The following is a 111,107-nucleotide window of genomic DNA, read 5'->3' as shown; positions in this document are numbered from 1 at the left end:
GAAGAGATCTTCCAGAAAAACTTAAGAGCGTCCACACAGCAAAAGCACAGTGAAAAAGTGTAGACATAGCTTCAGAAAGCTTGAAAACCGTAACTTGAAGAAATTGCTTATAATATTCCAAACTTGTCCCTTTTGAACCAGTTTGGTCAAAGAGCAGTAACCACTCTTCAATGTGCCTTAAAGATAAGTGCACCCATGGACATGTGATGAAAGTGTTAGTACTAAAGAACTGATGATCATTAGTAAAGGCAATTTAAAAATCTAGGTAATATGCATTGTTCCTTCATAGAACTGCTGAGTCTCAACTGTAGTCTGTGTCAGCTGTTTGCAAGCCTATATTGTGTATATAGTATACACAATCAGTTGTGTCTACATTTGAGTAATGAACTATACATTAATATGCTTCTGGGTGAAATAAACTGTTGGGTTGGTTAAGAATAAGCAAGCGACCTGCTTTGAGAAACACTGTTCAAAGTTGAAAGTTGATCTTAAGAGAACCTAGAATTAAACTAGGAAGTGAACACGCCCTAGCCCCAGAAAAAGGGTTAGCCTATTGGAGTCTAATTTATAGCTCTAGTGTGGGCTAGTAGATTGGGCATTAGACTGGGATGTAAAACACCTTGGGTCAATTCCCATCTCTGCCAAGGGCCTAGGAATGATCTTGGGCAATTGATTTTACTTCCCTTTGCTTCAATTTCCCTAGCTGTAACATGGAACCAATTATAGATTAAGTTGGTTAGATTTTGGCTTTAAAATCTAACAGGAAGCCTGGCAAATGCATAAATTCACACTTACAACACAAAGACAAGAAACATACCAACACCACTTCATCACTTTTGTATTTTATTGTGGAACTGAGTTTGTTTCCTTTACATCAAATATCCTCAATGGAAGAGGGGATATTGCACACAAATATCATAAAAGCACTACATCTTACTTTCACTGGAAACTATTTTTCTACATTAGATATGACTGGATAGAATAGAAGTGATGCAGGATTATAAGACATATTACCATACACAGCTGCAGACTGACACAAACACCATTCAGAACAAGAGAGAGGAGTGTGTGAGGTGCTTCTCAGCTGGCAACAAGACTGTTTCTTTCCATAGTTTGGAAGATATATGGCTGCATGCAAACATGTGAAAGCATATTGTACTTCATAATTGCTCTTCTACTGTTGTGATTACAGCCCAGTCTTGAATGAATTATATGGATAGCTCCTGACATCTGGAGCGCCTAGCTAGTTAAGTGCAGAGAAGCTTTTTTTTTTTTCCTTTTTTCCTTTCTTTTCAATATTTTTTAATGCTGCCTTTTTATTTAGGTTATTTGATTTTTTTGTAAAGTCACAACAAACAGATTTTTTTTTTAAAATAGCAAACATTTTTAATCAGGTGAATAACATAATTGCATTCAAAGAAATGCTTGTCGTTAGGTTGTTTTTAGTGTTTTTGTTCAATTAAGTGAAAAGATGAAAGTTTACAGTTTCTTTTAAGTGTAAACATGATAGTTTTCCCTTTTCTAATAAATCCAGACCAAAAAAATTACCATTTCTCTCAAAATGTCATCACTGAGCAAGAACCTCCAGTGACAGATGAATAAAGAGGCATGTGACAGAAACTTCAAAAATGCACAGTAATAGTTCCTTGCAGCTGAATTTCTTGTGGTGGGAAGGGTGGAAAATTCCATTGACAAAACTATTAAATCTTAATAAATGGGTTCTGGAAGTCTCCTAAACCATATAAGCTAGACAATTTTAAAAAATCCATATACATAGTTGGATGCTTTTACCACAGTATGTAACGTAATTAAAAAAAATCCAGAGTGAACTCAATGGGAGACAGAATTAAAGGGAGAAGTACAATGTAGTCAGCCCCACCACGAGACTTTGAGAAGGCATGCAATGGGATCTGATTAAGGTTGGAAATGGATGTGATCTCCAATGCTAATTCTTCATTGGATTTTATTCAGCAGTTAAGTACTACTATAAAGGTCATGATTGGGGATGCTGTCATGGGTAACACCATCATTTAAGTAGAGTGTTCTTTACACTCAGATATCGAATCTTTATAATTAGAGTAATCAATATCAAACCATGCTCCTAGAAATCTGTGCTGATCAACAGCGCTCACCATTAATGTACATGGTACATTCTGATAACTGTTACTAAACTAATTGTGTATGACTATGACTAGCACAATTAGATTAGTTACACAGGCAGGAAAGGCATTAAGGGCAAGAGGAGCTAATTGGGAAGTTAATAACACTCAGGCTTAGTTGTCATTTAGAAGAGTAGCTGGAACAATTATTACGAATATTTCATAAGAAATATGTCAGCTGATTCAAACCAGCTGACTTAAAAAAAATTCTGTAGCAGCAAAAAATCGAAGTACAGTTTAAGATTGGCTGTAACTGGACTTTAAGTAAAACAATTATTTGAGCTGTTACATATTTACTTGGGGAGTTGGAGAGCTAAAGCTTGTTTCTGATTTTGCTCATTGTTAATTAGAATTTCTATCAAAGTAGAGAAACAAATTACTTCCAGTTTTTGGGGAGAATCAGAAATTTGCTCCTCCAACCCAAACTGTCTGAAATCTTACCTACATGAGAGAGTAGATAAATCAGAAAGAACCGTGGTAGAATAACTATTTTGCCATTCACTTTCTAGACAAAATAAATGTTAAGTAAATGATTATGAGCTCAGCAAATTCCACTTGTTTTCACAACACATTTCCCTTTGTCTTTTGTACCATAATCATTCTGAGTTATTTTCAAGGATCTATAAAAGGTAAACCAATAAATAAAACAGAATTGCTAATGATATCTAATAAAAATATTAAAACAAACCCCACACACAACATATGACAAACAGTAATTCACAGCATTAAATGGGCTACAAGGGCCCCGATTTAAAAGGGATCTGAAGTAGTATTAAAACCCCCTTAAAATTAGCAGTGCAAACATACACCTACCAAACAAAAATAAAACTCACAATGTTAACATTTAAAATACATTACACATAAAGAAAATAAAATGAGGTCTTTTATTCACTACCTAGTAGAACTCAAAGCCTACCATAAAGGTGAACTGTACAGTCCAAAACAAATCTCAGTTTTGAGAGGCCTTTACTTTATTGAAATTCTGATGTATAAGCCTGCAAACTGAAATTTAACAATATTTTCTATAGTGGTAAAGCTTCTGAGACTTAAGAGTCCAAACTCTCTTAAACAGGGGAACTGATCTGTATGTTATCCCTTTGAAATGATCTGTAGACACTGGGAACAATTTAAAGAAAAATCAAACACACACACATACAAAAACCCTCAAACCTCTGGTTGTCTTACTTAAGATAATCATTGCATTTTTTCAATCTTTTTAAAGCTCTTGGGAGAACTGTGAATCTAACTACCAATTTATAAATTATAGTCAACTGGCATTTCAACTCCTATTTTTTGTGAGCACTAGTAGATTAATCTAATCATTAGGGGGCTTCCTCCCCTCAAATTCTTGGCAGTTAAATGTTTTCAATAAATATGTTACTGCAATATCATACTTCATTCTCACCAGAACCTCAAACAACATTATGTATTTTTCTTACAAAACTACTAAAAAAATTGCCTTCACCTGAAATTTTTTCTTTGCATTTTCCTGTAAACAAAACCTTTTGTTAAAAAGTCATCTATTAAAAGTTCACAGAGCTAAAAAAAATTCTTCTGTACATTTGTTCCCATATTCATTCTTAAATTAACAAATAAAACAACGTAAGACAAAGGAAGATAAAATACTGTACAGACTTGCTGAAAACCATTTTCAGTATACTGTGTTTCACTTCTGATTTGCATTTCTGATACTGGACACAACTTCAATCTTGCTCCTGCAGTAAAAAAGAAGCTTTCAAAAATGCTTGTCCCATTTTGTTGAGATGTCCAGGTGTACCAATGAAGTGTTCAGCTAACATACATAATTCTAGTACCAAGTTGTTTGACCAATCAGATAGGCTTCTAGTACCACACATGCACACTCACACTTCTTTACTGGTGTAACTATAATCCTACACAGATGTTTATAAACTTGCTGTCTCACATTAAAAAATAAGTGCATTAAGTATCTTTGTACATTCAAGTCACTTTCTAAGGCAATTTGTCTACTGTATATACTCCCCAACTGCTTTGGTATTTTGCTTCAGTAAATTGGCTGTTGACTTGGGTGTTTAAGCATGCAGGTGTATCAATTCTCAGTGGACTACATGGTTATTCATTGGGAGCATGCCTTAGATCAACATGTTTCCATGTTAAAAGAAAAGTTTTAGAGTTCTGAATGGGGTTCAAACTACTTGCATATTTAAACTATAATTATGTTATGTCAGTATGTAGAGTTCAAATTAGTGAATGGCTAATGAGTGTTTAGATCTTACGTCCCTTCAAAGCCACATTCAGTTTCCTTTTATATTTCAGCTCACATAATATTGTAAACTAAGGCCCCTTTTCATATAACTCAGACTGATACAAATTTAAAACTTTCCATGTGAGAGCATAAACAGACTGCAGTAAGCAATACATCTAATGCAGACCCAATTAATTATACATTCTCCTCCTACCCCTCTCTCTATTTCTCTCTCTCTCTGTTTCTTTCGAGGGCAAATGCCTCTACCTGGCAGAAGTCAGTTGGGTTTGCTAGTGCATGGTTTCCAAATGTTCAGCAGAGATGAACCAGGATCTGTAATTTTGCAGTAATCTGAACCCTACTTTGGGAATACTGTTATTTCCCTTAGCAATCAGCAAAGACTGGAAAATATTAGTGACTTGCATCACTGAGACACAGTATAGCATTTGGCAGGTATATAGTTCAGCAGTTGAATTAGATGGGTTGAATTTTTAGAAAAGGTATTTTCAAACGGAAGAATTTCTGGAAATAAAGTTTAATGCTGTGGTGTGGCCTTGTTTCTACAGTTCAATCTTGCATGCAGGGAAAGATTCATCTTGCATAACAACAGTGCTGCTGCTTGCCAAAACCATGATGTTGAGGTCCTGCTGTTTCTCATGGGTCTCTTGGTACCATTCCCTCATCACTTCTGAATCATGGGTTGGGATTAAGGTTACCTATAATATGCAATAGAAAAACTCTTTAGGAGTGGACAGAAAAACAACTTGTGAAAACAGAATCTTCATGCTAAGTTGTAATCAACAAGTAGATTTTCCTTACATTACCCAGCGACTATCTCCTCTACTTACATTGTAAATTATTTGGGGCATGGGTCATCTGCTATTCAGTATTTGTACAGAAAATAGTATGATGGGGCCCTATTTTGGCTGGCTTTTAGACACTTCTGCAATTTTCATTAATAAATAAAATAATAATAATTAATAATAATAATAATTCCTATGAGTACTGATCCTTAAAAATATATCCTTCTATACAGGGAATTTACAATAAATAATGTTGAGTTCCTGCTTTTTTCTTTAGGAAAGAAGTTTAACAGGATGGCATTGGAGGCAACATTTTAATAAAACTGTTTAATTTTATTAATTTGAGTTGCCAAATGTATGATCTCTGTTCCTCATGAAAAACACAAGAAAGTTGTTTCCTGTCTTCTCTGATATTTATTTTGATGACAGATTTGGCATTCAGACAAAAGAGCCAATACTGAAAGAATGAAAGAAAGAACTGGAAATTATAATAAAGATTGCAAATTATCTGGATATCAAATTAACTGGACACAGAAAAATAAAACTGTTATTTGCTAAACTGCACTGCTTAATTACAAGGAATTTGCATAATCTATGGAAGCTTATTGTAAATAAGAACAACAACATAATAATTTTAACTGAATGCTTATTACACCAGCTATTGTGGAAAATTGTACAAGAAAGGACAGTTTGTTAATCTTTAAGTGTTGCATCATTGACATGAATCTTCAAACACGTTTTAATACAACAGAATCTCAGAGTTTCAAACACTTTGGGAATGGAGGTTGTTTGATCAAAACACTGTTCTTTCAAAAGTTTGCAACTGAACATTGACTTAATCCAGTTTTGAAACGTTACTGTATAGAAGAAAAATGTAGTCTAGGTCAATCATGGTACTGTACTTTTTTTCTCTGCTGTTGCCTGATTGAGTACTTCTGATTTCAAACGAGGTGTGTGATTGGTTGATCATTTTGTAACGCTGTGTCTGTAACTTTGAGGTTCTACTTTATTATGTCACTAGAAAGTATTGATGCTAACTGGAAAATATCAAGGCTGAAGATGAATACATTATTTTCTACTCTGAAGAAAGGACACCTGAAGATACCACAGAATATAACATCAGCTATCAAATGGATTTTAATTAATCGATTTAAACTGTTTTTATGGACCATATACTAATGTTGGCCCTATACCATTGTGTATCTTGAAAAATCCCAGGCTGTGCTTACACATACACAGTATTCCTGCATTTGACATCTGCTGAATATGAGCATTACTTCTTAATTTTTAAAACCGTGGGTGTCTATAATAAAATACCTAGTCCACACTGAGAAGCTCAAATTGGCTAAATCCCTAGAGCCTGCTCTTGTTGCGAAGAACCCTTGGGCTTGGCTGAGCAAGTGTTTTCATCATATCTCTAGGCTGGGAAGATTCCAAAACCTAATTCTCTCATATGTCACTCTTATTAAAAAAGAAATGAAGGAGTGTTCATCTACAGTACATGAAAAGACCTCTTCTAAACAAAGAGCCATAGCTTACTAGCTTCCTTGGTCCTGTCATTGTGTTTTAAAAATGATTTGAATTCATAAATAGAAATATTGTTAGAAAGCCTACCTGCATGTTACTTCCCCACTGTGCTTTGCCCTCCAGCAAGGAGTCCAGAACAACCCTGCTTGGTTCTTCCGCTGCAGGGTCATTTCCACTCACCACGTAGTAGGATGACCTCACCCTTTTGAAAAATTCAACATCAACATTCTTGCTATTGCTGTGATTAGGAATATATACTAGGTCCAAGTACACTGGAGGTCCTGGAGGCACAGCTGTGGCTTTTGTTGGTTTACTATTTCCAGGTCCTTTTAAAGTAAGCACAAAAGCCTGTCAATTATTGATGAAAACATATATTGTTAGCTACTATTATAGGTAACATTCTTTTTTTTTTAAATGAGAGTACCCCCGTGTTAAACATCTATTGCTATATTTCAGGGCACATGGATGCGCTTATGTTGTTACCCTATTATATCTAATGTCATACTTTAACTTTATTATATCCCATATATTTTATTGGGTGAAAAAAAATCAGAATAATCTTTACAGGTATGAGCAATCATTTGAACTGTGGTCAAGAATGATCATTAAGTATTCAAGAATTATCCAATCACTTTGATTACTGAATAACAATTTGATAAATGTCATTTTTTTCAGTTCAGCCATGGCTACGGGACCTTAGAATTCTCTTGAATGCCTGATAACACAACTCTGACACATTTTCTTTTCAAGACATCAATGTCATAACTCGAAGTCAATCCTGCTTGTAAACTGCTCCATTTACTTCAACGCAACTATCTAAATGTGAAAGGAAACAGTGTTTGAGGGAGGAACTCGGATTACACTGAAACCTTCTGAAGAGAACACCCAAGTGAACCAGAAAAAAAATCAGGAGTAAAGATAGTCTTTGATGCATCTGATGAATTGGCTCTTTGCCCCTGAAACGTATACCCAAATAAATTGGTTAGTTAGTCTTTAAGGTGCCATCAGACTCCTCGTTTCTGCAGATTTTCACCTCTAGTTTTCATTTCTTTATTCTAACTCAACCCAACCCTATATGTCCTCCCGACATCTGAAAGGAAAGAATGCAGTTGGCATATATACATTTCAAAATTAATCTTTTCTAAACTGCTGCAACAGTATGCAAAATAAAACAAAATAGGATTAATTTTAAGACCGCATGTACAGTTGTTCCCATCCGTTTGGGCACCTATGTGCACAAAGATTTGATGGAGGTGTATATACTCAGAAATCAGCTCATGAGGATGGAGACAGTTACATGTTTAAGTAACTATATGCATGAACAAACATCTAATTGTGCTAGCCAACTGGGCATTTATACTGGTCAACCTAACCTAAATATGAGTATCTGGCTTTGTATTGTCAAATTTGGGGGAAGTTCCATTATGCTTCCAAGTCTTAGGATGCACATGTCCCCAAAAGAAGTTTTTAATTGAAAAAGAAAAAAAGGTATAAATTCTTGACATTCCAACAAAAATTTATGAGACTGCTATTACCATGCACAGGACTTACATACAGATTCAACTTAAGAACAAACCTACAGTCCCTATCTTGTACGTAACCCGGGGACTGTCTGTATTTAACACAGACCATAGGATTTTCCTGAATTAATTTCTGTTTTAAGTCCAATAGCAGTCATTGAACTAAAACATAAATTTTAGAAAAGCATTCAAACATTATTTTAAAATGTCCAGTAAGGGCGAATCTACCACAAACCTTGGTAAATAGTTCCAGTGGCTACTTATCCTCACGGTTATAAAACTGTACTTTATTTCTAGTCTAAATCTGTCTAGCTTCAATTTACAATTACGGAATCTTGTCATACATTTGTCTGCTAAACTATTATCAATTTTTCTCCGTGTAGGTGTTAATAGACTGATCAAGTCATCCCTTAACCTTATCTTTGTTAAAATGAACAAGACTGAGCTCCTTGAGGTTTTCAATACAATGCACATTTTCCAATTCTTTAATCACTCAGGACTCTTCTCTAAACTCTTTCCCCAATTTTTCAGCGTCCTTCTTGAAGTAGGGACACCAGAACTGGATACAATATTCCAGTAGCTGTTGCATATCTTATGTCATAAAAAATAATAGTTTCTGTTCTAGTACCACAAAATACATTGTACATTTTTTTTGTTCTCAGAAGTACATTTTTTAGTTGACACCAGGAAGACTTTTAGGTGGAAATGAAATTTACTATGGACTTCATCTGACTGCAGCTCCAAAAATGATATACCAACTATACCTCTGCAATTATATAGTGTAGTAGCACTGGCAGAGGGAGGCTACCGATATTGGAGCGATGGCTTGCTAGGAACATATCATAACCATACAGCTTCTACACAGGTGAAGCAGTGAAAGAGAAGGTTCTCTGTATTCTCCTCTCTCTACCTCTGATTTAGCACAAAAGGGTAAAAGGGGTGGGGTAAAATAGTCTAGAAGAAATCAGAGGAAAAAGTACTTAACCCATACAACAATGTAAAATCCTACATACAACTTAAAAATTCAGATATTGACCAATTTGTTGTACGTATATCTATAGAGATATTTCTGTTTTAACTATATTTTTTGTACAGACAACTGAAAACCAGAGTATTTTATACCAGGTTCTGTAGGTTCCTAGCTGCAAGATAGAGGGCATTGTATTGCAGATTATATTTGAGTTCAATAAGCCCTCAGTATAAGACATGCAGAAGAATTGTGCTTTCTCAATGATTTACTCTGTAAATGTGATTTACAGCTCCTTTGAATTCACAGGAACATCAGGAGGAAAATGGTCTAAGTTTAGTAAACCACCATCATAAGATTGTAGCCAGACATTATGGAGGTGCATTCTTAGATAACTTCCAGTGTTCTGAATTCTTAATAAGGAATAATGCACTGGAACAGTAAAACTCATCTAATTTCTTATTACACTCACACAACTCAAACTAATTAATGGGCTTGTTCACTTTACTATTTTGTGTCTAAATTACGTGTATATCGAAGAAAATAGTTGCTTACTAGTAATTTAACTTTTCATATAGCAATCTTCAGCTTAGCCAGCTGCCTAACAAATTGGACAAATAATAATTACTATATTTCATGCACTTCCTCTCTGTCGGATATCTGAGCAAATTTCTGAATTGTTAGCTTTTTCTGGACTGAAGAGTTGATTCAGTGAATTTAATTTAAATGTGAAACCTTATACCATAGATTTTCCACAAACATCCATTTTCTTCAGACGTACCTCACAGACCAGATTCTCAGATTAACAACATAGTTCAACTATCATGGCTGAGAATCTGATCCATCTTTTCCTGATACACACAGGTTCTGATCTTTCCTTACCTGAAGTTGCAGTCTTTGCAGACTTTGATGTTGTGGAATTTGTTGCATTCTTGGCTTCCTTATCTTTTTCCTCAACACGGGAAGATTTTACTTCTGGAATAGACATATTTTTTGCTGCTTTCTCCACAGATTCTTTCTTCTTTGGAGAAGCTGTTCTGGAAACTTTGTCTAAAGATTCCTTTAAGCCACCTGGCTTTGGTGAAGCCACCTGCTTTGATTTACCATCACTTTTTTTGGCAGGTGAGGAAGATTTGGTCTTTGTACCCTGCTTTTTAGTTTTTGTCTTTTCTTTCAAATCCTTCTTCAAAGGTTTGCCTAAGTTCTGATCAACAGGCAAAGCTTCTGGGTCTACCATGGAGACATCTGGGTGCCGGGGTGAAGGACTGCGGTCTTGCATTGGGACTGGAGGAGGGTCCATATGTTTGTATGTAATTGTTTTATCAGTTGGAATGGTTTCAGATTCATCTTCTGAGTCAATGTTAGCATCTGCAGTAATTGAGGGGCATTCTTCAGTCTCTGGAGGAACATCTGAATCGGTCTGAGATGGAGCAGACTCGCTTACAGAAGTGGGAGGAGTTTCATCACACTGACGTGCTTGCTGTTTTCCTCCTGAAGGTGGCTGGGCTCCTCCAGACTGGGTTAATGGCTTTTCTTGTTCTTGAGACTGCTCTTCACTTGCAAACCACTCCAAGGGATTTGGGTTGATAAATGAGGGTGAAAGTTCAGTTTTGGGATGCTTGTATTCACAGGAAGACACAAGGCATAAATCAACATCTTGACGAGTTTCTGCTAGAGATGATTTTTCTGCGGAAAAATGTCTATCTGTCTTATAGGAGTAACTAACAGCCTCAGGTGACCTTGTTTTCCCAGGTGTCTCATAGGCATAACCAACAGCAGCCTCAGGTGAACTTGTTGATTTCTCAGATGTCTCAAAGGAGTAATCCAAGGCTTCAAATGGCCTGGTGGTTTTCCCAGGTGTTTCATAGGCATAAGCAACAGCCTCAGGTGACCTCAGTGATTTTCCAGTTGTCTCGAAGGAGTAATCCATGGTTTCAAGTGATCCTGTGGTTTTCCCATAAGTGTATCCCACAGGAGTACTCTCACAGGAATATTCCACAGTTTCAGGTGATATAGTGGTGGTCTTCTCTGTTCTCTCATAGGAGTAACTTACAGCCTCAGGTGACCTGATGGTTCTCTCAGTTCTCTCATATGCGTGTTCTACAGCTTCAGATGACATGGTGGTCTTCTCTGTTGGCTCATAGGCATAACTGACAGTCTCAGGTGACCTAGTGGTTTTCCCAGTTTTTTCATACGCGTATTCTACAGCTTCAGATGACATGGTGGTCTTCTCTGTTGGCTCATAGGCATAACTGACAGTTTCAGGTGACCTGGTGGTTTTCCCAGTTCTCTCACAGGAATAATCCATGGCTTCAAGTGACTTGGTGGTTTTCTCTGTTGTCTCATAGGAGTAACTAATGACCTCTGGTGATCTAGTGGTTTTCTCTGCTGTCTCATAGGAATAACTAAGAGCTTCAGGTGACTTGGTGGTTTTTCCAGTTGTCTCATAAGAGTAACTAATGGCCTCAGGTGATCTAGTGATTTTTTCAGTTTCATCTTTTTCTGTGAAGGCTGAAGTCTCTGGACTATGTTTTCTTACAGATTCTTGCATTGTGTCATTTGTTACTGAGGCATGGTAACCAAATATTGTATCTGAGGACACATGAAGTGAGAGTGATGGTGAGTGGCAAGCAGGAGCTGTTTCTTTGATTGCAGGAGGTGAATCTGAAAAACTAGGTGAGAATAAAGGAGAAGATTCTCTTGTAGTTAATGGAGATAAGTCAGACTTTGGTGAAAGCTTTTCTCCAAGGCTCTGCATCTTTTCTGAGGTAAATGAAGAATGAAGTGGCATATCTCTGGGTGGCATGACACCTGAAAGAGTTTCCTCTTGCAGAGGAGAAGCTACCTGTGATGGTGTATGCTCTGATGAAGTTGAGGGTGAAGCTTCTATCTGAGATACTGAAATAATCTCTGAAAGATCCTTTTCTTGAGAATAACAAGTCTGTTCCACAGGTGAGATCTTATGTGAAAAAATAGGTTCCTGTGTATCTGAAGGGCTAAAATCTACTTCAGTTGGTCCATTTTCAGATATATGATGTACACTAGTGTCTACTGTGGGATGTTCTGGAGATTGTCTGCTAAAGTCCATTGCCAAAGACTGCTCAGGGGACTCCTGACTGAATTCCACTGACATAGTTGACTGCTCAGGAGATCTATGCTCTTGCACTGGTGTTCTTGATTTTGCTGTTTTAGGTGAAAAATCTGGTGGAGAAATTGACATGGGTCTTGGACATTCTTCTTTCGATGGAGACATTTCTGTTTCCTGAAAAATTGTAGGTGTTTGTACAACAGATACAGAAAGAGAATCATCAACTTCTGTAGAATGTGGTGATCCAACCTCGGCATGTAAAGAAGGAGATACATCATCCGTAGTTGGCTCTGGAAATGAACTAGTAGCAACAGAGGCTGTAGAGACTGAAGCAACTCCTTCTATATGTGAATATGTGTCTTCTGCTACAACATCATCAACAGGAGTTGCAGATTTGTCAGAGACAGTACCTTCAGAAATTGACATTTTAGTGTCTTCTTTAAATGATCCAAACTGGCTAACATCTATTTGGGTAGGAGACACATCTCCTGCTAACTTCCTTTCATCCAAAACCAGTGCACACTGTGTACTAGCAGCTTCAATATCCTCCATATTCTTTTCTAGACCAAAACCTGTAGCAGTCGTAAATGCCATACTTTTTTCATCTTGCTGTCCTTGGAAAAGTTTCACAGAGGTGATTTCAGAAACTGGGCTTATCTGAACGGGAGACTCTTCTTTTTCACTTTTCCTCTCAAAATGACTCTCAGATTGTCTGTCAGCTGACTTTACATCAGCAGTCAAAAAAGTATCATAGGAAGACTCTGAACCTATCAAAGGTGGGCTTCGTAAAGGAGAGAGAACTTTTTCAATGGGTGATTCCGAGTCTGGCACAGGCTCATCCATAGGGCTTATTGTGGGTTTTGCAGTCTCATCTTTGGCATCACTAAACTCAAAACTAACTGGAGCCTCTGCTGCCTTTTCAATGAGTTCAGAAGGAAGACGGCTGGATTTTTCATCAGTGGGAGACTGATAATAAGGCGTATGACCTGCACTACCAGCAGCAGATTGTGAAGGAGACACCACTTCTAATGTTTTATCATCTGGACTGACACAATGCTCTTCAATGACTTCTGGATGTTTATCAGGTAATGCAGTGAGCACTACAGGTTCAACTGATGCCTTAATCTCATTGGGAGTCAGGGAGAAGTTCACACTACGTTCACTTAGTGGTGTTTTAGCAACTGGTGATGGAAGTGATGGACTCTGAACTGGACTCTTAGCTGGGCTATGCTTTTCATCAAATGCCTCCGAAAAGGTATCTTTGATTTCTAATTTACTAGTACTTTTCATTTCATTTCCTCTTTGTTCGTAAATTTCTTGAAAGGAAGATTTGCAGAATCTGTCTTCCTCTAATGAAGAAGGGGGTGAGAGAGTAGAAGCTGAAGCATTATAATCTTTACCTTCTGTGGCATCTGTTTTTGATCCTTCAGATAAACCATTGAAAGTATCATGAAGTGGAGATAGTTTAGGTTTGGTATATTCTTGAGAATACAGTGATGTCTCATACTTAGTAATGTTTACAAATTCTTGAGAAGGCGATTCACTTTCTTCGTTGTTTGTTTCATCACTCATAATGTCCCGAGGAGTTGACATTTCATCCATTGGTGTTGGCTCACTGGATATTTCAATGGTAGACTGAGTATAACCTGAAGTAGCAGTGAATTCCTCATGTTGGTCTTCTCTATTTTCTTCATCAGAAACAGTTGCTTCACTTTCAGAACCTCCAGGTAAAGTCTCATCATGGATAGAAGATGCTGGTTCAACAGCTGGGGACTGAGGTTCAGAGTGTTTCGTTGGTGTGACTATGGGTAAGCCATATTTATCTTCAACTCCACCAGCCTCTGCAGCTTTGTCTACTACAGCCATAACATAATCTTCTTCAGCTTCTACTCTTTCAGTTTCCTCTTCCTCATCTCTGACATCCTCTGTTTTATCTTCCTCCTCAGCTTCTTCTTCAGTCTCTTCAGTTTCTGCCTTTTCAACTGTCTCTTCCATATCTTCTTCAGCTCGCTCATCTCCTGCCTCAGATTCTGCCTTTTCAACATATTTATCTTCAGTTCTAGCACGTCCATCAGCATCAGTCTCTCCCATTACTGTTGTCACATCTATATCCTGTTTTGTGATGCCCAGTGTTGCTTTCTCTTCCCCACCTTCATCTTGTTCCTCAGCCTCCTCAGTCTCTGCCTTTTCTTCATAATCACCAGCTTCTGAGGATTCTTCAAAACCAGTTCCTTCATCTTCAAATCTTTCATTATCATCAACCCTGTGCTTTTCAACAGGCTCTAGTTCTTCAGGTGTCTGTTCACATTCACCCTCTGCTTCAGTGGTCGTTATGCCTTCATCAGGAGAATCTGCAGGTCCTTCAGTATCTATGGTTTCTTTCTGGATTTCATATGCTTCCTTTTGTTCTGTGTCAGCTAGTTTCCCTTCACCTTCTATTAATTCTACTTGAGGCTTTGTTTCCTTTACTATTTCTACTTCTTCGGCCTTTAATTCTTCAAAGTCTTTTGTTAAATCCTCTGGTGAAGACATAAGAGATCTCTCAGCTTCAAGTTCTTTTCCGTTAGCTACTACCCCAGCAGCTGCTACTGCGGCTGCTGCTGCAGCAACCGCTCCCACTGCAGCCACAGCAGCTTGCGTCTCACTGACCTTACTCTCTTTCTTTACTGTCTTAATTTTGCCTTTTTCCTTTGGTTTTCCAGCAGGCCCAGCTTCCTTTTTAACAGATTCTTCTTTCTTTTGTGCTTTAGGCTTTGTTACCAGCTTTCGGGCTTCAGTTGAAGGAGCAAGTATTTTCTTTGTTTCTTTAGGAAGTTTTTTGGCATCTTTTTTGGCATCTTTTTCTTCCTTTTTAATTTCCTTTTTCTCCTCTTTTTTAGCTTCTTTTTTAGCTTCCTTTTGGGGAGCTTCTTTCTTTACTTCTTTTTTAGACTCTTTTCTCTCTTCCTTTTTCACTTCCTTTTTCACTTCTTTCTTAATTTCTTCCTTTTTAGGTTTTTCTTCTTTCTTGGTAGGTGTTTTCTCCTCTTTTTTAGAAACCTCTTTCTTTGGTTTTTCTTTTTCCTCCTTCTTTTCTTCAGGTTTTACTTTCACTTCCTTTTTCACATGCTTTTCCTTTGTAACTTTTGGTTTGACATCTGCTGCTTGTTTTTCAGCAATTTCAGATTTCACTAGCTGTTCCTCCTTAGCTGTCATATCTTTTTCTGTTATTGAAGGTTTTGTCTCTGCTTTTGCTAGTTTCTCCTTTTTTACTGTTGTCTTTTCCTTATTTTCCACTTTCTGGGGCTTTTCTGGAGGACTAGTCTTTGCTGGTTCAGATGCTTCCTCTTTAGATTCTTTTCTGACTGTCTTGGTTGCTACTGTCTTTGTGGCAGGTTTGAGACTTTCCTTGCTGTCTGTTCGCTGTTTCGGCTTTGCTTGTTTCACTGCTGGGCTAGGTATGTTATCAGTTAGGTCTTTTTGTGTAACCACTGGTTGTTTAAGGAAGTCTAAATGTTTGAGTTTTTCCAGTCCTTCAAGTATGTTATATTGGGTACTGTTTCCTGGAAACAAAACTCTGATTATTTTTTCTGCAGGATTTGCTGGATGCCATACGATCAGTGAAGAGACTGAGGTCAAATAGGATACTGGAATATCTACTTCCTGACCATTTGGCAGCAGTAATTCAGATTTATCTTTACCTGTACTAGTCCACTGCTGCATAAAATACTGCATTTCTTTGCTGTTTTTGACTGGATTGAGTACATACATCTCAAGTTTGCCGACTCCCATTTTTTGAAATAGAATGATAGGGTCAATGGTATTTCCTATGCTTCTAAAGAGTGGTTCTGGTTTCATAGACAACTTATTTAAATACTGGAGAGTGAAACAAGCTTCTTCTATGCTTCTTTTTATTCTAAAATTAGGATCGGGGTTTTTCAGATTTTCAGGAACATTAAGGAATACAACTCCTAAATCAGGTGAGATCAGATTTTTCATCCAGTCACTATTGGTAGTAGAACCTTGTGATTGTTCCTCTTCCAACTCAGCTATCTTTCGCTGAAGCATGCTATTAATTCCCGGCAGATTATCATCCCCAATATGGGTGAGCAGAATGGAATCCACTCTGTCTAAATGTCTGATAAGTTTCCAGAAGCAAGATTTTCTTTCGGATCCCCCATTAATAAGCATATTGAATCCATTCACTGCAAACAATGCAGAGTCCCCTCTTCCACCTGGGAAAATATAACAGCAGGGTTTTGACAGCTTCAAGAAACCTCCAGATGTTGGTGGTTCCAAAATGTCAAAGGGTGATGGCACTTCTACTGACTCTGACAGATACTCTGTGAATTCAGAAAGTCCTTCCATTTCAGGCAATATAGATGCTGAGTTGAGTTTAATGTTGATGAAGTCTTGAAGATTATGCCTGTCAAGGTTTGAATTTTTCCAATCCCCTTCTTCGGGGCAAAACAGAGTTAAACTGGCTTTGTTGGCAGGGTGTGTGGTGCTCAATAATTCACCAATCTAGCATTGTAAAACAAAAAGAAAAAAGGTAGATGTAAATGTACATTTTATCATAGAAGTGTCTCATAAATAGTAACATAGCAGTGCTGGCCTTGAGTTAGTACAAACTAGAGTATGAGCTTCACACTATTGATACAACATTCCTTTTTATTCTTTTTTCACATGATAGCAGCCAATTCTAGGTGCCAAAGGAATCTGTTACTATTAGCTTATTGCTGTACAGTTTTTTAAATTCAAAGGACCAGACAGTGCCTGGCCTCTTCTTAGATGCTCAAGGCACCTCTTGTATCCTTCAGAGAGCCTGGGTACAATGAGCAGAGCTTGACAAATAATGTAATCTACTCACTTGTGGCGAGTAGATTACAACCCGGAAGTGTTGGCGCAGAGCGATCTGCGCAAAACCGCGCGGCTGGCGAGTGGGGCTTGCCGCCACTTGGGGAGCCCTGACAATGAGAGTCCTTATGTTCAGAGACTAATGTGAGAATTCCATGGTGCTGGTGCTGCTAGTAGTGCTACTCTCGGGAAATGAACTGCAAGCCTCTCCCACTTCTCCTAACCAACCAGGGGAGCACACATTATACCAGTGAACGTAACGCCTGGGGGCCGGATGCAGCCACTGACTTGACTGGATTTGGCCCCCTTGGCTAAGGGCTCCTCCAAGCATTGAGGGGCCTACGCTGGCACTCCAGCCTCCCCGCTGTTCCACTGTGGGGCTAGAGCACACAATCTACTAGAATGTGCCATCCTAGGCTCTGGTGTATGTGGGGAATGTCTGTCTCCTTCTCAGTTGGAGGCCACATCAGTAAGGGGTTGATTTTTGGGTTTTTTACTTCTCGCTTGTTTGCGGCCCCTGACTGATTTTTCTGTGGGTCCATGGCCCTTGACCCTAAAAGGTTCCCCACCTCTGCATTATACCCTCTTTACAGGGTATGATATATTGGTACGCTATAGGAGCTCCATAAGGAATCTGAACCACAATACCTCCTGGAGTTCTTGTTGGAGTAGGATGCTTCCTCATTCTCAATATGGGGCTATATTCCAAAATTCTGTCATTATTTTAATGCCTTTTGAATGGTCTGGCTCCAAAAAAGCAGGCATTATGCCAGAAGTTGTTTAACTGCCAGTTTTTGACAAAAAGGGGAGCTGACACGGGTGCTGGAAAAGTTGCATAGTAGGGGTACAGAGAATCACTAAACCAAACTGTAAAACCTTGTATATGATGGAAATCATTTCAAGCCAGGAAGTGAGGAAGCCCTAGCAGTTCCAGGACCTATTGGAGCAGATTTACTGTTTCACAGGTACAAACAGAAGTTTTGTTCTCAGCTCTTCAAGATCATTAGGTTTCTGAAATATGGGAATTAAAGAGGCAGAGCTGCATATTCTTAGTAACCGCAATTTTGAAAATATATACATTTTGACGAACTGTGGACTGCATAGTATATTGTATATTAGATAATACAAGTGCCATTTATAGCCTTTTAAGAACACTGCATGTGTAGTAATTAATCTCTGAATAACAGAGTACACATCATATATCAATGTAAACTCAGAGTAAAAGAGAAACACATCTGAGTGTGATGGCTAAAAATCCTTTGGGCTATTTTGATTTAATAAATCATGGACCAGATTCTAAATTATTTTACCAGTTTAAACCTGGAATAACTCCCCTCATTTCTCCAGTGTTGAATAACATTCTGAGACCCAAAACAGATACTGAACTGAAGGGTTCTATGAACAGAAGGTTCTGTGTTCTAGTACAAAAAGCTATTGTGCTGTTCCAGTCTGAATTAAAGATGTGTGTGTGGTGGTCTCAGATTAGAAAACTGAAAATAAAAGCACATAATAGTTCAACCCTTCATTGACAAATTTCTTCTTTTCAGTTAGCTCTCGAAGTTCAGAAATCAACACAGCTAGGAAATGGCTGTAAACAGAAAGAGTCCTGGAGATTGGCATGCAAAAAAGCACACCAGCCAAATTCCAGCATTGGATACACATGAAAATGCCCACTGAAGTCAACAGTTGTTGCATATGTGCATTCAAGGACAGAATCTGACATTAAATGTTTCTCTTGGCTTTCCAAATTTTCATATCTAGCACAGACAGTAAAGTATATATGTCTTGAAAGTAGATAATGGTCTTCCCAGACTAGGATCTAATCGTGACTAATAATTGATTGAGAGACATTACAGGATATTTGGTTTCCAAACAAAAGCATATTGCAACTAAAAAGGGCAGCTAAACAGTGACATGGTAATAGAGAATCTCTCCTTAGCCACCACTGGGAGCCTACTGGAAGAACAGCAATAAAATGGTACTGCACTCACTCACTACTGTCTCTGTCACCAGAAGAGAAGGATTAAGAACTCCTGAATAACTTAGTACTTAGTATTTTGAATTGGCAATTTACAAAATTGCACTTACTAGGATCAATGAGCTACATGAGTCTGACTGAATTTCAGTTGCCCCCTATCAGCAAGAAGGATTTTTACACACCTGGTGTGGCCTCAAGATTTAAATCCCAATCATAGGATAATATACGCACTCTACAGAGTTTCCATTTGTTTTATTGTAAATAAAATATATGAAGGAGACTTCAACTCACTCATGACAAATATATTACACATTGTTCAAGCATCTTTTAAAAAAAAATGAATTACAGTAAACTTCTGATAATCCGGCACCTTTAGGACCCAGGGGATGCCAGATTATCAGATACACCAGACTATCGGAAGGGGGGCTATGAGGGGTATAGGGTGGTGTGGGGGGATGCCACCCCAGACCCCTCATAGCCCCCCCCTTCCGATAGTACGGCTCTGCCCCAGGCGTCCCCGATTCAGCTGCTGCTGGTCAGTTTCAGCAGCAGCTGAATCGGGACGCCTGCGGCAGAGCAGCTCCAATGGTCCAGCTGCCTGGAGCACTTCCGGGTTCCTGATGGTGCCGGACCATCAGGAGTGCCGGACCATCTGATGCCGGACCAATGGAGTTTTACTGTAAGTAAAATAACTGAATATGAGACCAAATGTCAATGCAATTTGTGAGAGAGTCACAGCAGCTGAGATGTCTTTCATTGGACCAGTTTCTGTTGACAAAAGAGACAAGCTCTCAAGTTTCAGAGAGCTCTTATTCTCTGTTGAGTCTGAGTCTCTTTCATATCCTGGGACCAACATAGCTTCAATAACACTGCAAATGTAATCAAAACATATGACCATCTTGCAAAATATTACGAAGTACCTTTCAGGGACAGTCAATTATAATATACATCTAAAGAAAGACTTCAAAATAGATTATTTAGAATAGACCTGAATAAGCTGAAAATGTTAGACTATAAACTAGATTACCAAGAGGAATGTGGAGTACTACAAATAATTAATGTTATATCCAGGAGATGTTTCATTTCAGTGGAGCTCTGAAGATCTGTGTGTGATGCTCTCTTATTTTTGTTATGTTATGGAATATATTTTCAGAATTTAATTAAAGTAAAATTTAACAAGCACAGAATGAGGTGATGGAGGTTATCCAGACAAAAATACTCTACTCAAATGTATATGGGTAAGTAAAAAAAAGCAGAAAAGGAATAAAATTCAAAAACATCTATTTTATGTCCAACATTATCCTTAAGTATATAAGCCAATTTATAGGAGTATAAACACATCTTATTCAAATGTCAGACATAACTTTAATTGGAAGAGAGTAAAGACAGGACAAAAAAGGAGGGGGAAAAAGGAAGAAAGAGTAAGGAAAATGGGGGAGCCATATTAAGGGCAATCACAGAGAAAAAAAGAAAAGGAAGGGTGGAGACAGAGGAGGCAAGGACAGGCAAACCACAAAAGTAAAATTCAAATTCATGCATAGCTCTGAGCAGGATAAAGATAGCCACTAACTCCTTGTGCTGGGCCTCTGCTCAGGGGTAAGTTTCAGTCTATAAAAATATAGTATTATGGAAAGATAAAGTGGCATGAAGTTTGCTTCATTCAGATCAATAAGACAAAGTTTGATAGAAGGATAATGAAATCATTCAGTGCTTCTCTGATTTGGGTGCAGATTGTTTCCCACATAGGGACAATTTTCTGACAAGAACAAGGTTATATGGGAAAAAGGTGGGTACGAGTGGTCACTAAATCAGTGATGTTGATGGTCTGCAGTCTGGAAGGAAACAGTCATTCAAGATTTGTTTTATGTTAATGAGAGGGATAAGTATGTGATCACATTAAACCACTTGTAGCACTGACCAGTGAAAAAGTGAGTAAGCAGCAGTTTTAGACACAAATCCCTTCGGTGTGGAGCAGCAAGTTCAGGAATACACTCCATAGCCCCACTTCAACCCCTGTTCCCTTTCTACCACCAGGCCAGCTTCACTTCAAGTCCCAGCCTTTCCCCCATTCCCAGTTCTGTTGGATCTAACTTCAGCCCAAGCTCATCAGCTGAGCCAACTATGCAGTTATGGGAGGTGGAGGGACAGTTTCCATTACTGGTAAGGGAGGAGTGCAACAGGAAAAGTTTGTGCAACATTGGTATAATGGTATGACATCCTCAGAAAGATCCAATAATATTTTAATATTCTATTGCTCCCAAAGGTTGCTTCTGAAGTTTTTTTTCCTATTCATCAGGATAAATTGTGTCAAAGAAACTTCAGGGGGTAGCTGAGTTAATCTATGAAGTGCTACCAGACCATTTGTTGTTTTTTAAATTTATCCTGTACAGACTAACAAAACATGTAGATGGTATCAACAGCCCACTTCTTCTCAAAAGCTCATGATACCATCTACATGTTTTGTTAGTCTATAAAGTGTTACCAGACCATTTGTTATGTTGGCAGATACTAGCTTTTTGAGAAGGCAATTACGTATTTAAGAACAGCCCATGTAGAGTCAACAACAGGTTCCTTTTGAGAGGGACAAGTGAGCTTGGAAAGAAAGTAGTCTGGGTATAAACTAACCCGCTAGGGCTCTTGTACATTTCAAAAGCAAAATCACAGCAGAAGCAGCACAAGCGGAGACTGCTTTAGTCCCTGCTCACACCATTTCCACTGTGCCTCTACCTCCCCTGGCCCCCACAGAGACAATGCTGGGGGGAATCTGGCTTTTAGGTATCTCTCATAGTATAGGTCTAATCTTACCCAATGCTGTGTTAAGGGAGCAACAAGGCATAGTATCCCCCCTAACCCTCTAAAGTAACTTTGCCAACTGGTATATCACAACCCATAAGGAGCTACTGCCCATTTAAGGAGCATGGCTAGGCTCCTACCAGCTAGTATGTATATTGCCATTAGCAAATACTAGCCAGGAGTACACGCTACTGCTATTTAAAGGGCAGCAGAAAGTGCCCAACCATTCAGAGTAACTGTCACCCTGAACCATCCCCACAACACCTGTAACTAACAGCCAAGCCGATGACTCCTTTTGATTTTCAGCAGTTTGGTTTTTTACAAATAAGGATAAGATTTGGCCTTAATTTTTTATGCATTGTTAAAATCTCATTTACTAGTCAGTGAGAAATGTAATATATTGTGGTTTATACCTTGTCACACAGGCTAATTCTTAACCTGATGGCAATTTTCAGATGTCACACTGGTTTCAGATATCAGGAATCCAGTTCTTCCCTTGATAGTACCGCATGGCTCCCACCTTCTTCAATGGGAACTGCATCCCTAAAATTGAGAGCTAAACTAGACTAGCTCTTACTGAGACCAGGTCTATCTTAGACCCAGCAGCTTGGCTTAAGTCTGTGTGTGTGTTCCTCCTCTCAAGACGTTTTTAGCAGATTTTGTGTCCCTCTGGGGTCTCATACTTTAATTTTTTATATATATTTGTATTGTGTTTTAAAAAATGTGGTAAGCGGCCTTAAATATTTTAAATAGAGAGGCGGGGTAAAAATACCCCATAATTTTTAAAAGATTATGTTGTAGCCATGCTGGCTCTAGAATATTAGAGAAACAAGGTGGGTAATTATTATTTATTATTTTAAATAAATAATAAATAAATGCTGAAAAATAAAGTTTGGGTTTACCATGGGTCTTTGTGACCTATGGGAGAGCTTGCAGATAGTGTATTAAAAAAGAAAACAGAGTAATGCGTATAGAAACAAACTGAATTAAATACCGGAGTACTTACTGGTGATAATGTTTGTTACATAACAAACACTTTACACATTTCATATACAGAATTTTAAATACTATGCAGCAAAAACAAACAGATACGTGGTAAACATACCTATCTTAAGCCTATAGATTACGGTCTGTCTTTTTTAATGTGATCTACCACATAGCTGCTATCAGAAAAGAATTGATATAAACTTAATTGGGTTGCATTGTAAAAGTATATTGAATAAATAAGCTGTACATTTTAGTCATGAGAATTTTTATCTTCTATTTGTTAAAAGACTCTCTGCTTTTTTATTTTTAAAAGTTATTATTGCAATTTGCCAAATTAAAATTTAATTTTGTTGTTACATCAAACTATAGTTAGTTAATTTGACATTTTGAAGAAAATTGTGTAAAGATGACTAAAGGAAACCTTCACTGAGATGTCAATACTAGTTTCAAGTACAACAAGGCTAAAATGCAATGAAAGATTTTTTTTTCTTTTGTTAAAGACAAACCTCTTGATCAGTGAAGATCTCAATGAAGTTCTGGAATGAGAAAGATCCTGATTGGAGGATGAGCTCTCCTGTGTTTTCAAAGCACTGACCAGTTAGTACAAGAAGCTTGTGTCTTGCAGCATCTGTGATCATTAAGCGCACCTAAGATGAGAAACAAAAGCACAAAAATAAATGTAGCTACCACATTTCCAATCTTCCTCTCTCTGTCCAAATCAAGCATTGCCTAATTTCTAACTCCTGCCCCAACATCAAAGTTTCAAATAAAACATTAGTTGGTGTCTACTCTATGGATAAATGATATTTTTAAAAGATTATGTTGTAGCCATGCTGGCTCTAGAATATTAGAGAAACAAGGTGGGTAAAGTAACATTTTATTGGAACAACTTCTTCTGGTGAGAGACACAAGCTTTCACATTTACACAGAGCTCTTCTTCAGATTTGGGAAGGCTTGAATCCTTTACCAACACCAGTTGGTGGTCCAGTAAAAGATTCTTCCCCTCAAAAAAGGGAGGCAGCACAAATAGGTGAACCTCCGGCCCAAGGGACACATATAGTTTGTCATAGAGTTAGCTGTTGGTAGGCCACAAGATGCTTTGTTTACCTGAATGTCCACAGGCACAGCTGCTCGCAGCTCCCAGGGGCTGAGATTTTCCATTCCCACCTAATGGGAGTTGTGGGAAGCCGGGGCCTGGACTGTGCAATCAGGATGGATGTGGCCTATTCCCAATAGTTAATGAGAAGATGTGAATACCAGAATTTTGTCGGGCCAAAATTAGCCCTTGCAATTCCACTGGCATTCAGGAAGAGTTACACCAGAATACCTCGCTTGTCTCACTTAAAAAAGAAACCAAAAGAAAACAAAGGAAAAATTAAAGGGAAGAGGATAAAAAAAATCAGTGGAGTGCAGAAATAATTGTAAGCAGGGTCTGAATTACTACTTCCAATGCAGCCAGCTGGAAGGGGACAGAAATCCTAGGTGTGTTTATGCTCATTCAATTGTTTAGCCCTGAAAGGTATTCAACTGTTATGTAAATACAGTTCATGCTGGGATGGGAAATAAATCCTGGGTGTGCTGATAAAAATCCAGTTCAGCCAGAGCTATAGACCTGATGAATGCTCAATTGTTAGAATGATATTTTGCCTGTTTTAACTAATTTGTCTGTTGTGGGGTCACAAACCACGTTAACTCTAAACCTAAAAATTGTAAAATATGATACCAGTGCTTGTGGGCGAGACACTGTAATTGTAAAGAGACACCATAAAGGGTCTCTTTATTTTATGCAGCAGCGAGTGGCCAATGGGGTGGGTGAGATGCCTCCTATCTCTTTCCCCTCCCCCTCCAAAGGTAGGAGGTGAGCTCTGAAAATCACCCTGAGCTCTGGTCTGCCCTGACCAAGGGCAGCAACTGTGAGTGGGGTACGGAGAAAGGTTGGACATGTGAATGGGACACTTACATTGCTGGACTTCGGAGCCTGAGGGGCAAAGGACATCGCTAAATCCACTTCATTTTGTTATGAACTCTGTTTGTGGTGTTTTCCCAAGTTAATGCCATGCTGTTTCTCTTCCTCTTTCATTAAAGGTTTCTTTTCTACGTTCAGACTCTGTGTTTGCGAGTGGGGAAGCATTGCCTCTCAGAGGCGTCCAGGGGTGTGTGTGAATTTCTCAGGCTACTGGGTGGAGTCTAGAGCTAGTTCTGTGGGGGATGGATGAAAAGGAACCCCTGGATACTGAACCCGGCCTACTATCTGGCAGAAGGATTACATAATGAAAAAAATAAAACTGAAGAGACTGTGAAAAGTGTGCAAAAGAGTGAAAAGTTAAAATAAAAAAAATGCAATGGGCTGAATGAATGAATACCAAATTTGGACTAGTTTTGTGAACTTAAAATAATTTGCCAAGTTAATGAACCCTCATATGCCTTAATATTCACCCATTTCTAACTTTAACCAATAGGAAATAGAGTCAGGGACACAATCTGTGTGATGCCTTCAGTCAAATAAAAGTGGATACAGGCAGTCCCCAGGTTACATGGATCCGACTTACATCGGATCCCTACTTACAAACGGGGTGAGGCAACCCCGTACTAGCTGCTTCCCCCCAGCAGACCAGGGAGACGCGAAGCTAGCGCCCCCCCCCAGCAGACCAGGGAGACGCGGAGCGGCTTTTCTCAGCAGACACCTCAGCTTGAGAATAAAGGACTGAGGGAAGTGAGGTGTGGGAGAATAAAACTGAGCTCTGGAGAAATGTTTGGCTAGAGTTTCCCCTACAATATGTACCAGTTCCGACTTGCATACAAATTCAACTTAAGAACAAACCTATAGTCCCTATCTTGTACGTAACCCGGGGACTGCCTGTACTGCAATTTGCACTATGTTGGCACAGTACATTTTTCTGAATATACATCAGCAAATTATATGGATGCCTGCTGGATCAAAGAGATTACCACTGATAGAACAACTTTTTGGAGTTTTAAAGTAGATATTGACTACTATTCTCTCTCTCCTTCCATATACTCTTTACCATTACAGACCATTTTCAGTTTCAAAACAGTATTCAGTCGCTGGATAATTCCCAAGTTTTACCACTGCTCTGCAAAACTTGACAGCCTTTTGTCAAAGTGAAGCTTGTAGATCTAGAGAATGTCTGCTGGCTAAATGACTTAAATCCAACTGAGTTCTGTGTAAAGAACTTTTTTCCTGAATATGTTTTTTTTTTTGCAAAATGTTTCTAAGCCAGAAAACAGCATATTTATGGAGGCAATGCAATTACTTCACCACTCCCAGCAGCCAGTTTTATAACTTCATATATTGATTGCTACCTAATCAATTGCCCTAAATTATTCCATCTTGCACCAGGAAGGATACAGTATTGACCTAAATCTCTGTTCAACACCTCTGTTTTGAGTTGAAAGGGGCCACCAAAATGTATAGATTGTGTGCATGACTATTTCCTATTGGTTAAAGTTAGAAACAGATGAATTTTAAGGCACATGGGAATTCATGAACTCGGCAAATTATTTTAAGTTCATAAAACTTGTCCAAGGTTGGTCCGTTGTAAATTTTTTATTTTAACTTTTCACTCTTCTTTGGAAAAGTATGGATCAGGATATTTTTGATCTTACTAAACAATGGCCGTCAACTTTGAACAGCAGAAGGTAATTAAAAGCAGGCCTAATCCTTGCTTGTCACTAATTGTGCGTAATGGTAAAATCCCAAAATATACTTGGTTGGTCAAGGATTTCTGTTTCAGAAGAGAACACTGATAGGTGCACCCAGCTGTCCCATATATGTCACTCAAATTTCATCTGTTTTAGCTGCATTAAAACTCCATTAAAGAACTGGCTTTCTTTCTATTTTTTCCCTCTCTCTTTGCAGGAGCAGTTCTGGGCAGTCAGACAGTTTATGTATACAGCCACCAGCTTTTCCAGCCACAAAATTACTTCCTGTCTTACAAACCAATGATACACAATTATATGAACCAATGATAATTCCCCTTCATTTTGTTTAACCAATGATTGAAGAGTTTATACAAAGATAAAGAACTATGGAAGAAACAAAAAAAATACTTGCAATTTTGAGACCATAATACATAACATGCATAAAAAAAAATGAGAAAAGAAGATACATGAGCATACTGATGGCCTAGTAGAGGACTTCCAGAATTCTGAATGTTGATACTAAATCATTACTTTAAAATACTTTAAGATAGTATAAAATTTTAAAGATCTATTGTGTTCAACCCTATCCTTGTTGAAGTCCTATATTGTTCAAAGTAAGTGAAAATATCAGGATGTCAATTAAGTTTATATACATGCTGCTGAAAGAAAACCCAGAATTAAGTCAAATATATGGTGTTTTATGTGTCTGGCCCAAATGAATAACCAGTCAGAGGTTTTTCAGATGTAGTAAAATTATAAAATTGTTACAGCAATAGAGCAGAATCTTTTTAAGGTAAGATAAACTGTCCATATACTGATACACGGGAAATTTATTTTGTTTTGGCAGTTCAATGGCACAATACTAATCACCTGTTCTTTTCTAGGAAGTAGCTGCAGCTTACTGAACCAGGTCACATCATACTCAGTACATTAACCTGTACACTAATACCAAGAGTGGGGAACTTTTTTGGGTCAGAGGCTGCTGACCCACAGAAACATCAGTCAGGGGCACACAAGTGAGAAGCAGCAAACAAACAAACAAAGATCCTCACTGAGTCCTCACTGACTCCCGAGAAGCAGAAAGATACTCTCCACTTCCACTCATACACCAGAGCCAATGGAGGGGGCGGGGGGAGTGGAGCGCCAGCCTAGTCGATTATGTGTACATCCAGTCCTATGGTGGGGCAGAAAGGGGGCTGCAGTGCCAGCACATATTCTCCAATACTAGGGGAGCCCTGAGCCTTAGAGGGCTGGATCCAGGCAAGCTGGGGACCACATCTGGCCCCTGAGCCTGAGGTTCCCCACTCTCAACTAACACAGTCATTACTACTACAGGTCAAGTCCTAAGGATTTACAATTATATCAGGAGCATTCTTCTTTCCCATTCTGACAGATATTCTGTCCTGCCTGATAAGTAGATGGAACCAGATGAGATTATCTCTTCCCTAGCTGTGTCCTGAGCTACTTCTGAGACAAACCTAATGTTTCTGCCTGACATATAGTGGAGCGACATGGCTATTTCTACTCCCATGTTTTTCCTTCTACCTTTCTTACTTCTAATTTTGATTTTTGGCCTAACGAGAGCCTGTCTTAGCTAGCCAAGATAAATCTAATCCTGTAACATTGGCAGTGACCAGTTTGGCAGGATGAAAGCAGTGATGATCAACTCAATCTTGGGGAGGGAGTCTTTACCTTCTACATACTGCTCAGAGGGAGTTAAGAGTAACCTACCAAAAGATTTTCCAGAGCCAAGGGAGTAAAGCCAGGGTGCAGGAGTCACTAACTGGCTTGCATGGCAACTGCTTTTCCTATGGTCTTTCATTAATTGAATTGCAAGCCTCAGACAGAAGCTACATTTTCTGAACTTTTACCTTTCTCTCCCCTCTCCCTCTTTGTTATGTTTCTCTTCCTTTATTATAGAGGTGGGGAACCGTTTTGGGGTTTTTTTGGAGGGGGGGACCACTGACCTACAGAAAAATCCGTTGGGGGCCCACATGCCCCTCACACATTAGAGTCCCTCCTAGTAGATTTTGTGTGCTCCAGACCCACAGCGAGACAGCAAGGGACTGGTATGTGGGCTCTTCAAAGCTGGGAAGGGCCCTGAGCCTCGAGGGTCAGATCCAGTTCCCCTCCCCTGATTTGTAAGAAGAAACGGGATCAGACTTTCACAGCAGAACCTAAGAGTTGCCACCTGAACTGACTCTTTTCTCATTAAATTAATTTGATGCAATTTTAGTGATTCTATTACAGGAAAAAAAGAGGAAATAACAGAGATTGTAACAAAGACGACTCACTTGATTTTTAAAGGTTTAAACATGTTGATTGTTCCTTCTAATTATGTATATTTAATGTTACACAATGTTAGTAAGAATCCCTTCTTTGGTGTACAGCAATTAAAATCACCCCTCTGGCCAAAAAAAATACCCATTTGTGGGTTTTATATTTCCAATATGTTCAAAGCGGATCATCTATACACACACTGAAAATTATTTGTTAAGAGTAAAAATTGCTATTTTTATCTGACATACCTTCCTGGATCTTTCTTCCCTGATGGAATGTTACTTTCTCTCTAAGGGTATGTCTACATAGCAGTGTTATTTTGGAATAACTGACGTTTATTTTGAAATAATGTTGAGCTGGAGGACTTCTTACCTCGACTCCTGTAACCCTCATTTTATGAGGAGTATGGGAAGTCAAAGGAAGAGAGTTCTTTCTTCGACTTCCTTCTGTGTAGACAGCACCAAAAGCCGAATTAAGTTATGACATAGCTCAAATTGCGTAACTTAATTCAATTTTAGTCCTGCTGTGTAGACGTACCCTAAGAAGTGTCCCTAAAATACATAGCTGTTTCCTTGACCCTCTTTTAAAGAGTATGCAGGGCTTAGAGATCTCTTGTTCTGTGATCAAACTCTGTTGATCACGGCATGCAATTTCTTGTAGGAAAGATGGTATATACACGATAATCCTTCTCAAAGAGTTAAAACTATCTCAGATGACCTGGTTTATACCAAGATTAAAAAAGACATACGGAACCAAGCAGGGTAGAGGTGCAGGAGCAGCAGCACAAGAGCTCTCATTGCAGCTGCTTTCACTTTCTCAAAAAGATTTTAGTGGGTTACTGGAAATGTAATGCTGAGAATGGAGATACAAATATTTTTAGTTTATGCCCTTTAAGCTCCTATTATAAGAAAGGGAAGCAAGAACAAGAGATAAGAGAAGACTGACATTTTTAATGACATTCACTCCCACATATTAATTTATCCAGTCAGAATACCCTCTCATCTTATTCACTGGGGTTTGTGTCTACACAGCAGGGCTTGGCCCAAAATAAGTTATGCAAATTGAGGCACGTCAAGTGCATAGCTTGTTTCAGAATAGCTTATTTTGAAATTAGGAGCATATGGCACACAGCTTACTTGGAAATAGAGCACTCTTCCTCCGACGTCCCTTACTCCTCATACAATGAGGGTTATAGGAGTCGGAGTAAGAAGTCCTCCAGCCTGACAATATTTCAAAATAACTGCCTGTTGTGTACACGTGGACTAAGTTATTTCAAAATAATGCTAGTTATTTTGAAATAATGTTGCTATGTAGATATACCTTTATGATGCTTTTATGACTTATTCAATATTACATATTCAGTTGACTTACCTCAGTACTAACTGCCTCATCTGAAGGGTTAATCAGGACAACAGTTTCTAAGACATCACTTCTGTGGTGAAGGATTTTCTGACCTGTAAGTTCAGGAGAGAGAAAAAAACAACAACTCTGAAACATCACAAGTTAAAACCAATACTTCTTTCACCAAAAAACACATCGTCCAGTGGAACAGCTTTCATAACATCCAGAGCCAGGGCACTGGCACCTGCTTCTAGGCCTTGCATGTCTCCAGAGTTCCCCTGGATGCACCAGATCCACTGCTGAAAGTCTTCACGAATAGGTAATAACACCTACCTCTGTGCAGGGGCGGCCCATGACTATAGGTGGACTCGGCCTCCGCCTAGGGATCTGCCTTCAATGGGGCGCCTGATGAGGACATCAGTCCATTGACGGCCCTGCAGGTGGGGGCGCCGATCGCCCACCTCGGGCCGCTCCTGCCTCTGTGTCTATCCCTTTGTGTCTGAATTGTTTCTTGACGTATCTGTTGGTATATCTAAATTAAACTATAAGGTCTTCTGAGTGGAGACTATAGGCCAGCTTCTACGCGTCAGCTGAGGATCTGTTTCCATGTCTTTAAAGAGTTTTTTAATCTACTTTGTCTATACACTTTATGAATAACAGAACTCTGAATTTTTTTATGCAACTTGCAGGACCCTTGGCATATTCCTGTACCATAATATTTGAAATTTCTTTTGTACACAGACTCTCTAACAGTCAATGTTATTAAACAAGAGTGAACAGACATTCAATATACAGCTTCCTACATGAATAAAATCTGTGTGGTTTTGGTGCTGTGTCATAGCACACTGGCTTTCCTACTTAGTAGTTAATCTGTCTCCACATTTAATAGTGATATTCATCTGACTGGGAGTGAGTGCCAGTAAAACACAACAGGGCTCTTGACATTTTCTTTCTTATGGTAATTAATGATATTCTTATCAGCATTTCTTTCTGTGAGAACTGCAGCAAGATTAATTAGCAGCCTTATTGTGAAGGGAATGCCATCCAGAAACCCTGACTGGCAATTAGTTCAACAACCAAAATAACTGTCTCTTGCAAGCAGCAGCCTGGTATTGATTTAATTAATAAGTTAATTTAATTAATGATGGCTTAAAGAAATATGCAACGAGCACAAAGTAAACTGACTATTGACTAAGTTGGAAATTTTTTCCTGTAATAACCTTAATATTAAAAAATAAATAAGTCAAAAGCAAGCAGCATGTCTGGAAATACTTCCTAAAGAGTAGGATAGATACTCCCTGGGTTGCTGGCATCTGTACCTTCCCATGCAGTCTCACGGTCCCATTTAAAAGATTCATCTGCAAGAGAATCCAAGACTAAGTCTACATTGTCACTTTACTGCGGTGTAACTTTCTGGCTCAGGGTGTGAAAAAAACACCCTTTGCCCACTCACCAAGCACAGCACTTTACAGCGCTGTAAAGCACCAGTGTAAATGGGCTCTCAGAACTGGGAGCCATGCTCTAAGCACTGTTAGCTACTCCCCTCATGAAGGTGGTTTACCTAGAGTGCTGGGAGAGCTGTCTCCCAGCGCTTGTGCAGTGACCACACTTCTGCATTAAAGCACTTCTGCGGCTGCACTTTAATTTTAGAAGTGTAGACAAAGCCCAGCACGGGAATTCCGCTGATATATTGGTGCTGTGCATAACACTTCTCCAGCATTACCAGCAAGAGTGCCTCTTTCCACAATATTAGAGGATCACCCTATTTTTGGTGATCATTCACACATCCTTGTGACCCAGCAGGAAGAAAAGAATGAAAATAACTGGACTTAAGTGAGTTTAACTTTTCAAGGTCCCTCTAAGGCAGGGATTCCCAACCTATCGGTTGCAACCCAAATATGGGTTACCATTACATTCCAAAAGGGTTGCCAAGGGCCTCCCCAGGTGGCTCTGCCCCTCTTCCCCACCTCCCCATTTTTGAATTGCCTTGGGTCACCAAGTCTTCCTGAATTGTCAAAATGGGTCCCCATCTGGAAAAGGTTGGGAACTGCTGCTCTAGGGAAAGAGCAGCAGTACTGAGGGATCACACAAGAGAGAAAGAAAGGGAGGGAAGACATGGAAATGAGGATGAGACAGACAAAGAGGCATGAAAGAAAGGCAAAAGGAAATATGCAACCCATGAATGAAACAGGGATGAAGCATACAAATGGGAAAAAAAAACCCAACAAATGGCCTGGTAGCATTTTATAGATTAACAAAACATGTAGATGGAGAAAGACAGACTCAAGCAGCAGACTAGGGGCAGAACATGAGAATGAAGGGCCAAGCTTGGTCTTCCATTTTCTGTGTCAGCTGGTCCACAGTGCTATTGAGGCAACATATTCAGCCTCTGAGAGTACGTCTACACTAGCCACCCTAGTTCGAACTCCTGCAATGAGGAGTAACAGTAGTTCGAATTAGGAGCTTTAATTTGAACTACCTAGCCCGTGCCGCGTGTAGCCACGGGCAGGTAGTTCGAACGACAGGGCATTTAAAAATGGCAGCGCCCGGGAACATGCAAATAAAGCCCGGGATATTTAAATCCCGGGCTTCATTTGCAATATCAAATGACTACACTAGCCACCCTAGTTTGAACTAGGGTGGCTAGTGTAGACATACCCAGAGTGAAGAAAGATGTGCCTGTGTTGATCTCTAGTAGCCCTTTTAAGTTGACTCATGGAACAATATCAGTCTCTGGAGAAAGTTCTGCCAGAAAGTGGCAGATTTTGAAACATCGTTGTTAGAGCAATGATAGTAAAAGGAAAAACCTGTCGGACTACTAAAATGGAAGACTGGAGCAAAGATGAGAGGAGAGAAAAGCAAAAACAAAAAGGGGAAAAGAAAGAGACTATGTGTCAGAAATAAAAAGTACGGAGGAGGAAAATAAACACAAAAATCCTAAAAAGCAAACACAAGATGTGTTAGTTTAACTTAAGAGCAGAGATTTTATTTAAAGGGTTTAGGCTAATAATACTGTGGCATGTACCTTGAAGGAGCATCCTGGAACCCCCATATCCACCCATGTCATAAAATTATCACCCATTTCATAAGAAGCCAGCCATGTAAAATATTGCATGAAAGGTCACAATCTGCTGAAACCCTTTGTTCTGTCCAAATATGTATATTGTTAGTGTACATGCAGTTATGAGATTTTGCTGTATGTTTTTTAGTGAAATAAATCATCAAATTCTGACCTCAGTGAAGGTGTCCCAATTTACATTTGTGCAACTATGATCTGAATTTGTACCTAAGAATGGAAATCTAAAGTGATGACTTACCACACTACAAATATTTATATTCCATGCTATATAAAAATAATATCTCCTGTACATATTAGGCCCCATGACGCAATACTTCTCCTAGTGGTTAAATTTCATGCACGATTCAGATATAATATAAGATACACAAAGCTGAGGGCCAAGTGATTTCATGCTTTCAGCTACCCAAGTTTTTAGAACATTAAAAAAAAAATAGTTCAATTAGGGTATGTCTACACTACCCCTGCCTCCCTTCCTCCCAGCAAAGAAAAGAGGCAGTTCTGTGGCTACAGCAGTGTCAGCTGCCCATGGAGCCCACAGGCATGTGAACTTCATTCCTGCCCTAGGGAGCAAGGCGCTTCTCCTGGAGTTAGTGCTGCTGCTCCAGCTAAGCTCAGGCACCTTCAGCCCAGTGTCAGCCACAATCATGAGTTGTTAGAGTTTCCTAGCCCAGAGGAGAAATAGCCTCAGATGGCTCTTTAACCCGCCTCCCACCCCCACCCCCACCCACCAGCTCACTAGCCTGATCAGCTTGCCCTCCACTGCTTTCCCCAGTGATTGTAAGAAAAGGAACAACTCTGGTAGCTGGCTCCAGCTGAAGGATCATTCTGGGATTTGTCCTCATCAAGGGTGAAAACTGAACAAGAGGCAGCTATGAAAGCGAAGTGTTCAAGAGCAGTCTTGCACCTAAGTTGCTAGCTCATGTATTTCACTGCCTTAAGTTACCTTGCTCTGCCACTCTCCACAAGCCAGTGTGGCAGGGAAGTTTGGGGCTAGAAGTGGTTCAGCTGGGGGCCACATCAGTGAGCGTCAGTGGTCCACAGAAATGTATGCATTGAGCCAGGTGATCCATGGGCCAAAAAGTTTGAGACCCACTGCATTAGAAGATGTGCAGTTGTATGACCCTCTGATGTTGTGGCTGTGGTTAGGTTTTCCCAACTTTCAGTTCACTTACAAAAGCTTTCTCCCTACCATAACTGTTTTTACAGATGCTAACATGCTCCTCTAAATAAACTTTCAAACAACCATGCAGGCTTAAACAGGACTGCTGCTGATGTGCCAAGAATTTTCATAACGTTTGTTCAAAAGGAAGGAGGAAAAAATCCATTAAGATATTGCAGGTGTAGCTTTATTGACATTACTGCTTCAGCAGAGGAGCAGAAGTAGTATGGGCATTTGTCAAACTGGAAACAGATTTAATGGTACAGACTCCACCATGCCAACAATATATGTAGGGTTAATTTTAAAAAAATTAGTTCAACTAAATTTTTAGAACAAATGATCACTCATTTTATAGAACAGTCACTCCTGTTTGTAAAGTGTCAGAAAAGAGGAAGAAAACATCATTTACACTAGTGGTCTCCAACCTTTTTAAGCACAAGATAATTTTTTCAATTTAAGTGCAATCCAAGATCTACCTCAGACCCAAATATGCTTGCCCCTACCTCCCCTTCCTGCCCCTTCTCTCAGGCCCTCCAATGCTCACTCCGTCCTCCCTCCTTCCCTCCTTTTCACCAGGCAGGGGCACAGGGTCTGGTCTTGGGCTAAGGGATTTTGGCTCTGACCAGCCCCAAATGGTGTCCTGATTTTACTTTTATAAATACGGTCACCCTAATGCAGTTATCTCCAACCTTCTTAAGTATGAGATCACTTTTTGAATTTAAGTGCAATCCAAGATCTACCTCAAACCCAAATACCCTTGTCCCACCTCCTTTGTGTACCTTCTACAAGGCCCCGTACCCCTGCTTACTCCATCCTCCTTTCCTCCCTTCTTCCCCCATCCTTCCTCACTTTCATCAGGTTGGGGTGCAGGCTCTGGTATTGGATTAAGGAATTTGGAGTGCAAAAGGGGCTGAGCTGAACCTGGGACAGGGAGTTAGGGTGCAGGAGGGGGTTCAGGGTACAGGATCTGTAAGGGAGTTTGAGTTCAAAGGGCTCAGGGCTAGGTGGTTCAGACCTGGCTCTAGCTAGGCACTGCTTATCTCAGGTGGCTTCTGGGTTGCGGTGCAAGGGATTTAAGGCGGGCTCTCCCCTGCCCTGTCCCTGCACCACTCCCAAAAGCAGCCAGCAAACCCACTCCATCCCAACCCCTGTTGCCCCCTGCCTCCATGCATCTGTTCTCTGGAATTAGAATACAGGGTAAAAGGGGGGCACCCTGATATCAGCGTTATCTCCTCTCCCTTCCCTGCTCTGCACAGCAAGCAGGAGGCTCCGGGGGATGCGGAGCAGTCAGGGGAAGGGCAACTGAACAGCCAGCACTTGATAGCCTCTTGGCCAAACCTGTCAGGATCACCTCTCAGAGGCTCCAAGATCTACCAATAGATCCTGATCTACTGGTTGGTGACCACTCATTTACACCTTCGCGGAATGAGTGCAAGGAAACACCATTTTACCTACTTCTAGTCTCTGGATACCATGGATGAAGGTGGATTAATGTTCTATTTAAAGAAATTAGAAAATTGAGATTGATCCCTTAGAAAAAATATTTTATGTTTTGGGTTATTTTGAATTTATTTAAAAAAGCCTCGATTTAAAAATATAGACCATAATATAGACTCTAAACCTACTCGATCAAATCTTGATTTCAGTTATACTCGAATACCTGAGATTGGAATTTGGTCCACTGCAACTACTGGCACATTGTTAGTACATGCTTCTTAAAGGCAGTTATGCTTGTTAAAGACCTAATGGAACTGTCCTCTCAGAGTTGACCTCTCCAGGTTAGGGTTGACCGTATCATTCAGGCAGCATGGAAACTTTTACTGCGGCATTCATAATGTTCCTATTCTATGGATGGCTGTATCATAATTCATTTTATAAAAATCTGCACACAAAAATTATAAATGAAAGGCAAGGAGGCATGGCTATGTATTTATCATTACCCAGCTTTTGCTGTATAATTTTAACCCATCAAGGATTCATGCTTTTGCCAATAAGCAAGTCAGCAGAGATGTTACCATCAGCTCTTAACCCCATCAATCATTAATACCAATGCTTGGTTGCACAGTGTAAATCAATTCTCTTTCTTACGCAAATTAAATTTAAAAAAAAGCAACATCTGTGAAATTCTCTGGAGAAACAATTGTAATAAAAAATGGCCTGTAACAAATAAGGCTTAAAGGGGATGAGAGAGATTGCCATCCATTTGCAAACAAAGAGCGCTCAACACGAGTTAACATTCAATAGCAAGTCTTTGCCTTATAGTTTAACAACTATTTTTCATTCTGATTTTTTTTAAAGTTTCTTTTCTTTTTCAAAGACATGAATAAAATGTTACCACTGTCATTACTCAAGGGAGGGATGACATTTGACAGTCAGCAAAGCTCTAGTGAATTTTCACCACACTGCCAGTAATAGAAAGTGAAATGTCAGCAGCTAGAGACTCTCAAAGTCCTCCATGTACTTGTAAATTAGCTTTGATGCACACACATAGCCTTCTACACGCCTTTGTCTTGTGGAATTCATTCCTTTATTGTTGTACAAACTAAGGAAAAAGTAAAACACAAATCATACTCTACAGTTCAAGGGTCCCACTCAAACTCCCAGAACAATTTGTTTTATGGATTAAAAATAATACTTCAGTAAAAATCAATGCACCCCAACATAATGATGCTATGTTTGAGAAATAGCAATCGGTAAATCCCTTTTCAGATTATTTGGAGGGAGAAGGCCCTGAATATTTTCAGCATTACTGTGATGGATATTACACATATATTCACACATTAGGGCTTGATTCTCTAATGCATGACACCTTTTCCCAGTTGATCAGCAGAGCACCCACAATGACCACAGTAAGCAGCATGTGTTTCTATTGCTGGTGCACATCTGCATTTGCCTTGGTGCACATAACTAATTTTTTCCTGTTACGTACAGAATACATTTTGAGGAAATATTGGACCTTGTATAGTAATTTCACCTGTTCAGCGTGAGGCATGATGGTTTAAAAATATTATTAAAATCAAGATTCCATGTCAGCTTAAACAGGTGAGAGCATTTCACAGTCCTTTGCACACATGTACATAAATATATAAAGGGGTGAGGCAGTGGACAATCAGATTCTCCTTTATTACTAAATTCAAAAGGAAAAAATATTCCCCTAACAAAAACTGAAATCTATTTTATATTTTGAAGAGTTTGTTTGTGGATTTGTTTCTGCAAAATGAAGTCATACTTTCCGATTAGCTATAGATACCAAATTTTCCATAAACAATCCTGCCACTTAAATTAGCTGAATGCACTACTTTTTGCACCAGAATATGTGGAGTGAAACGTTTAAATAATTATTTTTGTTTTTCATTGGAAAAACAAGTCATGACTATTATGATTAAAGTTCATACATATTTGCTAAAAAAAAATTAAAATCAAGTTGCCTATTCAACGGTCATTTTAGTGCAAAGAAAATTTTTCCTATTACAAAACACAAAAAAATTCAAATTAATTACGGAAAGAGTAATAGAAACTTTACAAGTTTGATGCAAATTTACTATATATGGAAATTATTCAATAAAATGAATAATGCTTGAAGTCGAAATCCTACAAATTTAAAATTGTTCATTTACTTCCTTTTCACAAGCATATTAATAAAAAAATCTATTACACATATTTAATTTCTTGAACTTTCCTATGAGTGTAATCTATGCAAAATGACTTTGCCCTGTCAATGACAGGCCTCACCTGCTAGTAATAAATATTCTGAAGTTTACTAAAAAAAAATCTCAGCTGTTAAAGACAACATCAAATAGGTCTACCAGTCTGGTATCTGAACTACTACAAAGTTGGCAGAAGACAGAAGAGACTATATCTCAGGGCATGTCAATCATTATATATTACAAACCAGCTCATGAATCCTTTCAACAAAATTTGTTTGTTTACCCTACTGTTAGGTAAGGCTGGATGGATACCAAAGATCCGAGTGAGAAATCCCTTTTGAAATAGATGAGGCTTTTGGCATAAAAATCAACAGTGCAATGTAACCCCAAAGGTTTTTCCCCCGAAATTTATATCTTTATTTAGTCATAAAATATATCTAAATTTTCAGGGGCCTTGGACAGTTCTACACTATTGTCCCTTAGAGTAAAAAGGTCCTATTTTCTGTATTTCACCATCTTTGGATATTGGGGGGGGAGGGTCTCAAATTGAGACCCTCAAAAGGAAATGTAAACCTCACTGCTAGGTTAAAATGGTTGAAGTCTATTATCCACAAGGCAGTCAGTGTAAGTTGTGGAAGGCTCATCTATCTGGCATTAAAAGAAAAGGATCTGAAGACCTGAAGGAAAAGTCTGCATCAAGTGGTGATTGTGATAATATTATTTGCATTGAGGGGCAGTATAGAATTCCTCTCAAAGCCAGACAAACAGGGTTGCCAGATGGTTTAGCCAAAAATACCAAACACTGTCCCCCCCCCCAAAAAAAAAATACCCGGGGGGGATTCTGTTAAGGGGAAAAAAAGGGGGGGAGGGAAGACCAAAGTTGTTGAGCAAAAAAAGGACCCCAAGAGTTATTTAAACAAATTAATAAAATTTAAACTTTTTGATCCTTGGGAAGAGTGAAAAGGAAAGGGGTCTTCCCAAATTTCAAAAGAAAGCAGGCAGAATTACAGCAGCAAGAGAAAATGAAGCTAAGTTCAGTCCTGGAATGAGTAACTCCATTTAAATACGAAAGGATGCATCCACTTCCTCCAGGGCTGAATTTGGCCCACTGATTTCCCCAAATTGTAAGTGATAGATGCAAAATTTGGAAAAAAATATTTTTCTTCAATGGGAATTTGAATACCTTGCATGGGGGACTTTACTTTATATGGTTTCTGTCTGTATGAAAGCAAAAAATATATTTACTGAGATGGCAAGACAGCTTTGAACCAAAGTGAGCTATGCAAGTGTTACTGAGATCTCTGACAGCAACAAAGATGTGAAAGATTAAAATTTACTCCAAAGCATTAATTTCCTGTCATCATTTCAACCACTTTGATAAGTACACAGTTGTTACAATATAACTCAAAGAAAAAAATGTTAGGTCTTTGTCTTTTAAATATCTTGTGTTAATCTCTGAAGTTTGATGGGTTTCTCTGTTGTGTATTGTGTTATTCTGAACTTAATTACTGTGATGCTCTTATATTCTGCCCCCTCCCACTACTCAAAATAGTCTAAAAAAAAAAAAGCTCCCTCCTCCCACAAAAATGGAGGGGGCAGTCAAATTTCATATGGTTCAACCTCAGTTTTGTGAATGGCTAAAGTCTCATCTCTTTCCCCTTATGACTAATGATTTGTCAACTAAAAATCTCTCAGTAGTAATACCTGCAGGATATTGTAGTTTTTAAAAATAATTAAACAACTAAACTCAAAACCAGTCAAACTGGGTTGTTTTTTTTTTAAACCACTGAGCTGACACTCCATCAGGCAGATTTCTTTTGGACTCACACTTTCATTTAATAAAATATGAAAATAGAGAGTTAAAACAACTATTTTAATATAGATTCAACAGTAACTGCATGGTTCACCCTAGCATATAAAGCTACTGCACATGATCCAAGTTTACCAGGTCTCTGCCTAAATCCCATGAATAGTGATTCCTGCAGCTCCCCTTGGCTACAAACAGTGAACCAGAGCCAATGGGAGCCACGAGGCTCTGTGGCCATGGCGCCAGTAAATAAACACACTAGAGCAGCCAATTAGCAGGTTTCTCAAAGTGGATTCACGGACCACTTTGAGAAACACTGCCCTAGAAAATGGCAAGAGTAGAGAAACAACACCTTTTTCAGGATTCTCACTGAATACTACAGTTCTAATATTAATATTTTTCTGCAGAAGTGAATATGAATTTGGAATATTGGCTTTTAGTTACATAGCATATTGCTTTATTACCCACATAACTGGTGGCTACCATGTGGTGTGATGAAAGACTGCAATGATGTGGAGCTGACTCATCAATCATGAAGGTTACTGAAGTGTCCCAGGCCTGGAACTTTACTAGGAATAATACCAACCAGAAAAAGGAAAGGAACACAGCAATGTCAAATGCCCGCTTATCTAGAACAAAAAAAACCATATTCATGATCCAGAAAGAAAAATAGTCACAAGTGTTGCAATGTAATTCCAGGATTAATTTCTTCTAGAATTGTTCAGATTATCTGATATTTTAACCTCATATAATTATTCAGGAAATGGAAGATCTCTTTCACAACTCAATTTGGTGTCACTGAGCTAAAAGACATATTATTCTATGAAAACGTTAACTCTTTGCTCAGTATGTCTATGGGTCTAATTCCAGGATCATTACTTACAAATGCAACACCTGAAGCTTCAGTAGTTATCAAACAGAATCTGGTGCCATAGTTAGCAGTAGTGGTTTGTAGCTTAAGCATTCCCCTATTATACTAGGCAACCAATACGTGTTCAGTGCTGCAAGTAAACTATTAATGAGTAGTACGAAGATGCTCAGCAAATTCAATTCCAGGAGAAAAATGCTTGGGGCTTATTTCAAGGATGATTTTACATGGAAAAGAAATATTAGGGCTACTCCTTTAACACAGTATGTGAAAGCAAGGATCATAATTATATAATTCTGAGCCTGATCCAAAGACCATTGAAGCCAAATAAATGTATTTCCACTGACTTCAGTCAGCTTTTAGATCAGTCTGTCTGGATGTAAAAGATCGTAACTAGAACATAAGAACATAAGAACGGCCGTACTGGGTCAGACCAAAGGTCCATCTAGCCCAGTATCCTGTCTACTGACAGCGGCCAGCACCAGGTGCCCCAGAGAGGGTGGACCGAAGACAATGATCAAGCGATTTGTCTCCTGCCATTCCTCTCCAGCCTCTGACAGACAGAGGCCAAGGACACCATTTTATCCCCTGGATAATAGCCTTTTATGGACCTAACTTCCATGAAATTATCTAGCTTCTCTTTAAACTCTATTATAGTCCTAGCCTTCACAGCCTCCCCTGGCAAGGAGTTCCACAGGTTGACTACACGCTGTGTGAAGAAGAACTTTCTTTTATTCGTTTTAAACCTGCTCCCCATTAATTTCATTTGGTGTCCTCTAGTTCTTCTATTTAGGGAACTAATAAATAACTTTTCTTTATCGGCCCTTTCCACACCACTCATGATTTTATATACCTCTATCATATTCCCCCTCAGTTTCCTCTTTTCTAAACTGAAAAGTCCCAGTCGCTTTAACCTCTCCTCCTATGGGACCCATTCCAAACCCCTAATCATTTTAGTTACCCTTTTCTGAACCCTTTCCAAGGCCAAAATATCTTTTTTGAGGTGAGAAGACCATATCTGTACACAGTATTCAAGATGTGGGCGTACCATAGTTTTATACAGGGCAGTAAGATATTCTGGGTCTTATTTTCTATCCCTTTCCTAATAATTCCTAGCATCTTATTTGCCTTTTTGACCGCTGCTGCACACCGCGTGGAAGTTTTCAGAGAACTGTCCACGATAACTCCAAGATCTCTTTCCTGATTTGTCGTAGCCAAATTAGCCCCCATCATACTGTACGTATAGTTGGGGTTATTTTTCCCGATGTGCATTACTTTACACTTATCCACATTAAATTTCATTTGCCATTTTGTTGCCCAATCACTCGGTTTGGTGAGATCTTTTTGGAGTCCCTCACGGTCTGCTTCTGTCTTGACTATCCTAAACAGTTTTGTATCATCTGCAAACTTTACTACCTCACTGCTTACCCCTTTCTCCAGATCATTTATGAATAAGTTGAAAAGGATTGGTCCCAGGACTGACCCTTGGGGGACACCACCACTAGTTACCCCTCTCCACTCTGAAAATTTACCATTAATTACTACCCTTTGTTTCCTGTCTTTTAACCAGTTCTCAATCCAAGAAAGGACCTTCCCTCTTATCCCATGGCCTTGTAATTTACACAAGAGCCTTTGGTGAGGGACCTTGTCAAAGGCTTTCTGAAAATCCAAGTATACTATATCTACTGGATCCCTCTTGTCCGCATGTTTGTTAACCCCTTCAAAGAACTCTTACAGATTAGTAAGACAGGACTTCCCTTTACAGAAACCATGTTGACTTTTGTCCAACAATTTATGTTCTTCTACATGCTTCACAATTTTATTCTTTACTATTGTTTCGACTAATTTGCCCGGTACTGAAGTTAGACTTACCGGTCTGTAATTGCCAGGATCGCCTCTACAGCCCTTTTTAAATATTGGTGTCACGTTGGCTACCTTCCAGTCATTAGGTACGGAAGCCGATTTAAAGGCTAAGTTACAAACCACAGATAATATCTCAGCAATTTCCCATTTTAGTTCTTTTAGAACCCTTGAATGAATGCCATCCGGTCCCGGAGATTTGTTAACATTAAGTTTTTCTATTTGTTCCAAAACCTCCTCTAATGACACTTCAATCCGGGACAGTTCCTCAGATTCATCACCCACAAAGGACGGTGCAGATTCAGGAATCTCCCCAACGTCCTCAGCCGTGAAGACTGAAGCAAAGAAATCCTTTAGTTTCTCTGCAATGGCTTTATCGTCCTTGATTGCTCCTTTTATAGCTCGATCATCTGGGGAACCCACAGGTTTTTAGCAGGCTTCCTGCTTCTAATGTACTTGAAAAACATTTTGTTATTTCTTTTTGAGTTTTTTGCTAGCTATTCCTCAAAATCTTTTTTTGCTTTTCTTATTACATTTTTACACTTGATTTGACAGTGTATATGTTCTTTTCTATTTATCTCACTAGGATTGGACTTCCACTTCTTAAAAGATACCTTTTTGTCCCTCACTGCTTCTTTTACATTGTGGTTAAGCCACGGTGACTCTTTTTTAGGTCTCTTGCTATGCTTTTTAATTTGGGGTATACATTTAAGTTGGGCCTCTATTATGGTGTCTTTAAAAAGTTTCCATGCAGCTTTCAGGGATTTGGCTCTAGTCACTGTGCCTTTTAATTTCTGTTTAACAAACCTCATTTTTTTGTAATTCCCCTTTTTGAAATTAAATGCCAGGGTGCTGGATTGCTGAGGTGTTCTTCCCACCACAGGAATGTTGAATGTTATTATATTATGGTCACTATTCCCAAGCAGTCCTGTAATGGTTATATCCTGGACCTGATCCTGCACTCCACTGAGGACTAAATCGAGAATTGCCTCTCCCCTTGTGGGTCCCTGCACCAGCTGCTCCAAGAAGCAGTCATTTAAGCCATTGAGAAATTTTATCTCTGCTTCTCTTCCTGAGGTGACATGGATCCAGTCAATATGGGGGTAATTAAAATCCCCCATTATTATAGAGTTCTTTATTTTGGTAGCCTCTCTAATCTCCCTTAGCATTTCAATGTCAGTATCGCTGTCCTGGTCAGGTGGTCGGTAATATATCCCTACTGCTAATTTCTTATTATTGGAGCATGGAATTACTATCCATAACGATTCTATTGAACATGTTGATTCACTTAATATTTTTATTTCGTTTGATTCTACATTATCTTTCACATACAGTGCCACTCCGCCACCCAGCCGGCCTGCTCTATTCTTTCTATATATTTTATATCCCGGTATGATTGTGTCCCACAGATTTTCCTCATTCCACCAGGTTTCAGTGATGCCTATTATGTCAATCTCCTCATTTAATACGAGGTACTCTAGTTCAGCAATCTTATTAGTCAGACTCCTAGCATTTGTGTACAAGCACTTTAAAAATTTGCCACTGCTTATTTGTCTGCCCTTCCCTGATGCATTGGATTCCTTTGTATGCGGTTGTTTGTCTGCTCTGGCCCATGGTTTGTCCTCTCCCCTCCTCTCTTTCTGACTACAGCTTAGAGAATCTCTGTCAATGGATTCTCCTCTAAGAGAAGTCTCCCTCCGATTTACGTGCATCTCCGCACCAATCGGCTTTCCCCCATCTCTTAGTTTAAAAACTGCTTTACGGCCTTTTTAATGTTTAGTCCAGCAGTCTGGTTCCACCCTGGTTTAAGTGGAGCCCATCCTTCCTGTATAGGCTCCCCCGCTCCCAAAAGTGTCCCCAGTTCCTAATAAATCCAAACCCCTCTTCCCTACACCATCGTCTCATCCACGCATTGAGACTCTGAAGCTCCGCCTGCCTACCCGGCCCTGCATGTGGAACTGGAAGCATTTCTGAGAATGCCACCATAGAGGTCCTGGATTTCAATCTCTTTCCTAGCAGCCTAAATTTGGCCTCCAGGACATCTCTCCTACTCTTCCCTATGTCATTGGTACCTACATGTACCACGACCACCGGCTCCTCCCCAGCACTACACATAAGTCTGTCTAGATGCCTCGAGAGATCCGCAACCTTCGCACCAGGCAGGCAAGTGACCATACGATTCTCCCGATCATTACAAACCCAACTATCTATGTTTCTAACGATCGAATCACCCACTACTAACACCTGCCTCTTCCTAACTGGCATTCTCCGCCCCCCCGTCCCCCAGAGGTATCCTCAGTGCGAGAGGATACCGCAACATCCTCTGGGAGGAGGGTCCCAACTACGGGATGGCTTCCCTCTGCTCCCATTGAATGCTCTGTTCCCTTGAGACTTTCATCCTCCTTAAGAGCACTGGGGCTCTCAGACTGGAGGTGGGACAGTACTACAGTGTCCTGGAAAGTCTCATCAACATAGCTCTCTACCTCCCTTAGCTCCAGACCCAAGAAAACCAACAATAGAACACACTTGTCATCAGCTACAACCCCCAACTTAAACCTGTCCAACACATTATTAATAAACTACAGCCTATACTGGAACAGGATACCATACTCCAAGAGGCTCTGGGAGACAGACCCATAGTCTCCTATAGACAACCACCTAACCTCAAGATGATTCTTACCAACAACCACAGGACATACCACCGGAATGGCGCAAGTCCAGATTTAAACTAATGGAACAGAAAAAATTTTGGCCTAATCTTACCATACTTTTAAAACATTTTTTCCTGCATCCCGCAGCCCCTCCCTCCGTCCTCAACTGCTTGTCTTTCCCCCTTCCCTATGCTCCATGCAGCCTCCCCATACTCCAACCTGCCCCAGCGAGGCCTGGGGCGGCGGGAGCTGCAAGATATGTGACTTGCTCAGGGGAGAGGCCGCATGGCTGCCCTACTTTGTCCCCTTCCCTCGGATACGCACTGCCTGATAACGTCTTGCTTCTCTTGCTTTAAGCTTTGTGTCTATGTGGAATTTTCTCTGAGGTCTTTGCTGGCAGCATTATTCAGACTGGAGATAGCAGAGGAAGGTCTAGATAGTAAACCTGTTGAGATTTTTGCTCTTTACAGACATCTCTGGCTGATTTTAACTTGAGCCTTTTACTTCCCTTTCCATGAAGTGAAAGTCTCTGGATTTTAATTATTTCACAAACTCTAGTCTACAGTAACCTTTCTAAAGACATGGGCTCTCATCACTATGGCGACTGGAGACAACTCAGAACTTCAATTATTAACCCTTAGAAGTGGTTCCTATTCTGGAATCAATGCTATAAATAGGACTGTCTGCCATTTCCATGGAAAGTCTCTAAGGAGTTACATACACATTCAGTTTGATGTAAACAAAAATATACTTTTCCTTTTAACTGCTACTCTTGTATATATGGACTGTCTCTCCTTTCTCTCAGAGAAAATCCTCTGAATAATGAATGACAGCAGATTTGCTGGCATCTCCTGCAAACTATATTGCAAATGGATGTGTGTTCCAGCTTAGCAGTTAACTTTATAGTATATAAAATCGTTGATAGCTGAGTTTTTAGCTGAGTTTTAATTTGCCAGTCAGCAAATCTTCTTGCTAGGGATGTTTATAACCTAACAACTTAATCTCCATTGTAATAACAACCAAATCCTTTTTTAAAAAAATCACATCATTATTTGTTTGCCACTGTATTTCCTTATCCTTATTGCATGCACCTATATTTTCTTTTTTTCTGATACAAATTCCATCAGAGCTTTAGCTTTGTTTCATGAACAAAATGTAAATTATAGGACTTATAAACATTTCTGAGCATTTGCTTTTATTTTTATAAACCTTTAGGAACCCCTCACTATGCCTACTGCATGCAATCGTTACCTTCCAATTTACCAGTTGTGGAACCCCCTTGAGTTTTCGTGAGTACTGTAAAACCTAACAAGATTCTCTGTAAGCCTTTAATAAGAATTGAACATAAGCTTTTCCCCGGCAACCAGCCAGCTTCCCAATTCTACAAAAGTTTTTGCCCTGGGCTTACGCTTTCCTTTATATATACACTCAGTGAAAAATATGAAGATAAACAGCATTACTAATCAATTTCTTAACTTATAGAAGGCACTGTCATACGCTAGTGGCAAAACCTTTGCTGACTTGAGACATCAAAGTGACTGCTATACTCAGAAGAGACCTGAAGAACAGCTTTGTGTACGCTTGAAAGCTTGTGTGCCTCTCACCAACAGAAGTTAGTTGAATAACAAGTATCACCTCACCCCTTGTCTGCTGTACCCAAAGGCAGAAAACTTTCTGTAAAAAGGGAGGAAACTCAGTTAGTTGTAAGCCCAGAAGCATCTCTGCTCTATGATTCTTTACTGAATATTGGATTTTCTGCTGAGAAGGTGTCTTTATCCTAAAAGGTAAATATAATACAAAATAAACTATCCATACAAACAATAAAAGCATGTACTATAAATTAATTTCCTAGGGAGCTGCACACAGTTTGAAAGGAAGGATTCAGAATAAGCAACTGCTAGTTAGATGTTTCAGAATAAGAGGGATTATTAAGTTTTCATTTCTTAAAAACAAACTCAGTTTTTCTATATTTTCTTTTGTGTTTGTCCCTTAATTTTCCTATAGTAAACCCTGGTACAAATAAGGATGTAGCACAGACACTGGTATCCTAAAATCTAAGTAGTAAATACAAGCAGAAAATACACAAAATATCTTGGAAATAGTATCTAAATATATTGAAAATTTGATTTTTGCTAACACCGACACACTAAAATTATACAATGCAAGAACTCTTATTAATGAGGGGATGCTGATATCAATAAGCAATGCATTAACAACAGATGGTAGGATCTCATCCCAGGGATACACAATATAAAAGAAAAGCAGGGACTTAAGCAGCAGGAAGAAAATAAATTATTAAAACAAAGAGCCAAAGTCATATTTATGTTCAAAATGTCAGAACTGTATTTTTTTTAACAAAACTAAAATCAATTTTATAATACTTCAATGTCTTAATTGATTGGTTTGTCGAGGATCCTTAAACTTTTGCTTGTCTGGAACACTGAACTAATGCAGTGAAATTATTAAATCATACCTGTCCCTTGAAGGAATTTTTGACCAACCTAACTTAAAACTTTTTTCCACAAATACATGGATATAGAATGTTAATTAATACAAATTATCTTGCACTGTGTCATACTGTGAAGTGAATACCATTACTATTCATAGCTTCCCTGTATGTCGGGCTAAAAATATCTAACAACATATCTGTTTCTAGGTGCCTATTCCTATCTTTTTAGGACTCTGCTGCTATGCAGAGAACCAAATGGAAACCCAAACATGTCCCCAGAAACTGTGCATTCCTATGTAACTCATTCTTATGACACTTTGAAAAGTATTTGACCTCTGCAAAGCAGCTGGAATAAAATTTTGGCTCCACTGACTCCACAATGGGAATTTTGCCATTGACTTCCATGAAGCAGAATTTAACCCTCAAACTCTTCCACCTGAAAACATCCACAAGTTAATAATTAATCTGTTCAAACTAAAGGCTTATCTATTTTTTCCACCTGATGTCAATGCAAACACTTGATGAATTCTGGATCATATGATATAAACTAACAGAGGCAAAGAATTAAAAAATGACCAGTAAATTAAGGTGAGTTTACACTCCGATTCACAGTTCTGTCTCAAACACATCCATATAAAGTTTTCTCGGCACTAACCCTTGTGACTAAGCCTGCTGCTCGCAGTACGGTTGCCAGATAGTTTCACAAAAAATACCGAACATGGTGGGGAAAAAATTGGTTGAGCAGAAAAAAAACCGCACACCCACCCTCCAAAAAATAGTCACTGCGCCTTTAAATTATCACACTCCCCGCACTTTTGCCAGATGCAGCAGGGGAAGAATGTCCAAGAAAAACAGAAAATACTGGACATTTTACTTTTTTTTTTTTTACCGGACAGAGGCTGCAAATACCGGACTGTCCAGGCCTATACTGGACACCTGGCAACTCTAGCGCACAGAAACACACACTGTACCCATTGGCTACAATCTTCCAAGCTAGTCTTGGAATGACACAAATATGTTCAAACATTTTACCTGTACCAGTGGCTGGAATTGGAGGACAGAAGGGGTCATGGTTCTCACACTCTCTCAAAGTGGATGGGCCTGTTCTGTCCATTTTTTGCAATGGGAGACCCCCCCCACCCCTTCTCTCCTGAGGCTCCAACCGCCAGCATAGAACCCAGCAAGGTAGCCCTGTGGGCCTTCCACCTGCGCAAGGTACTGGGGGTCTTGACAGCAGCCCCAGCCCATGTTCCTGCCCTCAAACTCTCTCACTTTTGGGAAGGCTCTGGTGCCCTAGCTCAATACCCAACTAATGAATCAGAAAGAATTGCCTATAAAATATCTGCTATAACAGTAATGTGCCACCAAGAAATTCTGTGAGACCATCCTCTTAAATATACCACCGAAGACTCTGAATTGCAATTTTTATACAACTTTATGCAAAGTGATGTAAAAGGAAAGAGTTGTACAGAGCGAGACCATGGGATTACAGACAATTCTGAGGATGTACCTGCATAGGTACCTTTCCACACCCCAGGACAGTAGTATGTCATCACACAGTGAATGTAGCACTTCAGCTTTGAAGACACTGGCATGTGAAAGTACTAAACTACAGGCAGTCCCCGGGTTACGTACAAGATAGGGACTGTAGGTTTGTTCTTAAATTGAATCTGTATGTAAGTCGGAACTGGCGTCCAGATTCAGACACTGCTGAAACTGACCGCCAGTTCTGACTTACATACAGAATCAACTTAAGAACCCCAGGCATCCCCAAGTCAGCTGCTGCTGAAACTGATCAGCAGCTGATTCCAGGAAGCCCGGGGCAGAGCAACTCTGCCTGGGGCTTCCTGTAGTCAGCGCTGGTCAGTTTCAGCAGAAGCTGACTTGGGGACGCCTGGGGCAGAGCAGCTCCTCGGTGCTACTGGACCAACCCAGCAGCACCCCATCTGCTCTGCCCCAGGCGTCCTGATTCAGCCGCTGCTGAAACTGACCAGCAGCGGCTGAATCAGGACCTGGGGCAGAGCAGCTGGGGTGCTGCCGGGTTGGTCCAGTAGTGCCCAGAGCGGGCGCTGCAGGACCAATCGGCAGCGCCCCAGCTGCTCTGCCCCAGAGTCCAAAACAAAAGCCTGGTCTGCTGGGGGGGGGGGAAGCACACTAGCTGCGCCCGCCCCCCCAGCAGACCAGGGACACGGGGAGCAGAGCCGCAGCGGCAGCGGGGTGCCGCGCCTCTGAGGCTTTGCTCTGGCAAAGCCTCAGAGGCGCGGGACCCCCCCCCCCCCCCCGCGGCTGCGGCTTCAGTCCGGGAGCCTGTGGTCTGCTGGGGACCGTCCCCAGCAGACCACAGGCACCCGGACTGAAGCCGCAGCAGCGGCGGTTCCCCGCGCCTCTGAGGCTTTGCTCTGGCAAAGCCTCAGAAGCGCGGGAACCCGCCCGGTGCCCCTGGTCTGCTGGAGACGGTCTCCAGCAGACCAGGGGCACCGGAGCAGCTTACGAACGGGGCTTTCTCGCCCCGACCTCCGGGGCGAGAAAGCCCTGTTCGTAAGTGCGGATCCGACGTAAGTCGGATCCGCGTAAGTCGGGGACTGCCTGTACCTGGAAGGAGTAACAGATGGAAAACACAGGGGGAAGCAAGCCAGGAGGTAAAAGCAACAAAACCTGCCCTTGTTTTGACAAAATTGGTCAGCGAGAGTGGAGTATGGGTCTGAATAACTGGCATTCTCCACGCCCTTCCCTTCCCCCCCATTATTAAAAGTGTATTTTACCCCCAAAAAAGACCTATTTTCATGTTAACATATTTTGGGAGTCATCTTTCCCCTTTTCTCATCCTCAAACATAGGAAGAAGTTGTGTCATCAGCAAGGGACACAATAGTCAACCTCAGTGAAAGATGGAAGGCAGCAAGAAGCAGCACGTATTGCAACCAAAAAAATTAGGCTGCCATTGTTTCCAAAAGCTTTGTTTACCTTAATATTCTGATTTCTTTTTCCACTGGAGGAAGACAATTGATCAAATGTAACTGCTTTTGTGCCTAGAAAAATAAGCCCATCTTGCATATATGACTAAAAAGATCCCCAACTGTTGAGAGTTTCTGACTTTTCAACCAGATGAATATTCATAAAACTCAGAGAAAACCAAAAGTGACCAAAAGAAATGTTCACTATTTATTAAAACTACTTTTTTAAACTGTAAAGGATCTGTTCTAATAGTGTATCAGAAGCAGGAACAAACATTCAGTTAAGGATTTCTACTTCAGATTTAGTTTGTTGCAACTGATACTAGGGTTGCCTTTTCCCTAGTCTTACTTGTTAATATACAAACTGCAAAACATTCCTTATGCCTCAAAAATACAAGACTCTTGGGGTACGTCTACACTGCATGGCTATTTCGGAGGTATCCCGAAATAACTACCCCACATCTTAACAACCCGCCTGTTATTTTGAAATATTTTTCAAAATAACAGGCTCACTATTTTGGCATCCCTGTAACCCTCGTGGAATGAGGGTTAAGGAATGTCTCAAAATAGTGCGTTATTTTGAAATTTGGCGCTGTTTAGATAGCTTATTTTGAAATTTGGTGTATTTCGAAATAGATTTGAAATAAGATATGCAATTTGCATAGCACAAATTGCATATCTTATTTCAAGTTTAGGGTGCTATGTAGACGCGTATTAGAATCAGAGAATCCCAGGGCTGAAGAGACCTCAGGAGGTCATTGAGTCCAGCCCCCAGCCCAAAGCAGGACCTACCCTAACTAAATCATCCAGCCAGGGCTTTGTCAAGCCAGGACTTAAACACCTCTAGGGATGGAGATTCCACCACCTCCCTAGGTAACCCATTCCAGTACTTCACCACCCTCCTAGTGAAATAGTTTTCCCTAATATCCAACCTAGACCTCCCCCACTGCAACTTGAGACCATTGCTCCTTCTTCTGCCGCCACTAAGAACAGCCTCTCTCCATCTTCTCTGGAACCTCCCTTCCGGAAGTTGAAAGCTGCTATCAAATCTCCCCCCTCTCACTCATCTTCTGTACACAAAATAAGCCCTCAGTCTCTCCTCACAGCTCACATGCTCCAGCCCCCTAAACATTTTGGCTGCTGTCCGCTGGACCCTCTGCAATACGTCTACATCCTTTCTATAGCGGGGAGCCCAGAACTCAATGCAATACTCCAGATGTGGCCTCACCAATGCCAAATAAAGAGGAATAATATCTTCTCTAGATTTGCTGGAAATGTTCCTCCTAATGCACCCCAATATGCCATTAGCCTTCTTGCTCACTGTTGATTCATATCCAGTTACTCACCCACTGTAATCCCCAAGCCCTTTTTAAGGATGTTAAGTAGAATATAATTCACTAATCGAATAGTCGATGCATTTTTGCATTGACTATTTGATTAGTCGATACATCAATGTGGAACAGCTGATGCCAGGCTCAGTGCAGCACTGCCCCTTTGAAACGCTGCAGTGGCATTTCAAAGGGGCAGTGCCGCACTGAGCCCGGGATCAGCTGTGTAGTGCTGCCGTTTTTGAATTACCTCCCTCTTCCTCCTCTTGCTGCCTCTGTCTGATATAGGCAGCAAGGGGGGAGAAGAAGGGAGAGCGACTAGTAGACTATCCTAGAGACTAGTCCTTAACATTCCTAGTCCTTTTCTGCTGAATTGCTACTTAGCCAGCCAGTCCAAAGCCTGTAACTGTGCTTGAGATTCTTCTGTTTTTGAACCTCATCAGATTTCTTTTGGCCCAATCCTCCAATTTGTCTAGGTCACTCTGGACCCTATCCCTGCCCTCCAACGTATCTACCTCTCCCCCTAGCTTAGTGTCATCTGCCATGTTGCTGAGGGTGCAATCCATCCCCTCATCAAGGTCACCGATCCTTGGGGCACTCCCTCTTGAAACCAACCACCAGCCAGACATCAAGCCATTAATCACTACTCGTTAAGCCTGACAATCTAGCCAGCTTTCCAGCCATCTTACAGTCCATTTATCAAATCTATATGTCCTTAACTTGCTGGCAAGAATATTGATCGTTATGTTAAATATTACGCAATGGAAACAGTACTACAATTCACATCTAGTCCCCTGTGAAATTGTAATCATGCTATACAAAAGGTTTTTAATTTTAGGGACTGTTCTTTCTCTAAATGTGTGCTTATGGCCCATTAATGCCAACAAAATTATGTTCATGCAGAAATGAAAGATTAGACTCCTTTATTGTTTAAGAAGTGCTGGTCTGTCCTGTGTTGCTTTTGGAAAAACCTCAAGGATATTGCAAGAACTATAAAGGAGTTAATCTCATTACATACTATTAACAGCATTTATGGCAGTCAAGAAAATGTGTATTTGCTCTTTAATTCAACTGTACATCGCCACCTGGTCCCCTACAACTGGAAAACCCCTTCCACAAATACATGAATACATATGCAAACCAGTTAGAGTCTGGGAGATTAATCTGTGGGCAACTATGTTTTGATCCTTGTAGTACCTTCTCCCCCACTGAGTACAACATGTTTTTACTTTATCTGAATATTTAAAATTAAACAATGGATTATATTTTAATGAACTGAAACTATAAAGACAAAGCAACATTTTGGAAATAACGAATTTAGAAAAACTAATTTAGGGGAACCACACATTTGCTCCAGCTGATGATACATCCCCTTGATTACAATTCTACTCCATCTTCCACAGAAGACCACCTCAGTTAAAGACCAGTTTAAGTCAGCCAAGCGAATAGCTTCTTTAAATAGGCATCATTATACAAGAACAACACTGTAAACAAAGAGAACACCTTTTGACTATGATACAGATGACCTCTACCTCCCTACTCTAAAGCTTTGTCTATACTTACCAAGAGATCAATGCTCCAGATATCAACTTTCCGGGGTTTGATTTAGCAGGTGCAGTAAGGACTCGCTAAATCGAACATTGATGGCACTCTTCCCATTTACCCCAGTACTCCAAGGACTCACGAAGAGTAAGGGAAGTCGATGGGAGAGTTTCTCCCATCAACCTCCTGTACTGCAGCTGCTGCAGAAATTCAATTTAAGGTAAGCTGACTCCAGCTACGCTATTCTTGTAGCTGGAGTTCTGTATCTGAAGTAGAATTTTTCCTCCACATAGACCTGACCTAAGCCAGCAGAGAAGTCATCACTCATCATCACTTACACAGAGCTCTTATTTTGTTCCTTATACCGGTGTAAATCCAACATAACTCAATTTAAGCCAGTAGTGATACTCTGAATTCAGCAGGGTGTAAAGGGGAGAACAGAATTTGGCCAATTACAGCATAGCTTTATATCTGGTAGATTAATACAGATGTTTCAGCTAATATTTTAAAGTAGGTAAAGTCTATATAGGAAATCACAATGGGAAGATACCTTTCATTACATAAAGTATCTGTGGTCTGCTGCATTGCTGTTGCAATATTACCTTGCTATAGATTACAAAAAACAGTGTACAATATGATGAGCACAGGTAACATGAATGCTCAGAGCACCCATATATATACTTTCCAATTTAAAAACTAAATATATTTTGGAATTCCCCTATTTTAATGGTGGAGGAAAAAGGGGATGGGAGATCAGGTTTCCAAAGCTACGGTAGGAAATGACACCAACATAGCCAACCTGAAGCCTTATAGTTAGCACCTATTTTCATAACAGAATTCTGTGGCTAAACAGCTTTAGGGTTTTGTCTATACCATAATATGAAGTAAAATGCCCATCTTTTCGCATTGTTTTTGTTACTACCCAGAAATAAAGACAATACAATGGGGTTAAAGGGAGGCTTGTGCAATAACACAAAGCAAATACAGCAATAAAACCATCAAAGAATCTCACTATGTTAAACAGCATGTCTAATGTAGTTATAAAAAAGGAAGAGATTGGAAAGGAAAATAAAGTAATAAATATAAAGACAAGAATGATTACTATAAAAACCTTGATGGAAAGGTTTCCAGGTAATACTCAATGTACCTTCTAATCTTTTCCATCCATGTGTGGAATAAATTATTTTATGTCCACCAAAGCATATGTGAATGTGCACCACAAGTAGAAACAAAATAATCTAGTTGTGGGCACTCTGCTAAACAGCTGGGTGGCATTTGAATCTATTTACAGGAACACTGGTGTAACATAGGCAAGGAACAAAAAACAAACAAACAAACAAACAAAAAAAAGATTTTAAGGTGATATTGGACCATAAGGTCTTGCAAGGACAAATCAACTTCCCTCAGTATAGCGAGTGGGTTTGTTGTCAGAGCTCAGGTACCCATAAAAACAGGAAAACATTTCAAATGTTACCAGCACCTAGACAATTAAGGGCTTTAAAAACCTGCAGTGCCAATTTAACATGAATCTGCATCTCTATGGGCTGCCAAAGTAAAGAATACAAGGTGAGCACCAATGGAAAAAAAATTAATGGGTTCTTAGTATCCACTGGCAGCCAGCTTTTCTACCCACTCTTCTACCCTCTGTAAGCACCTCATGCTCACCTGCAGCCCCATGGATCAATTCTTTCTCCTCCCTCTCAGTGCCTCCCATCCATTGTGATCAGCTGTTCTGTGGGTTGAAGGAGGTGCTGGGGGTTAAGGGGAGGAGCTGGGATGGGGCAGGGCACAGGGTAGGACCTGGGCAGGAAGAGGTGGGACATGTCAGAGTGGGTGTGAACTGGTAGTGGTGGAGCATCCCAGGGACAAGGAAGAAGCCAGCAACTGCAGCGCCATTGCATTGTAAACAAGCTGTAGGCAGTGGGAGCAGCTGTACTTCAAAATAAATAACAAGAGTTATTCAAAGGATATGCACACTTCTCATTAAGTATGTAGTCTTCCTTTTAAGAGAATTTCTGGAGGCAACTTCATGATAGCAGTAGCATTTCTAACTTTTGAATCCCAACCTGTATTTGAAATAACCCTTTCATTCAATTTATAGTCCACACCATGACACAGAATCCTCTTTATTACCAAACTTCTTATTATAACTCAAAATTCAATTTAGAGAAAAAAAAAAGAAATAATTTTAATCATGAGAAGTGCTTACCTTCCCCATGTGAAACAGAACTCTCAAGGTTGGCTACAGAAATAACTTGGACAGTTTTCTGAGAACTTGTACAAATAAATTTCAGGTTATTGTAAAGATTTTATTGGTTATAATAACTTTCACCACACAAGCCCTACAGTTTTGTCTAAATTCTAAGGTCTCTTACTCATTTTTTTCTTTTAAATCAGTTTTCAGTAGGCAAATTTCCATTGGTTTTAATGAGTGTTTGTAGAGCACAAACTAAATGTGTGTCAGAATAAAAACTGAAAAAATGCCCCAAACTGGGCTGATTGCTGTTGTATAGATTATATGATATACTCTATAAATATAAAAGGTACTTTGTTTTTGACAGGTAGCTAAGAGAAAAATAAAGGTAGATTTTTTTAACGTTACACAAATATGTGCAAAAACAATTAATTCTGTGGCACCATAAACAGGAACCTGTTAGTCTTAGGTGCTACAGGATTCCTCCTTATTTTTGCACATACAGGCTATCACAGCTCATATTTGTGCCCCTCTCATACAAATATTCTCAGTTTCTTCTCCCTACATCCTGTATTTGAAGGCTCCCAAGACCTTCATAGAGCCTACGCCAGTTTTTCCCTTTGTTATTTTCCCCACTCACTAAGCCACATGCCATGACAGCTGTTCTTTGGCAGAAAAGGGCTTGATATAGATCCATCAGACCCTGAAAAAGCCAATAGTTATTGCTGACTGACATGAAGCATTCCTATCCCCAGAGCCTAAGCAATGCCATGAGCAGTTTTACCCAGACCCCACAAGTATTTTTCAGTCAACAGAAATAGAAGCATATTCTAGTACTTGGACTCAACTGAATTCTAAACGCAAACATCCTCCAATACGTATATTAGACTCTACTATAGCTTATATACTTGACTGTCTTAACAAGAATGCTACTTTACTAATAGCAAGCATTTCCCATTATTTGTAACTCTGTCATTCTAAAGAACAAGAGATTTAATCACAAAGACTCCTATGTGGTAAGACTAGAACCTTATTATTCAGATTCTTACCACTAAACTCTCAGGTTTTGATCAAATGATATCTGGATCTGAATCACCCCTGATCTTGCTTTTACAAAACTAAAATCCAGCTTCATTGACCCATCTCTAGCAGCAAATAATGCATTTAAAATCTCATGACGTTTGCTTTTAGGTAATATTTATTTTGATATGCCATCACAAAAGTCTCTTTGCTGTTCCCTGATGTTAAAGAATTTGGCTTTATAGTCTATTACTAGCATATTATAAAGCGCAGTTGGTTGGCTTTTGCTCTAATGTATTTATCAAATGTCTTCTTTGAATATCATAAATTGCTTCTGGGACCTGTTTGGGGATACCAAAACCCACATACTGCAGTTTACAATAATTTGTATTATGTATGCAGCCTGTAGCAGGACTCTATAATACTCAGATATAGACAAGGGAATTCTTACAAACATTATTTCACCTATACTTTCCCTTCTAACTCAAATCACCTGAGAAAAGCTAATCCCATTGCTGTCAGACACAATGCATACACCACCTGTCTAAATACATTTGCATATCCAAAGTTTAATTAGCTCTCTCTTGTCCATCATTTTAATCTTCCAGGAACAACATTCTTTGACTAGCTCAGCATCACATATTATGTGAAATCAAATGCACCCTTTAATTAGGTAATCCTAATGAAAATGCATTTCATTATTTTATTCCTTCAATTTATACGATCCAGAATGCATAACCACCAAGTCCTAATTGTGGCACTGTTTGTGTTATCAGCAACCATCACTGTGAAATGAGTACTTAAAATAATTTTATACACATTACAACAGACTAGTATCTTCTCAGTGTCTATGTACATATATGAGGCCAAATTTATGCAGGTGGTGGCCACCTGTAATTCTCATTAATGGGGCTGTTCCGAGGGGGCAGCAGTTTGCCCTGGGCCACCCATTTGAGTGGATGCCAAAATCAAGTGGCACTGTGACTTGGCATGCAGGGTTGTAACACCACTTACAGAAATTTTGCCCTGCACCTGTGGTTAGGCCAAACCTTAACAATGTGACCCTGAGTGCCAGGTCGCAGAGCCTGGAAGAGGGAGCTGTGACCGGCCCCATGGGATAAGGTAAAGCAACTGACATAATATGGCTGCATTGGGAATTTGCTGCCCAACTCCTCCTGCTTTGCCCACAACCACACCCCACATACTCATATCTCTTCCTGTGGGAGTATTATTTTTTTTTAAATGGGAGATTGGGAATTTGCCCTGGGCTATCAAAACCTGGCCCAACCCATTTACTTACATTCAAGTGGCAAGCACTCAGCCCTTTTAAGGATTTGGCCCATGGTCTTTCCTTTATAGTCGTCTATTGGAGACGTAAGGTATAGCCTTTCTTTATTACATAATGGAATCCTGTTTTCTTTGTAATGATTTTCATGCTAATAGGAACAGGTTTCCTTTTCCCCAAACCCTCACTTGCTTGTATTTTGTCTAATTATACTTTCTTTGGGATGGAATAGCTCACATGTACTCCATGCAAAATGTGCACCAACAGCTCCTTATAAAAAAGGAACTGAGATGTCTTGCAGGAGCACCCTGTAGCTCTGTACCCGAACACAAGAGATATTCGCAAGCTGCTTGAGTGATAGCTACGTAGCCTGAGGATTCATTGGTCACAAATCCCATATTGGGCTGCTTATTCATAATGGGCCACAGCTGTTATACTATCTATATGCTATAACAGTGGCTGTGCCCGAACCGTGCATATTCCCACAGCCTATTTGTCCAAGTTTGGAGGAGGGGAAAAATTGGTTCCACACGCAAAATCCATTTCACCAGTTTTTTTCCAGCTTATGTGAATTTCACTTGCAATTATTTATCTTGGTGCTGATTGGGAAATTATATTTTGCATTTAAAAGTGTCAATTAAAATGAATTTTTTGTTTTTGTTAAAAAAAAATGCAGAATTTCTCCAGATTTTTACAACAAACCTCCAAGTATGATTTACTCTATGAAAATCTGATTTTTTTTTGACAAAGTGATGTTTTAAAATTTCCATTTTTCTCTAAAAGGACATTTTTCAATCAAAACAGCATTGAGATGGAAAAATTTCAACCAGTTTTAGTATCTCTGTTTTTTGTGACTAAATACAAGTTTTCCTTTTATTTTCCTTTCAATATCTACAAACTCCCTTTCATAGTCTTTGGAGTTCTTGTTTGCTTTACTCCTGACAAAGCCTGACGGCGAGATGGCTGGCTGTTTTCTCCATAGTGCACTACATTTACATTGGAGCTCTCGGACTGTGCTCTCCACTTTCCACAGTGCAGCTGTTAACCTAGGGTTTTACCGAAATTTGCATTTCAAATAAAATCAGTGGAAGCAATGAACTATAAAGTAGATTGAAGATTTGCATAGAAAACAAAAGCTTTTCATTTATCAGCGCTCAACAGCTACTGTATTGTGGGAAAGTATCAAAATGTGGACAACTTGTCAAGAGCCATAATAATTACTACTCTGGTCAGGACCAGACAATGTTTTATTCTGAATACACTACTCAGCACACCCAAGAACATGTATAAGAGTCCAAGAAGGTTTTCTGTAATTAATAATGGGCCTGATTCTCCAATCTGTTGGCCCAACTTTATGCGGATATTATAGCTCTGTTGAGTAAATGGAGTTACACAAGTATAAAAACAGTCCTATGAAGAGGAGTCTAAGTGCCAATAACTCTGTCTTTAAACTATCACTTCTATTATCTATGAAAACATTGGAATTTGGAGCACTGTACAATGTAGCCGTCATCAGATATGAGCATGATTTGTGTTTCTCAAAAGCTACCTACTTATTTCTCTCTCATTCTCATAAGGTATGCCTACATTTTCACCTTCTTTCCAGAGAGGGATGCAAATGAACACATTCGAAATTGCAAATGAAGCTGGGATTTAAGTAGCCCGTGCTTCATTTACATATTCGTGTTATGGTGCTATTTCGAAATAACAGATGCTGTTAAGACACGGTTATTTTGAGAGAAAATCCTTCTCTCGAAATAACTGGTAAACCTCATTGTATGAGGAATAAGGGTTATTTCGAGAGAAGGGTTTTCTCTCAAAATAACCATGTCTTAACAGTGTCTATTATTTTGAAATAATGCTATTTTGAAATCATGCCATAATTCAAATATGCAAATGAAGCACGGGATAGTTAAATCCCGGCTTCATTTGCCATTTCAAATGTCTTCATTTGCATCCCTCTCTCAAAAGAGGGTACACAAGTGTAGACATACCCATAGACAATTTCTCTCCTATATTGACCCAGAATTTTGATTTATAAGGAAATGTACACTGGAAACTAGTTTAATGTACAATTTACACAACTCTAGTCAACATTAGTTCACAGTCTAGCAAAAAATATGCTGATGGAGCAAAGCTGTACAGTAAACTGCAACATCCCTGTAAAATTACAACAACATTCTATAGAAAATTATTGGAACAACCATCCTGTATCATTACTTCATTATGACAATGCTTTAATGTATACTGAGACAGATATGTCAATTTCTTTTTACTATATTGTTTTTTTCATTGTGAGTCAAGGGTTATATGTAATTCCATGAGGGAGACCACTGCCCTGAAAAAACTAAGGGAAGTGTTAGGCATATTTACTCAGATTGTAAAATCTCCTGAAAGGTGTTACCACCTAGGGCAGGGGTGTCCAAACTTTTTTCAAAGAGGGCCAGATTTGAAGAAGTGAACATGCGTGAGGGCCGACCATTTTGCCTGACATTCTTTGAACCATTAAAATTAAATGCAAATTAACTATTTTATGCAAAGTTTATTGCAAACGGCATACTTTTCATTTCGTCACATGGATGACAAATCTAAACAGGTGTTAAATCACTCTGCCTTTCATATCTGAAGGCCAGATAAAAAAAAATCCAGGAAGCTGAAATATATGTCAGGAACATTGTAAAGTACATTACATATTATCAACTTTTAAGTTCAAAAAATATGAACAGGAGCATAATACCAACTATACATGTTGTGTCCAAATATATTTATAACTGATTTAGACCAACTGACATTAACTGAGATTTTACAATGTATTCATCTCAATTGAAAAAAAAACTTGCCTAAACTAATGTGAAGGGTGAAACTGAGATCTGGACTGCAGCACAGGAGAGCGCAGGGCACGCTGGCCTCACGGCGGCACGGGGGCAGGGCGAACCCGCAGCCAAGCGGGGGAGCGGGGCTGCGGATGTGCCCTACACGGCAGGCTTTAGGACCGCAGCCGCCGCCCTGGACGGCGGCAGCGCGGCCGGAAGCGGCGCGCTGCGTGCGCCAGTTCAGAGGAGCGCCGGGGAGCCAGGAGAGGGGGAAGAAGCGGGGGCTGTCCCCGCACTCTCAGCCCCAAAGCGGAGGGCCCGCGGGGTCGGAGAGCGCAGGGCACGCTGGCCTCACGGCGGCCCGGGGGCAGGACGAACCCACAGCCAAGCGGGGGAGCGGGGCTGCGGATGTGCCCTACAGGGCAGGGTCTAGGACCGTGGCGGCGGCAGCAGCGCGGGCCGAAGCGGCGCGCTGCGCTGTGCGCGCCAGTTGAAAAGAGCACTGGGGAGCCGGGAGAAGCGGGGGCCGTATTAAATCCGACCGCGGGCCGCAATTGGCCCGCGGGCCGGACTTTGGACATGCCTGACCTAGGGTGATTTGCATATACTGGTACTGCCACAGGACTCCTTGTCACTTTTGCAGATCCAGACTAACACGGCTACCCCTCTGATACTTGATTCAAACTAGATTATCTCAAACCCAGCAGACAAAAGGACTTTTGGATAAAGAGTTGAGTTTAAACTGACTGAGGGTCTGATTTCTGAATCAGAAAAATCACCTTTTTGTCCCTTTCTTCTTGGAAAGAGTTGGACAGACTTGACCTATTTGAGGGGGTTCTCATTATGAGGAAAAAAGTTATAAATTTGTAATCACAGAAGAATTAGCATGTGTTAGGGATGTTATTTTAATATTTTCTCTGTGCTGTTTAGTAGCCTCTAAGGAGAAAGTAAATGAGCCTCCGGAGGCAGTCTGACTTGCTGGGGACCTCAGTGTAGGCAAGCAATTGTGGGCTGGAAACACCTGAGATGGGAGGGAAAGAGATGCACATCTCCACTCAAGTAATGGCTAGGGAGCTGGAAGCCTAAAAGTAGAAAGTCTGTAGCTAAAACAGACAGATTAAAGATAGATTAAAGCACGGAGAATTGCTTCCCTGGGATTCAGCTTTAGTTTCAATATAAGGGGGCCACATGGACTCAGCACAGAGGAGTTTAACCAAACCACAAAACAAAGAAAATAACTTGATTGCATCTATTGAACATTCCCTATCTACTCATGTATCCATACTTTTCAGGTCCAGTCCATTTCTAGGCACAGGTATTCCTGCCTGGTTCAATTCATCTTTCTGCCTCCGCCTCCCCCTACCTCCCCCAACAGCTCCTGGTTTGAATTCCCAGAAGGGAGACTGAAGCAAGCAACCCATTTTTCAATTCATATCTTCCCACTGGCTCTCCTGGCTTCCTGCCAACACCTCCTGGATTTTTCAGGAATTCTCTGAGTTTAACCCTTTATGGGTAGTACTCCTCCCATCCATTACACATATTCATTCAGAACTCATGGTGGGGTAGGGAACTTTAAATAAAGGAAAAGTGAAATAAAAATCACTGTACTGGCACCGGACAAACACATATGAATCTGAAGCAGTCAAGTGTATCAGAGTCTAAAGAGTTTTGTTTTCATTCGTACAAAAGTTTTCAGTCACCTGCAAACCATGTCTTTGATTCAGATGGCTTTTTATGGACAGTCACATTAGCTCATGTCCTGGGTTTTCAGAAAATCAGATCTGCGCTGATTTCTTTAACTGATGAAGAAAGAATAAGCCTGCAATATTCTGTACTAGATGGTTATTTTCAGTCACTCAAGATACTATGATTACCCAAAGTACCGTATTTTCCGGCGTATAAGGCAACTGGGCGTATAAGATGACCCCCTAATTTTTTAGTTAAAAGATAGGGTTTCGTCTTATACCCCAGCGCCCCTCCGCCTCCTTTGCTCCCGGTGTCCCTGGTCTGCTGGAGACGGTCCCCAGCAGACCAGGGACACCGGGAGCAAAGCCTCTGAGGACACCCCGGCAGCGGGACAGCCCCGGCGCGCCTGGGCTGCCCTGCCGCCGGAGCCCCTCCGCGGCTTTGCAAAGCCTCGGGGGAAGCTGGCGGCGGGGCATCCCAGGCGCGCCTGAGCTGCCCCGCCGCCGGAGCCCCTCTGATGCTTTGCAAAGCCTCGGGGAAAGCCGGCGGCGGGGCATCCCAGGCGCGCCTGAGCTGCCCCGCCGCCGGCTTCCCCCGAGGCTTTGCAAAGCCGCATACCGGCGTATAAGACGACCCCCGATTTTGGGGGGGATGTTTTTTAACATCAAACGTCGTCTTATATGCCGGAAAATACGGTAATAAACTGTATTATTACATTTCAAATATTTAATACCTCATTTTAATCTCACAGTTAATCAGGTTAACTGTTTTGCTTCAGCATTTCTTTTCAGGTTGTAGAAGCTATTTTATGTTTAGCTAGAAGCCATCTTGTATATCAGAAACCATTTCAGCTTTTCTCTCAAGCACGTAGACCAGAGTGAACTTTCTGTCACCCCGTGAGAAGAGGCCTACAGGATGGGCTATTGGTATGTGTTAATTGGGCTGGTTGGGACAGGAGATGTACTCCCTCGTACCTGTCTGCCATCTTGTTGATAAGGCTTTGTTTTTCCAAATTTAATTGAGGATTTCTGTAATTGGATGCCCTGACGTCAGACTGTTTGGCTAAGGGTATAAAGATACTAGGATTGATTGTACTAGCCAGCCTTACTGGGCCCGGCTCTGCTGTGACCACGTTTGGCTCATGCTGTGCTTTATTAATTAATAAAGCTGTTTGTTAGCTGCCTAAACACAGAGGAGCGTGTTTTTGCTTCGACAAGGTGCAGCAATAGTATGTATGTGTGTCTCTAATATCCACGTGATAGTGCCTACAGATCAGATATCTACACATTTAAATATATCAGTTGTGCCTACAATTAAGGCTAGCAGGGGAAGACAAGAGACTAAACATCTAGAAATTATAAAATGATATAGGAAACCACTTAAAATCTTAAGTCTTACAGCAAAGACTCAAACTTGTGAGCTTTCCTGAATAAGAATGGTTTAAATATGTAAGTGCCTTCCTGCCTCAGAAGTCTTAATTTATTGTATGATTATCCTATGCTTTTCATACTAGGTCTTTAAATGAGAAGAATGCTGATAACATTTAACATTAAACTGCTGCATAGAATTTTTTTAAAATCTATAATTATGTCTAATGCAAGCACCTGTTCAGGCTTTCAGATTCAGGACAGAAGAAGGAATGTAAGAATGTCTGGATCTTGCATTAAATTATATTTTTTTCTTAATAAGGCAAGCTTTATTCCTAGCTCAGCACAAGTTTATCTAATCTGGTCAGAGTTCATAGAACCAGACAGCAGACATAACCATAATATAATTTCCTGACAAAACTTTGTTTTTCCATATTTCCCTTTGGGTTCCTGGTATGCTTCTCTTCACAAGACTTCAGACTGTATCAATGTCTTTGTGGTACTTCTGTCAAAGCTACATTATATTCTCTGTATGGTCTTTCTTATTATAGCAGCAACCACTAGCACAGCTATCATTAATGCAATGTCAGCACTTCCTTTATAAACTTCTATTTTTAGTGATTTATACCTCAGATATTATAATTTGCTCCATTCTGGGGGGGAGGAGGGAGACATTTAAAGTCCAGGTGCAGTCTTTCATTAAACTAATATTTTTAGATGTTTGTTCCCTGTTTTAAGGGCAATAAAAAAAAAGTACAGGTTCAACCTCTCTAGTCCAGCACTCTCCGGTCCAGCAACATCCGTGGTCCAGTCTGATTTTAGTTAGCTGGATATCCACTTATCATGGGGGTGGCCAAGTTTTCCATGGTCCAATAAAGTTTGTTTACAGCCACCAGTCTTGGCTCTCGGTGTTCTGTGCTGCTATTTAGTGCTAATTTACCCCTAAATGTCTTCTAACAGTTCAATAAGCAGTGGAAATGTTGGTAATGCTGCTACACAATAATAACCTCCGGTGGTTCAGCAAATTTTCTGGTTGAGCACCAGTCAGGTCCTCTGCCGGACTAGAGAGGTTCAGCCTGTACAAAGTGTGGTTTTTTAGGCAGATTACAAACTAAGAAAGCTACGAGCTTCTATCTAAAATAATCTCTGTTAGGATAAACCATTATAGGGGATATATTACCCACAGCCACCTTCATCTGGATTTCATGGACTTTCTGCTGAGGTATCTGATTCTAACTACTGTTAGACACGGGATACTGTACTTGTTGGACCAGGGATCTCATCCAGATTGGAAATTACTATGTTTCATAGTTTGATGGTCTTAGAATCTAAAGACATGAGAATTAAAAAAAGAAACAGGGACTGAAGGAGGCAAAAATACATGAGCACAATGTTGCCCAATAAAGAGCATTATAGTCCAATTATCTGTTCATAAATTCATTTTGTGGGGCAGAGAAGAGAAAGGGGCTAATAGAATCATAAAAATACAGGGCTGGAAGGTTATCAAGTCCCCTGCATTCCAGCAGGACCAAGTAAATCTAGACCATCCATGATGGGTGTTTGGCCAGCCTGTTCTTGAAAAATCTCCAATGATTTTCACAACCTCCATCAGACTGGCTGACCTGCACACTCTATAAAAGAGATGAAATCCACAAGTGGAGTCTGTTCCCATTCTCCACTTATTCATGCAGGAATGTCAAAAAGCCTTTGAGGGAGGTGCCACATTTATGAAAGATATGGACAAAGTGGAGAGAATCCAGTGGAGATCAACTAAAATTATAAGAGGTTTAGAAAACCTAATCAATGAGGCATACTTAGTACGGCGAATAGAAGACCGAGTGGGAACCAGATTAGACTTTGAAAGTAATTGGGTTAATCTGTTGCAAGGGAGATTTAGATTACATATGTGGAAAAACTTTCTAACTTGTCAAACAGGTCAGTCAGCTCCATAGCACAATATTCCTGTGCCACATGAACTATGTGGTGAATGGAAGGAAAGCCAGGATTGAGACTGGAGGGTCATGCTTTGTCCAACAACCCCACAGAAATTAACATAGCCAGATACATGGGCATGTAGAGAACACTCTCTATTGGAGAAATCCCTCTAAAAGGAGAGTTTTGGGGGAAACTACCAGCTGGAAAAATTAATTGGAACTTAACTGCCAGAAAACTATGACAGAGCGGGCAAGAGCCACTATGGAAGCATAGGACTTCTGAATAGTTAGCCCCATATTTCTAAAAGCTCCCCAGTGACCTGAATAGATCTCAGGGGTTTTAAACCCTGACTGTCACAAAGAGGAGCAAACCTGTAGATCAAATAAGAGGATAAAACTCACGTGAATTAAAATTTTGTTTTAATTATATTATCTGCACTATGCTGGGATCTAAATTATAGTATGTTTGATATGAAGTTAATACAGATTAACAGGAGATTTTAGGATTTGGAATATCAGTAATACTGAGTCCTTTTTAAACAATGTATATTTGATCATGCATGAATTATATATATATATATATATATATATATATATATATATATATATATATATATATAAACTGCCCACTAGGTGCCTGTGAAATAATGGTATCTTTGTAAACTTCAGAAGAAAAAATTAACAATTAAAGAATGTATAGTATCACTGATTAATCTATGTTTCCAGTGAAGTCATAAAAAGGAAATAAGTATTAAGAAACACTTTTCATAACAATATGGGCCAAATTTTCTAACTCAAGCATTTAGATGAAAATATGTATGCAACAGGCAAATAGATAATTGTAGATTGAAAATACATAGGCAGTGGAACATCAAATTGACAACTTCATGTACAGTCTCCCATCTGGATGCACATTTTTAATTTTACTTGTGCAATTTAGTCTTATCTTGTCCTTGTGTTAACAAAAGGAGATTCTTCATTGTAAAAATAAGCGAATAAATTCCTGAAGTATTTGCCCATGTTAATATTTACTCTTTGTTTTTTGTGCTTTCTGCTAAAGTTAGAACAATACTCTGATTGCATTATCAATAAAGACAGGCGATGACTTTTTTTAAAGTATGTTTTTAATTAAATTACCTTGAATCAATATCAATACACTGGGCATAGCAATGAGCAAGGTATTTCCTCACTGAAAAGTTAGCTACTTTACAAAGTAAACTTTCAAAAATGTTGCGTGGACTGTAAGAATTCTCCTTTAAACAATGGTTATCTGAGAAGATGTGTGAAGAGCAAATGCAAAATACGACATACTACACTGATTACTACATGAAAAATGAGTTGAGTCTTGGGGTACGTCTCGACTACATGCGTCTGTCGACAGAGGCATGTAGATTAGGCTACCAGGCATAGGAAAATGGCTTCATTTAAATTTACATGGCTGCTGCGCTGAGCCGATCAGCTGTTTGTCGGCTCAGCGCGGTAGTCTGGACGCGCGGGTGTCGACATCAAAGGCATTTGTCGACCACCCAGGTATGCCTCCTGGGATGAGTAGGTGTAAGCAGGAGTAAGGTGCAGACAGTGGTTACATGGCAGCTTCCCATAGCCAAGAAATCATCCCCCCACAGTGGAAGGGAAAGAAAAGAGAGAAGAGCTTCATACTGGGTACTGGATTGGACAACTGCTCAAGGAAGAAGATTCTGCTCCATAGCATATTATTGCCTGCTCTTCTCTCCTTCCAGGTAGGGTTGGTCTAATTCTGTTTTATGGCTGTCAGCAGGAACATCTCAGAAATAGAGGTAACCATTATGTTAATGTAATAGTTACCCGGAAATAGAGAAGGGACACAGATAAATGGTTTCTATATCTTGTAACAAATAAAGCTTGAAACTAGTTACTTCTCTCAGTTAGCCATTGTGGCAGGAGACTCTCCACCAAAAACATTGGGGGTGTGAGGAGAGAAAGGTGTCTGCCATTTTTTAGGATAGGGACATTCTTTGGATTACAGTAGAGTCCCGATTATCCGACCTAAACGGCACCGACAAGTGGTCGGATTACTGAAAACGTCAGATAATAAGGAGTACAGGGAGGGAGAGATAGCTGCCGGCGCCGCTTGGTCCCCATCCCTGCCTGGCCCTGGCCCCTTCCCTCCCTGCAGCTCCCCGGTGCAGGCCGGGAGAATGGCCTCGCTCACTTCCCCATCGCCGCTGATGCCGGCACCGCTTTGTCCCCATCCCTGCCTGGCCCCTTCCCTCCCCCCAGGAGCTGCATGGAGGGAAGGGGCCAGGCAAGGATGGGGATGAAGCAGCGCTGGCAGGAGGCTCTGACCTGCAGGAGACTGCTGGAGCCTCTTCAGCTGGGGAGGCTGCATGCAGCATAGCAGCGCAGGGCGGCTGGCCTTGGGGGCCGCATACTCACACTGCGCTCGGCTGACAATGGTCCACAGCTATGTTGGATAAAGCGGAATGTCAGATTACCGAAGGTTGGATAATCTAGACTCTACTGTATGTGATCTCTGTCTCTCACAGGTCACAAATTCTCATTGAAAGAATTCAGATATCTTTGGGCCACAATCCCTTAGAATTCACGTCAGCTGCATTAGATGGCAAAGGAGTTGCTGATCATACTTACATCCCCCTAAGAACTCAGATACCAGATACTGTAAGAAGTCTAGGTCATATTATAGACTGTTTCTGAAAAATTGACTTATTATTGGCATTCTACTGGAGACAATATAACAAACATGAGGAAATGGAGCCATCTCTGATGTTTCAAAACTTCTATTACCAGTAGCAACAGAAATAAATATTTTTCCACACAGTGTTCCAAGAGCATGAAATTGATAAAGTAGATAAATAATTCTATGTAAATCAAAATATAGAGACAGATGTACATTCTGGTATAATACACTGTATTAGTTCAGTCAGGTAAATCTTCTTTTAGCACATCGATTAGTAAATGGTGCAACAACAGTAAATCTTTGCCATTTTATTTTTTTGCCATTAGGGACAAGCAGAGATTTTGTACCAAGAGCATACTCATCCTGTCTATTTACCAGTTATGTTCCCCTGGATATATTTCTCAGACTTTCTCCACACACATACACACTCCCCCAGACAGCTGCTGCTGTCATTGATACTTCATTACCTCCTCTGCCTTACAGGACAGAATTTGCCACCTTTAGGGAAGCTGTATTAACACTGACCTATTAATCATCCAGCAGGGAATGCTCATACAAGTCTTTCCACTATCACCCACCCTCTTTAGACAAAGCAAGTCTTATGTACTCGGCTTCTAACACCACAGAAATGAATGTTGTGGTGGGACTCTTATTTTGCAGAAACTGACTTATTAAAATTGAGTTTATTATGTATTTTCTTTTTACTAGCAGGGTTGGCAAAGGTTTTGCTTAAAAGATGATCTAATCCTTTATTAGACAAGTATTTCTCAGGACACGAGCTATGAGAACTTAAGTGAAAGACACATGCAGTTAATTATCTAAGCAGAAAATTGTGTTTTGTAGAAAATACGTAAAATATTTATCTGACTGTAAAAACTGAAGCTGTACCTGGAAAGAAACTTTTCAGGATTATCTACACTGCATTTTAGGTACTACCTATAAAGGCACTGGAGCAATGTACTTGAATTTTTTAAAAATTAAAATGAAAAAGTAATTCATTTAAAATCAGATGAACTGCATTACTCTGAATTTTAGCCTTTGGGCATTATTAATATTCACAGTAATAAGTGTCATGCTGGTTTCTAATAAACTGATTAAAATTATTTAATGAAATCTACCACCTCTATAATGTAAAAAAAAAAAAAAAAAAAAAAAAGTATACTAGTGCTTCTAAAACAAGTTGCTTGAATTGATTTTATTCTAGGATTCACAGTCTTAAGTTTATTATATTAGTATTTCCCATCGGCTGCATCTGTGCCCTGTACTCCTGCAACAAGGAGAGTAACAATGTTTAATTTAATCAGCTTCTTCCATTATCACATGTATTTACTGTCCTCCCTTTTAACATTTTGATAAAGATCCCTATGTGAAGTAAAAACTGTACCCTTTGGTGCATTATCAAAGAGAAATCCGTGGGATATCAAAGTCATTCTCCATGCAGAACAGAGAAAATTACTAGAACAATACAATGTATCTAGATCGATTGTAGTTTGATGTACATGATGTAATATTTTATTACAATAATCAGAAGCAGATTCATAACGTCTTATTTTTCCAACCACCATCCCTTTTGCCTGAAGGGAGATTTCAATACTCTACTGCTTCTTGGAGCAAGTTTGTAATCTGACTGAAAAAATGTCAGGTGAAATTAGATCACAGAATGCAGAAAATGTTATTTTAGATGTGAAAGTTAGAAATCTTGCTGGTTACACATACACTGTGTAATTACAGATTCGTGAATTATACTTCATTAGAATGACGAAGTGTCAGTGCTGAAGACACATTTAACCTAGCTAATAAAAGAACAGCAAGCTTTGAAGATCACCATCAGTTAAAAAAATAGAGGAATGATAGGTGCATGATAATTTCACTAGGGTATTTTTATGCTCTTTCCAAAGATTAAAATCTTTTCATTTAATGGAATTTCCCTTCTTTGTTATCCTGTGGGGTTTAGTATTTTCTTTCAGCAAAAAAATGAGAAGATTGATGTGAGACTTCCATGATTTGTACTGGGAATTTCCCATATCTTTTGTTGTAGTTGTCAGGGTTATTTTTGTCCTTGTCTTTAAAATAATGAATATTTAAAAGGCTGGTGTAGTAAACACTCTAATGGACTAAAATTAACTGGGTAGTTCTTGCAAAATGTTAACAAACTGACGATTACAGTTTATGATGGCTTTAAAGAACATTTAGAGACATGGTTAAAGAAAAAGGTATTTGCATGCAAACAGGGGCAACACAAACATGGTGTCTGTGATTCTCCTTCCACTGAAATCAATGGTAAAATTCCCCATAAACTTCAAGAGAAGCACTACTGGTTTATAAGATTACATGACTAGATGGATTTATAAAGCTACAAAACTCACTTTGAACCCTGGATGTCCAGCAGAAAGGAAATTTTATGGCAGGTAAGTATAGCCATGTTTGCAAAGCAATAAATAAATTCCTTGGGACAGTACTTAATTTAGTGATTATTGTCCCCCAATCCTTTTCTTTGTCTCACTACAACATTTTCAAAGATGGCTACATTTTAGTATAAACACTGTCAGACATTTGCGATGGGGTGCAGTCTCAGAAGACCCCATAGAGCTGCTTCCTAGAGTGCTGACAAAGCCACTGACACTTGCCCCCCCTTGCTTTCTGGGGTGTCTCATCACCAGGTCTTGTTGGGCCAGATCTCCTGGTCTCCCTCAGCCAAAGCACAGAGCTGAGACCACTGCCCCTCCCTCCAAGGAGCAATACAGACACTGAAACTCTTCAGGTGTGAGGAAAATGTAGTTTTGGGCACAGCTTTCAGGGAACCCACTCCAAGTGGGATCAGAATCCCAAATAAATCATTCAGGTAACCCCCCTTTAACAATGAAAGGAGGATGTACACACTGATTGCTCCCCCAGGTAACAATTATTTACACTAGGTCTGATAATAAAATCACTTTTATTTACTAAGTACAAGTAGTAGGATTTAAGTGATTGCAAATGGAAACAGGCAGAGCAAAGTAGATTACGAATTTAAAATAACAGAAAATGCATAGCTAGTTCTAACACTAAAACCTCAGTGTAAACTTACCCTAAAACTTCTTATTTTAGCTAAACCTCTAAGCCTGGGAATATCTTTTTATCCTGGAGTCACAGGTTCACTCTTTGGAGTGACATCCCAGCCAAAGACAAAGAGACTGCTAGCTTTCCATTGTTTTATTGATCCCAGTTAGGGCCTGAATTCTTGGTCTCTACGGTCTATCCTTCCATGGAAAATTACCAGTTGTGGGAGGGGGCACATGACTTTCTAAGACTGTTTACACGTGATCATCCGGGGTATGTCTAGACTACACTTCTCTGTCGACAGAGACGTGTAGATTAGGCATGTTGAAATTGCTAATGAAGCAGGGATTTAAATAGCCTGTGCTTCATTAGCATAAACATGTCTGCTTCCTTTTTTTTAAATGGAGCTTTCAAAAAACGGCAGTCTAGACGCGGATCTGTGGAAAATAAACCCTTTTTCCTCAAAATATGAGGTTTAAAGGATCGGTCAAAAAAGGGTTTATTTTCAACAGATCGACGTCTAGACTGCCGGAGGGGGGGGGGGGGGGGAAGCTCCATTTTGAAAAAAATGGCGGACATGTTTATGCTAATGAAGTGCGGGATATTTAAATCTCTGCTTCATTAGCAATTTTGACGTGCCTAATCTACCTCTCTCTGTTGACAGAGAGGTGTAGTCTAGACACAGCCCCAGACATCGAGGGAAACACCCTAGATGGCTTTCATTTGCACATCTAAACCCATAACCATTCCATATTTCTAACTTTACATACAAGAATGATACATACACCAAAATAAGATACAGATCCAACAGATTGTGACATTAAGATTGCTAATTTACCTGAAGTATTTTGTCCAAAGTATCTTTGAGTTATGCATACTTGTGTTCATAAGTCAATTTCATAAAGCATGGGGAGGGGTGAAACTGTCACAACATCATTTTATTAAAGGATCAAATTAAATATACAATAAAAACTAATACTGTAAAGTCACTCTAATGTATTAATACTAATCAACCCTGCAAAACTAGGAAAAGCAAATGCTTGTTTTACATACACATTGTATGATTTCTCATTATCTGTTCATATGAATGTATCTTTAATTTGCTGGGAGATTATCGATTTATGGTTTCTACTTCATGTCTTATACATGTCTTAATTGTGAACTGTATCTTACCTATAGCCTTAAGTTTGTTCCTCAGTGGTTGCAGATATCCTCCAAAGACACCACTACAGGAACTGATATTAAACAATGGAGCTGGCTTACAAATAGAACACACAATATTACCAATGGCAATTCCTCATTCACATGAGTTGACTCCTATGTGATTATTCTCATAAGGCCACTCAAGTGTTTGCAAGAGACTGACCCCAAATATAATTCAAGTTTTTGCATCTAGGAGGTGCCACAATTTGATTTGCATCTTAGACTATGATGCTTCTGGTAACATTTTTGTTTGAGGTTAGTCACTTTAACTACTGTCCAGGCATGTTTTGAATCCTATATTAGTTATTCTGAGACAAGCACAGGTAAGTAATCTCTGAGAAGACCAACAACTGTTTCTAATGAAGCCTAAAATCACAATAAAATAGTCTGACAAGAATATAGGGGGAACTAAAGAGACTACTTTGGTCTGTTAAAGTCAATTATTTTAAATATTTTTTTCATTAAGATTTATTTGTTTCTTCAATGGCTCTGGAATCTTTGAATGGGCAAACATGTCTAACAGAAAAGACACACACACACACACACACACACACACCCTTCATTTTACAGTATCTTCTATTAATACCACTGTGTTAATAGAAGATACCGTAAAATGAGGGGGAGGGGGGTTGTGTGTGTGTGTGTGTGTGTGTGTGTGAGAGAGAGAGAGAGAGAGAGAATGTCTCTGTTAAACATGTTTGCCCATTCAAAGATTCCAGAGCCATTGAAGAAACAAATAAATGTTAATGAAAAAATATTTAAAATAATTAACTTTAACAGACCAAAGTAGTCTCTTTAGTTCCCCCTACACATCTCTCCTTGCCTAAATAAACTGCTACTATGAACACATGTGGCAGGCCTGTAAGGTATGATAGATGTGATAGTATGATAATGCCTTGAAGTCATATTGCATTTGAAAGATATGCATTAGAACCCTGCATACTAAAACTCAACCAGGTCATAATTCATACTGGTGGAATTTAAATTACCTTGCACCGCTTCATCTTAAGGTGTTCTAATTAACCCTGGGGCCAGGAGATAAGCAGCCATGCTGACTGAGGGATCAAGCTCCGTCTACACCATCCCTGACAGATGTCTATCTAACCTGTTCTTAAATATCTCCAGAGAGGGAGATTCCACCACCTCCCTTGGCAATTTATTCCAATATTTGATCACCCTGACAGTTAGAAATTTTTTCCTAATGTCCAATCTAAACCTCCCCTGCTGCACTTTAAGCCCATTACTCCTTGTCCTGTCCTCAGAAACAAAGAGGAACAAATTTTCTCCTTCCTCCTTGTGACATCCTTTTAGATATTTGAAAACCGCTATCATGTCCCCCCTTAATCTTCTTTTTTCCAAACTAAACAAGCCCAGTTCATGAAGCCTGGCTTCATAGGTCATGTTCTCTAGACCTTTAATCATTCTTGTCGCTCTTCTCTGTACCCTTTCCAATTTCTCCACATCTTTCTTGAAATGTGGCGCCCAGAACTGGACACAGTACTCCAGCTGAGGCCTAACTAATGCAAAGTAGAGCGGCAGAAAATGACTTCACGAGTTTTGCTTACAACACACCTGTTGATACAACCTAGAATCATATTTGCTTTTTTTGCAACAGCATCACACTGTTGACTCATATTCAACTTGTGGTCCACTATGACCCCTAGATCCCTTTCCACCATGCTCCTTCCTAGACAGTCGCTTCCCATCTTGTATGTATGGAACTGATTGTTCCTTCCTAAGTGGAGCACTTTGCATTTCTCTTTATTAAACCTCATCCTGTTTACCTCTGACCATTTCTCTAACTTGCTAAGGTCATTTTGAATTATGTTCCTATCCTCCAAAGAAGTTGCAACCCCACCCAGTTTGGTATCATCTGCAAACTTAATAAGGGTAGTCTCTATCCCAATATCTACATCAGTGATGAAGATATTGAACAGTACGGGTCCCAAAACAAACCCTTGCGGAACTCCACTTGTTATCCCTTTCCAGCAGGATTTAGCACCGTTAACAACTCTCTGACTACGGTTATCCAGCCAATTATGCACCCACCTTATTGTGGCCCTATCTAAGTTATATGTGCCTAGTTTATCAATAAGAATATCATGCGAGACTGTATCAAATGCCTTACTAAAGTCTAGGTATATGACATCCACCGCTTCTCACTTATCCACAAGGCTCATTATCCTATCAAAGAAAGCTATCAGATTAGTTTGGCATGACTTGTTCTTCAGAAACCCATGCTGGCTATTCCCTATCACTTTATTACCTTCCAAGTGTTTGCATATGATTTCCTTAATTACCTGCTCCATTATCTTCCCTGGGACGGACGTTAAACTGACCGGTCTGTAGTTTCCTGGGTTGTTCTTATTCCCCTTTTTATAGATGGGCACAATATTTGCCCTTTTCCAGTCTTCTGGAATCTCCCCTGTCTGCCATGATTTTTCAAAAATCATAGCTAAAGGCTCAGATACCTCCTCTATCAGCTCCTTGAGTATCCTGGGATGCATTTCATCAGGACCTGGTGACTTGCTGACATCTAACTTTCCTAAGTGATTTTTAACTTGTTCTTTGTGTATCCTATCTTCTAAACTTACCCTCTCTCTGCTTGTATTCACTACGTTAGGCACACTTCCAGACTTCTCGGTGAAGACCGAAACAAAGAAGTCATTGAGCATCTCTGCCATTTCCAAGTATCTCATGTGAAGTAAAGCTTTGTTAGATGATAGGCAGTATTTCACCAGCTTGCATTTTATGCTTGCTTTATGCTTTGCATAAACATTTCACTTTCACAGATTTATATGTAATGTTAAACCTGCTGATTCATAGCCAACTATATCAGAGTCCATCATAAGGGGAAATATTTGTCTTCCTGTTCAACAGAGCACCGTAACTCAGTATTACTATTATACTTTTTATGTAATAATGTTACAAAAAAATAGAATCATATCCAAAACCAGTCCCCAAACTATAGATTTATAAATGGAATTCTTCAATAATGGGAAAAGTTCTGCTCTCGTTTACATTGGTGCATATCCAAAGTGACACCACTACAGTCAGTAAAATTACTCAAAATTTACATTTGTGAAAATGGGAGCAAAATGTGGTTCAAGTGAATATAACAGTATTTTAATATAAACATCTGGCTAACTGATTTTAAAGCAGAAGCAGACATCTGTGTGCAACTGTACATGCGCCTGTACCTGTGCATGCAAATCAGCTGAATAAATGTAGAGCTATGTAGGCATCTGCATCTTCCAGTTTTTGCATCTCATTAAAAGATCTGTTCATGCAAATCTGGGGAGGTGCAGGACCGCAGATCATACTTCTTACCCTTAAATTCTTGAGAGAATGGGTAACTCAGACATGTGGTGGTAAGATGCAGAGCCTTTTATGTCTGTTTCTTTTCAAGCCCAGTGGATAGAGACCTATAAACTGACAGGTGGTTGATGACAGACAGTTGGGGATCTCAGTTTGAGTTCTCATGAAGAAAATACAAAACAAACCATTTTCGCTGGCTTCTTTCTTGGCCCTCCCAAGTAGAAAAATCTATTATAGGAGGTTGAAGCAGGAAATGAAAGAATATCACCTTTACAAATAGGCCTTCCAAGTAAGTTTGATGTCATAGCAGTTTCTGATTATTTGGTGGGTAGTTAGGACGTTATAGTATCTTATCTAAATTCCAATTTAATATCAATATAGCATGTTTTTTGTGCATTGTGGTCACCTAAAATATTTCGTAACCTTTGATGGAATTTTGTTTTATACTTATATGTATGTTAGCTATAATGCACTATGCTCAGTCAAAAACTAGTAGTATTCTCTTGAGTAGGTGATGTTACAGTATCCCTGGTGCCTCAGACATTTTCCTTTCTCTTTCAGAAAGGCACATCAAACATTTGGGGGGAGGAGGAGATTGAGTTATATTAAACTCAACAAGTAATTCCAATAATACTTGCTTAGGACTCGGGTCTTTAATTTCATGCTATGTTCTAAATTCAGCAGGGGGACAGAAAGAAATACATGCCTTTTTAGAGTTGTTAGAGTACAGCTTCAGCAGGGGAAAGTTTGGATCTTTAAAGATGCATTCTTACAACACAGAGACTATAATGTTTGTAAGATTTTGAATACATATGCTCTCTGACATTTCTATTTACTTACATACTCACATACACACTTTCAGAAGCACTCACCTTTGGCTTTACTCTCTTCCCACTGGCTCTTTAATGGGAGACAGGACAATACTGAACATTTAAAAAAAAATCTCTCTTCTCCAATGTAATACACTGTTCAAATCCTGGTTCCTACTCATAACCCAACAAAATTGGCAGTGAGTGGGAGAACTACATGAAGAGCAGGAATCCAGGGCAGCTGAATCCAGACCATCAGCATCCACTAATGAAGCTGTAGCTATAAAGTTTTTGACCAATGTACCCAAATAACTACTGATCCAACAGCCACCCTTCCAGCATGTTCACAGATCATCAATAGGCCTATATTCAAGGCACATGTGGATCCAGGTGCATAGTCTACCTATGATTATATCTTGCCTCTCTCAATGATTACAATGCATTTGGAGTCTGCTGTACTCCTATACCACAGGATTTGTCCCTTAGCTTCTACAGAACATTTCAAAATAGAATATATTAAATTAAAGCCCAGGCAAATGTCAATACAAAATATGCTATAGAAATGTACATTAAATCTACATATTTAATAATTCATTCTTATAATAGCTATTATTTGTTACTATCTGTTTATTGTATTGTTACAAATACAGAAATTGCCAATGCCATCTACTGGTAAAAAGGCAGAATTGAACATAATTTTTTAATTAATCATTCTATTTCTGAACAAAGGCTGGATAACAATTAATAGACTTTTTGTTCTGTTTTTGTTAATCATTTTAAGATAAAAAACAGTTGCAAATTGTAATTAAATGTCAAACTTTTTATGTAGACACCATTTGGAGTAAATGTGTGAACCTTAAAATTTGTGCTACTGCTATCATATAAACAATGCTCGAATATGAAAGGACTTTGAAAGTAATAACTATATTTGAAGGCTAGTGAGAAAATTTGTAAAGATTTGTTTATTAGCCTCTTGTTCTTGTTTCTGTTTCCTCTTCATTAACAATTTTTGACAAACTACGCTCAAAAGTTCTTAGGCTATTTTGTGATAATATTCCAAGTGCATATAAAATCTATAGCACTTTAAAGCAGCAGTGTCTGATTGTGAATGGTGTTTGTTATCTATTGCAATCATGACCACAAATCTCATGGAATGTATTCGCATTATGACCACAAATAGCCATCGGGTAGCAGAATATATGTACACTAAAGAGCTTAAAATAGTTCCTTTTGACACAATTACAACAGTAATGCAAATTCGTTTAAACCCACCCTGAAGGTAGCTTGATCCTGAATATCATATTATTTGAACAGTTAAATTTATTTTCATCTTATTCTTAGCCATGCTTTCACATGGGGCATTTAACATCTCTAGTCTGCACAGCTACTGAAACAAGTTACTGCAGCCGAACAAAGCTACTCATGAAAAACTTCCTAACTGTCAGGGTGGTTAAACTCTGGAATAAATTGCCTTAAGGAGGCTATGGAATCTCCATCACTGGAGATTTGGATAGACATCTATCAGAGATGATCTAAATGGTACTTCGTCCTGAGTGAGGGCAGGGGACTGGACTCAACCTCTTGGGTCCTTTCCTGTTCTAGTATTCTATGATTCTATGGTAGACTCTGGTCATGCAGAATGCTCTGTGATATGATAGAGGATGGTAAGGTTCAGAGAGACTCAAAATGGTTCACAATCCTGCTGGAAAGGTATAACTAGTGGGGTTCCGCAGGAGTCTGTTTTGGGACCAGCTCTGTTCAATATCTTCATCAACGATTTAGATATTGGCATAGAAAGTACGCTTATTAAGTTTGCAGATGATACCAAGGAGGGGTTGCGACTGCTCTGGAGGATAGGGTCATAATTCAAAATGATCTGGAGAAATTGGAGAAATGGTCTGAGGTAAACAGGATGAAGTTTAATAAAGACAAATGCAAAGTGCCCCACTTCAGTTTCACACATACAGAATGGGAAGCGACTGTCTAGGAAGGAGTACGGCAGAAAGGGATCTAGGGGTTATAGTGGACCACAAGCTGAATATAAGTCAGCGGTGTGATGCTGTTGCAAAAAAAGCAAACATGATTCTGAGATGCATTAACAGGTGTCTTGTGAGCTAGACACGAAAAGTCATTCTTCCGCTCTACTCTGCGCTGATTAGGCCTCAGTTAGAGGACTGTGTCCAGTTCTGGGCACCGCATTTCAAGAAAGATGTGGATAAACTGGAGAGGGTCCAGAGAAGAGCAACAAGAATGATTAAAGGTCTAGAGAACATGACTTATAAAGGAAGACTGAAAGAATTGGGTTTGTTTAGTTTAGAAAAGAGAAGACTGAGGGGGGACATGATAGCCGTTTTCAGGTATCTAAAAGGGTGTCATAAAGGAGGAGGGAGAAAACTTGTTCATCTTGGCCTCTGAGGATAGAATAAGAAGCAATGGGCTTAAACTGCAGCAAGGGAGGTTTAGGTTGGACATTAGGAAAAAGTTCCTAACTGTCAGGGTAGTTAAACACTGGAATAAATTGCCCAGGGAGGTTGTGGAATCCCCATCTCTGGAGATATTTAAGAGTGGGTTGGATAAATTCTATCAGGGATGGTCTAGACAGTATTTGGTCCTGCCATGAGGGCAGGGGACTGGACTCGATGACCTCTCGAGGTTCCTTCCAGTCCTAGTATTCTATGATTCTATGACAATTAGAGCCCTGGGTATCAACAGATGGCACATAAGGGAATGTTCACTGACAGAGACACCAAGAGTGCCGGGGGGGGGGGGGGGGGGGGGGGAGGGGAAATCAGAAGAAAGTTGCTTGGAAGGGTCAAGTGGACATTTTAACTTCTAGTGGTTAGATTAGCAGAGGTGAAGCCAAAATCGGTGGCAGTGTCTGAGCAGATTACTTCTAGGTTCATGTTGGACAAAGGTGAAAGCCAAAGAGGAGCTTGACGGCAGGTCTAATTATATCAAGAGAGGCCAGAACGGTAGAAATTTAAGATTTAATAAACCTGGATTCTGCTGTTCCACATCTTAAAAATTTAAGCCTTCTGAAAAGAAGGGAGCATAGAGGAGTAGTGCCATGGAGAGAAAACAGGTTAGAGTTAGAATGTTAATAAAGAACATACATAAATATTTCCTTATGGTCAAATCCAGAAGTCTGGTTAAGACCCACTAAATCAAATGCTGAGGGTGGTTCCGGTCAGCACTGGTACTCTTGGAAGTTGTTCCCATTAGACTGCCTCTGTGAAGACAGCGCCAAGCTCAGCTTAAGGCAGTTGTCTCCAACCTTTTTACACTCAAGATCACTTTTTAAATCTCCGAACAGGCGAAGATCCACCGCCCTGCCCCTTTCTTGAAGCCCTGCCCCTTTCTTGAAGCCCCGCCCTCTCTATTCTCCTCCTGTCCATCATTTGCTATCCCCAGCCCTTACTTACCCACTCTGATGAACAGTTTATTTTTAAATTATGCGATATATAAAATTAAAATCAGTGTTTATAGTTATGAAATAAATGGTCTGTTTTTTATTCATGCTATTTAAATCTAAAATGAAGCATTTATAATTATACATTTTGTGCGGGCAGTTCTATGGCTGGGGGCAGGGGAGAGGGAACAGGGTGCTAGGAGGGCAGAGGACAGGGTTCTGCAGCAGGGGACAGAGTGCCATTGGGGACAGGTTTCTGCAGCTGGGGACAGGATACCAGTGGGGACAGGAATAGGGACAGAGTTCTGTAGCTGGGAACAGGGGAGTGGGGACAGGAGAGTGGGGTCAGCGTTCGGGGAGTGAAGAGGAGAGTGGGGAGGGCAGTGGGGACAGAGTTCTGTAGCTGGGGACAGGAGAGTGGGGACAGAGTTTTGTAGCTTGGGTGTGGGGGCTGGGGAGCGGGGTGCCAGTGGAGGCAGAGTCCCCTGTATCTGCCTCCTCCCAGGATTTCCCTGCCCCCAAAGGGAAACCAGCACGCGCCTGCCCCGGGGGCCGACCCCGTGCAGGGAAGCCCCCCGCGTGCGCGCGCCTGCCCCGGGACCAACCCCCCAGCACAGGGAAACACTGTGTGCGCCTGCCCCAGGGCCGACCCCCCCCGGCGCAGGGAAACCCCGTGCGCGTGCCTCCCCCGGGGCTGACTCACCCCTCCCGTGCAGGGAGCCGATGCTCCCTCCCGCAGTACACCCGGCAGAGCAGCTAGCGCTACTTCCGGAATCGCCGGAAGTAGCGCTAAGCTGCGGGACTTCTGTCCATCCCCAGGGGAAGCCGACAGTACCTCCATTTTCACTGGAGGTAGGTAGTAGGGCTTCTCAGGGGTGGGAGGGAAATGGGGACGGGGCGGACAGGACGCCTCGCGAGCGACTGGTCGAGGCCTCGCAATCGACCAGTCGATCGTGATCGACCTGTTGGTGACCCCGGGCTTAAGGTAAGCCAACTCCAGCTTACCTTATTTTATGTAGCTGGAGTTGCGTATCTTAACCTGACCTTCCAGGTTAAGTACGGGGCTGGTCTAACTAATGAACCAGACATTAAGGAGATTGAGTCTGAAGAGCAGTGGAATTGTAAAGAGACTTGATGTACCAGTGCTTTGCTGTGTACACAAGACATTCAATGCCATATAATCCATTTATAGCAAAAAAATGTTATTTCCTCTAACATGGATTTCATTAGAGAGAGGGCAGCTTCATTACTAACAGTAGTTTTCAATCACATACACTGGGGGTGAGTCTAGACTATCAAGATTTTGCGCAAAAGCAGTTGCTTTTGCGCAAAATCTTGCCACCTGTCTACACTGGCCACGAGTATTTGCGCAAGAACACTGACCACAAAAATCAGTGGTTTTTGTGCAAATACTTTGACGCTTTGACTCTCTTGTGCAAATACTTTTAACAGAAAAACTTTTCTGTTAAAAGTATTTGCGCGAAATCATGCCAGTCTAGATGCAGCCAGTGTGTATGGAGACATGTGAACACACAAGAAGTCACCATCTCTTCTCTAAAGAGCTTATCCTTTACAAATTATAAAAGGACTCTCCTTCTCACCACCAGTAAGGACCCAGCAATTTCAGAAGCCATCTTTAAATGCCTTCAGGATGGACATATAATCACTCACACTGCAGGACAGCTGTAGAAAACAAACACCTTCAATCCTACAATAATATTGGACTTCCTTCTTCCCGGTTTCCACTAACATAGATGAAACAAGACTGGAAACAAAGGGTTATCTCTTACTCTTTCCTCCTGAAGTCTATGTATAGCAGTTCATGAACACCAATGTTAATAGCTTTGGAAGCTCTCGTGTAAACATGCCACCATTATTTCAAGCACTGTACCATCCTACCCAATCAAGCAAGATCTAATCTCACTATTGCTAAAATGATGGCAGCACTCAATGACCCATCTATACAAAGGCTCCCAAATTGCAAACACTGGTGGAGCTGAACCAGTGATAGCAATGGTGAGAATTTTTTTTCAACATTTCCCAATTACAGACAAAACTCACTTTTTTCTCTTTCTGCTCATCAAGAGCAGAAAACAATGGGGAAGGATAAGTGGCACCTTTTAAGGGGATTAACAATTCATTTGCATGCACTTATTGCTGCATTAGAATGGTATTAACACACCAAAAGATCAACGATGTAAGACCAAAGAACTTTCACTATGGCTTTTTGTACACTTTGATTTTTTTGAAAAAATTCTCATTACTGCTAACAATGGTGAAGCTCTATGGCTGTGTCTACACTGGGCCACTTATTCCGGAAAATCAGCCGCTTTTCCGGAATAAGCTGCGAGCTGTCTACACTGGTCCTTGAATTTCCGGAAAAGCAACGATGCTCTACTGTACAAAAATCAGTCACTATTCCGGAAAAACTATTCTGCTCCCACTTGGGCATAAATCCTTATTCCAGAACACTGTTCCGGAAAAGGGCCAGTGTAGACATCCCAGTAGTCTTTTCCAGAAAAAAGCCCCGATCGCGAAAATGGCGATCGGGGCTCTTTTCCGGAAAAGCGTGTCTACATTGGCCACAGACGCTTTTCCGGAAAAAGGGCTTTTCCGGAAAAGCAGCCTGCCAATGTAGATGCTCCTTTTCCAGAAAAACTGAAAACGGAATAGTATTCCGTTTTAAGCATTTCCGGAAATTCATGCCAGTGTAGACACAGCCACTGAGTAGTAGCAATGGTGGAAGTGCTTAACAAGGTGCCACTGTCATATCATTTAGCCCTTCTCTGAAATAAAAAAAGAATAAAGGAGAAGTAAAGTAAGGAGAAATAAGAATGGGTAGAATTTAGTACAACTGCAAGTCACATTCCACACTTGAAAACATAGAAGCAGTATCAAAACCAATAACATGAGCACATCATATTTTCCAATGTTCCTCCTTTAAGTACAACTTTTTACTCTGAAACAGGAAAGAAAAAGATAACAAGACTAAAGAGAAAGAAAGGGGGTAATGTTGGACTACATGGTCACATAATGAAACATTCCATTTCTTTCAATTTACACTATGGAAGAAAGAATTCAGAGTAAACCCTGCTTTTTGCTATTAAAAACCATGAAGGCACAGAGTCTCATTAATTTTAAAAATGAAAATGCCTCCACCATACCATTAAATGTCTAGCACCAGAAGATTCAGTAGGGCCTGAAAAGAGTTAGAGGATTTAGGTTATTTCATAAGTACCATACAAGTTCCCTCTGACATCAGTAGTATTAAAGATGAAAGCTACAGAATAAACTAATATACAAAGACCAAAGCTGAAACTTGATAACATGTCAAGATAGCAAAAAGGAAAACTGTAAGGATCTATTAAGAAATGGCCAACACCCAAGGAACATTTTTCTTCAGATTTACTGAACAAAACTGCAATGTGTGTAATAGATACTTCTCTTGTTTAAAGCAATGTAAGTCATGAATATTTACACAGGTGTAAATTTAGTGAGAGATGAAAATAAGGTCCCATTAAGCAACTATTGCTACAGTGAACAATTGCCCATATTGTTCGGCATTCTGAAGAGAAAGGTTATATTAATGTTTATGAAAATACAAATTTTAAAGAAATGTTTTGTGTCACAATTCCTCTGGAACCGATAGTAAAGAGTTATGGAACGCATGCCCCTATTTATAAAGCCAGTAAATGCATTTTTCCCCACTATAGCAAGACAACAATTGCTTCTCACAGATGAATAGAACCACATTCTCCTATTTAACATAAAATGAAAATGTCGGCAGGGTCTCCTTCCACATGATAATCCCCTACTTGACATGCACTGACATTATCCCACTGAAGCTGGAGACAAATTGTAATTCCTGTTGTAATTACAGGGTTTAATGGGGATAGGAGATGGTTAGGTGCAGAGCAACTATTCCCATCAGACACTCTTTGGGGAACAAATGATGCAGTCACAAATTGTTTATGCAATTGAGAGATCATGCTTTGCTTCAACTCAAATGAGACAGGAATCACGATTAAGAATTTTAAAGGGTAACATGAACACTGCACATCCTCAATTTTAATTGCTTTTGAATTACTATATTTCTTCCAGGTGTTTCATTTAAATGGGAGATGTTTTTTCAGTAGATGAAACAGGTAGGCTAGTAGCACAAGGCAAAAAAAAGTGTTTTAAAAATAGTGAGTGGACTTTTAGATTGTCAGTTTCAGTAATATCATTAGCAAAAATACAAATAAGAAAGATTAAAACAAAATGTTTAGAATGTGTAAAATGTTCAAAATGCACAGTTGGTATTGAAGAATACTTAAATCTTTTAACTAGTACAAACTTTCAAAAATCTGACCTTGTAAGTGATAATGATGTGTTAAAGAAAATTCAGTACACCCAGACAAATGAGTATAAATCATACCATTCAATTAGTACACAGCTACAAGTATTAAATCCTGTCTGCAGACATGTTTAAGGACAAAGCCATTTCTTTTTTACAGTAGCTTCCAAACTGAAAAAGTGAATACAATTATTCTGTATATAAAACTATCACCACCAGAAAGACTAAAAAAATCTTAGACCATTAGTACTTTCTTTTAAACTTAGTAGGTCAGATATATCACTAAAATTATACAGCATAAGAACAGACGGCTGGCTCCTAATGTGTGAATCCTGAAAGCTACTGAATGCCAAAAACCTCAGTGAAACTGATATTGTTCTTAGTGGGTGGGGTGTGAGGCAGCTGCCAGAATCAGAGATCATGTGGTCTCTGCTGAAATACAGAGTGGGGGAAGCTGTAATTGCACCAAGGGAAGCTCTGGGAATGCAGCTATTGGGTCCACTATGTAGATCTACTGACTATGCATAAAGGAGGGCTTGCAGCATAACTACTACAGTCAGGAGCTATTGGAAGGTGTGATAGCAATAGGCAGTTTGGGGCATGAGAGATTTCTGTTGACAGCACAAATATCATATGGTCTGACTTTACTCAGAGATTAAAAATTTTCACATCAGTATGGCCAACATCAAAAGTTCAAATACTTCAATTAGAAGCTCAAAAAAATTAATTAAAACAAGACTAAATCAGAGGTTTGGAGCCTGTCTTCCAATTTTTGAACCCCACCCTCATTTATGAATATGAAAAGTAGAGTGTTGCAACTCTCAGATTAAAGTGGGTAAAACAATTCTACCTTTGCTGCAGGATCTCTTGCTAGAAGACCCAACTAAGACTGGGGCACCACTGCACTCCAACCAGTTCAAGCCCAGTAAAAAAAAAAAAAAAAGGTCTGTTTCAGTGTCTGCAGCTCTCAAACTGTGGTCCACAAGGAGCCACTAAGTTCCAATCTGCAACCAAGAGACATTCTAAGGCCACATCTATACTTATGCCCCAGAGCTCGATCTTCTGGCATTCGATTTAATGGCACTCGATTAAAAGACCCGCTAAATCAAATGCTGAGGGTGCCCCTGGTCACTGCCGGTACTCTTGGCAGTTGCAAGGAGTAAGAGAAGCTGACGGGAGCATTTGTTCCCATCGACCTCTCACTGAAGATGGCACCAAGCTCCACTTCAGGTGTATCGACTCCAGCTATATTATTTACGTAGCTGGAGTTGCATACCTTAAACTGACCTTCTGAATCTAGACTAGACCTGGCCTAAGAGGCCAGAACCAGGAGCTGAAATCTGACAGAGAAGTCCTGTCCTGGGATTTGATTGGCAGAATTCTGGTTGGTTTCCCTGATTGTATTTAAACTAAGTATAAAAAGTTGTCCATGCTACTAGGTTTCTCCTGATTAACATCTGCTTCCTTTGAACTATCTGCTCCCACTGCCTGATTTTGATGTCCTGATAGCCCAATTCTGCCTGCCTACTGATGCCTCTCAGTTTGCCATCTGGTACCTCAGATCTACTGGTATTTAACCCAGCCTATCTCCAGTCTCCTGCTCTATCCAACAGGTCATGACACTGCCCTGAAGAGCTTTCAGCATAATGCAAAGTATAGTGATGAGTTTGTAACAAAATATCCCTGGATTTCAGAGCCCAGACTCCAGCCAGAACAGTAATGTCTATACCATTATTTTGACTCAGCAGTAGGAGCCCAAGTCAGATGACTCAGGCTCTGAAACTTGCAGTGGCAAGGTTTTGTGTTTTTTTCCCCTGTGGCTCTACCTATACCTAACTGGGTTCTTGTCCCAGCTTCACCTGAACTTATTTTATTGAAATCCTGGCAAGTGAAATGGGTGAATGACACCTAAGGTAGCAATATGAGACCTTGGTGCATAAGGTCTGTCAAATGCAGAGAAATATTAACAGTCTCTTGATGGGCCTGCAGTTTAATGCACCCTCCTCTAGCCTACAGGGCCCTGGCAAAACTCCTACTGCCTGCCGTGGTAGCAGATTTAGCCTCTTCACACTATTGTACATACCATATGAAGTTTCTTCACTAGAAACAAAGTGCCATTTCATTTGAATAATTGAGAAATATAATTTCTTTTTTTCCCTCCTTATTTTCTACCATTTTAAGGGCAAAACATTTAGTCTATAATAATTCTGAACCACTAGGGCCTGATCCAAAGCACTCTGAAGCAATGAGAATCTTCCCATTTATTTCAGTGAACTTTCGATCAAACCCTTTATCATTATGGATAAATAACAGAAAAGGTTAATATATTTAGCTCAATCTTTCCCAGAAACTTATTAATCAAAAGACTGATAAATTGTAGATGAAAGTAGATGTCAAATAGCAGTGACAGCCTTGTTACAACTCATAACAAATATAGGAAGGAAGACATGAAATTTTTTTTTACAAAGATCACGTGCTAATGATACTGAACAAAGGGCAACAATAAAAGGACATTGGAAATGAATACTAAAACAAAAATCAATGTGAGCCATAATATAGGCGGCAACCAAAAATAACTGAGAAGAGTCTAGAAATATGCAACTGAATAAAGAGAATTAAGTAATATTGCATTCCCTCAATATAAATCTTGGGAATGCACAGCTAAGGATGAGTACCTCTTCTCCAAAAGCAAAAACAATAAAACCTCTGACATTAATATTAACAATGGGAATTTATATTCTCTAAAAACTGAAATTCTCAGTTAAGGGTCACTTAACACTACACTGCAGCCCGCCCTTCACTTATAAGCCAGGACCCTTTGCTATAGAAATTGGAGAATTCTGTAACACCATGCTAATTTTATCTACTTGTTTATTTTTAAATGCCTTGCATCACTTCTCAGTACTATTGCTGATTCACTTTTGCAGCTTAATATCAGCATGTACTGATGTTTTAGCAGTAATGTAAATTCATGTTAATTGTCTGAGATCATTCCTAAAAAACCCAGAACTGTCAAGTTATTCAAGAATAACTGTCACATCAGTGCAACAACTGACTTACTGAACAAGTAAAATTACTCAGTAACACACTTCTGGAATTCTAAAAGGAAGAGCATAAGTAATTTATATCAATTCCTGTAGCCAGATATATTAGGTATTTTACATGTAATCCTTAAGGCTACTTCTACACTGCAGCACTATTTCGGGATACTGGAGGATCCCTAAATAACTATTCCATATCTTTTGAGCTCACCCTTTATTTGGAAATATAACGAGCTCGCTATTCCGATGTCCCTGTAACCCTCATTCCACAAGGAGTAAGGGACATTTCCGAATAGCGATTTATTTCAAAATAAGTGCTGTGTAGACAGCGCCAAATTTTGTAATAAGCTATTTCAAAAGAACATCTAAATAAGATAAGCAATTTGTGTACCTCAAATTGAGTATCTTTTTTTGACCTACTGTGCAGTATAGGTGCACCCTTATTGATCTATGGAAAGTTTTGTACACTACAAAATAAACTTAATTATACTTTCTGAAATCATGGCATTTCTTTTCTGAGTGAGCCCCATCTCAGGGATCCCTTTTCCACTTTTGTTTAAGATGCCTGTGCTCCCTCACCTCAGAGCTAATTTGTAGTGAGACAGTGACTGCTGTGAAGTTGCTAGCAGCAACACCCCCATAGGGAACACCAACCACTGATCCAGCAGCATGAGTCAGCTGAATTCTTCACTCAAGCTCTCTCTGCCTCCATTTTCTCTCTTCCAACTAGCAATGACTTTGCAGCATAAAAACCAGATATTTTAGCTAACAAACTAAACTCCAAATAACAAGCTAATCTAATTCCCTTGGACAGTTATTCAAGATACAGAAGTCTCACTAGGTTGAGAATCATACTCAGAGAGTAACCCTGAGATTGTTGATATGCCAGCTTACTTGAGTTTTGGAGATGAATGTACTTCTAAATGTTTAGAGACATTACTCGGTGCTTAGACATTGACAGTACTCTTTGATTCTCTGCATAGTACAACACAATATCCGATTCAGATATTAAAGTATAGACATACTTAGTGCCAGATTATTGTCCCAGTCACTCTGGTGTATTCTGGTGCAAATGAGATCCAAATCTAGGTGAAGCTATTTTAAATTATTTAAAAAATATTGTAAACTTTGCTGAAAGTAGGGATGTAAAATCTTAGATAATCAGTTAACCAGTTAAAATCTTAGGTTTAACTGGTTAACTGATTTAGCAGGATCCCAGGGGAGACCTCTTCAGCCTGGCTGGAGCAGTCCCCAACCCCATAGGGCTGCAGGCTCTGCTCCAGGGCCCCTACGCGTGTGAGGTTGCCAGTCCTGGTCAGCTCCAGATCCCCCACAGGACTGGAGCAGTCCTCCACCTGCAAGGCTGGTACCAGTTAACCAGTACCCAATAAGTCTGATCCAGTAAAGTTGACTGTTCACATTTCTAGCTGAAGTAGTGTTTAAAAAAAGCTGTAACCACATTTTATCAATATTTTGGGGGATCTAATTGTACAGTGCATTAGAACAGACTAAGCTGGTACAGGTTAGACCTCCCTGGTGTGGCTCCCTTGGGACCTGACTGGTCTCGGACAAAGAAGTTTTACAGACCAGAGAAGGTCTGGGGGGAGGGAAGGGCATACGCCTCTCCACTGGGCTGCTCTCCCCACCTACCTGGGCCTCAGCTGCTTGGCTGCCACAGCCCTGCAGGTTCTGTGGTCCACGAGCTCTGGTGGCCCCAGCAGCAGCCCTTCACGCACTCGCAGCCCTGCCAGCACTTGTGGCCCCTGCCAGCTGTGGCTCTGCAGCCCCCCCACCTCTCTGACCCCGCCAGCTTCCCTGCCCCACCAGCTGTGAGCTCTGCCCCCCACCTTCCCTGTGGGCTCTATGAGCTCTTCTGCCCCCTGCCCTTCAGCACCCCTGCTGGATTTCCAGCTCAACTGGCTGCAGATTCTGGTGCCCCATGGGCTCCACTGCCCCACCAGCTGGCTCTGCTCCCAGTCGCTGGCAACCTCTGTGCTGTGGCTCTCTACTCTAGCAACATCCATGGTCCAAAAATGCTAATAAAGGGACATCTGCTTCGAGAAAGTTTATTCAAACATCTTATAAAAATAATACATGTAAAAATGAAGATGAATCCAAATTGGAATGCATGTGGTTGCATGTTTATTTTGTGTATTTTGTAAGTGGACACAGAATGAAAGCTAGTGGAACAGACTGGACCAGCAGTTAGTTCTCAACATTAGATATCTATTTTGGATCCACCTCTCTTCCAGCCATGAGGAAAGGGAAGATGATTGTAACCCATCCTGATGAACATGTTTGTCAGTCCACTGGGATTCAACCATCGCACTGAGAACCTTTAGACTGAGTGGATATTTTTTATTTTATCTATAAATTTGCTAAGCTAGTCAAATAATTTCTCCATCAAAGGAACAATGTATTTGCGGTAGAATTCCCCCTCCTACTGAAGGCCCAAGGCAAGGCCCACCTCACTGCATAAGTCTTAAAATGCTGGCAGAGATGTGGATGGAATGACTACCAACAGTGCCTCCACTTCCTCACCACATCATTTAGCTCCTGCCTGGTACTGAACAGGCAAAGACATGCTCATTAGGGGCAATCTAGGAAAGGAGACAATAGAAACTGGTCTACACACAAATCTTGCACTGGTTTAGCCAAAATGGATTTTATTTGGACAAGGCCTAGAATCCACACTGATCCACTGGCTGGAAGCCTCTGTGTAGGCAGCAGAGGGGCAGAAGACGATCTGCGGAGGTCCCTTAAAGATTTTCCAACCATGAGCAGAGTGAGTTTTGGTTTGTGCACCCATATTGAGGTCATACGCACTGGTTTGGATGTGCGCCACTGTGGCACCCAATTTATGAACACATACACATTCCCAGCCACCAGAGGAGACATCCTCTCCACTGGCCAATTCCCAGCACCAGCCTCCAGAACAGGCCACATAACAGTCCTGGCCCCTAGGCTTCCTTCCCCTGCCACACAGACATGGCAGGTCCCAATTCCAGATCCCAGCAGCTCCCTCACTGTGCTGTCTCAGCCAGCCCTGCCCGCTTGAGCAAATGCCAGTCGTTCGAGTGGTGCGGTGCGACACTCCAAAGGAGGAGAGCGGGGGAAGAATTTTTTGTGCACAGCCACGCACCTTAGTGGGAACTATGGTTCTGACTGAATGAAGGTGAATATATTCCATCTCCCTTATCCTACACTGATTTCCCTGCACAAAGCCTATTTATTCTGGCTTTGTGTAAAAAGAATTTCACCTGTTAAGCACCTGCAAAACAAACTTTAATTTAAAAAGGACTAATTAAAAATTGGTGTTTTAAATAAAATACCAGATTGTACTTTCCCAACCTCATCTCACATTGGACACAAAATGTTGTTTTTCTGTGTGTGTGAGGCTATGTCTAGACTACACGTTTTTTTCAAAAAAAAGTGGCCTTTTTTTAAAAAAACCTCACCTGCGTCTAGACTGCTATCGCATTTTTTTTGAAATTCAATCGACTTTTGTAAACCTGCTTTTACGAGGAAGAACGCCTTTTTCCGAAAGAGCTCTTTCGAAAAAAAGGCATTCTTGAACGCAAACAGGACTTTTTCGAAAGACTTGGGGCTGTCTTGATGATCTCTTTCGAAAGAGATTTTTTCAAAAGTGCTCTTTCAAAAAAGGCTTGTAGTCTAGACATACCCTAAAGTGTATGTGACTAATTTTTACTTATGAAGTTTACCTCAAAATATGATGGAAATCATCAATTCATGATGGAAAAAAACAAAGAAGTAGGCACTTAAGTAATCATTTTAAGTGCTGTTCCTTCTTGTCTTGGCAACCATTTAATTAGCTTTGCTATTCATTTTTTACCAGGACTTGACAACATCAGTGCAAGATTTTTTATTAAGCAGCCTGCTAACTCAGCTACTGTATAAGGCATAAGAAAGGACTGGATAGCATTTCCATTCTAAACCCTATTTTGAGGACATGATATACTATCTATGAGTACTAATATGGCTATAACAGAGCATACAGAAAACAACATCAGCAAGAGAATTTATTCTTTTATAATACTTTAAAAATATGTTGAGACTTAATTCTATTCCCATTTATATCAATGCAAGTTTTGCCATTCACTCCAGGGCAAAATTAGGCCTCAAATTAACTCATTCCTCAGATATACAAATATAAAAAGGATGCTCTGGCAGGTATTTTCTCTTCAGTGCCTCTCCTTACATCTTGTAAGTGTGACCCCACCTACGTCACACCCTCCTTTGGAGTAACATATCCTGTTTGAAATGTCGCTTTGCATAGCCCTTGAGGTGCTATGATAGGTGTGGGAAAACTTATTACTCTTGCCTCACACTATGCAGCCATGCAGGGACTGCACAAAATTCTTGTTACACATTTATATTGTGACTACAAGGCCCCAGCCAGGTGAAAGAGCCATTGTGCTAAGCTCTACACAAACATTAATAAAGACAGTCCCTGCCCCAAGAGAGGATCTGGCTTTATGTAGGTCACACTAAGGGCTTGATTTACAGGCAATAACGGATTTTTCCAAATTAAGGGTGATATTTGCTATTTAACTATATTCCCATCTTACAAGTAATGGGCCCTACTGGAATATCATCAGGTTGATTTTCTTCTCCTAGGATGACTATTGTATATTTGTTTTACTCAACATGGGCCTTAGCTACCTGGATTTTCCAATTGAAATAAAAAAAATACTGCACACTATCAGAAGCCTCCTGTGAGGAGAAATTCAGTCTGTTTTGCACTTAACACCAAACGTTGATTCTGTTGCGAAATCATTATTAGTTTAATTTCAATCCAGGCTCAACAGAAATCAGTTACTTCGACATTTTATTCAAAATGGGCTACAAAAGCCTCCTTTTCATGGCACAAAAGGAAAAGCACAAAGGAATCTCATGTGGGTTCAAGGTCAAGGCACCAAAATAGAGACCAAAATTTTGCCCTCAATTCTGTGAAGAGGGATCTCGCTGAGGTCAGTGGAAGGGGATTGATTGAATTGGACCTGGAGTGCCAGCTTCACTTCTAACTCCCTCCTTTTTTCCGGTTTAAGACAGACACTTAAATTCCTTTGAACACAGATTTTTGCAGTTTATTGTTTAAAGACTGGGCAGTGCTAGAAAACACATTCATTACTGTTTGTCATAGAAATGGTGAATTCCAGTCACATACAATTAAGCTGTAATTCTACACAATGACAGACCAAACAAGCAAGTCTAGACAAAAAAAGCAGCTAAAAATACAATTCCTGGAGAATATTTCCTAGATTATTTTATAATCTTTCTATTGAAAATAAAGTGTATAATCTTACTTATTTAAATTAACAAAATCAGAGGATTTGTTCAGTTTTAATTCATGTAACCCTATTAAAAAATAATGTCCCAAGTTAAGCCATTTAAAAGCACTTTCTGAAAATCTGAAATGCATGGTCATATTTCTGCTAAAGGCACAAATGTTTTTAGCTAAAATCTTAAATTAAACATTACTAATTAAACTTAAATATAATGTACAGTTCCACCCTTGCGGCCAAATCTTGCTAATCTTATTAATCTAAGTATTCCCAAAGCAACCAAAGGGAAACTTGTGTGACTTAGCAGGTGAACTTGGTTCATGAGCAATGAAATTTAAACCAAACTGCAAGATATGTACTTTGGATCTGATCCTGCTTCCATGAAAGCAAATGATTGTAGGATCAGGACCTAGATGTTCATATTTGTTTTTAATTTATTTTGCTGTTTCACAGACCAAGGGGAAAAGTCCATCAAATTTTGGATTTCTAAATTGGCGAAGTCTACACACATTTGGTCACCAGTCTGTTTATTAGAGATAAATGCTGCTATAACTAATACTGCATCAAGTTACAGAAAAACAGAGTTACAGAAAAACAGAGAAAATACTGCAAGACAAGAGTCATCAGAATCTGTGTTATAATTTGTGATACTGGCTCTAGGAATGTGCTTTAACAGCATAACCATCCCTACCATACTCACAACCAATAATTGTAATGTTCAGTCAATTATATGCTGCATTAGTTGTTATATTTGTGGATGCAAATGTTTCAGAGAAAACAAGCTGCATTCCTTAAAGACTATATAGTATTAATTAAACCCTCAGATTGATTGTACACATGCCTACACTCAATGTTAATTAAAAAAAAAAAAAGTTAGAAAACTTACCAATCATTAGAATCTCATGAAATGACAGAATTTTGTATAAGTCACAACAAACTATAAAATTAATTTTATTGATACAAATCCTCATGAGAAAAGCAGCCTTTTAGAGAAGTCAGAAAATTTACATTTTACATCCTCCATAAAAGTGAAAGAAAGGTGTTCCTTCAACCATTCACAACAGGAGAGTGAAAAATTCGATCTGAGCCACTCAAGAGATAGCACTATTCAAAACAATGGTCACAGAACAGGAATATCAGTTCTTAAGGACTTTATCATACTGCAAAATTAGCAGTTTAAGTGTAGTCATAGTTCAAAATAAAAGGAGAAGCAAAAGCAAACTTGTAGGAGAAGAAATTTACTTGACTAAACAATGAATCCCAGAATAAGCCAGATCACATGCACTCTCCAACATAGACCCCAGCATGTCAAGTGTAGCTCTTCCTTTCTGTATCATAAGCAGGTGGCCGAAGGCCATTTCTGTAGCAGTGCCCCTCCATCATCTCCAAATGCCCTCACTCTCTCCCCAGTCAACTAGGGGAAATCAGCTGAAAGTTAAATTAATCTTTAATTTACAACATTCCATACAGTGGAGCTGGTACAGAGGCACATGTCTACTCCTGGCTTCCCCCGAAGTTAATGTAGATCTCACGGGATCTGTGGTTTCTAGTAGTTGAAAATGCCATTAACTGAGAAATGGGATGTACCTTTCTTTAAAGTAAGTCCCCTAAGATAGTAATATGCTAAACTGAGGCTGCTGTGATGCAAAGAAATACCTGAATTTCTCAAGAAAGCAAGAGCTTCTTACTTTTTCCTTCTTAAAATATATTTTAACAAAGGAAATGGATGGGGCAGAAAACTGTTAGGGCATGTCTACACTAGGAAATTATTTCAAAATAACTAAATTTTAGAGAATGACCATCCCTTCTTCCTCTAGAGCTGTGGTGTCCAACATGCTAGCCACAGGTGGGTATTTGGTGGGTTGAGTGTAGCTAGTTGTCTTGAACATTGTGGGTATTTAGTTGTTCGAGTGTGGCTAGTTTGCTATAGCAGTTGCCACTATACTGGCTACTGCTTCAAAACTGGCTGGACACCACGGATCTAGATAGTTCATCCAAATCAGAATCAAAGTACATTATCGGGATTGTGCTGTACCTATTCTGATAAAAGACCTCCAGTCTCCATGGCTGTTAATCTGTCATTTAATCTTAAGGAAAACAACCACTCATTCAAATGAGTATTGCCTAAACCTCAATGACACCCAAATATCAATGTGTAATGAAGTTGAATGTAGCGTTGAACATGAAACATAACTAATGTTTACATTGGCTTACCTTAATAAGTACTATCAAATATCCTGCATCAAATATTTGAACATAACATTTGACTCTTTAATAGAGAAAACTAAGCTGAGTCATGCAGTAGGTTTTTTTAATGTTACATTTGTAAAAAGCTATGCCAAACATTGGTCAAAACTAAAAAGAAGTCTTACCTCGAACTTCAGGAGAGAACCGAGCTGAATGGCGAGATACAAAAAGTTTCAGCTCCTGGTCTAAGTTGCATTCAATCAGATTTGTGTCCCATGATCGGATTCCTACAAGCCAATACACAATATATATTCATATCTGTGATGTATGCTTTGAAAGCTTTCAGCTGAGTATTTTTGGATTTGCATTCATCAGAGCTAAATCTTTCTCCATTCCAAAGCCTTCTCCCATCCTTCCTCTTTCTCATATCCACACATTTGACAGCTATTTTGTTCATTTACCCTCACTATATCCCAAACTTGCATGATACTGAACATTCTCAGATACCACAGAAGACAGTGGTCAGTGAGAAATCAGGAAAAGACAGTTTACTGGTACTACAGGGATGGCTCCCACAATCTGAGAACTGGTTGCTTTATTCTGCAGCATTGAGAGTATATACGCCCAAACTGGCTTGCAACATATTAATGCATTGTTTTTACTGATCATTAGCTACTGAACTGCATAAAAATAAATGTTTCAGAGGACTACTTTAGGCACATTACAAGATGATTGTATTTGCTCCCATGAAGAGAAGTTACAGCTTACAAGTTGTGGTCCTTTAAATTTAAAGTATTAAATGTGCAGATTTCTTAACACTGAGCTGTTACGATAGCAATGAGCCTCCCCATATTTGAAGTGAAAATATAAGTGGTTACTTTATTCCCTGTGTTCAAGTGTCAAAATTCTGTTTCTCTCTAAATCATGAAAAATACACTTGATCGCCTCTCATAAATTAAACTTAAAAGAGTCCTACTACTTTGATGTCCAGTTTTTTTTCTTAGTTATTTAAAGAATGAGCTTCTTAACACACGCAAGGCACTGAAACTTTTGTTTCAAAAATATGTAGAAGTTTATAGTTAGTAGTTTTGATAACGTTGGAATAAATAGACCAAATGTGAAATTAAGTAAGTGATATAGAATGTTTTGTATTTTTCTAAAAACAACAGTGGTCCTGTAGCACAGTAGAGGCTAACAAAAATATATAAATGGTATCATGAGCTTTTGTGGGCACAACCCACTTGTTTCAGATGACAAATATGGAGCAAGGGGCACAGACTTTCAACCTTAAGGTAAAACATTTCCCCACTATGAATTTCATTGTTGTGGCTCAGAAACACCAATGTGTTAAAGATCCTTACTCAAGTTTCCAGGAGATATGCTACTCAATTTATTCTTCCTGTTCTTCCCCGTTCTAGTTTCAAACTCTGGGCTTCTTGCTCCATATTTATCATCTGAAGAAGTGGGTTGTGCCCAGGAAAGCTCATGAAATTATTAATATATTTTTGTTAAGTCTCTAAGGTGCTACAGGATCATTGTTGTTTTTACATTTTTTTAGTTACAGACTAATATGGCTACCTCTCTGAGATTTATATTTCTCTATAACCCAAAAATGCTTTATTTTTTAAAAAGTGAAAAGTGTGCTGGAAGTTCTCCAATAAGATATGTCACACCATTTTGCAAACAAATTTTAAAGTTAATTTTCCTCTGCCAGGGCCCGTGGCTAGACAAGCAGAAAAGGGTCAAGCTGGATGGTAAGTAGATTCAGGGGTAGTGGGAGAGAAGGGTAAGAGCAGAGCCTATAATGGCATCATCCTCTTCCCATTCCCATAAACTGGATTATATCTCTGGCTTCTCCTTTACTATACATGTGATGGCATGTAACTGTGGAACTGGTATTCTGCATTATTTGGGGAGTGAAGACCTAGTTGGAGGAGATAGTGCAAGGGTGGGGACAGATGCTCAATATGGTAACTTAGGAGTGGATTCCCCATATAAGTCTGAGGATTTACATTTCAAGGACCTTGCCCCCCTGCCCACTTCAAAGGCTCTTACAACAACAAAAAATCTAATGCTTTCTGCAGCTTCAAATCTGTTGAAATACAAGTTTATTTCTCTCCTTTCCATGTGATTGTGCAGGGGGAGGGAGAGAGATGATTTAACTCTTAGCTTGCTGTTTTGAACCAATAAGCTACTCTGTGCCACCAATGACATAAATATGCTCATTCTACAGCAGATCCAAGAGGCACCTACAGAGTAGTTAGCCGTGATGACTTTTGAAAAGGTCTTTATGACAGCTTTCCAGCCAGACTATCAATATGCCTGATACTGGGGTATGTCACTTAATTTAGTAACTGCCATTTTTAAACACTGTAAGTGTTTTAGAAATACATAATTTTCCATACATTTCATAAGTTTATGAAATTAACGCTCTAACTAAATTACTTAGTTGAACTATACAGTGACAGTCTCCCTCATTACATGGTAACATCTGGTATATGTACCACCAAAGATCAGTCTCTACTATGAGTCTTCATATCTTCATTTGCAAAAAAAAAAACTCTTGGTCATACAATGCATTGTTGGTGAGTGAATCTGGGAATTAAATACACCACAGAAACAGGGTTCAGATTGAATTATTTCCAGGTGTAAAATACTGCAGATCAAGAATAATCTTAAAGATATCATAACCAGCATCTAGCATTATCAAGTAGCACATCAGAAAAATGTTTCTTGTAAATGTACACTGATCATAAATCACAAAGCTAAGCAATGGTGACTAAACAAATCCACAACTAGGGCAATATACAGACGAGTGGGGGGAGGTCTAGATTGGATATCAGGAAAAACTATTTCACTAGGAGAGTGATGAAGCACTGAAATCGGTTACCTAGGGAATCTCCATCCCTACAGGTTTTTAAGTCCGAGATTGACAAAGCCCTCTGGCTGGGATGATCTAGGGTTGGCCCTGCTTTGGGCAGGGGATTAGACTCGATGACCTCCTGAGGTCTCTTCCAACCCTATGATTCTATGAACAAATAATATCAAACCCTGGATGATGACAAATTGTGCTGTTTAGGGATAGACTATAAGCATTTGATAGAGCAGGGGGTGGGCAACAATTTTTGATGGGGACCACTCCAAGATTTTGGGAAGTGTCCAAGAGCTGCACTTTTCTATGGAGATGGTGCGGGATCTGGTATGGAGGTTGAGTGCAGAAGGGATCTAGGGATACAGTACTGTAGTGCAGGAGAGGGTGTGGGGTCTGAGAGGGAGTTTGGGTGAAGGAGGAGGTTGGAACCTGGGTAGGGGATTTGTGCTGCAGGGTCCAGGAGGGGCTATGGGTGCAGGAGAGGATTCTAGCCTGGGAGAAGGGTGTAGGAGGAAGTGCAGGGTCTGGGAGGGAGTTGTGACCTGGGGCAGGGATGCAGAAGGTTTAGGTGGTGACATAGGATAGGGAGTCAGGGTATTGGGGTGGGGTGGAGGGGTTGGGGCGCCCAAGGTAGGCTGTGGCCAGGAGGTGTTTATCTAGGTAGCTCTTATCCAGCGATACATTGGGACCTTCAGGCACACTCCCTGCCTGCTGCAGCCCCAGGTTCAAAGCAATTGGCTGTTCCATGTGGCTTTCTGTGCTGGTGCAGAAGATTTCATATGCTCCCTACCCCTAAAACAATCTCTCATCTTCTACTGGCTAGTTTCTGCCTCCAGAGAGCCTCATGAAGCAGCCAGAAACTTTGAGATGCTTCGTGCCCAAGAGTCCCAGCAGGGCAGGCCGTACGCCAGATTAAAAGGCTTAATAGATCTTGCCTGCTGTTGTGATAGATCTATTAAGGAACACAGATGTTGACACAGCAATGTTGCAAGTACATAGGGTCTGTCCTGCCATCAAATCGATGCATGGATATCCTTTTGATGCAAATAGGTAGAATATGGATTTATGCCCAGTTTGAGATTCTGCAATACAGTACTGGAACAGAGCCAGATTGCTCAGTCTGTCAATGCGAAAAATACAAGATTCAAGAAAATGCTGGAAGCTTAACATAATATGTAACTGTTTATCTTAAAGAGCATTTTCTGTACTTGAAGGTCCATGATTCAGCATTTCTGATAAACACCAAATTTCCAATAGTAGAAGGGATAACGTTAGGTATAATTGAGATGGTTTATAGAGATAAATCTGGAACTATGGGCAATTCAAAGACAAATAACTATATTGTTATACATGCAGTCAGTGGAAGTACAATGAACTGGGATCATTCCTTTTTTCTGGAATATTAGGAATACAGATGTTCCTAACCCTGGACCAATTATACAGAAGAAGATCTTGAAGCCATTTTTCACACATAAAAAGGCAATCCTAGACCACTAGTAGACTGCCATTTCAAAACAAGAAAGATACTTCAGAATTCTAAAATACAGTTGGTAAATTCAAAATGAGAATGTCTCTCTTCATAAAATTTAAAGCAAATGAATTTGTAATCATCCAGTCTGTACAAGACCAATCATTTGATGTAAATCACCAACATAATATCTTCTCTGATATCTGTTTCTCTTCAGTACTGTAAAAGAATCCACATTCTTCAGTGAGGATGTTCAAAAGACATACCAAAGAAAACTTAACAGGGATGTTGAACTCCTGAAGGCCTTGTTGAGAATGGATGGTTTTGGAATGGACTATTTTTTCCAGATAGTAGTATGCTTTCCTCAGACAAGAGGTTCATCAAGCCCATATTTGCTCCACAAATATATAGCTAAGGACTCCCCCAGTGTGTTAATCCAGAACAAAGCATCTGAACATTAGTAACAGCTCCAGTGGTTGACTTCCTAATCAGATCATCTGCCACCTGCAGGAAAAAGATGACTTCTAATCCAACATTTTGAGTAGACGGCCCACGGGGTTGCTTATAAATATCTAAAATGTTAAAAGATGCCACCTAAACTCACAAAACTTAGCAACAATGGAAACAAGACAGCAGGAATTGCATAGCAGTAGCTTCAAGAGCCTGAAGAGAATTTCTCCAGAGGAAGGATGACATCAGATGTCTTGAGGGCAGAAGACACATCCGTTTGCTCTATTAATTATTAATAATTTGATTTAAAATACAGCCAACTCAGCTTTATGTCAATCAAAACTTGGGTAAAATTAGGACAATACTATGATCAAGTGGCTCTAAATTTCAGAGCACCAGCAGTTTTCACTACAAGACAATGGCAGCTATAAAGTAAAAAGGTAATTTTACAAGGTGGTTAACGCCTTACTCAGAAAGGAGTAAAAATAAATTTGGAAAAAATGAAGTAAAACAGATAGGGGGTGATGAAGCAACAATAGAAAAGACAATTGAAGTCCTATGGGGACTGCTGAACCACACCTACAAACCAGGAACAGTAACCAATTCACTGTTTCAAGGTCTCTGACAATGGAAATTCTGTAATCTCTACCCTCATCAGCTCAAAACAAAAAAACATGTTACCAAAACATGTAGCTTAATAAATTATGGCATCTAGTAACTAATGATTTTATTTGTATTGCATGTTAATTGTGCAGTCATAACATTTTCTAATACTGAAATCTATTTTAGAAACAATAGTCAAGGATTTATTGAGAAAAATCTCTGGTTTTCACTTTTATTTTGCTGGAATTGTGATTTTAAAAAAAATTAAAGCAAATAAACCCTTAGTCATAGCAGCAGCCTGTAGCTGGCTAATGTAAGAATTATGAAAGTGAATGTTCAGCTATTGAAATTTTAATCACTTAAATCTTTTTGTGGTTCTTCTGTAAAATCTGTATCTGTAAATATTGCAAACAAAAAAACCTCTTATTGCTGAAAGTTAGAAACAATAGATGCAGCTGCTTTACTGCTCAGGGGTTCCTTGCTATTCAGAACTAGCATTCTCGAAATCCCTTTGGTTTTATTTTGTTGTGAGGAAATGCAGTTTTTAAAATATATATTTATTTTAAAAATGTATTTTTCTTGTCTATGTGAACGCCCTTTGTCCGCTATGGGCTGCCATAGGGACCGCAGTGCGGACTGCACCACGCCCACGAGCCGGTATCTCTGGGCAGACAGACTCCAGCAGCACCAAGAGGGGACTAGAGAAAGCGAAGGAGGCATTGCTGCTGCTGCTGCAGAAGACCGGAACGACCTCTGCAGAAAAAATCACTAGCACAGCGCAGTAACAATGGCCGGGGGGCGGGGGGGGAATCTGAGGAGTGGGAAAAACTCGAGATCAGTTGGGGTGGGGCAAAGAGGTCTGTTGTCTCACTCGTTCACCCCCTTCCTTGTGTCTCGGGCAGTGTGGGTGCAGCAAAAGCCAACTGCAGATCTTTGTGTGGGGGGAGCCGATGCGATATAGAAGGAGCCTCCTTCATCTCTGCTGCTGTTGCTGCTTTGCACATTGGCCATGAACGTCTCACGACACTGCACCTCAACTACTAGATTAACAGCAGCTTGTGCACAAAGATCCCATTCCTGCCGTCTGTCCCCCGTCCTTTATGTCTAGACATTCTCGGTGAAGAAGTGACCCCTAGGAGTCTAGATCCGAGGCAGGCGAAGGAAAGGGGTAGAAGACCCGGCCCCGCCCCAGCAGGCAGGGATCTCAGGACGGCTTTCCTTCTGCAATGGCAAAAAAGGGCCCGGGGCACTGATGACACCAAAGGTGGGGTGCCCCTCCCGCGACGAGCAAAGGGCGGTTTCTCCCCCTCTGCGCCAAACCGAGAGCCCCCACGCCCCAGTCAGTAGGTACAGCTGCAGCCCAGCCCTCCCTCCCTCCCTCCGCGCCCCGGCAAGGCGCGGGGCAGCAGCCAAGGAGGCTGGAGCCCGCCTGGGCTGAGCTCCTGCCAACTGTTCGCGCGGCAGCCCGCAGCAGAGGCTTCTCCCCGCCGAGCCCAGGGAGCGGTCGCGTCAGAGCGGTCCCCCCTGGCGGCTCGGGGAAGGCAACCCCCTGAGTCCCGGCGCGGAGCATTTATTGCCGAGAAAAGCGCCGGGGGGGGGGGGGGGGGGGGGGTCTCCCGAAGAGACTTGGGCGCAACCTGTGGTTGTCCCCGCGCCGGGCGCTTACCTCGCTCTATGGTGCCGATGGCCCGTCTCAGCTGCTCCTCGGTCACCAGCTCGCCCAGGACCACCAGCAGGTAGAACTTGCTGTCGAGGAAGCGGTGCGAGAGGCTGGGCGAGGGGGGCGCCGGGCTGGGGACACTACAAGACGGGTCCGGCTCCGCTTCCACCACCACGGTCGCCATCCTGCCGGCCCCTCTCCGCCTCCTCTGGCCGCTGCTCGGGATGGGGGAAGGGTTGTCTCCAGCGGTGCGTCGCGCCTCGGCGCGGAGCTGCTGCCGAGTGCTGCCGGGCTGCGGGCAGCAGGCGAGTGAAGGCGGGCGGGGAGGCGGCGGCGCTTTTATACCGAGACGGTGCAGGGCTGGGACCCGAGGAGGAGGAGGAGGGGACCCGGCACATCCCGGCGCGTTGCTGCTGCCGCTGCTCCAGCATCCACAGCTGATGTCATCTGCAGCAAATCATCCCCGGCGCTGCCTCCGGAAGCAGAAGGAATGAGGTTTGCAAACAATGCCCGAGGCTGAGCAAGGTGAGGGGGGCCTGGGGCCCAGCAAACTGGCCCCTGCCTCTGCAGAGAAGCCCTGCACCCCCGGCCTCTTCACAGCTCCAACGACAGGGAAAAGTTCAGACTGAAGCAGACCCCTCTTTCCCCCCCAGCCTCAGCTGACACGCAGCACAGAGCTTTTCCTTTCCTCTCCTCTCCAAAACTGCATGGGAGCAGCACCTTCGGATGGCACCGTAATTTGCCTGTCATAACTCCATCAAGACCCTAACCACAGAATTTGCACCCCAGTCCATATGAGAACTTAAAGTTTTGCCCATTTTGAATTGGACAGGTCCTGAAGTGCAGAGCCACAGGTCACCTTGTGGGGCTGGTGGGGATGTAGCTTTTGGTCCAGGCCCCATCTCCATTCACAAAAATAACATCCCTTTTTAAAAAGTACTGTGTCACAACAATCACAGTAGTGGTTTCCAAACTCCTGCATTGCACCATAACACTGCTGCAGAAAGAACTTGGGGAAGATTCTGTAGAATACTAAAGTGTGTTTTTAGCAGCAGGAATTCACATATTCCCTCATCTTTTTATTTTAAAACCAATTACAGTATTAAGACACCCTCAAACAAAGGCCTTTGTTAACAAACTCAGTGCTCTGTAGCTATAGAATTCAGTCCTGCAAAATGGCCCTACCATGCTGCCTTGGATAGACTACAGAAATAAACAAACACCACAGTCCCTGCATAAACAGTTTGAGCCTGAGCTCCACCAGTAACATCTGAAAGAACACATCCAGAATAGTGAGTTTAGAAAGGATGTAAATTCTTGTGCACCAATGCATAAAGATAACCTCTACCCTAGCCAGTTGAGAAGACACTTATCTTGTGGACAGGTTCTCTCATTACTTTATGCAGGGCTTAATGCACTTTCCTCTGAAAACAGCACTGGCTCCTGTCAAATACAAAAAATGTCAGCTGACTATACCTTATTTTCATGAAGTATGTCAACTCCTATGTTCCCAAAATGTGTTTGTTTTTACTGCACATTGGCATCACTGTAATAAACATGTATTTCAGATGTTATAAATATAATAGCAATAACTTATTTGTATTACAGTAGGGCCTGGGGCCCCATCCAAGATCAGGACTCCATGTTGCTAACCACTGTATAAGCAAATAAAGGGAGTCTTTGCCTAGGTGAGTTTACTGTCCAAGTAAGCAAGAAAAAGAGAGAAACAATGAGAGAAAAGAGGCACAATGAGAGAAAAGAGGCACAGAGAAGTGAGAGTTTTGTCTAAAGTTACAAAAAGCAGATCAGTGACAGAACCAAAAATAAATCCCATTTCTCCTGCCTGCCTATTCACTAAGGACCATATTGCATGTCTTGTTATAGCCATTTCATATAACCAGGTGTTTCTAAACATGAATAAACCTTCTCAAAATAAAAACAGAGAGCCTGACAAATGCTGGCTAAAATGTGATTAGAGTGTCCTCTAACCATGCATTTACATGACACCATGTTTCCTGCGTTCATATAGTTTCCTTGGTGCTATTAGCCATGTAAATTGTGTTATAAACTAGGCACAGGCATTTTGACAGCCATGTTATGTAAACCCAGAAAACTCAGTGGAAAAGAAAACTGAACAATTCCTAGCAAGTTTCCTAAAATAGAAAAGTCTTAATGGACACAAATATGCTGCAAAAAGTGTCACTAATATGAACCATGTTCTACTAGTTGTGACTATAGTTTTCTTTTTTTCCTGCTGTTTGTAGTGTTTTTCATAGTATCCTTGCACTGGTCTATGTTGATACATACAAGTACTCACAAATACATATGGATGTATTTTTTTCCCCATTTTCCCATTGCAAAACCCCATTGCACGCATACTGATTCACCAGTTCAGTTACAGACGTGCTGAGAGGGCTCTGTAATTTTGTGGAGGAATGCACAGATGCAAGCAACTTCCAAAATTCTTTCCCGTTTCCACACACGGGCTTTCTGGTATGCATACATGTGTATTATCAGCAGGATTTGACCCATAAGCTGAGGAGAGGGTGCATCTGAATAGTATTTTACTACACGTTTGCAAAATAGAATGATAATGATTCCCAGGATTTCACACATCACAATCACAGTGAGTCAAGTTCATTAATGGTATTAAATGCATTTCATCACACAAGGTGCATTACATGGGTGACTGACTAGTGTCTTCTATTTAAAAAATAAATAAACAATCACTACCACAGAAACAAACAACTCTGGAAAAATTATCTGTTGAGGTTTAGGAGATAGGGTTTACTTAAAACAAACACAACAAAACCCCATAACTATAATAAGTGTTTTGAAACACTTGAGGAAGGTGATCAGGAACAGTCAATGTGGATTCACGAAGGGCAAGTCATGCCTGACCAAACTGATTGCCTTCTATGATAAGATAAGTGGCTCTGTGGGTATGGGGAAAGTGGTGGCTGTGATATACCTTTACTTTAACAAAGCTTTAGATATGGTCTCCCATAGTATTCTTGCTGGCAAGTTAAAGTAATATGGTCTGGATGTATAAAATGTAAGGTATAGAAAGCTGGCTAGATTGCAGGCTCAACAAGTAGAAATCAATATGCTTGATGTCTAGTTGGCAGCCTATATCAAGCGGAGTGTCCTAGGGGCATACATACATGGGGCCAGTTTTGTTCAATATCTTTATTAATTATCTGGAAAATAGGTTAGTTTGCACTCTCAGCAAGTTTGTGGATTAAACTAAGCTGGGCGGGAAGGTAGATATGCAGGAGCATAGGGACAGTGACCTAAACAAATTGGAGGATTAGGCCAAAAGAAATCTGATGTGGGTCAACAAGGGCAAGTGCAGAGTCCTACACTTAGGACGGAAGAATCTCATGTACTGCTATGGACTGGGGACCCACTGGCTAAGTGGCAGTTGTGCAGAAAAGGGCTTGGAGATTATAGCAGATGTGAAGCTGGATATGAGTCAATAGTGTGCCCTTGTTGCCAAGAAGGCTATCCACATATTAAGCTGCATAAGGAGGAACATTGTGAGCAGTTCTAGGATATGTCTACACTGCATGGCTATTTCGGGATATCTCCGGTATCCCGAAATAGCTAGCCTACATCTACACAAGCTGCCCATTATTTTGAAATATTTTTCAAAATAATGGGTGCACTATTTCACCATCCTGGTAAGCCTCCTTGTAAGAGGGATACGGGATGGCTCAAAATAGCATGTTATTTTGAAATGTGGTGCTGTTAGACATACCAAATTTCAAATTTCAAAATAGATTCAAGATAAGAACACAATTTGCACAATTCAAATTGCGTAATCTTATTTTGAGTTTAGGGTGCTGTGTAGACACAGCCCTAGGGAAGCAATTATTCTCCTTTATTTGGCACTGGTGAGGCCACATCTGGAGTATTGCATTCAGTTCCCCCTCTCCCCACTCCTCACCCAGAAGGGATGGAACAAATTAGAGAGAGACCAGGCGAAGGCAACAAAAATTATTAGGGGGCCAGGGCACATGACTAAAGAGCAGAGGCTGAGAGAATTGTGCTCATTAGTCTTCAGAAGAGAAGAACAAGAGGCAATTTGATACCAGCCTTCAGCTATGTGAAGCAGGATTCCAAAGAGGATGGAGCTAGGTATTGTCAGTAGTGGCAGATAACAGAACAAGAAGCAACAGTCTCAAGTTGCTGGGGGAAGATATTAGGTTGGATATTAGGAAAAACTATTTCACTAGGAGGGTGATGAAGCACTGGAATAGGTTACCTAGGGAGGTGCTGGAATCTCCATCCCTAGAGGTTTTTAAAGCAAGGTTGAACAAAGCCCTGGTTGAAATGATTTAGTTAAGCTTTGTTTAGCTTTGACCCGGGGCTTGGACTAGATGATCTCCTAAGCTATGTATTTGATACAAGTATCCTGCTGAGGCCTATAATTCCATAGTCTTATGTTTTATATTGTGTTGCCACAGACTATATAGATATAACATTACTACAGAAAATGAAATATGACAATTTATAATGTGGTAGGAATATTAAAAACCTTAAGGGGGCTACTGTTTGTAAGACATATTTTGTCTTTCTAAATTCTTTGAGGACTGAGTTTGGCTCAGATGTTTTGTATTTCTTAGATAGTCACAAGCACATGGAACTGTCTGATCTAAGGTAAAATTGAGGACAGTTGCATGCTTGTTACAAATGCAGGTCTAGCTTCATGGATATGAATCTTGGAGAAGATTGCAGATCCAGTTACATGGCTGTACATACAATAACTTGCTCTGAAACTTGGGAAAGTAGTTTTTGTTAGTTTTATTTGTTTTGTGATTCAAGATGCCTTGTCTTTGTCTCATAATACTAAGCTTTTCTTACCTGAAAATAAGTTGTCTTACAAGAAAAAATAACATTTGAAAGCACATTTATGTTCTGCAGGATGGAAGCATATCATCAGCTCTTCAGTCAGATGAAATGAGAAGACGTACTGTGCAAAGCTGAATCAATGTCACATGGCCTTCAAAAAAAATTTCAACTTCCCACCTGCAGGAAAATTACATAGATATACTAATTTGGATAAAAAATAGCAAAATGAATTTAAACTGTACTCATAGGGTGCGTCTAGACTGGCAAGATTTTGTGCAAAAGCAGTTGCTTTTGCGCAAAAACTTGCCAACTGTCTACACTGGCCGCTTGATTTTGCGCAAGAGCACTGACGTTCTACTGTCCGAAATCAGTGCTTCTTGCGCAAAACTTTGACGCTTCCGTTCAGGAAAAAGCCCTCTTGTGGAAATGATTTTACGCAAGAGGGTCAGTTGTTACGATAACTCCGATTTTGCGCAAGAGGGTCAGCACATCGTTGTTACGATAACTCCGGGACCAATCTAGATGCTCTTTTGCAGAAATACTTTTAACGGAAAAACTTTTCCGTTAAAAGTATTTTTGCAAAATCATGCCAGTCTAGAAGCAGCCATACAGATTTAGAAAGAGAGAAACCATTATCAACTGTTGAAAAAAATATTTAAGGTTCACGTTACTTATCCATTTTGTACTTGCTAACCAAATAGCTATGGGTATGTCTACACTACCCCCCTAGTTCCACGAGGCGTACAGATAGTTCGGATTAGGCTTCTAATCCGAACTATCTGTACACCTCGTTCCACGAGGCGTACAGATAGTTCGGATTAGAAGCCTAATCTGAACTATCTAGTTCGCACTAGCCAGCTTTTAAAAATGGCGGCGCCGGCTTTATGCTAATGAAGCCCGGGAAATTCAAATCCCGGGCTTCATTAGCAAGTTCGGTATGCATACATTACCCCCCTAGTTCGAACTAGGGGGGTAGTGTAGACATACCCTATCATAGTATAACAAACTCAGATGATACACTTAAGGCTGCGTTTTCATCTTGGGGATCTGGTTATATTATTAATCTTTTTTTAATTAATTTACAATGTTTAGATGAATGTCAAAAGGTGCTCTATTCATTGCTTGTCTGGTGCCTCGTCTTGGTTATTCTTGGGATTAGTTCTTGAGGTCAACACCCCTTCCTGTGGTTGCACACCATCACACTGTCTGTTTCTCGTATTTACAATTCCTTTCTCATCCCAGAAACCACAGCGTCCTCTTCATGACTCAGCCCTCCAGTTAGGTCACTCAGTGTTCCCTCCCTTCCAGGTACAGTCCTATTCTTTGTCACTTTCACAGAGACCCAGATAGTCTTCCCATTCACTACCCCACTCGTCTATCCCTCACCCTCGGTGGCTGGTAGGGGGAGCTGGGCCTACTTACTACTCTGGGATCTAGTTCAGGGACCATACACTCAGCAGTACTGAGCTTTCCTCTCCCAGCCCTCATTACACCTTCCCTAGATTGCTTCCTACAACTCCTGCAGCCTCAAAACTGCTCCCTCTTCTCAGGCAGTGGCTGCCCTTTCCCAGCTGCAGCCCTTGTTTGTTGTCATCTTCCTGCCTTCATAGAGCCCACCTGTCCCTGCACAGCTGGACATACTTACAATCTCTGCTCCTTGGTTCTTCCTCCAGGTGCAGCCTATGGAATTAATATGCCTACCTGGCCACCTTAACTCCTTCCAGTCCTCTCTGCTGAGCACACAACCTAATATTCACCACTGAAGTCCTATTACATAGATCTACTAATGAGATTTACCTTACATTGGATTTACATGGTGTACATGCCTCCTGATTGCCTTCTACCCATGGCTGAATGTCACCCCAATTGTGGAGGAAACACCATTCTGCACCACTGAGGAATCCTTTTATGAGCTTCAGTTCAACTGCAGTGGTTCATATGGCCTTGTGTGGTCCCTCTCTACTGAGGGGATGATATGAGCACAGTATAATACAATATGACACAATATGATACAGAAATGTGTTGTGGGGTATTTACAACTTGAGTACTTAATGAAAAAGATGGGTTTCTATCAATTTTCAATAAGAGAGGAAGTGAGTCTTTGCTTACCATAGTTATAAAGCCTTGCCAAGTAGAGGCTGTAGGCATGCAGTGAAGTCAGTGACGTGCCACCAGTATTTTAACAAGGAGCACTCTCAACACATTCCTCCTGAGTTGGAGATCATGTTACAAGCTGGGTAAATACACATCTTTCACTTCCAAATATTCATCGGTCCAACCCATATGCCCTTTGCTACTCCATCCCCACCACATAACATTTCTTCCACAACCACACAATTCCTAACCCAGACTTTGTGGCATCTTCTCTATATTGCTCCCTTGCTTGGAAACTCTTCCTCACAGCAGCAGCAATGATGGCAGGTGAATGCAGGCTGTATCCCATAGCTGGCAGTCCTAGGGAAGCTTTTCTCATGGCAAGTTGATTCCATCCCAGGCTTGGAGAGGGCTGAATGTTTTGTGTGTGTGTGTGATTAATATAAAATTCAAGAAAGGAAATAGAAATTCATCTCTATTTTTATTAGACAAATGAAATTAGTAGAGCTAGTTGACTTTTTTTTCTATTTTGAAACAATGGGAAAACGCCACCTTCTCTCAGTTTTTTATACCATCCCGCCTTCTCACTAAAAAAATGGAGGAAATGTAAAAATGCTGAAGAGAGAGAATGTAACACTCTTGCTTTTTTAAAGTAACACTTTCTCTCACTTTTTAACTCTATGACTCAAAGTGAGAAAAAGTAACTGGATTTTTTTCCCAGTGGGGTCTGGGGATATCAGAGACAGATGACTTTCTCTAACATTAATTTCTCCCCTTTTGCAGTCCCCCAGTAGAAAAAAAGGGGATACATAAGGAAAGTGAGATCAAAATGGAGGAAAATACACCATGTTTTTCATTAAATGAAGGTAAGAGACAGAAGGATTTTTCCCACAAAAAAGAAAAAGTTTCATTAAAAAATGTTGACAAATTTCATTCTGAACTTTTTACTCAAAACCAAAAAAAATCAAAATATTTGATTGAAAAATTAAAACAATTCGGCTTTTTTTCAATTTTCATAACAAAGTAGACCAACTTTGACCAGCTTTAGAAATTAGATCCTCTTTACCAAGCAAGATGGAACTAAAAATATGGTGATAGTTAATAAGAACATACTGCATTATGATAGCTATGTTCTCAGAAATTTGAGGAAAAATATTTAAAATGTAAACAATGAATAAGAAGAGACCCTGATCAACAAAATTTTCCTTCAGCTTTGAGTTCCATGAACGATGCTCTCGAGAGGAAATGTATTTAATTGTTGTTATGGTATTTCTGCTTTCTTTTAATAGCGCTCAGTAAACCATAAGCTGAAGCATTACCTTGCAGTGTCAGGAAATTATATGTAATTAATATCCTGATTTATCAGTCTGAGGGGGATTTATAAACCAGAAAGAACTGATCTTGCTCCATTCAAACCAATCATGAAGCTCTGACTGACTTCCCTAGAATAAGGATTGAGCCCCAGCTTATAAGTGACTTCTTGTTATGTGAATGTGTTATGCTAAATAAAATACATCTATAGTTAGACAAGAGCTTATTCCTGTGTTTTCCTGGGCAGGTTGAAAGGGCCCAAAATGTAATGTCAATGCCACTTTTCTGCTGCATAGAGAAGGATCACATGAGAAGAGGCCACGTGGGCATTGTCTGGCAGAATACACAACTGTGTTTGTGATCTTGGATAGGATAGTATAGACATTGCCAATGTGTCTGTAATATGAATCCATAGGATCACCACTATCCTGCACAGAGGAGGGCACATGCAGTCATGGCCACTACTTCTGGCCACAAACTATAACAGCAGCCAGACTACAACAAACTTCAGTTCCCTGCTACTGGGATTAGGTATGTGTGAATATCACTCCTGCCACAAGATAGGTAGAGAGACAAAGTGGATGGTGAATTGGGCCAACATTTGGTGATGAGGAAAAAAAGCTTTGGAGCCACACAGAGCTCTTTTTGATGTGTGCCCAATAA

The 111,107-nt window shown here is 40.2% G+C and overlaps 1 protein-coding gene across 1 annotated transcript; it reads right to left on the bottom strand.

Moving 5' to 3' along the window:
* Window positions 1-826: 826 nt before the first annotated feature.
* MAP1B (microtubule associated protein 1B) lies at window positions 827-102,982 on the bottom strand. The gene is made up of 7 exons (XM_006124301.3): window positions 102,192-102,982; window positions 95,318-95,419; window positions 30,197-30,279; window positions 23,389-23,529; window positions 10,083-16,791; window positions 6,801-7,039; window positions 827-5,099 (listed from the first exon to the last, which is right to left on the bottom strand). The coding sequence occupies exons 1-7, from the start codon at window positions 102,367-102,369 to the stop codon at window positions 4,944-4,946; spliced, it is 7,608 nt and encodes a 2,535-aa protein (XP_006124363.3). The 5' UTR covers window positions 102,370-102,982; the 3' UTR covers window positions 827-4,943.
* Between the last annotated feature and the right edge of the window lie 8,125 nt (window positions 102,983-111,107).

This window comes from Pelodiscus sinensis, chromosome 6 (genome assembly GCF_052426305.1).
Source record: "Pelodiscus sinensis isolate ZL-2025 chromosome 6, ASM5242630v1, whole genome shotgun sequence".
Lineage (NCBI taxonomy): Eukaryota > Metazoa > Chordata > Testudines > Trionychidae > Pelodiscus > Pelodiscus sinensis.
The sequence above is the reverse complement of the archived record's forward strand: the minus strand, read 5'-3'. Positions and strand labels throughout refer to the sequence as shown.

Coding starts and splice junctions, on each gene's coding strand:
- MAP1B (XM_006124301.3), bottom strand. CDS start 102,369: ATGGCGACCGTGGTGGTGGAAGCGGAGCCGGACCCGTCTTGTAGTGTC. Junction 30,280..95,317: donor GTTCTCTCCTGAAGTTCGAG/GTAAGACTTCTT, acceptor CTGAACTTACAG/GTCAGAAAATCCTTCACCAC. Junction 23,530..30,196: donor ATGAGGCAGTTAGTACTGAG/GTAAGTCAACTG, acceptor TTCTCATCTTAG/GTGCGCTTAATGATCACAGA.